General features: G+C 50.2%; 8 protein-coding genes, 1 long non-coding RNA gene and 1 pseudogene across 21 annotated transcripts; 6 read left to right on the top strand and 4 right to left on the bottom strand.

Moving 5' to 3' along the window:
* Positions 1-8,294: 8,294 nt before the first annotated feature.
* Bcl7c (BAF chromatin remodeling complex subunit BCL7C) lies at positions 8,295-12,220 on the bottom strand. Its single transcript, XM_041666979.1, has 6 exons — positions 11,892-12,220; positions 11,349-11,427; positions 10,909-11,017; positions 10,665-10,826; positions 9,049-9,134; positions 8,295-8,492 (listed from the first exon to the last, which is right to left on the bottom strand). The coding sequence occupies exons 1-6, from the start codon at positions 11,981-11,983 to the stop codon at positions 8,367-8,369; spliced, it is 654 nt and encodes a 217-aa protein (XP_041522913.1). The 5' UTR covers positions 11,984-12,220; the 3' UTR covers positions 8,295-8,366.
* Positions 12,221-12,362: 142 nt separating this feature from the next.
* LOC121457910 lies at positions 12,363-13,090 on the top strand. Its single transcript, XR_005975792.1, has 3 exons — positions 12,363-12,621; positions 12,733-12,873; positions 13,046-13,090. It is a non-coding gene; the product is annotated as an uncharacterized LOC121457910 (long non-coding RNA).
* A 2,223-nt stretch (positions 13,091-15,313) lies between these two features.
* LOC121457770 (cardiotrophin-1) lies at positions 15,314-21,403 on the top strand. Of its 3 annotated transcripts, XM_041666751.1 has the most exons (4): positions 15,314-15,372; positions 16,556-16,674; positions 18,716-19,185; positions 20,971-21,403. In XM_041666751.1, exons 1-3 carry the CDS (start codon positions 15,348-15,350, stop codon positions 19,181-19,183), a joined length of 612 nt encoding a protein of 203 aa, XP_041522685.1. In that variant the 5' UTR covers positions 15,314-15,347; the 3' UTR covers positions 19,184-19,185; positions 20,971-21,403. The 3 variants fall into 3 exon arrangements, with proteins under 3 accessions (XP_041522685.1, XP_041522684.1, XP_041522686.1); XM_041666750.1 differs by lacking the exon at positions 20,971-21,403 and having other exon boundaries at positions 18,716-20,323; XM_041666752.1 differs by lacking the exons at positions 15,314-15,372; positions 20,971-21,403 and adding an exon at positions 15,548-15,635 and having other exon boundaries at positions 18,716-20,323.
* Positions 20,615-22,588, bottom strand: LOC121457661 (cardiotrophin-2). The gene is made up of 2 exons (XM_041666577.1): positions 22,427-22,588; positions 20,615-21,073 (listed from the first exon to the last, which is right to left on the bottom strand). The coding sequence occupies exons 1-2, from the start codon at positions 22,586-22,588 to the stop codon at positions 20,615-20,617; spliced, it is 621 nt and encodes a 206-aa protein (XP_041522511.1).
* A 5,180-nt stretch (positions 22,589-27,768) lies between these two features.
* LOC121457660 lies at positions 27,769-30,974 on the bottom strand (annotated as a pseudogene).
* Positions 30,975-43,351: 12,377 nt separating this feature from the next.
* Fbxl19 (F-box and leucine rich repeat protein 19) lies at positions 43,352-66,959 on the top strand. Of its 4 annotated transcripts, none has more exons than XM_041666218.1 (13): positions 43,352-43,434; positions 43,697-43,839; positions 44,193-44,386; positions 47,335-47,535; positions 48,895-49,038; positions 49,149-49,235; positions 49,314-49,532; positions 50,041-50,202; positions 51,376-51,887; positions 60,001-60,164; positions 60,257-60,418; positions 64,910-65,128; positions 65,229-66,959. In XM_041666218.1, exons 4-13 carry the CDS (start codon positions 47,359-47,361, stop codon positions 65,405-65,407), a joined length of 2,025 nt encoding a protein of 674 aa, XP_041522152.1. In that variant the 5' UTR covers positions 43,352-43,434; positions 43,697-43,839; positions 44,193-44,386; positions 47,335-47,358; the 3' UTR covers positions 65,408-66,959. The 4 variants fall into 4 exon arrangements, with proteins under 4 accessions (XP_041522152.1, XP_041522151.1, XP_041522154.1 ...); XM_041666217.1 differs by having other exon boundaries at positions 43,388-43,550; XM_041666220.1 differs by lacking the exons at positions 43,352-43,434; positions 43,697-43,839; positions 44,193-44,386 and adding an exon at positions 45,862-46,189 and having other exon boundaries at positions 50,041-50,073.
* A 76-nt stretch (positions 66,960-67,035) lies between these two features.
* Orai3 (ORAI calcium release-activated calcium modulator 3) lies at positions 67,036-72,873 on the top strand. Its single transcript, XM_041666221.1, has 2 exons — positions 67,036-67,665; positions 71,522-72,873. Exons 1-2 carry the CDS (start codon positions 67,036-67,038, stop codon positions 72,158-72,160), a joined length of 1,269 nt encoding a protein of 422 aa, XP_041522155.1. The 3' UTR covers positions 72,161-72,873.
* A 1,702-nt stretch (positions 72,874-74,575) lies between these two features.
* Setd1a (SET domain containing 1A, histone lysine methyltransferase) lies at positions 74,576-98,878 on the top strand. 4 transcript variants are annotated; one of them, XM_041666349.1, is made up of 19 exons: positions 74,576-75,143; positions 75,945-76,109; positions 76,334-76,429; positions 78,331-78,601; positions 81,662-81,783; positions 82,016-82,245; positions 82,833-83,691; positions 83,836-84,630; positions 85,084-85,260; positions 85,410-85,497; positions 86,151-86,308; positions 86,430-86,517; positions 90,169-90,498; positions 94,447-95,511; positions 95,889-96,061; positions 96,143-96,253; positions 96,385-96,504; positions 97,830-97,967; positions 98,044-98,878. In XM_041666349.1, the coding sequence occupies exons 2-19, from the start codon at positions 75,960-75,962 to the stop codon at positions 98,215-98,217; spliced, it is 5,145 nt and encodes a 1,714-aa protein (XP_041522283.1). In that variant the 5' UTR covers positions 74,576-75,143; positions 75,945-75,959; the 3' UTR covers positions 98,218-98,878. The 4 variants fall into 4 exon arrangements, with proteins under 4 accessions (XP_041522283.1, XP_041522282.1, XP_041522284.1 ...); XM_041666348.1 differs by lacking the exon at positions 74,576-75,143 and adding an exon at positions 75,215-75,348; XM_041666350.1 differs by lacking the exon at positions 74,576-75,143 and adding an exon at positions 75,433-75,614 and having other exon boundaries at positions 82,836-83,691.
* Positions 98,879-99,316: 438 nt separating this feature from the next.
* On the top strand, positions 99,317-102,513 carry Hsd3b7 (hydroxy-delta-5-steroid dehydrogenase, 3 beta- and steroid delta-isomerase 7). Of its 5 annotated transcripts, XM_041666352.1 has the most exons (8): positions 99,415-99,447; positions 99,558-99,637; positions 99,799-99,970; positions 100,183-100,338; positions 100,577-100,685; positions 100,756-100,855; positions 100,989-101,151; positions 101,539-102,513. In XM_041666352.1, exons 3-8 carry the CDS (start codon positions 99,805-99,807, stop codon positions 101,952-101,954), a joined length of 1,110 nt encoding a protein of 369 aa, XP_041522286.1. In that variant the 5' UTR covers positions 99,415-99,447; positions 99,558-99,637; positions 99,799-99,804; the 3' UTR covers positions 101,955-102,513. The 5 variants fall into 5 exon arrangements, with proteins under 5 accessions (XP_041522285.1, XP_041522289.1, XP_041522286.1 ...); XM_041666351.1 differs by lacking the exon at positions 99,558-99,637 and having other exon boundaries at positions 99,317-99,447; XM_041666354.1 differs by lacking the exon at positions 99,558-99,637 and having other exon boundaries at positions 99,425-99,447; positions 99,851-99,970.
* Positions 102,514-102,609: 96 nt separating this feature from the next.
* Stx1b (syntaxin 1B) lies at positions 102,610-124,874 on the bottom strand. The gene is made up of 10 exons (XM_041666357.1): positions 124,572-124,874; positions 115,848-115,922; positions 115,558-115,657; positions 115,407-115,481; positions 112,216-112,289; positions 111,922-112,030; positions 111,674-111,747; positions 106,355-106,492; positions 106,148-106,258; positions 102,610-105,903 (listed from the first exon to the last, which is right to left on the bottom strand). The coding sequence occupies exons 1-10, from the start codon at positions 124,599-124,601 to the stop codon at positions 105,823-105,825; spliced, it is 867 nt and encodes a 288-aa protein (XP_041522291.1). The 5' UTR covers positions 124,602-124,874; the 3' UTR covers positions 102,610-105,822.
* Between the last annotated feature and the right edge of the window lie 12,312 nt (positions 124,875-137,186).

Genomic DNA, 137,186 nt, shown 5'->3' with positions numbered 1-137,186 from the left:
CTAAGCCAGCATTTTTCCACCTGTGGGTCACAACTTCTTTAGGGGTCGTAGAACCCTTTCAAAGGGATTGCCTAAGACCACCAGAAAATATAGATATTTATATTATGATTCATAACAGTAGGAAAATTACAGTTATGAAATAGCAACAAAAATCATTTTATGGTTGGGGTCACCACAGCACAAACTGCATTAAAGGGTGGCGGCCTTAGGAAGGTGGAGAACACTGCACTAAGCCCGAGAACCTGAGTGCTATCCCCAGAACCCCTGTGGAGGAAGGACACCCCCAAAAGCTGTCGCCTGATCTCTACCTGCATACTGTGGCATTGCACACACAGACACGCGCGCGCGCGCGCGCGCACACACACACACACACACACACACACACACACACTATTAAACGCAGGGATGGTGATGTCTCAACAAGTGATGGTGCTTGCCACCAAACCTGATGACCTGAGTTCCGCCCTGGGTACCCATGAGGTGGAAGGAGAAAACCGTCTCCTTCAGGCTGCCCCCTGACCTCCATAGTATACCGTCCTGGGTACCCCATGTCCAGACTGTCCCCTGACCTCCACGGTGTACCGTCCTGAGTACCCCATGTCCTGGCTGTCACCTGACCTCCATGGTGTACCGTCCTGGGTACCCCATGTCCAGGCTGTCCCCTGACCTATATGGTGTACCGTCCTGGGCACACACATGTCCAGGCTGCCCCCTGACCTCCACTGGCGTCCACAGCCTATGTGCACGTGACAGCGCGTGCACAATACATAAATGTAAAGAGTCCACATCAACTGTAATAACAATCTGCTAACATCCCCCAGTATGAGTGCTAGACATATGCTCACCCTGCCATGAGCCTGGCCTCGCATGAACTTGCTTCCCATGTTCTCTTCTCCTCCCTTCAGCTCCAGAGACACCGACCTCGCTGCCAGGCACATCCTCGCTCAGGGTGGTCATTCTGGCCATCCCCTCTGCCCACGACACTATTTCCACAGACCTTCACAAGCTTTAGAGCCTCATCTCTGAGGTCTTCTTCAAACATTGCCCCAGTGGTGCCCCTTCTGACCTCTCTATTTAAAACTACAACTGCTTCTTTCTCCTCTCTCTCTTTCTGCATAAGTTTTCTAAAGTACCCCTACAAGCCACACACAATACTCCAATCAGCCACAAGCAGCATATATACCTGTCCCACAAGACTGTATCACCTGAAGACATAGATTTCTTACTTTGTGTTCACAGACTCTACAATGTCACACAGCAACGAAAATGCCCAAGATGCACTTGTCCAGATGCCTCCTCTTCCTTAGGGGATGATGCATGTCTCTCTGACTTCCTACCAGGCCCTGCAATGCCCTGGGAAGGCTCCCTGAAGGCAGGGTTCTTTCCTTCTTGTTAGAGTTACACCCCCGGAGCCCAGAACAGTGCCCGGGAGACAGTAAGTACACCGTAACTCCATGTCACCGATTCGGGAGACTCATCTGCCCTCACGGAGCATCAGGCTGATGCAGAGTCTCAGGCTGACCATACCATTGCAAGGCCCTCAGACAAGGAAGGTCCCACCTGGAAGGTCAAAGGGCAAGAGGATACCACAACTGTGAAGCCAAGGTTTGAAAGACAGGGGAACCTGACAGGGGAGCGGAGAGGAAGGGATTGTAGCATAGCAGAGAGAGGAAGTGAAGCCTCAGAGGTGAGACCATGATTCACGGCATCTGGGGAAGCAGTTGATGGTGTGCAGCAGCAGGGGCCGCATCCTCCATGGAAGGAGTCAGACAAGAAGGCTTGGTGGGGTGGCATGGTGGAGAGATGTGGGCCTGTGAAGGGCTGCCCGCTGCACAGCGGAGACACTCGGGCCAAAGGAGGCAAGAGTGAGCAAGAAACCCAGGAAGCTGCTGAGCATCTTTCCCAGCACTTAAAGAAAGCAGAGCAAGGCTGCGGACGTGGCTTAGCACGCACAAACCCCAGATTCAATCCTCAGCACTGCAGGGAACCAAGCATGGTGGTCCATGCCCGTGATCCAAGACCTGAAGCTTACATCCTAGACTACTGTCATGGCTCTTTCTGTTAACTTGACTACAACTGGAATCACAGGGACATCTGTGGCTGAGTTTTCCTCATTGGATCATTTGAAGTGGGAAGATCCACCCTAAACCCAGGTCATACCTTCTGGTGGTGGCCTATGTGAAGAAGATGGAAGAAGGAAGCTTCTGCTTCCTGCCCTCACTCTCCCTGGCAAGGTCACCCCTTCACTGATGTTAGAGACTCTGGGTTCCCAGTGTCTACTGAAGACCAGCTGAGACATCCAGCCACATGGGATCCCAACTACTGGATCCCTGGACCTTTCTGTCCAGTCTCTGGAGAACTGACTAACACGGCCTGTGGAACAGGGCGGTTGGTCTGGAGCAACAGAAGGATGAATGTATCTTTCCAGTTTGCTGAGTTACAGAAACCTCCGCTAGAAGCATGGAGAACAGTAAAAACCCATTTATGGACTCTTTGACAAATTATTGGTACAAATACATTGATTATCCTGACTCACCTGATTGTGAAAAGAAGGGAATTTAGTGACTCTCTATGTAAAACTTGGACAGTTTGGGGAAAAATGGAAAATAATGGCGCTGGTTGGTTGTTCCTAGCAACTCCAGATAAACTAACAAAGGAAAAGGATGAGCTCCATGATAAAACTGATAAGCTTCTTAGAATCTCAGGATAAGCTGATAAAGAAAAACAACAAACTCCGTGATAAAATTGACAGGCTTCTCCAGAAGCCCATAAACACCCTGAAGGTTCGAACCCTGTGTGTCCTGGAAGACAGTCTGCTCCCCAGCAGCCACAGAGCTCACATTGCAGAAAACCATGACAAAGCCCCCATTGTAAGACTAGTGGATTACGGAAATGCAAGCCCAAGCCGCTGGAGGGTCAGTGGTCATAGTCAGGATATCAGCTGGTAAAGAATGGGATCCTGTAACTCTCGGGGAGGTGTGTGAGAGGTCCCACTGAGGCTGAAAGCCTTGAACCTTCAGATTCTCAAGGGTTTGCTCTCACCTGAAGAAGGCTGTCCACCCTCAGCAGATGCAACCCCGCCCCCACCCCCTCCCAGAAACACTGCCTTTTCTGCCTTTGCCCGAGCATATCCATCCTTCATTGTCAGCTAAGCCAGCAGCGACTTTCCCTAAAAGAAATGCCAGGCAAGAGAACACTGATGTCCCCCAGGAGCCACTAATAATATGACTGAAGACCTATGACTTAAGGTCAGGCAGGCTCCTCGATGAGAGCTGGGAAGTGTAGTCCATGGAGAGATGAGCTGCACTACTAAAGAGCCTGGGGAGTCTGCTAATCCAGTCAAGCAGTAGTCTGGGGAACACGTGTGGGAAAATAGTGGAAGACACATAAAACTGGATTTCTGGGGTGAGTTGGCAGAGAGATGCTTCAGTAGTTAAGAGCACTGACGGCTCTTCGAGAGGACCCAAATTTGATTCCCAGAATCCACATGGCAGCTCACAACTGTAACTCACACATGTGGTACACAGATTAGATAGCTAGATGACAGATATATATATAGAGAGATAGATAGATAGATAGATAGATAGATAGATAGATAGATAGATATGTATATGCATATGGGGGGCAAAACACCAATATACATAAAATAAATTTTAAAAAAACTGGATCAGGCTGAGTTTATTGATACGGGATGGCTGAGTGGAAATTCTAGGTTTAATATGGAAGCTCGCACAGTTATAAATGACGGTGCACACCTTTAATCTCACAACTCAGGAGGCAGAGGAAGGTGGATCTCTGAGTTTGAGGCCAGCCTTGTCTGTAGAGTGAGTTTCCAGACAATCAGGACTACCCAGAGAAACCCCATCTCAAGAAACAAAATAAAACAAACAAAACAAAAGGTATTTTGGTAGTTCAAATAAGAATGGGCTCCATGGGCTCATGCATCTGAACGCTTAGCCCCCAGCTAACTGGTAAACTGTCTGAGATTAGGAGGGGTGGCCTTGTTGGAGGAGGGGTGCCACCGGGGATGAGCTTGAAGGTTTGCCCACCACATCACACTCTATGTCCCCCACCTGCCCGAGGACCAGGATGTAGTAGCTCTCAGCTACTTCTCCAGCACCGTGCTCCCTGCTGGGGTGAGAATGGACTGGCCCTCTGAAATAGTAAGCGAGACTCCAATTAAATGCTTTCTTTTCTAAGAATTGCCTTGGTCACGGAGTCCTCTCACAGCAATGGAACGGTGTCTAAATTGCCTTCACATGTATTCATTCCATCAGCTCTGCTCCTCTAGAGAACCCTGACTAATAAAGCTACATCATAACAGGATGGAGACTTAGGACATGCTGGCTCAGGAAAGGGGACTAGGGATGGGGACATTGATGGGCACAGGAAATGAAAGGATAGGTGGATAAGAAAATGAAACAAAGGCCCACGGGACATTCGGGGGTTGTGTGGTGCCCACGTAGATAACTGCATCCATGGAAAGCCTGAGAAAGCTTGGGAAAGAATAAAGCATGTTTTCTTGGTAGCAGCAATTTCTCGGGTCTGCTCTGCTTGCTAGAGGCAAGCAAGCACTCTCATCTAAGAGACACTTCCTGACTCAGCTTTAGCTGCAAAACCTTGCAGCTCTTTAAAGAGGTCCTGCCAAGAAACACTTAAATAGTGTTGATAAAAATCTGACTGCATGCTTTTTGGTTTTCAGCTGTAGCAGGAAAAAAGCTGCGCCGTTTTAAAATGCCAGCTTTCTGGGCTGTCCTGCCAGGGCAAACTCTGACTCTTTCAAGCAGGCGGTCCTGACTACGGAGCTTTCCAGTGTTGTTTAACACTGTTGCAGCTTGCTTGCTGGCAAGGACCTTGAAATGCCATAGAGTTGTGGCAATAAAACGTGGCTACAGTCAGTACCCCAGCCATGAGGCTGAAATCTTGAAAAGCTAAGGAATGGGCTGGATCTAGCCGTAAAAGCCACAGCTTTAACCCTCTCCTTAAAGACTCACATAGAAAAAGAGAGATACACAGTAAAGAGAAATCCAAAGGGGGAAAAAAACACTTCTAAATGTTTTACAGTGTGTTAAAAATATATGCAGGCTTAAAAGAAAAAAAGGTTAAAGTTCTTAAAAAGAAAGAAAGAGAGTAGTTGGGTGTGGTGGTACACACCTTTAATCCCAGCACTGGGGAAGCAGAGACAGATGGATCTCTGAGTTCAAGGACAGCCTGGTCTACAGAGGAAATTCCAGGACAAAGATACACAGAGAAATTGTCTCAAAAAGCCAAAAGTTCAAAGTAAAAATAAAAGAAATAGACGTTAAAGTAAAGCCACATAAAGATGGAAAATACACAGAGAGTCTGGATACTATATGCTCTCTTTGAATTGTTTGAATGCTGAGGAAGGAGCAACAGCTGCTAAAAGATATTTGCTTATAAATGCTGCTGAATTAATCCAAGATAAGTATTTTAAAAATACCTTGGCTTCAAAATTGAAGTCAAAAGGTATGTTACTTTGGAGAAGAGGATTTGCTTTTGTTTCCACAGAAAATGAGAGGCTGTGGATTTATTCTGAGATAAGAAAAATCTAGTTTGATCAAGGAGGACCAACTGAGAAATCTCCAGTAGGAACAGATGGCCCAGATGTCTGAGCTCTACATCCAGAACAGATTCAAGACTGCTGCCTGAGATGATCAAAACTCACAGGATACTTCAGTCAGGACTTAATTATAACTCTAAATTTTCTTTAGATCCCCATAAGATTATCAGTGCCCCCAACCAGCAGGAAGTAGCCTGGAAAACTATACCCACATTCCCAGCACCCACATGGCAGCTAGAAACTTTAACTCCAGTTTTAGGGTATCTGCCAGCCACTTCCAGTCACCTCAGGCGCTGCACACACTCAGTGATGGACATGCTTAGGCATACATGCTGGCAACACACCCACACACATAAAATTAAGAAACTGAAAACAGACAGTGAAATTCAATCCCAAAACTTGAATTTTACAAGGCACTTTACAGTTTTGTAGAGCATTTACATGACTTCATAGTGTCACCTCAGGAAATAGAGATGACTCACAAACCCAGAAAATTGCTGAGATTACTTCATCTTGATTATTGACCGCTCAGAGATGTCCATCCTAAGCCCCAGCATCCGTGACCTTACACGACAATGGGAGAGACGTCCATCTTAAGCCCCAGCATGTGAGCATGTGACTTTACATGACAATGGGATTTTCAGATGGACTAAGTTCCAAGATGGGGGGCTGACCCTGTATACCTGGGAAGGCCAGCATGATCGTAGGGGCCACATGAGTAGCAGGAGGGCCAGAGAAAGTGATGCAATGACAGAAGCAGAAAGGCAGAATGGTTGGTTAGGTGGGGTGGAAGAGAGAACAATGCCACAGTCTGAATCCATTCCTGAATGCAAGTAGCTTCTAGGAGCTGCAAAAACCAAATTTTCCTGGAGAGCCTACTAGGCTCCCGACTCTGACCCAGCGACACTGACCTTGGACTTCTGACCTTCAGACTGATGACACTGTAAATCCCTGGTCATTTGTTTCTACAGCAATAGGAACGCACACAATCGCAACCCTGCTGCAGCCTCCTAGCCTGTCCAGGCTTCACTATCACTGAAGCAGACACTGTGACATTTTTAAAAGATTCTATCCTAAACCTCAATCTCTCCTTTTATTAAAAACTAAAACAGGGCTACCTCACCTGATCCTGCTTCTCTGACAAGTACAGACTGAGGAGTGCTTGTTTGGTTGAAGTTTCTCATGGGGCGCTGACCAGGGATGGGGTGGAGTGGGGGGGGGGGGGCTGCAGCCTAGTCATTACCCCGTTTGTCCAGTGAACAAAGTAAGAGTCGGAGAGTAGAGACCTAGAGCCACATAGACAATGACGGAGGAACTTGTAGGCAGAAACTGCTTTTTCGTTTCCTGACTTCTCAGACCCAAATAATCACACAGAAACTATATTAATTACAACACTATTCAGCCAATAGCTTAGGTGTCTTTCTAGCTAGCGCTTATATCTTAAATTAATCCATTTCTATTATTATATATTTTACCATGAGGCTCGTGATTTGTTATCTCTTGTTTCTTGGGCAGCTACATGACGTCTCCCTGACTCTACCTTCTTTCTATTTCTCTGTTTGGATTTTCTGCCTGACTTTGCTCTGCTAAGTCATTGGCCAAAATGATTTTATTCATTAACTAATAGTAATAAAACATATTCACAGCATACAAAGGGGAATATTCCCACATCATTTCCCCTTTTCTGTCTAAATAAAAAGGAAAGTTAACTTTAACATAGTAAAATAATATATATACAAAACAGTTATCAAGCAAGAATTATAATTACAATATTTAGTGTATTTACATTTGGCAAATTAAGGAAAATGCTCTATTATCTACCCTATCTTTGTGAATCTAAAGTTTTATATCTAATTTATCTTTTATCATAACTAAGAAAAACTATAACTATCATCTTCAACTCTTCAAAGACCCCAGAAGAACATAATGTTACTTAAGTAAAGAGGAAGTACATTGTAAGAACTTCCAAAACCCTAGAATTAACAGAGACCTCTCGCTGCCTGGACAGTCAGGAACTCAGAATCCTCCTGCCTCAGCCTCCTGATTACAAGTGTAAGCCACCATGCCCAGCCCTATCATCTACTCTGAAGCATTTGCTAGGCTTATTGTATTCCCAGTGCTAAACTGGGCGTGGCTGGGAACCTACTTCAGTTCTTGAGAGGCCTGCAGCCTAAAGGACAGAAACACAGACTCACAGTCCCCAACAGCCAGATATATGCTAAGACAAAGAGCAGGAAGCTTAAAGGGCTATGGGAACTCAAAGGAGACGATGTTGATGGAGCCTAGAACCAGGGAAGGCATCTAAGAGGAGGTGACAATTGCACAAGAGACGAGAGAACTCAGCACAGAAGTTTGGCCCTAGAGTTTCCCATGGAAGGGAAGGTTCCCTAGAGACAGGATGCTGTAGCTTCCTGAGGGCAGGGAAAAAGCTGGGTCCTCCCAGGCCTCTCCACCCCTCTAGGCCTGTGCTCCTATAAGTGAAATGGGAGATGCAATATCTTCTGGGCCTGGGGAGGGAAAAGTTGGTAAGGAAGGGCAAGGTGGGAGAGCAAGGGAGGTGAGGTCCTGGCTCACGCCCTCCCCGCTTACGTAATCATGGTGTGATACAGGTCATCTCAGAGCCTTGGTGAAACCACCTGAGGAACAGAGCATGAGCCAAAACTGTCTCCAAAGACCCTCCCCAGCCGGGACAGGGAAATGACATGACACGAAATTACAAAAGGGTCTTTATTTAGAAAAAGCCAAAGGGGCCCTGGGAGCAATGGGACAGGAGGCAGGCAGCTTCTCAGGGGTCAGGGGCATTTGGACAGATGCGCTTGAGTGGGGGGGCGCCCTCCGAGTCCTCTGTGTCACCCTGGGCTGCCTCAGGGACAGGTGGCACTGGCTCAAAGACAGGGTAAGCTTCGGGGGCCTGAAGAGGAAGGGCGGACAGGTGTGAGCTCCACTCTAACCCAGAAGTACAGCCTCCTAGCCTCTGCCTTTTCCACTCTATTCCCCTGGGGACCCAGAGTCTGGCCCAGGACCAAGTGAACAAAAATGATGGCAACGCTATTTGGGGGAAAGAATTTGATTTTTTCTGGGAAGGGAATCAGGTAGTCCTTGTAGGGAAAAGCAAACCTGACAGCTCAGGATATGTGTCTGTGTGATGTGGGGGCCCAGGCTCTCCGTGCACACTTAGAAGGTGAAGCAGCACCAAGCTGCACCCTGAGCCTAGATTTTTGTTTTTTAATCTGTGGAGGAACACCAAGTTCATCGCAGGCTTCCAGAGCTCTTAAATCAGCCATGATTCAGCCCTCAGGATGGTGTCTCTAAAACACTCCTCTTTTTACCCAAGAATTCAACCTCAGCTAAGACTTTCAGTGGGTTCTAGGTCCATATCTCCCTCCTGGACCCTAGAATGCAGACTCCCTGTGCCCCCAGAACCCCATTCCCCACCAGGTCAAAGTCCAGTCTCTGGCCTCGCTCACCTCAGCTTCCAGCAATTCTGGAACAGGCTCCTCCTTGGTCAGCTTCGGGGGGTCATCAGTACCGCCTGCGGGTGTGTCCCCTGGGTCTGTAATGCGAAATGAACAGACACCTCCTGAGCAGAGGCTCTGCGCCAGGATAACAAACCAGACCGGGGGCAGAAGAAACGGGCAGGTACCAATCACACAACACAACACTGTGGGAGCCAGAGGAGGGCACCAAGATGCCAAGAGGGGGGAGATTCAGGTTGGGTTTTGTTATAGTTGGGAGTGAGCCAGGAGACAAGCAGAGAGAGGGAACAGAATTTAGGCAGAGGGAAATACATGCTTGGTGACCACAGATTCTATGTTGTACTAAATCCACATCCTGACCTTAGGCAAGCTATTTCTCTGAACCTCAATGGAATCACCTGCAGAATGGGAACAGTGACAGTAACACAAGAGACTGCAGTGAGGGTCAAAGGAAGCCTTTAGCACATAGTATGTGTGCTAGCGAGAATCTTCATTCATGCATTCACTCATTCACCCACTCATTGTGGGAATAGAAACGGGGCTCGGGGCCTCAGCCATGCCAGACAAGCTTTCTGCCACGGAGCTGGATTCTCTACCCTATCATCTTATCAGCCATGCCAGACAAGCTCTCTGCCACGGAGCTGGATTCTCTACCCTATCATCTTACATGAACAGAGGTTTCCGGAACAATCTACACACGGTCCTGAGACTCAACCATGTCATGGTATTCGTGGCGGGGGAACAGTTCCTGTGGCCACAGTTTGTTAAGGCCCCAGAGTCCAACTAAAGAACCAGAGGCCCGGCGGAGCCACTGAAGGATCTGAAGCAGGAAAAGAATCTCTCGGAATCTGTGCTTCAGGAAAAGCCATCCGCAGCTGCGTGGCGGCCACTAGGGACAGGGACGGAGGCCAGAGCAGGCACAAGTGAGCAATGAGAAGACAGGACCAGAGACACAGAAATCAGCCACACCTGGGAAGCAGTACTGACCAGACAGGGGGCCGACTACATGAAGACAGAGAAGCTGAAGAGGGCTCAGGCCCAGGGTGTTGGCTCACTGGCTCTGTAAGTCTGGATGATGGGCTCCTCGTACATAAAGAGGAATCATAATAGGATCATCGCTCCCAGAAAGTAACAGTGGAGATTAAATGAGAAACCGAAAAGCAAGCGTTGACGTGCTCAGAACACCTAGCAGGGGCTTTGTTAGCCGGTACTCTATTGCTACTAATCGCTCTGTCAGAGTTATTTATACTCCGAACAAGTATTTACTGAACGTCTATTATGTATCCATTGGTGTTCTGATGTCACAGGAATGGACAACATCAGTATGGCTGGCGCGAGATGATAACAGGAATGACAATAAGCAAGCAAAGAAATAAATCTGCGTAAAAATTGCAGACGGTGATACGCTACCTACAAAGACAGACTCAGCCAGAGGACTGGACAGCAGCTGGAGCAGCTGGATGTAATTTCTGCCAGGGATAGGAGAGGTTCCCCCCACCCTCAGGGGGAGCAGGACCAGGGAGAGAGGACATTGACATAGGTACAAGGACAAGATGGTGGGTTCAACTTTCAAGAAGGGAGGGCTCCTAAGAGCCACCTGGTCCTACCTCTCTCTTGGCCCAGCTGTGGGGGCTGAGTATCTTCTGCAATCGCTTCTGGGGGTCCAGTGGGTGACCCAGGGCGGCTGGGCTGGGGAGTCCCCCCAGGGCTGGGCTCTGTGCCTTTCTGCAGTGAACCTTCTGAATGGAAACTCTGGTTGCTGTTCTCATCTGCGGAAGCAAAAGCCAAGTTGGTTGGCCAGAGGGCCTCCCAGTAGCTTCCTTCCCTCCTCATTCCAGAATCTGCACATACCGTTGAGATCCAGCAGGATGAGGGGGCCACCCGCCCTGGGACTGGTGCCCCTGCCGCGTCTCTCCCGGCCACGGGATCGCTCTGCCCCGCCTCCTGCCCGCCGCCGCTCCTGGGGGTTAGAGGGGTAAGGTCAGAGCCAGCTGTCTGGTGTGCACTTACAAATCCCCTCAATACAAATAAAGAAACCTAGCCTTAGAGAAGCAAGAGGCGCTGTCTCAGGTTATGTAGGCTGAGTTAGGTCTTGAACTTGGAGAGGGTGGGGGCGTGTGTGTGTGTGTGTGTGTGTGTGTGTGTGTGCATGCGTGCGCTAATAATCGTTACCATCTGCCTGAGCTCCACACTGGAGTCTCCAAGCCAACTGAAGGTGGAGGCCAAGGTGGGGATGGAAATTGTCTGAGGTTGCACAGATGCAAGGCTTGTTGGGGGTTGGGCTTGCTCACCTCCTCCTGGGGATCCACCACAGGCACCCACTTGAAGATTCGAAGGGAAGTGTCACCCACAGTCACCCAGCGCTTCTCCCTGTGGGAGGGCAGGAGACTGGGTTAGGAAGAACACCATAGAGCAGGGGGTCAGGGAGATGTGCTAGGGTAAGGGAAGCTTCGCTAACGTCACAGAAGCAGAAAGTGCCCTGTAAAGACCAGGGCATAGACGGATATAACTTGGAGCTGCGGTTTTGCAGAAACCTGGGGCACTCAGCAGGGCGCCACCAAGGCCTGGCAAGGGACTCTGGCAATGAAGACCCGGGGCCGAGCTTGCAAGAGTGTCAAAGCTTCAGGGGGCGGGGCATAGATGAGGGCTCCCGCTCTGGGAAAGCACCACTCCGGACCACGCTTTGTAGACCTCTGGGAATTGCCGGGGAGAAGGGGGGGTGGGGGCAGGCGATTCTGAGCACAGCTGGTGGGCGGGGGCAGCTGGCCAGGAAAGGGCGGACGCGTTTGGAGGAGGTGGCTCGGCTGTGTCCCTGGCCCAGGGGCAGCGCTCACCATCTCCGGACCTTCTCGATGGTCGCCATCACCTTCTTGATGTCATCTTTGGCCCGGCTCCGGGTCTCGGCCCGCACGGTCCGGCCGGCCATGCTGGCGGGGCTGGGGCCGGGACTGAGCCCGTGGTGGGACGGCCTGCGGTCCGGCGATCTCAGGCTGCGCGCCAGGCCCCGGCGCCGTTCTTTCGGCCTGCCGGCCCTCCGGGAGTTGGCCGCGCCCTCCCTCGCTCCCCAACGCCTCCGCGCGTCCCCGCCTGGCTTCCTGCGACCGCGCCCCGCCCCGGCCCGTCCCCGGAGCGGCCCGGGCGGCGCGGGCAGCTAGAGCCCCGGCCTGGAAGCCCGGCCAGCCCCGCCCCGGCCCGGGCCCGCCCCTCGGGGCGCACGGACGCACAGCGCCCTCTGCCAGCCGCGGAGAGGGAGAACCGGGGGGCAGCTGTGCGGCTGGACGCGCGCGGCCCGAGCGAGGCGGTGCGTTCCGGCCACGTGGGCACAGGGGTGCGCGAGAGGGACTGTCCTGGTGTGCGTCCGCGGCGGGTGGGCGTCCCTGAAATGCTGTGTGCGCGCGCGTCTGCCCTCTCCAGGCTGCTGGATTCTACGCTGCCCAACTTCACTTGTTCATCCATTCATTCAAGTCTCATGGACAGTGCCAAGTGCGTGCCAGACTTTCGAGTGGGGAGCGGGCCTCCTCAGCCAGAATGGCGGAAGTGAAAAAGACATACCGTGTAGATGAGGTAGCAGAACAACTTGGCATTCCTTGAATCGGGGAACGTACTTGGTAGAGATACTTTGGGAAACTGGCAGTTTTCCAGTAAAGCTAAACTTATGCCAACCCGGTCTCCCAGCAATTCCAGTCCCAAGCTGTCAACGCCCAACCGAAGAAAAACGTGTGCTGTCTAGTTTTTTTGTCTGTTCGACACAAACTAGAGTCATTTGGGATGAGGGAACCTTGATTGAGAAAATGCCTCTTTTATGCTGCCCTGGAGGTAAGTTTGTGGGGCATATTCTTGATTAATAATTGATGTGGGAGAGCCCAGACCACTGTGGGCAGTGGCCACCCCTGAGCAGATGGGTCCTGGGTACTCGAGGAAAGCAGGCTGAGCAAGCCTTGGGGAATGAGCCAGGGTAAGTAGCGTTACTTCCTGGCCTCTGCTTCAGTTCCTTCCTCCAGGTTCCTGCTTTGAGTTCCTGCCCTGACTTCCCTTCATGATGAACTGGCTGTAACTGTAAGCTGAAATAAAGCCTTTCCTCCCTAAATTGCTTTTGATTGTTTGATTTATCAAAGCAATAGAAATCGCAACAGGACAAAATGCTCCTGTATGAACACCAAGACCCAGATACTGTTTGTAGCTCTTTTCACAATCTGGGAGCAACTCCTCAACAGAATGGAATGAAAAACCAGTTATAACCTGCTTACACTGTGGTCACAGACACAACAACCAGAATGACAAAGCCCTGCTATGCCCAACAGTGGGGATGCCTTAAATAAAAGAAGCCAGATGTGGCAGCGTGCTTTAGCTAATTCTACCTTCTAAGTTCAGACAGGACCCTGGTTTAGCTCCCACGTTGCACTGTATAAACGTAGCTCCAGGGAATTCAATGCCCTCGTCTGGCTTCCCCCAGCCGCTGTGCTCAGATGCACGTATGCACCCAACACACCCAACATACACATAAATGAGAAGGAACGAAGATAAATGCATCTCGGTTGATTTGATTTGACGCTGACCCATCAATAGATAGGGCCACCTGCATACTTGTGTGGTCACGCCCACCATGTCCGACAGCATTTCTGGAACCAAACTGTCAATGATAAAATCTCAGCTCTGTCACACCCACCTGCATGACCTTGGGCAAATCGTTTGTCCTTATCCCTTCTATAACAGGGAAATAAGTTAACGTGTATATATACATAGCATCTAGGGCAGTGTCTGGCACAAGGTGAATACCCAATAAATACTGCTGGGTAGCGTGTGGCTGTGGCCACTGCGGACAGTCTGGCTTCCAATGTACCTGGAGTGCACTCCAGGAGCGAATGCCTTGTTCTGATGGCTTGCTGATGCTAACGTCCTCACACAGGCCTTTTCAGGCCTTTTCAGGCCTTTTGCTCCCAAACTCCATTATCTGACGCCTGAAACCTAATGTGGGTCCTCTCTGTTCCAGAGCCCGAGACAGAGTAGGTGCTTGGCACCAATTGTAGAGACAAATGTATGCAAGGCTTTCCATATCTCCCCCAGGGTGACGAGCTGCTGTTTGGGTGTGACCTGTCTGAAACCTGTGCTCACCTGTGTGAGAGGCTGCATTCCACTGCCTAGATACACACACATAAGTGTGTGTGTGTGTGTGTGTGTGTGTGTGTGAGAGAGAGAGAGAGAGTGAGAGAGAGAGAGTGTGTGTCTGGGTCCAGATGCCTAAACACACATGCATGTGTGTGTGAATGTGGGTTGGGGTGCCTAACATAGAAATGTGTGTTTGTGCAAGCGTGTGTGTGTGTGTGTGTGAGAGAGAGAGAGAGAGAGAGAGAGAGAGAGTCTGGGTCCAGATGCCTAAACACACATGCATGTGTGTGTGAATCTGGGTCGGGGTGCCTAACATAGAAATGTGTGTTTGTGCAAGCGTGTGTGTGTGTGTGTGTGTGAGAGAGAGAGAGAGAGAGAGAGAGTCTGGGTCCGGATGCCTAAACACACACACGTGTCTGTAAGAGAGAGAGAGTGTGTGTGTGTGTCTGGGTCCAGATGTGTGGGTGTGTCTGGGTCCAGATGCCTAAACACACATGCATGTATGTGTGAATCTGGGTCGGGATGCCTAAACATTGTGTGTGTGTGTGTGTGTGTGTGTGTGTGTGTGTGTGTGAGAGAGAGAGAGAGAGAGAGAGAGTGAGTGTAGGGGGTCTATAACAGTAAGGTGAGGGGAAGACCTGTCTCACTCCCGATTAGAGTGACAGAGAAGGTAGAAGGCATCTAAGACAAAAAGCTAGGCCGGGAGGGGGGGCATGCCTTAGGTGCGCCCTAATCTAGACAGGCCTACCCTGGCTTCTCTCTCTGTCTTGGCCCAGGGGGAGTACCTGCCTTGGTTCCTCTCCTGCCAGTCCTGCAGCTTCCCAGCTTCCTCTCAAAGCAGCCCTTTTTGTCAAGCTCTGCCTCAGGTCAGAGCCTGAGTCTCCTCCTCCCAGCAAGACACAAGAGCTGCCTTAAAGGCCCAAGTGCCCGTTCGCTGTGCCAACACCTGCCTTCCCACTCTGGCCCCTTCCCAGTCTAAGCCTTACAAGCGGGTTACTGAGCTCAGAGCCAAGGAATCTTGCCTGAAAGTAGTGGTAGGAAGGAAATGTTTGGGGTCTGAGCTATGATTGGCCGAGCCCGAGCCACGCCCCTAACCCTTTCCCCCCTTTTTCCCCCTCCCCTTCTCCCCTCCTCCCCTCCTGTAGGGGTGTGTTGAGGGAAACCAGGATCGGCCAGGGGCCAACATGAGCCAGAGGGAGGGAAGTTTGGGTAAGGGGCTGAGCTACTGAATCCTGGGTCCCTAACAAGAATACGAGTGAGGGGGGTCGAAAGCCTGGGTTTGGATTCCTGTCAACACCGAGTCTGGGAGGGGAAAGACCTGGGCGGGGGGAGGGGGAGGGGGAGGGAGGAGACGCCGGTGTCAGGTAACCAGCGGGTGAGTTGGGAGAAAGGGCAGGAGCAAGGGTTTAGAGGAGGCCTGGAGTTGAAGCTTCAGGGTCTTGGGTTCAGGGGTTAGAGCACCGACTATATGGGTGAGTACACCCTGAAGAAGGGCTGGGGTCGGGCTGGGGCCGGATAACAGTGCCTATCAGAGTATTAGGAGAGAATCAAAGCTGGAGGATTGGAGGGAGAAGCTAGTTAAGGAAGCTTCATAACTCCTACGGAGGATCTATGAGTGACAGGAAGAGGGCAAAGTACGGGCTTCTGAGATCTTGGCCCGCAGTGGAAACTCAGACGGAAGGGATTGTCGGGTCGGGACTACATTCCCCAGCATGCATTAGAATTCATGTGGTGTGATGTTGGGAAATGTAGTCGTCTTCATTTGGCACCGCTCTCAGGTTTGTGCCAGCGACAGGTCAGACTGTTGTTGAGTTGATACATTGAAGCTGTTGAACCTAGCACTTCACCTGGAAGCATCAGGAAGAGAATAGGTCTTCGGTTTCTCTATCTGTAGAACAGGCCGGGAAAACGTGTTTCGAGGTGAAGTTCTGTGCTTCAGTGATGCTGACTGAATTCAACCAACAGTTGGAGAAATCCAAAGATATATGAACTTTGTCCTTAAAGGGTCTCAGGATAGCATTGGTGGTATAGGATAAGCATAGCTGCCCTCTAAGGAGTTTCAGAATAAGGCAGATTCACACGGATAAAAGAAGCTACCTTGGAAATATGAACAAATTACCTAAAGTGGAAGAAGAAACTGATTTGAGGTAGTGAGAACCTGAAGGAGGCAGATTATGAATTTGTTCTTAATAGCATTTCTGCAGTGATTTGGAGACAGGAGAGACAATTCACATAGAGAAACTACTTGGGGCCTGGTTTTCCCTCCATTGGGATGGGACATAGTCACAGAGCAGAACCTCTGGGTTTGGAAAGAGCCATCTAGGAAAGATAATTAAGGAGTAGGATTGGGTTGCACTCATAACCCCTCATCCTCCCCTCTCGTTCCCACCAGAAGATTCCCAGGATGACTCCCCAATCTCCTTCCTTCCCCATTTGGAGGCCAAGATCCGCCAGACACACAACCTTGCACGCCTCCTCACCAAATACTCAGAACAACTGCTGGAGGAATACGTGAGTAGGGACTGGGGTGTGGGGTGGGGAACACACACCTCCAGCTGCTGGAGGAACACGTGAGTAGGGACTGGGCTGTGGGGTGGGGAGCACACACCTCCAGCTGCTGGAGGAACACGTGAGTAGGGACTGGGGTGTGGGGTGGGGAACACACACCTCCAGCTGCTGGAGGAACACGTGAGTAGGGACTGGGGTGTGGGGTGGGGAGCACACACCTCCAGCTGCTGGAGGAATAGGTGAGTAGGGACTGGGGTGTGGAGTGGGGGAGCATGCCCCACAGAGGTCTTCACCCATTTCTTCCACCTCATCCCTAGCAGTGGCAATCAGAGTTTCTGAGGGGAACATTAACTATCTTCGGGCCACACAGTAAAGTAGAGGACCCCACCAGTAGCCAGTAATACTGAGCCTCCTGGAGGCTCCATCCTTGGTGCTGGAAATCAGAACCAGTGTGAGGAACCAGAGGAACTCTGAGAGTCAGGAAACCTAGATCTGAGCTCAGTACGCTCTTGAGGTCTCAACTCTTTGCACTGTCAGATGAAGCAGCTGAACAGTGTGAACTGTGACCATTTCCACCTGGGACATTCAGAGAAGCCAAAAAGGGGTTTCAGTCAGGGGCAAAATTTCTACCCATGAGGGGACTTTCCAGAGCAAAAGGGGCCCACCAACATAAAAAAGACTCTTCTAGATTACCAGGTGTAGCGGGAAAGGCTGGTGTTTTGATTCAGACTGTAGGGTTGCTACCTGAAAACCTTGGGATATAACGGTAAACCTGAAAGAGGAACCTAACACTGGCAGTTGGAGGATTCAGCCAGCTTTGTAGGCAGACCAGACTCCATCTCTGCTGCTTCCCAGGGAACCTACTGCCAATCATGGCTTGTGCTCCACCCATTTTTAAATTATATTCATTTATTTTGTGTGCATGTGTGTGGGCACCCAAGGGTCATGGCGTGTATATGAAAGTCAGACAACAGCTGAGGGACTTGGTTTTCTCTTTTACTGTGTGGATCAAACTCAGGTTGTCAGACTGGCAACTATCTCAGTGGGCCGCGGTTTTCTTATTTACAAAGCCATCTTCGTCATTATCACCCATTTTTAGGAAGACACTGTATTCAAAGCAGCAACCACAAGGCCTGTATCCGAGGCAAGATATTTGCAAAGAATAAATATTATTGTTAGAGCATTTGACAAATTACAAATCCCCTTTGTCTTTCATTTGGTGGCAATCCAGTAGGGAAAAGGAAGTGAATTTGACTTGGTCCCTGCACTGTTTCTGTGGTCCTCGAGATAGAAAGACAGAACAGAGAGCATTCTTTACTCTCACAGACGAGAAGGCTGAAGCCAAAAGAAGGCAATGGTCTTGCTAGTAAGTAGCAGATAGGAGTTAAACCTACGGCTGGGACTGGAGATACGGTTTAACTGGTAAAGGGGCTTGCCAGGCAATTGGGTGACCAGAGTTTGATCCCCAGAACCAACATAAAGGTGGCAGAAAACTGACTCTATGAAGTTGTCTTTGACTGTCGCCTGTGCAGTGTGGTGCCAGCCTCCCAGCACACCATGGGCACACGCCAGCCCTTGGGAGGCAGAGGCGGGTTGATCTCTGTGAATTTGAAGCCAGCCTAGCCAGCAAAAGCTATAGTGAGACCCTGTCTCAAAATAAACAAGGAAAGCTAGGTGTGGTGGTGCACACCTTTAATCCCAGCACTCGAGAGGCTGGCATATCTCAGTGAGTTCGAGGCCAGCCTGGTCTACAGAGTGAGTTCCGGGATACTACATAGTGAGACTCTTTTCTCAAAAGTATTCCCCGAAAAAAGTAATTTTAAAAAAAATATTTATTGAGTTCTTCCTGGGTTCTAACGCTTAACTCTTATTAGCTGTTAGAGAAACAAAGACCGTGTAATTTCTTAGATTAATCTCAAACACATTAGGATCAATCATTTGCAAGAAACTAAGGCCTCAGGAGAGGGGAGGAGGGCTGTTAGGAGTGGACGAGCCGCCAACAAGGTCCCAGGAGCCCGGCTGACCGGTGGCCATATCTCCACAGGTACAGCAGCAGGGAGACCCCTTTGGGCTGCCGGGCTTCTCACCACCGCGGATTTCCCTGGCCGGCCTGAGCGGCCCGGCGCCGAGCCACGCGGGGCTACCGCTGTCCGAGCGGCTGCGTCTGGACGCGGCCGCCTTGGGTGCGCTCCCCGCGCTGTTGGATGCTGTGCGCCGCCACCAGGCGGAGCTGAACCCGCGCGCCCCGCGCCTGCTGCGGAGCCTGGAGGACGCGGCGCGCCAGGCTCGCGCCCTGGGAGCAGCGCTGGAGACGGTGTTGGCCGCTCTGGGCGCAGCAGCCCGCGGGCCCGGAGCTGAGCCCGCCGCCATCACCACCCTTTCCACCGCCAACGGCGCTCCGGGCGTCTTCTCAGCCAAGCTGCTGGGGCTCCACGTGTGCGGCCTCTATGGCGAGTGGGTGAGCCGCACCGAGGGCGACCTGAGCCAGCTGGTGCCTGGAGGCGTCGCCTGAGAGTTAGTACTCGTTCTTGCAAGCTTACTCTGTCCCACCTCTTTGGCTTCCAATTCTTTCTCTCCATCTGTGTCACTGTGTTCTTGCCCTGTCCCCGTCTTTCTGCAGTATTGTGGTCTCTTTCTCTTTGGATCTTGTATCCTCAGGGAGCTTCGTGCCTACCAGTTTCTCTTTTTTTACTCTTTTTCTCCCGTCTTGAATTTTTTTTTTCTTCAGGAGGTTTCTGTTTCTCGTTCTGTCTCTTGCTCTTTGTTTGTTTGTTTGTTTTTGAAACAGGGTCTTACTAGGTAGCCGTGGATGTCCTGAAGAAGCTCACTATGTAGACCAGTTGGCTTAGAACTCCGAGATCCACCTGCCTCTGACTCCTAGTTTCTCCATCTGTCTCCCCACGGTCCATATGACTATGTGTAACACGGAGGTGACACTTTCTATCCCTTTAGTTCCTTTGTCCTTTCCTAACCAGAAATGCAAGACCACCTACCCTCAGGACCATCTATCTCCCTGGTGCCTCTCTCCTCCCACCAGATCCTTTAGAGCCTTACCCCTCCCCCTTCAATGCCCTTCCTTTTCTTACCTCCACATCCCGTTCCCAGGGGCCCCCAGCCATAGCCTGGTCTATGGAGAGGGAAAGTCAAAAGCATCTTAAGAGAGTTTTATTTGAGAATAAATTAATATTTGTAAATAAATGTTTAACAATAAAACCACAGTTTAATGAAACAGTTGTTGCATATGAGGAGTGAGAGCTGAGGAGAATAGGATCTCTAGTGTACAGGAGGTGGGTTCCACCCGCCCACAGAGGCACAGTACAAATGCATCCACGAAGGGCCCAGGCCAGGGATACCACTTGTCAGTCCTGACCACGAAGTAGGTGTCCTCAGCAGGAAGAGCCCTGGTGACTGTGGCTGGGCATTGGGCCTCCATCCACTGGACAATTCAACAGAAGCTGCCAATGGAGAGGCAGAGTGGGAACCAGAACTCTAGCAAAAAGAGGCCTGTGTTCAGAAAGGTCTGTTCTCACCTGGGAGTTGAGGTAGACAGAGACAGGAAGCAAGCCCCAGGACTTCCTCAAATACAGGAAGAGCAAAGTCAGGGCAGGGCAAGCCCAGGGGGGAGACCAGCTGTCCTCTCCCTAGGATGGGAAGTGAAGCCTCTTCAGAAGGGCTCTTCTTTCCAACCAGGTAGTAGGACTATCAACACTCTGTTTGTTGATCCATCAGATGGGTCCATGGAGTCCTGCCCAGATCCGGAAGGGAGTTGCTAGGACCCGGCAGGAAGACCCAGGCCATAAGGAGTGGAGGCTTGGCTTCCAGAAAATAGTCCAAATATTTGGCTCAGGGGTCCTGACTGCTAAGTGAGATGTGATATGTTCTCCATCTCGGAATGAGTCCTCTGAGAGAAAAGCCTTGGGACTTCTGACAGAAGGCCGACCTTCTACGCTGGGTACTTAGCCTTGAGTAGAGCCAAGTCCCTCACAGCCCGATCCGTCCAGTGACCATATTCCCGGGTCACTATGTAGCCTCGACATTTCCTCTCAAAGGCCGAGGCCCCAAAAGGGACAAGTCCCAGAGTATCCTCTTCTGGGGGGATGGGCAGCCCCAGGGCAGTCATGATAGCAGCCATGTTGCCCAGTAGGCCTTGGGCCCTGAGTCTTGCTGCTCCTAGCTGGGCCAGCAGAATGAGACTGCCAGGATTTAAATCACTCTGGTCGTCCCCCACAAGCTGGAGGTGCTGGGTCAAGGCCAGGAAGGCTCCCTGGGCTTGCCTCAGCCGCTCTGCATCATCCATAGCGTGCCAAATCTTGAAGGAGACTGCAGCCCGTGGCAGACTACTGAGCTGGAGTTCCGGGGCTGAAAAGCCAGGGTCACTGAAGGGGCTGCCCTGGTACTGGAGCTGCACGAGAGACAGACAAATAGAAGGGACGTGACTGAAGGAGTTTCTGGGGGACATCTTCCCTCTGAGGCTGGCATTTCCCCAGAGAAGCCACCATCCACCGCCCTTTGGGAGCTGCAAGGGTAAGCAAGCGCACTGCGGGCTCCATTACGTCCTCTGTGCACCAGTGGTGCCTCACTGAACCGCAAGAACCCATAGCTCCACAAGGCAGTACTGTACAGTGGTAGGAAATAATACACATAAGTGTCTGACCTACAACAAGGGGAGAACCACATACTGATATAGGAATACCAGTGAGCACTATGACTGTATGTTCAGCCCAAGCACATTATTAAAATGTAACAGCTGATGTTTCATGTTTCTCTTTCTTTTGTCTTCTTCTTTTTTTTTTCTTTGTGGGGTTTGTTTGTTTTTTGTTTTTTGTTTTTTTTTTGAGACAGGGTTTCTCTGTAGCTTTGGAGTCTGTCCTGGAACTAGCTCTTGTAGATCAGGCTGGCCTCGAACTTACAGAGATCCGCCTGCCTCTGCCTCCCAAATGCTGCGATTAAATGCTTGCGCCACCACTGCCTGGCTCTTTATTTTTTAAATAGTATTTCATTGTCTAGCTGTGTGTAGGCTGGCCTCAAACTCACAGAGTTCTACCTGCCTCTTTTCCCCTGTTGCTGATCTGGAAGATATGAGCCAACACGCCCAACCTAGAGCCTGGATTTTGTAATCACATTGATGTAAAGGAAAACCATAGTGGGAGAGTTGTGAACTCCAGGGTCAGGACCAGACAGTTGTGTGAGTTAGGAAGGGACAGGCTCAGATAAGGCCAACGGGATCCCTGTCCCTGCTGCTGAGAATGGAAACCAGCACACATGAGTCAAGCAAACCAACATCCAAGACTCAGCAAGCTGCCAGTTCTACGTCTAGACAGTAAGTGTGCAGGTGGGAGCTTCTAATAAGGAGTTCCGCAGACCTGGTCCCAGACGCTGGCTTTGCGCTCACTAGCTCAGTACTTGAAGGCATATTACCTACCTCTCTACAGCTCCACCTCTCACCTGCAAAACGGATTCTAGCTCCACCTCTCAGAGAAGTTTGAAGAGTCCAGGAACCAATGGGATGGAGCAAACCCAGGGCAAGAGGTGGCTCCAGGACAGCACACGTGAAGTGAACACGGGTTTGATTCCCGGCACCCACATGGCAGCCTACAACTTCCCTTGGCCCCAGTTTCAGGAGATCTGATGCCCTCTTTTGGTTTCCTCAGGCTCACGGCGGGGGGGGGGGGGGGTCTCCTGGACCTGCTCTGCTTGCCCTGTCCAGGCCAGCACCTCCTCCCCCAGACCCCTGCCTGTGCCCAGTGTCACTCACATAGGTCTGCAGCAGTGTTGATGTGTTCTTCTGCATGTAGAGAGCCAGGCTATACGCTTGACTGATGGGCTCTGATGGGGAGATGGGGGCTGCAGGACTGAGGGGTGGCAACAGGCTCAGGAGGCAGAGGGGAGCTGGTACAGAACACAAGAGAGTCCACATTAAGTCCCTGGTCCCCTCATCAGGCATTCATTCCAACAGTGTCTTTGAGGAGGACAGCCTTTGTGGACTGATGTCTTGTCTATTCAAGTCCAAGCAAAGTTACCTGGTTGGCAGATTGTTTCATGCCCAGAACTCACCTTTAAGACAAGGTCTCACTGTATAACCCTGGCTGTTCTAGAGTTCACTATGTAGACCAGGCTGGCTTCAGATTCATAGAAATCCACCTGCCTCTGCTTCCCGAGTGTTGGGATTATAGGCCTGTACCACCATATGCAGTTGTGGGAGTGTTTCTTACCTGAATGCTCGTTAGAAATGTTCCCTTTACGAGCAGATGGGGGGGGGACTTGATCGGGGGAGGGGGAGGGAAATGGGAAGCGGTTGTGGGGACGAGGCAGAAATCCTTAATAAATAAATAAATTAAAAAAAATAAAATAAAAAAAAAAGAAATGTTCCCTTTATAAAAACCCATCCAGGCCAGGCGTCGGTGGTGCACGCCTTTAACCTTGGGAGGCAGAGGCAGGCAGATCTCTGTGAGTTCGAGGCCAGCCTGGTCTACAAGAGCTAGTTCCAGAACAGGCTCCAAAGCTACACAGAGAATCCCTGTCTTGAAAAAAACAAAAACAAAAAACAAACAAAAAAAAAATCCAGCTGTACTAGGCCACCTACAAGTATAATGTGTATCTTTCTGTACATTCATTATTTTTAGTAAAATTTTTTGAAACAGTCCAGAGAGATGGCTCTGCAGTTAAGAGCACTGGCTGCTCTCCCAAAAGACCCAAGTTCAAGTCCCAGCACCCACATGGTGGCCTACAGCTTTTAGCTCCAGTTCCAGGAGATCCAATGCCTTCTTTTTGGCTTCCTCAGGCACTAAAAACAATAAAATTAAAAACAACAGCAACAACAAACTTTGAAAAAAAATCAAAAGATGTCCCCAGAATCTAACTGCCTCACTCCTTATTGCCTGTAGCGTCTCGGGTTGAGCCCTGTCACCTCCCCTCTCCTCTGGTCTCTGGTCCCACCTGATGGCCTCCTGTGCAGTCTTTCCCACCCAAGCATGTCCCTCTACTATTCCAGCATCCCCATGGTCCCTCCCATCCAAGTATGTCCCTCTACTATTCTAGCATCCCCATGGTTCCCTCCTCATCCAGTGTAGACAAAAGACCCCAGGTGGACTGCAAAGACTTTGTTCCCTCAGAATTTTGTCTCTTTATGTTCGCCCACATTTCCCCCTTCATGACCTCATCCTTGCATGAAGGAGGACCACAGGAACCCCCAAAACATTTCCAAGGCTGTGTCCTTCCTTTTCTTTGGGTCTCAGCTCAGCAAAGCCTGGCCCCCATATCAAAAGAACTTCCAAGCAAGGCTGGCAAGCTGAGTTTGATCCTCAGAACACACAGTGGAAAGGAGAGAAACAAGTTCTGAAATTCCTCCTCTGGCCTCTTCATATCTGCACACACATCACACATGGCTCACACGACAGTAATACAGTATTAGAAAACAGTGTCCCTCTCCTGATTTATCATCTTTAGAGACCATGCTGCCTACAGTTATGTGTTTGTTTTGTTTTAAAACAACTTTATTTTATGTGCATTGGTGTGAGGGTGTCAGATGCCCTGGAACTGGAATTACAGACAGTTGTGAGCTGACATGTGGGTGCTGGGAATTGAACCTGGGTCCTCCGGAAGAGCAACCACTGAGCCATCTCTCCAGCCCGTTTTGTTTTCGTTTTTGTTTGTTTGTTTTTTTCAAGACAGAATTTCTCTGTGTAGCCTTGGAACTGGAACTCCGGTTCCTGTCCTGGAACTCTGTCTGTAGACCAAGCTAGCCTCGAACTCACCGAGATCCCTCTACCCCTGCCTCCCGAGGACTGGGATTAAAGGTGTGTGCCACCACTGCCTGGTTTTATTTATTTATGTATTCATTCATTCATTCATTTGGTTGTTTGTTTATTTACAATTTGTTACTATAGCTCCCTAATGTCGCCCAGGAAAGAGAACCCTTACGTGGTTCATTGCTGCCTCCCATACAATCAGCATTTGTTGAGTGAATGTAGCAACAGTCTTATTTCCAGGTTCTCGCTCTCTCCCTTTCTCTCTCTATTGAGTTCTATAGCGAGAATTTATTTATTTAATATCTTGACTACCAGCAAAGGAAGGGTTTCATTGTAACATGCATGCATTGCGCGCGTGCACACACATGCACACACACACACTTTATTCTTACCCTCTCCTATCCTTCTCCCCCTTTTTAAGGTTTCTTCCCCCAAAAAGTCCCCCCTCTGTTTTCATGTCACATGTCCATTGCCCCCTCTTGTCCCCTCTCATAGTCCCCGTTTTACATTTATGTCCTGCACATGCGTATAAACAGGTTCACATGCAATATTTGTCTGAATCTGGCTTATTTTGCCTAACACCATGATCTTGCTTCTCTTCATTTTGCTTGAAAATGTTATAATTTCACTCTTCTATAGATGAATGAAATTTCATTGTGTGTAAGTATCCCATTTCCTTTTTTCCATTCGTACGTTGATGGGCACCTTCGCGAGTTCCAGGCCCTGGCCATTGTGACTAGTCCTGCAATATGATGTGCAGCTATCTCTGCGGTAGTCCAGCCTTCTTGTTCATTTGAGACAGGGTCTCTGTGCAGAACCACACCCAATCTCTGCGGGGCTAGAGACAACCCCAAAGCTACGTGCATGCAGTATGAATATTCTCCCACTGAGCCTGACAGCCCAGGCCCCAGCATGCCTTTCATGCTTGGTTTTCACATGCAGTCTCACTAAATGCTCAGTCTGGCCCCGAGCTTTCTTTCCATCCTCCTGCTTCAGTCTCCTGAGTGCAGGCATCTGTGCTGATTGTTTCCCACTGAATACGTGCTGACAATCATCATCCTCCCAAATCCCTGATGGAGCTTGTGCTCCCCTCAACAGTGTGAGAGGCTCACCCACCCGGTAGGAGGAAGGTAAGTGCACATGGTCCCCTTAGTTCATTTAAGTCCCTAAACTCAGAACCAGTTGGGAGAGAACTGAAAGTAAAGGGACAGGTGCAGTGTAAGCTTTCAATCCCAGCACTGGGGGCGGGCAGAGGGGGACAGATCTCTGAGTGCTGGTGGTGGTGCACACCTTTAATTCCAGCACTTGAGAGGCAGAGGCAGGTAGATCTCTGTGAGTTTGAGGCCAGCCAGGTCTATAGAGCAAGTTTTAGGACAGCTAGGTCTGTTACACAGTGAACCCCTTTCTCAAAAAAACACAACAACGAATGAATGAATGAATGAATGAATGAGCAGGTAAGACAAGAAGACTGAGAGTAGAAAGCTTCCATCACCTATTCAGGAAGTTTGAGTGAGCTCATCTCTTCTCATGCACCGTTATATTTCACTTGTTTGTTTGTGGACGGGGTCTTGTTATGGAGCCTAGGATGGAACTTGCTATGTACTCCAAGCTAGCCTCAAACTCACCATCCTCCAGCCTCAAACTCAGCATCCTCCAGCCTCAAACTCAGCATCCTCCAGCCTCAACCTCCCAAATGTTGGAATCACAGGCATGTACCAGTATCCCCAGTGTGATTCATTTCTTTGCAGCACAAATCTGACCAGGTAATCACCATGCCACTGTAGATGCTGTCAGTCCCCTCCTGCCTGTCCCAAATCTCTGAACTATATAGTTAGTTCATTGTGTCTGCACCCCCATATTCATGCAACTGCAGAGGGAAAATTACTTTTGTTTCTTTCTTTGTTTTTTCTTTTATCAAGACAGGGTTTCTCTGTGTAGTTTTGGAGCCTATTCTGGAACTCAATCTGTAAACCAGGCTGGCCTCGAACTCACAGAGATCCACCTGCCTCTGCCTCCCGAGTGCTAGGATTAAAGGCGTGCACCACCACCACCTGGGTCTGGAAATTTACTTTCGTATTGGGCATACAAAGGTTTTTTTTTTCCTTGCCTTATTTCCTAAACAATATAACATACCAACTACTTAGACAGTATTGACGTTGCCTCAGCTGTTATAATCATCCAGAGGGGGTATAAAGCATACAGAAAGATGTGCATAGGCCACATGCTAATATCACATTTTATATAAGGGAATGAAGCCACATTGGAGTTTGGTCTCCGCTGAGGAAGTCCTGGAATCAATCCTCTGTGGATACCAAGAGACAACTGTACCAGCACGTAGTGGGGCTTCAATAAACACTCCTTGGATGGATGGTGAGTAGATCCTTTTATGTGTAAGGATGTGCACGGGGCCCTGAGACTGAGCAGCGGGAGGCACTGGCAGAGCCTCCTTCCGTCCTGATTTCTGGCCCTGCTGCCCTGTACCCTCACTCACCCAGCAGGCAGTACATTCTCCCTCCTCGGCTCCTTCCTCTGCAGTCTCTGGGTCTTTCCAGGGCACCTGCCCTCCTGTCCCTTGGGTAGCTTTATACCTGGGACTGAGCCCTAGGGCCGCCCAGTAGGGAGGGGAGCTACTCCCTAGGAAAGGAGGGCAGGCAGCGGACAGCGCCCTGACAGAAAATGAGACAGACCCAGCCAGGGGACAGGATAGAGAGCTTTGAGACAAACCAAGACGAGGGTATATATTCCAGGTCAACCAGAAGCCCCAGAACATGGAACAGTCAGTGAAGGGGACCCTAAGGTGACAACCTGGACCCCCACAGCCCCCAACCTTGACCTTAAACCCTGGTGGTTGAAAAGGAGGGGGCAAGGGCGGGGACAGGATTATGGGGGACAAAGGGGCAGCCCTGCTCCCTGCTGCTCTGCACGTCTTGGGATCCAATTTCCCAGGAGGAGGCCGCCCCCTGCTCCGCCCATGGGGACCCAGGCACTGGGCCCTGGCTTTCAAGGAGTTTGGAAAAGGAGCCGGAGGAGTGGACCCAGGTGTGACCCCTGAATACAGGAGCATGCCCTGTGCTGGCAATTTCACATGTCCGTTTGTTCAAGTACTCGTGGACTGAATGCCGGTCCCTATTCCAGGTGCTTGGCGTAGAATCCCTGCCCACGTGGAGCGGACTCTCTCGGGCATTTCTATATGCACGTATCATGTTAGACTTGCACATGTCACATACCCAGAGTCCTAGACAAATAAGAACTCGTCTGTACAGATGCACACAGACACACAAACACACCCCAAACACCTGAAATCCCAGCTGACGCACCTACATAGGTGCGAATGTGCGCTTAAAGCTGGTCACACACTCACGCGCAGCTGTCCGGGGTCCTCATCGGGCCGCATCTCAGCCTGTCCCTCTGCCCAGGTACAGTATACATGGACACACGTGCATTCTCCCGAGACCCTCTTCCCACCTGGAGAAGTGGGGGGGTGGATGGCAGAAAAGCTAGCTCTGGCGCCCCCTCGCTTTGGGAACTTGCTCACCAAGGGGTGATGATGCTGTTCCCTGTGTCAGACTGTCAGCCAGATGCTCGTCCTTACTCCCCACAGGGTTGGTTGACAGTCCACGCTCCTCTCCGGCAGAGGGTAATGTGGGAGAGGAACTCAAATTCATTCACAACAGATACAGTACAGCACCCACTGTGTATGGCCCTGGGGTGAACGGCAGCTCCCCCCGGTGGAGAAGGCCAACAATAAACGTAAGCTGACAAGAGCTAACGTTTCAGACAGGTTTGACAGTACATATTTGTAACCCCAGGACTAAGGGAGCCAAGGCAAGGGGAAATCTTGATTTTTTTTTGAGGGGGGGTCAGCCTGGACTATAGAATGAGACCCTGTCTCAAAATAAAATCAAGTAAAACAAAACAATCCAAGGTTTCCTCAAGTGACAAGTGGCTGAGAAGCCAAAAGGGTTCAGAGTGATTAGTTGGGGGTGGGGAGTGAGGCACAGTCAACGAAGGAGCCCCAGTCCAGAAAGGGTTAGCGGCTTACCTGGAATCACACAGCATAGCCGGGGCAAATCCTAGGCCCTGTCCCGGGCTTGGGGATGGAAGTGGGTCTCCAGAGCTGAACTGTAGACTCAGGAAAGAGGAAGAGGCCACAGACAGTTCTGGGTAGGGGGTTTCTAAACAGCATCTCCAAGGATGGGGGCCGCTAGATTGGCAAGTAGGGCCAGTGATAGGCAGGCGATGATGTCAGGGGATTAGAAAAGGCCCATTGAGTGGGTGCACTGAGGCGTGGGCCAGGGCCATGGCAGTGGAATAGAGGGAGGGGGGAGGGGAACAGATACACGATCTGCACTGCTCACAGGTGAAGGTGGACGTGGGCCTCACCCAGGAGGGAAGGCCAGCCCCCACCAGCCTCGCCGCTGCCTGCCCCCATCAAAGGGCTCATTTTTCCCTCTGAGCTGGAGGGTTTGCCTCCCATCCTAGGGCCAGCTCTTTTTGTCCAAAGTGACTGTCTTGGTGTTGGGGAGATCAACAGATCTGCCTCCCCCTTCTACCCTGCCCTGTGGGTCTCACTGTCTCGATGGTGGTCTGGTCTCACTTTGCCAATCCCTGGGGGATCCCAGCAGTTTAGAAGTCAGCAGGTTCAAAGTCCTGCCTGTGCTCATCACAGGCTTGAGAAAGATAATCTCTCTGAGATTTGGTCTTTCCTTCCTTCCTTGTCTGTGGTATTAAGAACAGAACTTGTGCCAAGCTTGGTGGCGCACGTCTTTAATCCTAGCACTAGGGAGGCAGAGGCAGACGGATCTCTGGGAGGCAGAGGCCAGCCTGGTAGTGATAGTAAGTTCTAGGTGCAGCATAGAAAGATACTGTCTCAAACACCAAAAGAGCGAGAGAGCGAGAGAGGAGAGAGTGAGAGAGCGAGAGAGAGAGAGAGAGAGAGAGAGAGAGAAACTCAACCCAGGCTCCTTCCTAAGCTAGTCAAAAGCTCTTTCACGCCGGGCGGTGGTGGCGCACGCCTTTAATCCCAGCACTTGGGAGGCAGAGGCAGGTGGATCTCTGTGAGTTCGAGGCCAGCCTGGTCTACAAGAGCTAGTTCCAGGACAGGCACCAAAGCTACAGAGAAACCCTGTCTCAAAACACCAAAAAAAAAAAAAAAAAAAAAAAAAAAAAAAGCTCTTTCACAAGTTTCGCTCCTGGCACTCCACTTGGTCGTTCGTTTTTAAATATTTAATTTTATTGTTTGTGTACATGTACGGATGTGTGTCTAGACATGGGTGGAAACGCCTGGCGAGGCCAGAAGATGGCCTTAAGTCCTCCTGCAGCTAGAGTTGCAGGTGTCTGTGAGCATCTTTTGAGCTGGCTCTCCAGCCCTACTTATGTTTTTGTTTGGTTGTTGTTGTTTTTTTAATAGGAGACCTATCATTTTTTTTAATTTTTGTTTATTCGTATTTTATGAACATCAATGTTTTGCTTGCATGTATGTCTGTGTGAGGGTGTCATGTCTCCTGGAACTGGAATTACAAACAGTTGTGAGCTGCCGTGTGGGTGCTGGGAATTGAGCCAGGGTCCTTTGGAAGAGCAATTGGTGCTCTTAACCTCAGAGCCATCTCTCCAGCCCCCTATTTAGATTTTTTTCAAAGACAGGGATTCATCCTATAGTTTAGACTAGTCTCCAAGTTAAGAGTCTCTGCCATAGCCTCTCCAGGGCTGGGATTACGGGTGTGGTTTATATAGGGCTACGGATTTAATCCAGGACTTTTTCAACACTAGACAAACACTCTACCAATTGTGCAACATCCCAGCACCTCATGAAAGTTGTGTGCTGACTTCCACTTGCGTGTGCATGTGAGCATAGACCCCCCCACACAATTAATTTTTTCCCCGGCGGTTATTTGACAATCCATTTTCCTTCAAGACATCGTTTCTCTGTGTAACCCTGGCAGTCCTGGAACTCCCCTCTGTAGACCAGATTGGCCTCGAACTCCAGACTGCCTCTGCCTCCTGAGTGCTGGGATTAAAGGCATGCGGTCTGACTGCCCTGTTATTTGACTATTTTTAATGTGAGTGTCGGCTGGGGCCCAACATGTGGCAGGTGAGGCCCAAGTTGGCGCTGTGCATCTCTTCCCGTAGAGCGACCACTCCAACTCGCCGAGGAGAGGCAGCACCCAGCGCACTGTGCAGAACACAAACTTGTCCATCTTCCCGACGGGCACATCTTTCATGATGATGAATGGCCTCCTCCTCCGGGTCCTTCCAAAAACTCTGCAGGGTCCTTCTCTGCATGGAAAAGCGACCTGGGGGTGATCCAGATCTCCAAATCCTCAGTCTGCAGGAGCCTGTGCTCACGGTTCCTCTTCATTATTCTCCAGTAGCCAGAAAGCAAAGCCAGGATGCCCAGAGCAGAGCAAACACTGTAGCCCAACAGTCCCCAGCAGGGGCGGGTGGGGGTGGGGCGGGCGGGGTGGGCGGGGTGGGCGGGGCAGGTTGCGCATGTAGCTGAGGGGGCCTGTAGCTCCCTCGCGGTAGCATGTCCTGTCTTACCTTCGACACCACCATACTTGCCACATTCAATGTTTTTAAATGATAATCTCAAGTTGCATCCATTTTCCTTCAAACAGAATAATTTCATCCTTCCTTATGGCTGAATAAAATTCCATCACACACACACACACACACACACACACACACACACACACGATATGTGTGTATAGATAGATAGATAGATAGGTAGATACATACATACATACATACATAAATACATACATACATACATACATACAATGTGTGTGTGTTCCTCTGTTGACATTTACCTAAGTTGATGTCATGGCATCAATGAGGAAGTATGTCTCATGTTGAGTCTGAGTCCTTTAGGTATGAAAGACCCTGCATTCTGTGCCAGTGTCCCTTTTATCAGGGGATTGCTGTTTTAAGCAGGTCTCACTATGTAGCTCTGGCTGTCCTGAAATCACTATGTAGGCCAGGCTAGTCTGGAACTCACAAAATCCTCCTGCCTCTGCCTCCCAAGGCCTGGGGCTAATGACACATGCCATCATAGCTGACCCTAGTCTTTTCGGTTTGTTTTCTTTTTCTTTTTTTCTTTTGGTTTTTCGAGACAGGGTTTCTCTGTAGCTTTGGACCCTGTCCTGGAACTCCCTTTGTAGACCAGGCTGGACTCGAACTCACAGAGATCGGCCTGCCTCTGCCTCCCGAGTGCTGGGATTAAAGGCATGCATCACCATTGCCCGGCTCGGTTTGTTTTAAGATGTATTTGTTTTTATTTTGTAAGTGTTTACTTGCAAGTATGTGTGTATATACATGTATGTGTGTATATACCATGTGTATGCCCGGGAATCACGGAGGCCAAAGAGGATGTCAAAGTTCCTGGAACTGGAATTCCAGACAGTTGTAAGCCAACGTGTGGGTGCTGGGAACTGACTTGGGTCCTCCACAAGAGCAACCAGTACTCTTAACCATTGAGCCATCTCTAGACCCTGAAATTAAATTGTTTTTTTCATTTTTTAAGACAGGGTTTCTCTGTGTAGCTCTGGCCTTCCTGGAACTCATTCTGTAGACCAGGCTGGCCTCGAACTCACAAAGGTCCACTTGCCTCTGCCTCCCAAGTGCTGGGATTAAAGGAATGTGCCACCACTGCCTGACTAAATTAAGTATCTTAATCTTAATAACTTGATTTTGTCTTTTTCCCCCAAGTTCTTGAATTGAACCAAGGACTTATTAGACAAGTGTTCTACCATTGGACTAAAACTGAACGAAATCCCAAACCCTACATTTACGGGGTTTTGTTGTTGTTGTTGTTGTTGTTTTTCGGTTTTTTTTGAGACAGGGTTTCTCTGTGTATCCCTGACTGTCCTGGCACTCACTCTGTAGCCCAGGCTGGCCTCACACTCACACAGATCCACCTGCTTCTGCCTCCTGGGTCCTGGCATTAAAGTCATGCACCACACTGCCAGCTCCACCTAGACTTTTATGTGGGTGCTGGGATCCCACTCAGGTTCCTGTGCTGGTGTAGAAAGCTTTTAACCCTCTGATCTGTTTCCTCAGTTCCCCCAATGATAACGACTTAAGGTCTCATCACGTTACTTCTGAGCCTAATCTCTGTCCCAATCACAAATGTGCTCAGAGATCTGATAGCCGCTCATCCCCCAAGACACCCAAGCCCCATCCTAGAATCATCCAGATGGGACTGGAGAGATGGCTCAGCGGTTAAGAGCATTGCCTGCTCTTCCTGAGTTCAATTCCCAGCAACCACATGGTGGCTCACAACCATCTGTAGTGAGGTCTGGTGCCCTCTTCTGGCCTTCAGGCATACACGCAGAAAGAATTTTGTATATATAATAAATAAATATTTATTTTAAAAAAAAAGAATCATCCAGATGCATTGTTTTCTTTTGTTTTTTTTTTTGTTTTGTTTTGTTTTGTTTTTCGAGACAGGGTTTCTCTGTGGTTTTGGAGCCTGTCCTGGAACTAGCTCTTGTAGACCAGGCTGGTCTCGAACTCACAGAGATCCGTCTGCCTCTGCCTCCCAAGTGCTGAGATTAAAGGCGTGCGCCACCACCCGGCTCCAGATGCATTGTGAGGGCCAATATTTACCCCAGTTCTATTCCTGACTATAAACCATCATTACTCTGTATGATGGGGGCAGGGTGGCAGGCTTCAGAAATGAGCAAGGCCATAGGAGAAAACACGGATATTGGTGGCTACACTTAGGGGACCACAAGGGTCTTTCTGTCTCCTATCCTGCACCTTTCTTTCTGTGATTCCCAGTGTCCCCAGGACAATGTCTCCTTCCTTCTGCCTAAGTCCCTGGGCTTTGTCTCTGCAGTCCTGCCTGACCTCACACCCCACACCTTTGCCCTCCAGCGCATCCTCCTTCTGATTCAGCCTTTCTCACACCGAAACCTCCCCTTGAGTTCTGCCTCTGCGGAGAAGCTTCTCAACCTTTAACCTTGCTGGATGCTGTAGTTCCTTTGGACTCTCAGCCCTGGAGGCCCCTCATCTATTGTTCACTCTTCCTTATCGCCCTGTCTCTGATGCCCCCTGCCATCTCTGCATCTTGCCACTGGGCCATGCACAATAGAGAGACAGAGAGGCTTCACTGCCTGTGAGTTACACTTTCATTTCAGGGAAAAAACTTTCAGAGGTGCTTCCCCCTCCCCTTTTCTTTCTTTTTTTCTCCTGTTTTTGGTTTTTCAAGACAGGGTTTATCTGTGTAGCCTTGGCTGTCCTGGAGAACTTTCTCTGTAGACCAGGCTGGCCTTGAACAGAGATCCACCTGCCTCTGTCTTCGCTGGGATTAAAGCCCTGCTGAAAGATGGATCTTTACCTATGGTTTCAGTGCCTCCGTTGCGCTTAGACTTATGGCAAGTTGGGAGCTCCAGGTGGAAGGGCATAGTGGAGGAAAACTGTTCACCTGTGGCAACTGGAAATAAAGAGGAGTAATGCGGGGGAAGAGGAGCTGGAGAGATGGCTCATTGGTTAAAAGCACTGACTGTTCTTCCAGAGGACCCGAGTTCAATTCCCAGTACCCTCATGGCAGCTCACAGCTGTCTGTAACTCCTGTTCCAGGGGATCCAATGCCCTCATATAGACATACTTGCAGGCAAAAAACTGTACATATGTACATAAAACAAAAATAAATTATTAAAAAATGCTTAGTATATAAATTTCAAAGCCAGCTCTGGCTACATATGCTAGTTGTGTTCAAGGTTACCCTGGAATCAGGCTAGTAGCCTGTTTTGAGACTCTGTCCATTTATTTATTTGTTTGATTGTTTGTTTGTTTTTTGAGACAGGGTTTCTCTGTGTAACAGTCCTGGCTGTCCCGAACTCACTTTGTAGACCAGGCTGGCCTTGAACTCATTTGAGATCTGCCTGCCTCTGCCTGCCAAGTGCTGGGATTAAAGGCCTGTGTTACAACCAGCTGGCTTTTGAGACCCTGTCTTCAACCAACAAACAAAAACCAAGCATGACTCTGGACAGAATGAACTGTTCTTGTTGGGGCTAAAGCAAGCTGCACCCAAGAGTCTGAGCTCTGGGAAGACTTCCGGGCTGCCAGTGCCTCCTCTCAGTGGAGTAGTAGGGCAAAGGGGATAATAAGGGGGCACCCAGTTCACTCTGTTGTAGAATACTACCTTAACTCTTTGTTAAACTATTTATATATTTGTTTAACAATGTAAAGTTGTGATGTTTTTCCTAACTAAATTAACACCTGATTGGTCTAATTAAGAGTTGAGTGACCAACAGCCAGGCAGGAGAAAGGGTAGGAGGGGCTGGCAGGCAGAGAGAATAAATAGAAGGAGAAAAAGAGAGAGAAAAGATCAATGAGCAGGAGAAGGAGGAGGGCTCAAGGGACCAGCCACCCAGTTACACAGCCGTTCACGGAGTAAGAAGTGAAGAAAGGTATATAGAAATAGACAATGGGTTCCACAAAACACAACACACACAAAGCAGAACACTGTTCGATAAATACCAACTAAGTCTATGGAGGAACAGACTCATGCGCATAAACACTGGAGATGTGATAAATCAACGCTTTGGAGCATGTCTTTAATCCCAGCACTGGGAGGGGCAGTGGCACCTTTGTGAGTCTGAGGGCAGCCTGACAACATAGTGAGTTCTAGCACAACCAGAGCTACATAAAAGGGAGACCCTGCCTCATAGGAAAAGACAAAGACAAAGTGGAAGTTATACACTTTTCAACGGAAGCTCATAGTGCTTGTCTTCATTAGATCTCCAGCTGTAGCTGCTTCCTTGTCTCTTGGGCGGCCTCGTGAGCATCCTGTGAAGACAGGTCTTGTATATACTGGCAAAGGTATAGGTCCTGGGCATCAACAGTGAAGGGATACCTTTGGTGTCTGGGTAAGCCATTGGGGCATTGCCAGATACCCAGGCTGAGTTTTATTTGTGAATGGGTAAACACATCTAGCTTTCCATATTTGTGGATTCCATGGTATTGACTTCAGACAACAACAAAATCAGACTAAAAACACTGTATCAGTAGTGCTTATATATGAAAGTCTCAAAACATTTCAAAATTTAAGGACTGGAGAGATGGCTCAGTGGTTAAGAGCACTGGCTGCTCTTCCAGAGGTCCTGAGTTCAATTCCCAGAAATCACCTTGAGGCTCACGACCATCTGTACTGAGATCTGGTGCCCTCTTCTGTCACACAGGCATACGTGCAGGCAGAACACTGTACATAATAAATAAACAAATCTTTAAAAAGAAATTTAAAAATTTAAATAAAGGCCGGGCGGTGGTGGCGCACGCCTTTAATCCCAGCACTAGGGAGGCAGAGACAGGCAGATCTCTGTGAGTTCGAGACCAGCCTGGTCTACAAGAGCTAGTTCCAGGACAGGCTCCAAAACCACAGAGAAACCCTGTCTTGAAAAACCAAAAATAAATAAAAAATAAAAAAATTTAAATGAAACATCATATTCAGGAGTAAAAGCATATGCATAGACATTTTCTTGTCTTTATTCTTAGATGTTGTGCAACAGCTATTTATGTAAAGTTTACATTTATCAGGCATTCCCTGTAACAGAGATGACTGGAGAAGGTGTGTACAGGCTGAAGGCACATGGACCTGCGCGTTCTCAGACCAGTGCTCTGGACCAGTCCGTGTGTACTAACAGACATATGTGCACACGGACCTGTGTGTTCTCAGACCAGTCCGTGTGTACTAACAGACGTGTGTGCACACGGACCTGCGCGTTCTCAGACCAGTGCTCTGGACCAGTCCATGTGTACTAACAGACATATGTGCACACGGACCTACGTGTTCTCAGACCAGTCTGTGTGTACTAACAGACGTGTGTGCACACGGACCTGTGCGTTCTAGACCAGTGCTCTGGACTAGTCTCTGTTTGTACTAACAGACGTGTGTGCACACGGACCTGCGTGTTCTCAGACCAGTCTGTGTGTACTAACAGACGTGTGTGCACACGGACCTGTGCGTTCTAGACCAGTGCTCTGGATTAGTCTCTGTTTGTACTAACAGACGTGTGTGCACACGGACCTGCGTGTTCTCAGACCAGTCTGTGTGTACTAACAGACGTGTGTGCACACGGACCTGTGCGTTCTAGACCAGTGCTCTGGACTAGTCTCTGTGTGTACTAACAGACATGTGTGCAGCGAAAAACCTGTTACATAACATGAATTATGCATAGATAGATTTGCATAAGAGAATTCATCGCTCTCTCTGAATCATAACAATCCAAAACACTTCTGAAAATTGAAACAAAGGTGAAAGGATATATAAATTCTAAAGTTGCTAAATGTCTTTTTTACTTTGAAACAAGGGCTTATCTGTAGCCTGAGCTGGCCCAGAAGTCATTCTGTAGCAGAGGCTGGCCCAGAAATTTCAGCAGTTCCTCTGCCTTGCTATCTGTTCTGCTCTTCATTAGAGCATCTGCTTCTACCTTTCAAGCCCTTGGGGGAAAGATCTGGAGTTTAAAGTCACCCTTCAGACAACAGTGAATTCAAGGACCGCCTGGGCTACGTGAGACCCTGTCTCAAAACAAACAACCCCAAAACAAATACAGTTTGGGCCTAGTGGCGCAGGGCTGTAATCCTAGTTACTAGAGAAGCTGAGGCAGGGGAATATTAAGTTCAAGATCTGTCTAGGCTACAGAGTGAGCCTGGGTCAGTTATTGACAGAACAGAGATTTAAATATGGGCTAATGAAGTTCTAAGGGCTAGCTGGGAGAAAGCCTAACCTAAGGCCAAGCTTTCATAATTAATAATAAGTCTCTGGGTCATTATTTGCAGGCTGGTGGTCCAAAGACAGTCTGACAAGAAAGCCTGCTGCACTGGAGGGCTGGAGAGACTTGGATGGGAAAGAGCACTGACCAGGGTGTAGTTCCCTGCTCTCACAGCAGGTGGCGACAGCATAGCCCCAGGGCCAGGCCATCTGCTGCTCTCTGCCCTCCATGGGCCTGCAAGCACATAAATTCACACCAACACGCACAGATACACACACACTTGCAATCTTCTTTTTAACAGGTCTAACTGTTCAGCCAAGGTGGCCTTCATGTTTACTTGTTTTTCCTGGATACTTCGGGGAGATTTTATGTATATTTGATTATGTATACTTTATGTATATTTGATTTTTTTGTTGTTAGGTTTGTTTTTTTTTTCTTTCTGAAGCAGTGATGGAAGACCTTTTACATTGTTCTGTAAATTATTTTACTTTTTTTTTTCTGTTTTGGATTTTCAAGACAGGGTTTCTCTGTGGGTTTTGGTGCCTGTCCTGGAACTAGCTCTTGTAGACCAGGCTGGCTTCGAACTCACAGAGATCTTCCTGCTTCTGCCTCCCAAGTGCTGGGATTAAAGGCGTGCACCACCACCACCCGGCCATTATTTTACTTTTTCACTTACCCTTTTTGCTCAAAATCATCCCAACTAGAATTATGGCCACGTATCTCACTTTACAGAAAAGCAGAAAGGAGGTGGGATGTGACATGCTGAACTCCCTGGGTTTCGTCTCCAGCACAACAGGGCTCCAGGAGATAGCTTCTTGGTCGAGAGCATGAGGGCACATGCGAAGGCGCTCACTGGCACCACACGTCTGTACTGCCAGCATTCAGGGGGCTGAGGCAGGCGGTCATGAGTTCGAAGCCAGCCTGGGCTTCATCGTAAAACTGTCTCAAGGGAAAGAGGAAGAGAAGATTAAAGTCCTCACGAGCCATGGCAGCAGGGAACACACACTTGTGACCCCACCGACTGCCCAGGAGGAACACCAACTTGTCTTAGTTCCTTTCCTGTTGTGCTAAAAGCGTGACCAGCGTGCCTTACAGAAAGGGTTATAGGCTTACAGGTTCAGAGGCCAGCGTCCATGGTGGCTGAGCCGCACATCTTGATCCATAAGCAGGACGCTAAGAAAACTCACTGGGAATGGTGGGAATCTCTTGAAACCTCAAGCCTGCTCCCAGCGACACTCCTCCCCCAATAAGTCCACACATCCTAAAAGTGGGACCATTCTCATTGAAGTCTTCAAACCGCCGGGCTGTTAGAACAGGTACCAGGCCAGTCTAGGTAAATTACTGACTTTTAATTCACATTTTGTTTTTCTTTGTTTTGTTTATTTATTTATTTTGAGATAGGATCTTTGCTGTGTTACTCGGGCTGGTTTTTAAATTCTTGGGCTCAGGACATGCTTCCTCCTTGGTTTCCTTGGCTCAATTTACTGCGTTTTTTGTTTTTGTTTTTAAGATTTATTTATTATGCATACCGTGTACTGCCCTGCATGTATACCTGCGGGCCAGAAGAGGGCACCAGATCTCATTTATAGGTGGTTGTGAGACACCAGGTGGTTGCTGGGAATTGAACTCAGGACTTCTGGAAGAGCAGCCAGTGTTCTTAACCGCTGAGTTGTCCCTCCAGCTCCTAACTCAGGCTTTAACTACAAAGGTAAGTGTTTTTTTCTTCTTTCCTTCTGAAAAGTTTCTGCACCCCATAAGCCTCTCCATCGTCGCAATAATCCGAATCAGACTAAATCAAACTGAATTAGAAAAAGCCCAGGCTTAAAGGATACCAATGCTCCGGGATGGCTTTCCAGCCCCCCAGCCCCACCCACAGTGAGGAGACCAGAAAGGAAGATGGAAAACCACGTGTTTGTTTGTCTCTGGGGGTTAGTTTAGATACCCTTTGGGAGTGGTCTTGAGTATCTCTGGGGTGGGGTCATCTTTGGCAGGCTTTCTTGGGGATGGAGTCTGGACTGAGGCAACTCCCAGGGGTGAGGGCTTGGAAGACTCTTTGGGTTTGTGGATGCCAGGGCCTGGGGTGCAGCTTACACCCAAACACTTTCCTTTTTTCCTTTTCAGTGGTGGGGGTGGAGCTCAGAGTTTGATGCACGGTAGTCCAGCGCTGTCCCACCGCTAAGGCTGAGCCCCACCTGACTTTTCCTGTGTTTTCCTATGCAGTCTCCTATCCGCCTGTAGGTTAGAGAGCAAAAACACACTCAGCACTGAGGGACTATATAGAAGTAGTAGCCGGGTGTCATGGTGCACTCAGCACTGAGGGACTGTATAGGAGTAGTAGCTGGGTGTCGTGGCACACTCAGGAGGCAGAGGCAGGAGGATCTTATGGTTTTGAGGCCAGCCTGGTCGACATGGCGAGTAGGTCTAAGGTTACCTGAAGCTACGCGCTGAGAATCTGTGTGTGTGTGTGAGAGAGAGATCTTGTTCTAGTTTTCAGAGCTAATAGAATGAGGCCTGTGATGTTTCCATGTGAAGACTGGAGAACCAGGGGGAGATACAGTGCTTTTTGTATCTGAAACCTAAATTCTGGTATTTGAGATCTTCTCTCTCTCTCTTTCTTTCCTTCTGTGTTCCCTCAGGTCAGAAGTGTCAGATCCACTGAAGTTGAATTATAGGCAGTTATGAGCTGCCTCATGCGGGTGCTAGGAATTGAATCCCCGTCTTCCCCAAAAGCAACAAGTGCTTCTAACTGCTGATTCATCTCTCCAGCCCTTGTTTTGTTCAAAAGAGGAAGCAGGTACTTGACTCTAGCAGTTCCTTTGTCAAATAACACAAACTGACTTGGAATCCCAGACTTGAGAATTTTCGAAGAAGTCTGTTTGCATGAGTTCTCCTGTACTTAGGTCACACGCACAGACCTGGGTTTTGATCAGCCAAGGATGTTTCAGTAGTTCTGAACTTGGGCTCTGGATTTGAGTTTGAATTCCACTCTATTATTTATCTGTTGTGTATAGTTGAGTGTAAGAAATATCAAATGAGTCGGGCAGTAAGGCGCATGCCTTTAGTCCCAGCACTCGGAAGGCAGAGGCAAGCGGATCTCTGTGAGTTCGAGGCCAGCCTGGTCTACAGAGAAATTCCAGGACAGGCTCCAAAGCTACAGAGAAATACAGTCTAAAAAAACAAACAAACAAAAAAAAACAACAACAAAAAAAACAAACCCAAAACAAAAAGAAATACCAAATGTGATTTTTCTCTATCAACTACTATAAAATATGTTGTTTAGGACAAGGAATTAAAATACTTTTAATTTCTCTCTCCAAGAAAGATATTTATGCAAAATGTTTTCATTCCCCCTCCCCTGTTGTAAAACCTTTGTTCACACAAAGGCCCACTACTCTAGTCTAGGAATTTGATAGCCTGAAGCAGTGATTCCTCCTGCTCCCTATTTCCTGTGCTTCAGTTCTTTTCAGACTAGCTAACTGAATATGATTGTGAGGCCAGATCCCAGCCAATGGGGAAGACACAGTCACCATATGCACTAGGATAAAAATCCAAACCTTTCCTTTTGTGTTTGCACTTTCAAGTCCTACCCCCTACCACCCCCCCCTCCCGCCTTGGAGACAGGGTTTCTCTGTTAGCCCTGGCTGCCCTGGAACTTGTTCTGTAGACCAGGCTGACCTGGAACTCAGAGATTTGCCAGCCTCTGCCCCCTGAGTGCTGGGTTTAAAGGCCCGAGCTGTTGTAGAATACTATTTTAAGGTGAGTTACATTTGTTTATGCTGTGGAACATTTGTGTAGTGATGCAAAGATGTGTTGCATTCTTTTTTTAAATTTATTTATTTATTACGTATACAGTGTTCTGCTGGTATGAATGCCTGCACACCAGAAGAGGGCACCAGATCTCATTATAGATAGTTGTACATCACCATGTGGTTGCTAGGAATTGAACTTAGGACCTCTGAAAGAGCAGCCAGTGCGTTTAACCTCTGAGCCATCTCTCCAGCCCATGTTGCATTCTTTTATGTTGCATTTGTTTAACTCTGTGAAGCTGTGCTACTGTGCCTGTCTAAAACACCTGATTGATCTAATAAAGAGCTGAACAGGTCAATAGCAAGGCAGGAAGGAGCAAGGATAGGAAAGGCTTGTGGGTAGGGAGAATAGACAGAAGGAGAAAAAGAGAGAGTAAGAGGAAGCAGGGATCAAGAAGCAAGAGAGGAAGGGGAGAAGGGCATCAGGGGCCAGTCACCCAGCCAGCCACGAAGTAAGAGTGAAAGTAAGGTATTCAGAAATAGAGAAAGAGGAGCTGGAGAGATGGCTCAGAGGATAAGGGCACTGACTGCTCTTCCAGAGGTCCTGAGTTCAATTCCCAGCAACCACGTGGCGGCACACAACCACCTATAATGAGATCTAGTGCCCTCTTCTGGCCTACAGGCAGGATACTGTATAAATAAATAAATAAATCTTAAAAAAAAAAAAAAGAAAAGAAATAGAGAAAGAAAAAAAAAAAAGCCCGGAGGAAAAAAGGTAGACGGGATAATTTAAGAAAAGCTGGCTAAAAATAAGCCAAGCCAAGCTAAGATCCTGCATTTATAAGTAATAATAAGACTCTGTATTTATTTGGGGACTGGGTGGTGGGTCCTTGAAGAGTAAAGAGTGAAAACAACAAGGTTTGCCTTTCCTTGTGACTCTGAGCTTATTTCCAACATTGAGAACCTCAGCTTCCATCTATAAAGTGGGATTCTCACTTAGTGGTTTTGTTTTAAGAGTCTCATGCTGTTTAGGATGGCCTTGAACTTTTGATTCTCCAGCTTCCACCTTGGAAATGCTGGAACTAAAGGTTTGAGCCCCATAACTCACATTGTTTATTTTTGAGACAATGCCTTCATATGTAGCAAGGGTTGGTTTTGAATGTGAGATCCTCTTATTTCAATCTCCCCAATACTGGGAGATCAGGTTTGCACTACCACACCCATAAGAGTTCTTAGAAGATTCTTTTTCTTGTTTGTTTTTTTTTTTTTTTTTTTTTTTTTTTTTTTTTTTTTCGAGACAAGGTTTCTCTGTGGTTTTGGAGCCTGTCCTGGAACTAGCTCTTGTAGACCAGGCTGGTCTCGAACTCACAGAGATCCGCCTGCCTCTGCCTCCCGAGTGCTGGGATTACAGGCGTGCGCCACCACCGCCCGGCTGCTCTTGTTTTTTTGAGACAGGGTTTCTCTGTGTAGCCCTGACTGTACTGGAACTCACTCAAACTCTGAAATCTGCCTGCCTCTACCTCAGGAGTGCTGAGATTAAAGGTACTGCCAGGTTCGACTATTACAGGATTCTTAGAGGATCAAATGAGACGCTGAAAGCATTTAGCAGTATTTGAGGCAGAACTGAGATGTAGCTTGTGGTAGAATGCTTGCCTCGCACAGGTGATCCCTGCTTTGATTCCTAGCACAGCAAAACCAATCAAAACCTGTGAGGTGGATTCAGTTTACAAGTTAGTGGAAAGGACAATAAATGAAATCTCATTTGGGAATTACTGGAAGGCTTTATTGGGGCAGTGGGATTTTAGTAGGAACTCGAAGGATAAACAGCGGGATAGAGACGTGGGATGGTGAAAAAGTGCAACTTTGCAGCCTGTGTGGACTAGAAAAATACCAGACAGCAGTCTTTTTTTTTTTTGTGGTTTTTCTTTTTTTTCTTTTTTTTTTTTTTTGTTTTTTTTTTTGTTTTTTTTTTTTTTTTGTTTTTCGAGACAGGGTTTCTCTGTGGCTTTGGAGCCTGTCCTGGAACTAGCTCTGTAGACCAGGCTGGTCTCGAACTCACAGAGATCCGCCTGCCTCTGCCTCCCGAGTGCTGGGATTAAAGGCGTGCGCCACCACCGCCCGGCCTTTTTTGTGGTTTTTCGAGACAGGGTTTCTCTGTGGTTTTGGAGCCTGTCCTGGAACTATTTCTTGTAGACCAGGCTGGTCTCGAACTCACAGAGATCCGCCTGCTTCTGCCTCCCGAGTGCTGGGATTAAAGGCGTGCGCCACCACCGCCCGGCCAGACAGCAGTCTTTGTCAGGGGAAGTAAAAGCAGAGTGGATTTAGGACGGACACTTCCAAGGGAACAGTGAGCAAAGCGTGAGCTTCAAGGAGCCTTTTTACTAGTAGTCCTGGCTAACTGCGACTTCACACAGTTTTGGCCACAGTTAACTTCCCAGCCAGAAAAACCACACCCACCAAGTCTTCAGCAGGACTGGAAAGTCGGAGGAGACAAGGAAGCGGTGGGACTGGCGTGGGTTCGTCGTAGCGAATTTTCCAGGGCGCAGGAGGAAGGTCAGGATGGCATAAAGCAGACCCATTGGCAGTTGAGATTTCAGAGGAGGCTCCCAGGCTGAAAAGACGAGGCTTTACAGCACACAAACGCTACCAGTTCGGGTTGAGGAAATTTGGTCAGTGTGCGCGTCCTCTGTTAAAAGGAGAGAGGGCGCCCCCTGGGAACAGTGCTGGGTAGAGATGGTGGGAAGACCCAGCCGAGGACAGGAGAGGGGTGGGGGTTAAGATGGGGGTAATCTACTCGTCAGTTTTCTTCCCACAGAAGCTAACTGTCCGGCATGATGGATTCCTGGGCTTCCTAAACGACGGGGATGGAAGGGGCCTCGAAAAAATAAGTGCCGTCACATGCTCCGTACCAGAGCTGGTTACTTTCTTGAACACTTTTAACGCTAACTCTGCTTGGAGGTGAGTATTATCATGCCCCCCTTTCGGGTAAAAAACTGAGGTTTGTTGACTTCCTAAGGCAGGAAGGAGATTTTGTACATTCCAAAGTCTTCTTCCTTTGGTCCGCCTGACGTGTAAGGTATTGATTTGCAAAGGTCTGGGAGAAGGAGCATCGTATGTGAGAAGCCCAGGCTTCTAAGGGACAACAGCGTGGGTGTACTTTCCGGCGAGAACCACGCCTCCCTTGGCGCAACAATATTGGTTACGGTTGCTTTCTTTTAAAACATGAAATCCTCACTATCCGAGAAGGCCGACATTCTAGACTCCCTGATCACCCCGATGTTTCTCTCTCTCACCCGCATTGATTCCCACAGGTGACATCAATTCTCCACGGGAGAATGAAAGCCTGAGACTACATTTCCCTGCAAGCCTTTGGAAAAGAAAGCCAGAAGGAAATAGACTTTCCGTTTCCGTTTGCTTGCAATTTGGCGTGTTCACGGTGATACATATTTCAACAGCTAGAGTCCTTTCTCTGTACAGCTAAAGAAGAGACTTCATACCCCAGCAGGTACTGGCACCGAGGGAAAGCGACTAGGTTGCCATCTCTACAGCAGTCCTTTCCTACTTATCCGCAGATACTAGCCTTAGCGGTTGGACTACAAGTCCCATAGCATCGTCTGCTCCTACACCCGCCATCTTTGCGGTAGCCCCCGCCCCTCTCGCTTCCATTGTCTCGACAGAAGATAAAAGAGGGGAGCAGGGACGACTACAATTCCCGGCAGGCTTTGCACTACCGAGTGCGGGATTTTGATAGTTCAGGCAGGCAAGGCGCTCCAAGTGGTAGAATGAAGCGACCAGGAAAGGTTAGGTAGCCTGCCATCTTTATGGTAGTCTCTTTATCCTCCTGGTTCTGGCACTCTTAAGGAATACAGGAAGGCTAGAAAACTACTATTCCCATCCCACTTCATAAAAACCGACTTATTAGGTGTACGCCCCTCATTCGCCATCTTGCTTGTAGTCCTTGTTCCTTTTCACCTTTCCATTGTTCCTGACGAGTAGAAATGGCAGCGGGAAGGCAGCAGATGGACTGCGACTCCCGTCAGGTACCACACACGCGGAGGGTTGTGGACCAGAGGGCGTGTGAGTGCCTGGAAAGGAGGTCTGGTCGGGAGAAAAGGCCATCTTGTTTGTAGTCATCGTTCCCGCTCCTTCTCTATGTCCTGCTACGGGGAGTCTCTGGTCAACTGGACTATAATTCCCGCCATGCTCGGCTCCCAGCATGGCATGCCTTTCGCCATTTTAGTTGTAGTGCCGGCTGGCCCCAGTATCCCATTTTTCCCACAATAGCGCCAGAATTTACAGGACTACATTTCCCGTCGTGCTTTGCACGTGCTTGTCCTGGAAAGTAGAGCTGGTGAAGGAAGGAGGGAGAAGGGGGCGGGGTTCCTTTGGGAGAAGGAGGGAGTAAAAAGGAGGAGGTGGGAAGAAGGGAGGGGAGAGGGAGGAGAGGAGGAAGGAGGAAGGAGCTGAGGAGGGATGAGAGCGGCGACCAGGGCCTGGGGCCGAAGCAGCGCGAGGCTAGGGGATTAGGGGTGCTGAGACACCCCAACTGCCCCCACCCCTTTTCTGCCTCTGCCTCATCCTCTCCTTACACCCTCCCATTTTAGGAGAGGATTTATTCAAATTTTATTTAAATCCCTATATCTTGAGGGTCGCGCGTTTGAAGGGGGGAGGGCGGGGGCGCGCGCAAGCTGGGGGGGCGGGGCCGGAGCAGCTTCCTTCACCCCCCCCTCTGCGTGCCCTGTCTCTGTAGGTCAGGGGGCCGCAGTACAGGGGCGGACCCAGGGGAGGGGGGCAGGTTGCAGCGACCCCCCCCTCCCCGGGAACCGGCGGTGGGCGGGGTTTGAACCCCGGAAACGGTGGGGGGCCCCGGGTCTGTCCCTGGACCCCTGGTCAGTTGGAGCTGGGAAGGGGCCAGTTAAGGGTCGGGGGCTTTGGGGAGAGGTGGGGGTGGGGAGCTGAGACTCGTACCCGGGACTGAGTGGGGCCCGGGCAGAAGCTGAGCACCCTGCGCCCGAGGAGCCCCCGTTGGCCTGGGGGGGCTGAGGGACTGAGCCCCCCAGAGCAGGACCTCCCCCTGGAAGGGCCGCGCCGCAGTCCGTGGGAGGGCCTCGCCCCCGGCGCTCCCCATCTCCACTCGCTGCTGTCCCGGCCTCCGCCGGAGGGAGGGGCCGAGCGCCCTCGGGGGGCCGTGGACCCCGGCGTTCTGAGCGTTCCGCGCCCCGCGCCGCCCGGCCCCCCCGCCGCCGATGGCCGCCGACCCGCCGGGAGCTGCCGAGAAGGGAGAGATGGCTCCCGGGACACGTGTGAGGTGGGTTCATGCGGCTCCTCCTCACCCCCAGACCTGGGCAGCTCCCACTCCCATTCATCCTCAGCCTGGCCTCTCCCTGCCTTCCCCGCCCCCAGCCTCACCCTCCCTTTGCTCCAAACTCTTCTCCAACCTTCTTCCTTATAACCTCCCAACCCTAGGGAACTGGCCTTCCTTCCCCGACCCTGCTGCCCCTTGCAGACCTCCCCCTCCATCCCCCGCCTCCCATCGCCGCCCTCTAGGCCCCTCCCCTGGAGTGCTGGAGGGCCCGTACCCTGTAGATGGTCTGGAAGTCCTTGGAAAGGGAGAAGCCTGGGGGAAGCAGGTCTAAGACTGGTTGGGAAGAGACCCCTCCAGGCTTGCAGAGTCCATGTGGGATTTCAGAGGATCTGGTTTCCATGGGCAGGAGAGCCCCAGGGATTCCAGACAATTAGGGATGAAAAGCAGCCTGGTAAGATGTGGGGTAGTGGGGGGGGTATCTAAAACCGAACTCACCTTGAATTTTGTTGAGATGTTAGGCTGGCTCGTAGAATCCCAGGGAACCCGGGAGATTACCCAGGCTGCTTGAGGGATCCTCTTGGATATCTTGGAGCAGAAGGCTTTCTGTGCTGGCTGAGAAGGTTCACTTAAGCATCTTGGGGTGCCAGCCCTGGGAAGTTGAGAACACAGTGGGTCATTAGAAATGGAGAGAATCTCGTTAGAGTACCGAGATTTGAAAGGTTTGAATGACTGGGACCCATGAGAAAGAGAAAGGAGAGGGAGAAAGAAAAGTGTGGTCTTTGCCCCCTGCCATCTGGAGGTAAATCTGTGACAGCATGGGATGTGTGGCTAACAGGTATGAGTTGGAAGCTCCCTGAGGTCATGCTGCAGACGGAAAGCCTTTTCCGGGAACCTGGGCTTGGGAGGTTAGAGGAGGGGCCCCAGTGTGTCTCCTTCCAGGGCTTGGGAATAGTAAGGCCGAGGGAATGTTAGAGGGAGGTCTTGAGGAGTGGGAGGGCCCTCTGCTCAGGACACGCACTAGAGGGCTGACCTTCTTGGAGGGTAGAAATAGAAGCTCTGCCCCTCCTGAAGTGCAGGGAGCTTGCGTCCAGGATTCTCTCAGGCCAGCTTGAGCGGGCCTGTCTGACCTTACCCTCATCTGCCCACAGCCCTCGGCGTTGCTGACGCCCCCAATGTCGTCGAGCAGCCGGGGGCCGGGGGCCGGAGCGCGCCGACGCCGAACCCGCTGCCGTCGCTGCCGGGCCTGTGTGCGAACTGAGTGCGGGGATTGCCACTTCTGCCGAGACATGAAGAAGTTTGGGGGGCCCGGGCGCATGAAGCAGTCGTGCCTGCTTCGGCAGTGCACTGCGGTGAGTCTTGCCCCCACCCCCACCCCACCCCGTGCCGGGTACCTCGAACCCCAGGCATATTTCCCCAGAGCACCATTAGTAGTATTGGTCCGAGTACTCTTGAGGTGTCTGGTGACTGCCCCCCGGGATGTACAGTACACGCGGTGAGTCTTGCCCCCCATTCCTGGTATCTTGGAGCCCAGATATAGACCCAGAGGGGGTCTACCGGGCTGCATCCCTGAATGTACCTTAGAGGCGCCATTTGCTCATTCAGCCACTTCCTGTCTTCCTTCACCAATTTATTTAAATGTCTGATTTTGTCTTTTTCACAAAGTGAGGTACCCGGAAGAATCTGCCTCAGGTCTATAGAAAGCTGAACCTCTGCTGTAAACCCCTGCCTGGGTATCTGTGCAAGAGGGACCCATCTCTACCGCCAGAGAATAGCTCTTGCCTTTGTCTGGCCTCTTTCACACACCACAAGTTTCTTGAACTTGAGGCCAGGACCCCCTTCTTGTGACCTTGAGCAAATCACTGAACTTCAAGTACCTTCTCGATAAAATGTTTCTTTTGCCCAGTTGTACAGATTAGACCGTAGTGTGCTGTGAATGCCCTATTGAAAGGCCCACGACACAGCAGTTATCTGGGAAACGTTGTGTCTTCCATGCCTCCCTCACCTTTGAAGCAGCCCTGGGCACCAGAATGGCCATACCTCAGGAGCCACGAGAACAGGCTTCATCCTCGGCACACATCCCTGCTCCTTCTCTTCCTGGTCCAGCCGCTTCCGGCTTGCACTCTCACCCTTTTTTTCCTTTGTCCCCCAAGCCTTTGCCCCACTTTCTCATCCTTCTTCCTTGATCTGGATCCACCGCCTTCAGCATCCCTGATAGGCCTCAATGTTCCCAGTGTCCGCCCTGAAGTTACATTGTCTGGAGACTGCCGCCTTTTCCCCTTCATTCCTGATCTGGTCTCACTGTGGGCTCCAGATCACTCTTTGGACTGCCCACTGAACAACCTTGGAATTACCCCCAGGCTACTGTTCTGTTTTCTGTAACCCATTCCCAGCATCGTCATTTGCCTGTGGCCTCTTCTGCTCCAGGCCAGTTAAGTTTCAGGATCACACTTGGTCTGGCTCCTGTGCTGAAAATTCCAATAATGGCAGTAGCTATGTCTCCAACCCCCTCATGCTTTGTCTTGTTTTTTACAATGAGCTACAAAGGAAAGATTCCCTCACTTTATATTAAAGATGCTAAAGGTCATCCTGGCAATAGGACCAAGTTAAGGATTTGGCTGTAGGATCTGAACCTACCTACAACTGACACCGAAGAAAGTTTACCCTGTGGCTTGGTTTTGGGGTCTCTGATGCCTCCTCTTTCCCAACAGCCCGTGCTCCCACACACAGCTGTATGCCTCTTGTGTGGGGAGGCAGGAAAGGAGGATACAGTGGAGGGAGAGGAAGAGAAATTTGCTTTGAGCCTCATGGAGTGTACAATTTGCAACGAGATCGTCCACCCTGGCTGCCTGAAGGTGATAACTCTGGGGTGGGCTGAACTATCGGGGAGCAAAGAGGTAGGCCAGTATATCTCTCTGGGCGTATATTGGCACCTTCTGTTCATTGTTTGATCTCTTGCCTACAGATGGGAAAGGCTGAGGGTGTTATCAATTCAGAAATTCCCAACTGCTGGGAGTGCCCCCGATGTACCCAGGAAGGACGGACAAGCAAGGTAAAGCAGGGGCTGGGATAAGGGCAGGTGGGGGATCGGGAGCTAGGTGGGGCCTCATCCCCAGCTTACACCTTCCAGGATGCAGGTGAGGGGCCAGGGCGCCGTAGGGCTGACAATGGTGAGGAAGGCGCAAACCTAGGGGGTGGATGGAAGCTGACAGAGGAGCCACCACCGCCACCACCCGTGCCCAGAAGAAAGGGACCTTTACCTGCTGGCCCTCCCGCTGACGATGTGCCTGGGCCCCCCAAACGGAAGGAGAGGGAGGCGGGGAATGAGCCCCCAACCCCAAGGAAAAAGGTGAGCGGAAGGGTGAGGTCCGTCCAGCACATGGGATTCTACGAGCTGTAGTCTTAGTCTGGTATGTGCTTTGGTTCTGGAGCCAGGCCCTGATTGACCAGGACGCGAGGCTTTGTGGGTTCCCCCAGAGATGTTTGGGAGTTGTAGTGGGAGCTGTGGGTGGAACATGTTCACTATGAAGAAGAAACGCAAGTATGGATGGGGTAACTGGTACAGGCCAGGAATCTGAGAGACCTGCAGGATTAGGGAGGAGCTACAGAGCATGCTCAAACTACTACAGAGGCGGAGGGAAGGGCCCGAAAGAGCCTGAGGGGGAAGAAAGGAGCTGAGGAGCATGCTCAGTAAGCCAACACACTGATTACAAGGTTAGTGTGCTGAGCAGTCTTCCTGGGATGGGGGCTTCTGGGATTTGTGGTCCAAGAAGAGGTCATGGACCTTAGTTTGGTAGTCAGTAATGGTTTCTAATGGAGTTTCTTTCTTCCCCGTGTCTATCTCCTTGCCCTGGTAGGTGAAAGGAGGCCGAGAGAGGCACTTGAAGAAGGTGGGTGGAGATGCCTGCCTCCTCCGAGGAGCGGACCCAGGCAGCCCCGGCCTTCTGCCCCCCAGGGTTCTGAATCCGAGCCAGGCATTCTCATCCTGCCACCCTGGGCTCCCTCCCGAGAACTGGGAGGTGTGCCGGGGACCTCCTCCTTCCCCCTCCCACCCTTCCTTGCCCCACTCTCCGTAGGAGACTAAGATCTGTCCCTTCCTGCTCACTTTCTCTTGCCCGAACCCCACATGGTCCCTATGGACCCCTGGAAAGCGGTGGTGGGAAAATAGACTGGGTCCAGGTCATAGGAACCCCTGGTTTCCAGCAGCCATTGGACTGGCATCTGACCCATTTTTCTCAGTTTTCTAAGCCTAAGTGTAAAGAACTGAATTTATATTTCTATCAGATCACTGATTCTCTATATGGTCTTGGCAATTTGTTAGCTGCTCTAGACTAACAAATAAGTTTTCTAATTTGTGAGATGAAGACAGTTACTTACCTTGCCTCTTCTCCCATCCCTCAGCACTAGATAAATCCAAATAAAAGTAATGGGGCCCGGAGAAGTTAAAAGATGGGCCTAAGGCCACACGGCAAAGCTAAAATTCTGATACTACTCTGCTCTGGTAATCTGAACACAAGGTTCTGCCTGACTGGCCAGGTCCTCTACCAAACATCAGTTTGTAACCGTGGACAAGTCACTTAGTCTTTTTTTGTGGCGGGGAGGTTCGAAACAGGGTTTCTCTGTTGCTTTGGAGCCTGTCCTGGAACTCCCTCTGTAGACCAGGCTGGTCTTGAGTTTACAGAGATCCACCTGTCTCTGCCTCCCGAGTGCTGGGATTAAAGGTGCTTGCCACCACTGCTCGGCTACTTAGTCTTTTTGAGCCTCATTCCGTTTCCTCCTGTCTAAAAGGAGTAGTATAAGTCGTCTCTGTATTAGGTCACCGTGAGGACCTGACTCAGAGAGCAAGGAGACTCTACACTAAGAAAGAATTACTGTGGACTTGTCTAGTCTAGCTGTTCTGTGCTGTAGATGATGCAGCAGGACTTTCCATGTCACAGAATGGGAAGGCAAGCCAGCACTCCACACAGGGTCTCCTCTGGGAGGTTCATGTGCCATTGACTAACCCACCAGGCTGCCTGGACTTTGAATCCCCACTGTAGATAAGGAAACTGAAGTCCAGAGAGGGACTGTTTGGGAACAATTAGGAACTCAGGGCTGTCTCCCGGGCTCCTTATCCTCTGGTGACTCCTTCTGGGTGAGTGGTTGGGAGAATCATTCTGGGCCCTTGTACAGCCTAACCTGTCTCTCTGCAGAAACCAAAGCCACCTATGGCCTCGACTGAGGGACCCGCAGCGCCATCCCCATCACCACAGAGGGAGAAACTGGAGCGTTTTAAGCGAATGTGCCAGCTGCTGGAGCGGGTGCCCGATACCTCCTCTTCCTCCTCGGACTCGGATTCTGACTCAGACTCATCTGGCACCTCGCTGAGTGAGGATGAAGCTCCGGGGGAGGCCCGGAACGGGCGGAGGCCAGCCCGGGGTAGCTCCGGAGAAAAGGAGAACCGTGGGGGTCGGCGAGCTATACGCCCTGGCAGTGGGGGACCACTACTCAGCTGGCCCCTGGGTCCTGCTCCACCACCACGGCCTCCACAATTGGAGCGGCATGTGGTACGCCCCCCTCCTCGAAGTCCCGAGCCTGACACTCTGCCTTTGGCTGCTGGATCCGACCACCCCCTGCCTCGGGCTGCCTGGCTTCGTGTCTTCCAGCACCTGGGACCCCGAGAGCTGTGTGTCTGCATGCGAGTCTGCCGGACTTGGAGCCGCTGGTGAGTGTCCAGACAGGCCTGAGTTCCTTTGCTGCCACGCGTCTTGCTTACTGGGTGTCCTATAATAGGTCTGATTCTCTCTGAATCTTGGCCTTCCTTGGTGTCTGTTGTAATGTGATCCTTTCACCGGGACTGAGCTCCCTTAACCCTCCCCCAGTGACTTAGTGGAGAAGAGATAGTGGAGTCCGGAGTGTGAATCTGGACCCTGTGACTCCAACTGTTTCCCTTTAGCTTTTACATACGTTGAGAGTTAGTATGTGCAAGTGTGGTGTTCAGCGGTGTCCACTTCTCACGATTTGAGATCCGTCTCCTGAGAACAGTTTAATTTGGTCCCAGCTTTACTAAGGTAGCCCTTGCCTTCTAAAGCAGCCACACTTGGGCCTCTTGAACCAGCCCATCCCTTCCCTCTTGAGCCCCCCAATCCTCCAAAACCTGGCCCCCCTTCTGACCCTCTCTCAACAAGCTTCCTCCTCCGTCAGGCTCCCACAGCGTGCTGTTCCCTAATAGAGCACAAAGAGACCTTTGGCAAGTGGACAACCTTTCATTATTTATTTTCATGTTCCCATCAGTTTCTGGGGGTGGGGACACATACTGAATATTGATTTTTATCTCCATATCCCCAGCACAGTACAAAAAGGCTGTATAGATTGATGTTCAAGAGATGTTTTACAAAGTGAGTAAGTTCAAACTTTTTCCCAGGACTCGGATTCCTGTCAGGGCTTCAACAATGTTGCATCTCCAGCCCTGGGAGGCTGAGGCAGGAGGAGCCTGAGTTGGAGGCCTGTCTTGGCTACATAATAATACTTTGTCTCAAAAGAAAAAAAAAGCGTGGCCTGGCAGCACCAAACCTTAAACCTGGCGGTTTGAGGCTCACTGAGGCTTGTAAGTTAAGTTAGGGGCTAAATTAAAAATCCCACCCTCTTCCTTTAGGGCAGGATCTGGAGAGCTAGGACTTTGCCTTGTGGTGTCTGTGGAGCCAGAGAGGCTGGTATGCAAGAGCCCGAGGCAAATGTCTCTGGTCGACTGTTTGCTCCACTGAGTTTATGCCCTCGGGCTAGTTCTTTAACTTCCTCATGCCTGCCTGCCTCGTTTTCTGTTTTTATCTTCCCTCCTTTCTCTGCAGCAGGAATTGAACCCAGGGACTGGTGCATAGGTCAGTCCTCCACCACCAAATTATACGCTGAGCCATCTTGCTTTTTAATTTTGAGACGAGCTCTCCAAACTGCATAGACTGGCCTTATGATCCTTTTACTCCCAAGTAGCTAGGATTACCAGTCTGCACCACCAGGCCTGGCGTCGTTTTCTTCACTTTTTTGTATAAAACCAGGATAACTGGGTGGTGGCGGCATACACCCTTAGTCCCAGCACTCCCAGCACTCGGGGAGCAGAGGTAGGTGAATTCTGTGAGTTTGAGGCCAGCCTGGTCTATAGAGTTGAGTTCCAGGACAGCCAGGGATACACTGTCTCAACATTCCCCCCCTCAAAAAAAACAAAAAACAAAAAACAGTGCTCAGGGAAGAGTCCATAGACTGCATACAGGCAGACACAGGAGTTGCTGAAGGTACCCACACCTTCTGAGATGTAGTTACTGGGGTGGTACTTGCTTGTCGTGCCTTTTTGACTGAATCTATGCTGACATGGGATCCGTAAAGAGACCTGTAGCTGGAAATGGACAAAAGCAGGGAGGCCATTGAGGTCATAGTGTTTCCTATCTTGGGCCCTGCAGCCTAGCCCATGGCTTTCGTCCATGGTGACTTATATGTCTTATGGCCTCTATTTCTCACTTGTAGTCTGGGAAGTGTATTTTAACGTAGTTGGAGCTCAGGTCCCAAGAAGTATCAGCTCCAAGATGCCCTTGTAATTCAGGATACCAAAATCCAAACAGCTCCCTCTTTGTATATAATCTACTCAATCTCTGGATGACTTACAGTATCTAATACAAAGCGAATAATATATAGATAGTTACTTTACTGTGTCGTTTAGGGAATAACAAAACATGTCTCCTTCGGTACATAAGCAATTTCTGTTTTGAATGTTTCCATCTGTGGGTGGTTGACTCCTTAGATGCAGAACCTCAGATACAGAAGCCAAGTCCTGCTTACCTTGTGGGACTTAATGAGGCGGTTCCTGCAGACCGCTCAGCAGAGTGCCTGAGGGGACTGAGCCTTAGCAAATGGTGCCTTCAGGTGAGAAAAACCTGTAAGGACAGAGCAGAGGCCTGTGGGGACCACAGTGGGGGCCTTATCAGGAAGCTCTGCCAGATCTGGGCTCTGAAGCAGGAGCAGTAGGGAGAGGGGTACAGATTGAGACTTTGGGGAAGAGGTGAGGAGACAGAGTTTTGTCGTTAATTCAGAATCCTCCTGCCTCTGTATTGCACCAACATGCCTGACCTAAGTGAGAAGGAATGGCACCTGGGCTTGGGGGTGCAGGTCTGTAATTCCACTGCTTGGATGATTGAGGCAGAAAGACTAATGTCCAGGCCAGCCTGGCAATTTATCAGACATTTCTCAAGATAAAAAGACTAGAAAAGCCGAGTGTGGTGGGGCACTCCTCGGGAGGCAGAGGCAGGTAGATCTCTGTAACTTGAGGCAAGCTTGGTTTACCCAGTGAGTTCCAGAACAGCCTACGTTTAAGAGAGGGGGGAGAGAGGGGAGGGGGGAAGGAAAGGGTGGGGGCTGGGGAGATAGTTCAGTTAGTAAAGTATTTGTTGTGAAGACCAAAGTTCCATCCCCAGAACCCATGTAAAAGGCCAGCATGAGACAAGAGAATTTCTGGGGCTTCCTGGCCAGCCAGCATAACCTGATCAACAAGCCCTGGTTCTGGGAAGAGACCCTGTGTCAGAAAAACAAGGGGGGTGGGGGAGCAGCTGGAGAGATGGCTCCTGAGTTAAGAGCATGCATGGCTCTGGCAGAGGACAGCAGTGTGGAGTTGTGACTTAGGGTAGAGCGCTCGCTTATCGCGGTTCTGGATCAAGCCTTCATACTGCAGAAGAGCGGCTTGGACGTGCTGACTCATTGGCTGTGAAGATGCCATTGTGAGTGCCAACTCAGTGTGACCCAGAAGCCTGGGCTGGAGGCAGTGGGTTTCCTGAAACTTGGTATCTCAGTGGAGAGTGAACTCAGATTTGATCTCTTTGGTTGAAAAACTTGTGAACCAGTCAGAGGCCACTGCTGAGGAAGTAAGGTCTGGTGCTGCCATGAGAGTTTAGATAGAGCAGTGTGTTCTCCACCTTCCGATGCTGCGACCCCCAACCATAAAATTATGTCTGCTGCTACTTCGTAACTGTAGGTTTGCTACTGTTATGAAACAATGTAAATATCTGTTTTCCAGTGGTCTTAAGCAACCCCTGCGAAAGGGTCTCAGCCCACAGGTTGAGATCTGCTGTGATAGGGAGCAAGAGGAGGGACATGAGTGTGAGCTAGAGAAAACAACCCAAGAATTTGGGAGATCAAGGTGGGTCCTACAGAAAGGGAGACCCAGGAAGGAAGGGATGCCGAGCAGTGGTGGGTGTTAATGGGAGGTCACGGGAGATCTGTGACCAAAGGTGACAATTGGCTTTGCTATCAGAAGAGCTAGTGGAGGGCTAGTGGACTGCTTGCCTAATATGTAAAAGATCTGGATGTCTCCAGCCATACACACACACACACACAACACAAAACCTTGCTATTCCTGACTGTGCTTAGAGGCGGAAGAGCCAAAGCCAGAGTCTAGTGATCCAGCTTAGCCCCTGGTTTCCCAGAAGGCGTCTGGCATTCCCTAGCTGCTAAGGCAGCGCGGAGTGAATGAGCATAAAGGAAGAATGGGTGTGGGAAGCGGTAGAGAGGGTGTAGCTGGAGAGGGTTGTAAGCGGGAGAGCAGGCAGTTGCAGGCTTTCCTGTCTGGTGGCTTTGATTATTTAGAACTGGGAGGCAAAGGGGCGGGCAGGGGAGTTGTGGAGGAGGTGTTGATGTACCAGGTAGACATTGCAGTTTTCAAGGACGTGGGCAGAGAAGGAAGTAGGAAGGACTAGCTCGTGGTCAAGGCTGGCTGGTGGGAGACTGGAGGACAGTGGAGTTTAGGAATCCCAGAAAGCTCTTAGAAAGGGAAAGCTAGCTGTGGCCTGTGTCCCCTGAGAGAGCACTCGGGGCTGGCCCAGCACTATCCCCAGGACCTTCTGCAAGATGAAGTTTGAAACTGCAGTGGAGGACAGGGGGGTGTGGGCTGGGCTGGAGTCAAAACAGGGATATCCATGCTTACCTATTCAAGAGTCCTCAGCTGAGCGGTGGTGGCACACACCTTTAATCTCATAATCCCAGAACTCAGGAGGCAGAGGCAGGTGGATCTCTGAGTTCCAGGACAGCCAGGGCTGCACAGAGAAACCCTATCTCAAAGAAGAAAAGGAGAAAGAAATAGAACGTGTGTGCGCCTCGTCTCCTAAGTGTCTCTCTTCTCAGTGTCACCTCTCCAGCTTGAGAGACATCCATGGCTCTCCGTCACCTTCAACCAGTCCTCAGTTCCACTGGACATATGCCGGGCCCCAGGGAACCCTTCCTGTGCTGCTCCCTTTGTTGCTGTAACAAGCCTTTGAAGTCAGAACTCTTACCCCATTTTATGGCTTGGGAAATAGAGGCCCAGAGAGGTCTCCCCAAGTGTGGAGGTGGAAGGCCCGGGGTTTAGCCCTCCCCAGCTTAAACACTTCACCTCTGGTTCTGTGCCTGTGACTTCCCTACTGCCACCCTGGCTTCCTTGGTGGCCTCCATCCTGACTTTTTCCATTCAGGATCCAGGCTCCATCCACTCAATACCTGTGAGTCCTTGAACAAGGTTTTGTTTTTGTTTTTAATTTATTTATGTGTATGTGTGTGTTTGTGTGCGTTTATATGCACTAAAGGCGTGTGTGAGCATGTTGGATCCCCTGGAACCAGAGCTTCAGGCAGTTGTAAGCTGCCATGTGGATTCTGAGAACCAAACCCAGGTCCTCTGCAAGAGCGGGAAGTGCTCTTTACTGCTAAGCCCTCTTTCTGGCTCTGGAGTACATTTATTAACCTCTCTGGGACTTACTTTTCTTAACCGAACAAAGGGGGTGATAATCATCTCCCAGGGATGGTGTGGACTTAGATGCATAGTGCAAAGAACAGAACGTGATACATAGTAATCCTTGAATAAACACCTGCTGTCAGGCCTGTAGTCAGCAGCACCATTATGTTAGGGGGAATTTTCTTCATTCTGGAGTTTTCCAGAGCTGCCATGTCGTCCTGCCTTTGTCCACCTTCCCCTTTCTGGAGTGAGAATATTTCTTCACAGCCTCAGCTCCAGCATTGTCTTTACAGGATGTTCCCTGCTCCTGGTCTCTGGGCTGAGGTGCCATATGTCCTTACCATCTTGGTCTTCCCCAGTGGATACTCCTATCAATAGGACCTCAGCAGTTGTTGGCTGCCACACTGAGGTCTAGTCTCAGTGTCCTGGGCCTTACTGCAGGGGGATGAGTTGACTCCAGCCAAGAGACTTCCTGAAGTTCAGAGTTGAGCCTTGAAGGGCCTGGGAGAGTTGGCTTTCTAGCAACAAAGAAGGTGCCAGAGTATACTGGCCCTAGCTGGCTGGCTTTTGTGGAATATAATACAGAACCAAAACTGGGGACCTCTGAGTACCCTCAAATTGGGATTTTCTTTCCAAGCATTGTCAGTCCAGGAGGCCTTCAAGGAGAGGAGCTGTTGAGCTAGGACTCAAGGCTTCGGGTGTAGCAGGAGGGCAGAGCAGCAGGGGAAGAGGCTGGCTAGAAGATGAATGTGCTGTTGGTTTCTTCTTAGAAGTGGAGGAGTGTGTTTAGTGGCTGAGGCGGGGGAGGAGAGGAAAGACTGGGAGGTGGAGGACCGACTGGAGCCTTTGCTGAAATGCAGTTGCTGTGGAGTGCTGGCAAGGTTTTGTTTTCTGTTTTTGTTGTTTTGAGTCAGGCTCTGGCTCCACTGCTCAGTGTGACCACAAACTCCTTAGCTGAGAGATCCTCCTGCCTCAGCCTCCTGAGCAGCTAGGGCTACCAGCATGTGCTTTGTACCCAGTTATCTGACCCTTTAAGGAAAGCAAAACTTAATCGGTTGGGTTTTCCAAAGGAAGTCTGGTGGGTGCCGCTGCATCCTTCAACACCTGCTGACTGGCTATAGTTTTTAAGTACTTTACAGTCACAGCAACTCCTGACTGGAATGTAATAGTTTTCATTATATTTATTTAAATTTCATTTCTTTACTGACTTTTTCATTCTATTTATTTATCTGTTGGTGTGTGTGTGTGCTTGGTGTGTGTGTCTGTCTGTCTCTTGAGGGGCTGGATGTGGGTGAAGTAGATGAGGTGGCATGCTGGGACCCAAATTCTGTCATCAGGCCTGTCACCAGCATCTTTACCTTCTGAGTCACTGGTTGGTGACAGTGTCCCACTGGCCTTTAAATGTTTTCTTATTTGGGAAGAGGCGTGGTTTCAGAGGATGACTGAAGTCAGCTCTCTGCACCTTCACGTGGGTTCTGGGGACAGAACTCAGCAGGTCACCTGGCTTGCGTGGCGAGCATTTTACTGACCAAGCAGCTGTAGCCTTTGTGTCTATTTTAAGTTACACATTTCTGTGAACCACTGTTGTCTGCTGTTTGTTTTTTGTTTGCGTTTTGTTTAAGACAGGGTCTCGTTAAGCTGAGGCCAGCCTTGAATTCCTGAGTCTTGTCTCCTACCTTAAGTGCTAGAAGTGCAGGCCATGCATCTCTACTCCCAGCATAACATTGGTTGGTTTTGTTTTTGTTTTTCGAGACAGGGTTTCTTTATATTCTGGCTGTTTTGGAACTGACTCTGTAGACCAGGCTGGCCTCGAACTCATAGATCCACCTGCTTCTGCCTCCTGAGTGCTGGGATTAAAGGTGTATGTCACCACTGCCTGGATGTTCTTTTGTTTTTGGAGGCAGGGTCTCTCTTCAAAGCCCTGTCTGTCCTGGAACTCATTATATAGACCAAACTCACAGAGGTCCACCGGCCTGTACCTCCTGAGTGCTTAAAGGCATGCACCATCATGCCTGACCCACCTCAAGTTCTAAAGTAGCCTAGACTAGTGAGTTCCAAACCAGTTTGGGCTACAAAGTGAGTTCAGACCAGCCTGGGCTACAGTGTGATATCCTTTCTCAAACAGACCTAAAAAGGTAAACCCATGTTATACACAGAAATAGACAGATAGCAAGAAAGATCAAGGACATAGTAATCCCTCTTCCAGCCTGCGGCTCTGCCTGCATATCTAGTTCAGTGGGAATTCCCTGGCTTGCCTTTGAATACTACAGAAGACAGTGGAGTCTCATGGAGGAGCTTCAGGAGAGCTGGGAAAGGTTACTTAATTGGCGAGCCTTCCACTCGCTGTGTGGTGGACTTGTCGAGTCTTTGGAATGCTGGAGTCGGACTTGTTTGCCTTCGGAGTCTGTGTGTTTGCGGTTGTTTCCCAGTGCCTGGGACCCACCAGGCCTTCCATAAACAGTGAATAAATGCAGAATGGCGGATGAGTTGTTGTGGGAGCGCACGTAGTGGCAGCCTGGCTTGATGTCAACACGTGCAGTAACTAACCTGGACTTCATACCTGCCTTTAGTGCGTTGGATGCTAGGGTCCAGAGGTGAAAAAGGCCAAATCTGTGCCTTGACATCCTAGTGAGGCAAACTCCATAATCCAACCGACGGAAAATATCGGGGCTGTAAGTCCAGACAGAGTAAGCTGCCAAGTTCCTGTGAGCTATCATAACTTAGGGAGAGAAGTCAAGGAGCCCAGAGGTAGAGTCTGGGGGCTGCTCTCAGATCCCTTTGGCATTAATTAGATCAAATAATGTGTATGGAATTTGTAGCTAGTCCATGAACTGTAATTACTTCATTTGATCTCAGCCCTGCAAGCAGCCTGAATCACTATCTTCAGTTTGTAACTGAAGTCTTCCTAACTCAGGGAGAGGAGTGGACTTGCCCAGGGTCTTGCTTCCAGTTAGCAATGAGGTGGGGTCCTAAGTCCAATCCTTTGGCTGGAGCCAGAAGATTCTTGTCATCCATGGGACTAGCTCTGGTGAGTGTTGACATTGTGGGTTCCTTGAGAATTGTGGCTGAGGACTCTGTCTCCTCCCTGTGGCTGGCAGGTGCTATGACAAGCGTCTGTGGCCTAGGATGGACCTAAGCAGGAGGAAGTCGCTGACCCCACCCATGCTTAGTGGGGTTGTCCGCCGCCAGCCCCGAGCTCTGGACCTCAGCTGGACAGGTGTCTCCAAAAAGCAGCTCATGTGGCTTCTGAACCGACTGCAAGGTAGGGAGGGCTGGTGGTGAGTCAGGACGGGGTGAGCACAAAGCGGGGTGCCCCATGGAGTTCCAGCACCTGCTTCCTGACCTTGTTTCTAGGCCTGCAAGAGTTGGTGCTTTCTGGGTGCTCCTGGCTTTCCGTCTCTGCCCTGGGTTCAGCCCCACTGCCGGCATTGCGGCTCTTGGATCTCCGTTGGATTGAAGATGTCAAAGACTCCCAGCTTCGTGAGCTGCTGCTGCCTCCACCAGACACTAAACCAGGTTTGACCAGAACGTGTTCCTTTGTAGATGGCTTAGGTAAAGTGGAGGGGTAGCTCTGAAGGCCCTTGTGACATGCCAAGCCTTAGCACAGGAATGGAAAGAAAGAGGACTTTGAATAGGAACGCCTGTCTTCCCATTTTCATTCCCTCGAGATGCTGCTGTGTGCCAGGAGCTAAGTCTCAAAAGCACAGGGAAGGAAAGGCCCAAAGAGAGTAATGGTGCTCAGATATCTTCCCGCCCCAGTACTCTTCCTACCAGAGCCAAGAAGACCACCCAGAGGGGCATCTGTTTGTGTCCCATGCTCTAACTCGTTTTCTCTCGCTCTGAATAAAGACCACTTTTTTGTTTTCCATGCCTAGGGCACACAACACCCTGTGCATGTTAAGTCATCACTCTACCACTGAGCTTACAGCTTTTGTTGTTACTGTGGTTTTACACAGTGTCTTATTATGTAGACCAGGCTGGCCTCAAACTCACAAGGGACCAGCTTGCTTCTGTCTCCCATGCTGGAATTGGTGTGAGCCACCACACTTGACCATTTCTTGGTTTTTGGTTTTGAGACAGGTTTTGTTCTGTAGCCTAGACTGGCCTGGACCTGTGATACTCTGCCCCCGAGTACTGGGTTCATACACGTGGATCACCATCCTTGCATAAAACCAGTATTTTCACTGTGGTAGCTGAGGGCTGGCTCAACTGATCTCCTGCCTCATACCATCCCTGTATGTTGGCTACTTCAGCCTGGCCAATTTCTCTCCAATCCTGGGGCCTTTTCCTTCCCCTGTCATCTTCACCTCTTATGCTGGACCGTTCTTCATCTAATTAACAGCGTCTTTTCAAAATTCTGTAGAGGAGAAGACATGACACTTTGTTTTGTTTTACATTTTACATCTCTGAAGCCATGAATTCATGGGGAAGAGGTTTCAGCACACACAGGTTCTTTCTATTGACTCTCAGCAGAGCAGGGCAGGCTGGGTCTTCAATGGAACCTAAATTCCTTTTTTTTTTTTTTTTTTTTAAGATTTACTTACTTATGTATACAGTGTTCTCTCTGCCTGTATTCCTGCAACCAGAAGAGAGTACCAAATCTCATTACAGATAGTTGTGAGCCATCATGAGGTTGCAGGGAATTGAACTCAGGACCTCTGAAAGAGCAGCCAGTGAGTGCTCTGAACCTCTGAGCCATCTTTCCAGCCTGGAACCCAGATTCTTTAATCTTCGTCTTCCTTCTTTTTCTGATCATTTCTTCCATTTTTGGAGCTGTCTTAGCTACTTAACAGGCTCACTTCTATGACATACACTAATGGGCCCTGCCCTTTTCCCCACAAGTTCTAAATGACCTTTCTTCCCTCTGGCGGACTTGGCCTATGGCCAGTCTGTAAATGTGCTCCTTCTCTAGGCTGTGAGCTATTTGGAGGGAAGAACTCAGGGCTTGCCTAGTTGAATGCCCACAGAGGAAGTAATGGAAGCCATGTTTGGGTGCCAGACCTTAGTGGCACCAACAGCCTTAATGCTGCCGTTCATTGTCAGGGTGAAGTAAGCGTGGGTTTTCACAAAAAAAAAATCTCTGATCTATACTGAAATGTCACTTTTAGGGGCTGAAGAGATGGCTCGGTGACTGCTTTTCCACAGGAACTTTGAATCCTGGTACCCACAGTCGCTCACAACCATCTGTGACTCAAGTCCCAGGGCATCTAGTACCCTTTCTGACTTCCTTCGGCACTGTACACAGATAGCATACCTGCAAGCAAAATACCCATACATTTATTAAACCATTTAGCTGAACAGTGGTGGTGCATACCTTTAATCCCAGCAATCGGAAGGCAGAGACAAGCCAGCCTGGTCTATAGAGTGAGTTCCAGGACAGCCAGGGCTACCTGGAGAAACCCTGTCTGAAAAACAACACAGCAACAACAAAAGATATCCTTTTCGTATTTAGTCATTTTCTGACAGCTTTAAGCCAGGCTGGATGTGGTGGCCCACCTTGTAGTCCTAGCTTCTGAGACAGAAGCAGGGAATAATGTACCCTTGAAGCCAGCCTAAGCTAAAATTAAGATTCTATCTAAAATTAAATTTTAAATAAAGAGTAATAATTCTAACTGAAGCCTAGTAGTCCATTCCTGTGATTTGAGCTACTCAGGAATTTGAGGCAGGAGTATCAGGAATTCAGGGCAAGCCTAGGCATCTTAGAAAGTAAATAAGAACACTGCTTATCGGAGAACGTTCACCTAGTGTGCATGAGGCCGTAGGTTCGACCCTGACATCCCCCCCACCCACACACACACACTGCTTAGCGGAGAATGTTCACCTAGCGTACATGAGGCTGTAGGTTTGATTCTGATTACCCCCCTCCATACACACACACACACATAATTTTCAGCAGTGTGCAGATGCCACAGGACAGTTTTGGAAACTTGGCTTGTTAGTCTGTGACATATGATGTTTTTTTCAGAGTCAGGCTGGTGCCTGGCAGGTGATGGCCTTGTGATCAGGGTCCTGGCCGTGTGACTTCTTAAGCATGTGCTCTTGGACGGGTGATGTTGTGATCCGAGCCCTACGGTTCTCACCTGGTGATAGAGGTGATCAAAATAGGGACTTGGCTTCCTTTTTAAAGCTTTTTCATTTTTCTTCTTTAAAATTATATGTATATATCTGTGGGTATATGCACATGAGTGCAGATGCTCATATAGGTCAGGGGTGTCAGGTGCCCCCAGAGCTTCAGATACAGGTGGCTGGGAGCCTTCTGATGTGGGTGCTAGGAATTGAACTCAGGTCCTTTGGAAGAACAGTGTGTATGCCTAACCACTGAGCCATCTCTGAAGTCCCAAGGCTTGGCTTCTTTATTTGTTTGGTTTTGGTTTTGGTTTGGTTTTTTGAGACAAGATTTCTCTGTAGTTTTGGAACCTGCTCTGGAACTCTCTCTGTAGACCAGGCTAGCCTTGAACTCACAGAGATCTGCCAGCCTCTGCCTCCCCAGTGCTGGGACTAAAGGCCTGTGCCACCACCGCCTGACCAGGGCTTGACTTCTTAGAGTATAGTTTCAGGCCCAGCAGTGTTACCACAAGAGAATTTGAAAGAAAAGTAAACCTGAAATCTTGGGCCTCATGGTAGACCTGCAGCAGTTCTGGGGTGGGGCCAGCAGCCATGTGGAGTGGGAGAACACTGACCTCTCCCCTGGAGACAGAAGAACAGGAGGCCTCTGGACTCTTTCTGCAGTGGCCTGCAGTCTTTTGAGCATAGGTCATTTCATCAGGGTTTGTAGACAGAGCCATTTTTGGAATGTAGCTTCTGAGTGCGGTAATAAGAGTTAGGTTCAAAGCGGAAGCAAAGATAGGAATCAGTGTTCTATCAGGAAGTTATCCTGTCCTACTTAGTTTCCTATCACTGTGATAAAACATCATGACCAAAGGAACTTGAAGAGGAAAGGGTTCATTTCTTTTCATTATAAAGTCAGAGTGGGAATTCACGGCAGAAACTAAAGCAGAGCCCCTGGAAGTATACTGCTTACTGGCTTGCTCTCCATGGCTTGCTCAGCTTGCGTCTGTTATACCCAGGTCTACTTGCCCAGGTGGTGTCGCCCACAGTGAGCTGGGTCCTTCCACATCAGCCATTCATAGGAACACACCACACAGACTTGCGTGCGGGCCAGTCTGATGGAGGCCATTCTTCAGTTGATAGTCTCTCTTTGAAGATGATTCTAGCTTTCTTCAGTTGACAGTCTCTCTTTGAAGATGATTCTAGCTTTCTTCAGTTGACAGTCTCTCTTTGAAGATGATTCTAGCTTGTGTCAAGCTGACAAAGATAAAAACAAAAAAACCTAACCAGCACATACCTCCAAGAAGATTTCGAGTAGAGGAGAGAGCAATATTATCCCTTTTGTGTTTGAGAGTGGTTCCATGATACCAGAAAGTAAATCAGGCATAGTAGCATCCGGGAGGTAGAGGCGGGAGAATCTCGCTAGCTTGAGGCCAGGGAGGTCCAGCCAGCCAGAGTGACACACAGCAAGGGTGTGGGAGGATGTCTGCCCTCAGACCTGGTTCCTGGTGGAGAAGAAACGAGAGGAGTTGAAGCGCGACTGTTGTTGAGCCAGAATCTGACCTCACTGGTCATGGGGCGAGTGGCGGGGTACTGTTGGTTGGATTATTATAAAGTTGCTGAGCATCCTACTGGGGACAGAGCAGTGGGCAAAAGTTCTTGCTTTTTTGGAACTGACGTTTTTATGTAGGGAGAAAAAGATCCCTGAGGAAAAAATGTATTCAGTGCATCAGATACTGGGGTGGGGGTCATGAGAGGAATGTTAAGACTTAGCTCTCACAGGAGGCTCCCTGGGGAGATAGGAGTGGGTGCTGTGGGTGTTGGGAAGAGCAGGTCACGCGGAGCAGCAGGGGGGGGGGCTCATGCTGGGGGCAGGTGTGGGGCAGACAGTGGAGAGCATGAGGGTAATGGCCAGGGCAGGAGGAACCTTGGGTACTAAATTTTACTTTGTCTGCCCAGGGCAAACGGAGAGCCGAGGTCGGCTGCAGGGAGTGGCAGAACTTCGCCTAGCTGGCCTGGAGCTCACTGATGCCTCCCTGAGGCTCCTGCTGCGCCATGCTCCCCAGCTCAGTGCCCTGGATTTGAGTCACTGCGCCCATGTCGGGGACCCAAGTGTCCACCTCCTCACGGCTCCCACTTCCCCTCTCCGAGAGACACTGGTGCACCTCAATCTCGCTGGTAAGTGGGATCCCCTGTACACCTTGCTTGCCTGGCGGTGTGGGTTCCCTGTGTATTGCCTACTACCGACCCTAGTCTCAGCGGTACCGCCTTATCCCAGGATGCCACCGCCTCACGGACCACTGCCTTCCACTGTTCCGTCGCTGCCCACGTCTTCGCCGCCTGGACCTACGCTCCTGCCGCCAGCTCTCACCTGAAGCTTGTGCCCGGTTGGCAGCTGCTGGACCCCCTGGCCCCTTTCGCTGCCCAGAAGAGAAGCTACTTCTCAAGGACAGCTAGTTGGGTGCCTATATTCCCTTCCCCCAGGACTCCACACGAGCGCCTGGATCTGGCGCCTTCATTTCACCCCCTGTTGGGAGGCCAGGTTATTTTTCTTCATGACTTGGCTCTCCGCTAAGTTTAATGACTTGGGATTCCTGCCCAGGGACTTGAGCCAGCCTTCCCCTTCTCTCCCACCTGCACTGATATCTCTGGGGGTCTTTGCTTCCCATCTCTCCTTTCCACCTGCTTCATTGTCCGTCCCCTTGGGGGAGTGGGTCAAGGGGTACTGGGGAGGTGCTGAGCCAGAGGGATGGTGGGGGGGCCGTGAAGGTGCAAGTAGGGAAGAATGAGGGAAATGGTATCTTGCACACAGGATACTGGGAGCCAGGGGGCTGGGGGAGGTGAAGAATAGGTGTGGGGAGGGCAGAAAGCAGACCAACAACGGTTCATGGAACAAAGACCAGTTGGGTGGGATGGGGGGCCAAAAAGGGGAACCAGAGGAGCAATTGAGGATCCAGGTATCGGATAGGGGGCTCTAGAAGCCAGGAAAGGCCAGGACATGGGCCTGGGAGAGGAGCAGATAGGGGCATAGTACCCTCTCTGTGGGGTTACCCCTCGCCCCTTCCTTCCACCCAGATTTTAGTTCTTTCCCTCGCCCTGACTCCTTGAACGTCACTGAAAATGGCAGCTATTGCAAGGAGTAGGGGCCATGAGCCTACCTGTTGTTCTGCTCATGGCCCAGGGGAGTGGCGAGGGGTAGCCCAGACCCCTGCCTGGCTCTCTACACAATACTTGAACATTCATCTGTACTGAAGTGTTACTTGAACCGGGGGAACCTCGGACCTGGGGGAGTGTTATGTGAGGGGACCGGCTTGACCAAGACTGAGCTAGTGGGTACCCAGTTTGGACTTCCCACCCCCAGCTCTCTTGCTTTACTGTCTTGAACAGCTCCACCCCTCCGACCTGAGTTGGGGTGGGGGATTTCAGCTTAAAGATGGGTAAGATGGGACTTCTCCAGTTTGGCTCTTCCCATTCTTTCATCGTCATGGAAACTGTCCCATTTGTCCAGGGAACTGCCACTCCTGGTTGCCGTGGAAATAGCAGCCAATGGACACCTCCGGAAATCAGTGCTAAGACTGGAACTGGTCCCTCTTAGTTGCTGTGGGAACTTAGTAACAGACCCTTGGCACCTCCCCTCTCCCCACCCCTTTTCTTCTTTCAGTGTGGGGGTGGGGTCTCAAGAGCCTGAGGGAGGAGTCGGGTCCAGGTCCCACTCAACTTAGGCCAGGGGGAACTGGACTGTACCACATGGGGGTGGGGGGAGGGGAATCTATCCACATACCTCAGGTAACAGGAAGGTGCGCGGGTTGGGGGCGGGGGCTGGGCGGACCAAAGGCAGGAGGGAGGGGGGGTCTGGGGTTGGAGAAAGGCTTGACGATGGGGCAGCTTGAGGGAGGGGAGGATGCACCCCGGCAAGGGGCAAGTGGGGTACCCAGCCGGGCTGGACCCCCCTGAACCCCCAAGTCTGTACAATATGGTTTGCTATAAAACTCAAAATCTTCTAGCCGGGGCCGCTGACTTCCTGTGTCTGTCTGCGGTGTCGAGTCTGGTGGGTTAGGAAGACGGAAGGGGCTCGCTTCCCTGAGATGCCCGTGCAAGGAAAGACTGGACATCTGGGACTGCCCAGGTGTACTTTGGGTGGTCTGAAGTCGGCGAATTCCCAGACGGAAGCTGTGGGCGTTCACCCTGGTAGCTCGAAGGCACTGGGCTATTTTTGGTGGCCTGGGTCGTGGGGTTCCCTCGGGATCTCTGCCCACGGGACAGATTGCTTGGGGTTCGGTCTCGGCTCCACCCAATCATGTGGTCGTGGGACTCCGCCCCTGCCCCAGTTCCTGCTTCGGTCCCAGGGCCTTATAGACACCGCTTCTGCTCCCGCTGGGGCTGGCAGAGATGGGGTGCCGCCCGCGCTTGGACCAGCCCTTCTTGGGGTCCCAAGGCGCCTCGGCTCCTCCGTGACGGTCGGCGCGGGTGGAGTAGCCGTTCTCAGGATGAAGGGCGGCGAGGGGGACACGGGCGAACAGGCCCCGTTGAACCCGGAGGTGGACAGCCCCGCGGGCTCGGCCACATACCGGGAGTTCGTGCACCGCGGCTACCTGGACCTTATGGGGGCCAGCCAGCACTCCCTGCGGGCGCTCAGCTGGCGCCGCCTCTACCTCAGCCGGGCTAAACTCAAAGCCTCCAGCCGCACGTCTGCTCTGCTGTCGGGCTTCGCCATGGTGAGGGGCGGGAAGGGGCACACGGGGTGGGCGAGGCACGGGGTGGGCTCCGGATCGAGGAGCCAAGAAAACGGATCCCAAGGGAGTGCGGGACGAAATAGAAGGGTTTCTTTAGCGTCATGGAAGGAGCGAAATCTCAAGAGACTGGGAAAAGCCCTTTATGTCAGGGACAGGGTTGTCGTAGGTACGGCCTTAAGAATATAAACGGCTGAGGAAGATCGATCCCAGGGGTGTCACGGAAGAAGGGAATGAAGAGGTCTGCGAGAGTAGACTGGTGGGGGAAAAGGTCTGTTCTCACAGAAGTCGCTTAGTTACCAAGTCCGCGAGAGTTGAAAGGCAAGTCGAGCTGAATGTGAACTGTTATCAGCCAGGTCAGGGGAAGAGGGCTGGGGCGTGGAAGATGCCCCCACCTCTCAGAAGGCTCGAGGAATGCTAGCGTTGCCCCGAAAAGTAAGAAGCCGGCGAGGAAGCTGCTGGGGAAGGAAGCTGGTCAGGGAGCTAACGATGAATGGAGTCTGATAAACCGCATGTGTGGGAGGATAATATCAACTAACGGTCCCAGCTGCGGCCTCAGGAAGTGGGACTGAAGAAGATTCCAGGGTGCAGAACACAGATGTGTCCTGGTTCCTCCCTACTTCGGGCCAACTGTGCTACCCTGAGCCGACCTCCACTCCAGTTGCAGTCGGTAGGAAGTTGTGAGATCATTGAGGTTGCTGCCTCTGGTTTGCCAAACTTGTCCAGGAGGAGCTGGAAGTGTTCCGGAGACCCCCTAGAGCTAGGTGTGTGGGGACGAGCTCCACTTACCAGAGGAACTTCAGAGCCACGTGCTAAGTGGCCTGCGGGGAAGCTGATGTTTTGACAGGGCACTCAGCAGGGGAAAGGTGTAGAGTGAACCTCTTCTAGGTTTTCTTCACAGGATTGGAGGGGCGGGGAGGAGAGAGCCAGCCTGGAGGGAGGGCATCCTCAATGTATCCTTGTGTAAGACATTGGAGGGAGTTCAGGTGAGGTCATGTAAGAAGTAACTTGGCTTACTACCTTCCTTTGTTCTGCAACCTCGGTAACTGAATGAAAAATCTAACCTAAAGGTTGTTCTTGGTCTGTGCTGTTTCTGAGGGGCTCAGACTCCCCAGAGAAGCCCACTGTGTCTGGTGAAGATGACATTTGACGTAAGGAATCGACTCCCCGTCATCACTGGAAAATTTGAGGGAGCCCAGCCCTTGTCTAGAGAACAGTTCAGTCTGCGGATCTTACAGATCACTGGGATGGCAGCCGAAGAGTCAGGGCCTTCCCTGAGGATCAGCAGGCTGGATGTGTGGGTTTGGGAGCAGGGACTTGCCCAAGTCCTGCAGAGAGAAGACTGGGTCAGACCCCTGGGAGAAACCAGAACTAAGGCTGGCCCAGATCCCTGTGTGTGAAAACCCCTGCCTACTGTCTGCCATGGCCCAGTTTCCCAAAATATTCCACGTTATTTTCTTAACGCCACTGCTGTCCTGCACCTTCTCTTCTAGGCCCAGTACAAATCTCCGGATCCTTACACAGAAATGAGGGGAAATCCTCTTAACCCCCAGGTGGCCTGAGATAGATTAACAGTATATAAATTGTATCCAAAGGCTACGGATGTAGCCTAGGTGGTAGTGTTTACCCTTCAGGGCACCCTAGGTTCAATCTCCAGCAGAAACTAGACATTGTGGAACACACCTATAATCCCTGCACTTGAGGTAGAGAGGAAAAGCAAGGCTTTGGGCTATACAGAGAGTTTCTAGGCTAACCTGGGCTTTTTCAACAAGCATTCAACACTAGCAGGTCCAATGTGTGTGGAGTAGGTGTGACTAGACTGTCAGCTTTTCAGCTGACACAAGGTCCAAGATGTTGGGACCCAACCAGCTAGGGACAGGATTTGGACTCAGCAGCCTGACTTTAGACCCCAAATTTGTACATCAGCTCTAATGTTTGTAAAGCCCAGGCCTGCTGGGTGGAGTCACACGGCCAGGCGACCCCTGACCTGTCAGAAATGAGCAGCTGTGATTCAGTTTGGATAGTTGAAATTTTTGAATGTGGACCTGATGTCACTGGATCTGCCAAGTTTTTAGATTGACTTGGAAACTTAAGAAGCTTTGTCAGTTTTAGGAGTTGGTAACTTTTTTCTGAATGCCTTGGAGGCTAGCATCAGCTCTAATAGAGCTCAGTCCGTGCCTGGCTCTCTCTGTGGCAGCAAATGTGTATTATCTGAACATTCTCAACGAGCCTACTAGCCACATTTTTTTTTCCAGGTAGGAAATTGAGGGAGGCACTTGCTCAAAGATTACACAGCTGGCCAAGGTAGCACATAACTGTAATCCTACTCACTGAAGCAGGAAGATAGTGAATTTGAGGCAAGTCTATGTGGGCATTACAGATTGTAGAGCTAAGAATGGATCCAAGCAGCCCAGAGAGGTTTTGTTTTGGGCTTTTGTAACTTTTTTTTTTCTTTTTGAGATTTTGAAACAGGGTTTCTCTGTGTAGCCCTGGCTATCCTAAAACTCATGCTGTAGACCAGACTGGCCTCTGACTCTCTGCCTTTGCTTCCTGAGAGCTGGGATTAAAGGCCTGTGCCACCGCTGCCCGGCTGATTTATTTATTTATTTAATATAGATAGGGTCTCTGAGTAGCCCCAGGTGCGCCTCTTTAGCTCTGAGTTTAAAGGCACTTTTGGGTTCTTTGGAAACAAAGTTTCAATATGTAGCATAGACTGCTCAAGCCTGAGATCTGCCTGTTTTAGCTTCCCACATGGTGAGCTAATAAATGTGTCACCACACCAGCCTGAGTCCGCTTTCTTTGTTCATTCATTCATTCATTCATTCATTCACTTTTTGTGGGTTGGGGACAGAACCTAGAGTCTTGTGAGTGCTAAGCAAGGCCCTACCACTGAAATGCATCCCCAGCCTCTGAGTCTATGCTTTGTTGTTGAAGATTTTTTCATGTGTATGGCTGTTTTGTCTGCCTGCACCATGTGCTTGCGTGATGTCATGGATCCTCTGGAACTGGAGTTACAGTTGTGAGCTGCTATGTGGGTGCTGGGGATTGAACCCAGGTCCCCTAGAGGAGCAACCAGTGCTCGTAACCGGAGCCATTTCTCCTACCTGAATCTGTGCTTTTTTAACCCGTATGTTATAACCAGGTAAAAACTCAGAAAAATGTTAGCTTGATGGTGAGGTGGAGAGCTCAAAGTACAGGACACAGCAGAGCCTTTTAGTTAGGGCTGTGAGTAACTGAAAGGCATGGTAGCTTATTCCAGCACTTGGGAAAGCTGAGGCAGGAGAATCAGTTTCAGCTTGACTTGGGCTGCCTAGCAAATTTCTTTTTTTTTAAATTTATTTTACATATATAGTGTTCTGGGCACCAGATCTCATTATAAAATGGGTGTGAGCCACCATGTGGTTGCTGGGAATTGAACTCAGGACCTCTGGAACAGCAGTCAGTTCTCTTAACCTCTGAGCCATCTCTCCAGCCCTGCCTAGCAAATTTCAAACAGGTGGGCGGAGGTGGCACATGCCTTTAATCCTAGCACTTGGAAGGCAGAAGCAGGTGGATCTCTGAGTTTGAGCCCAGCCTCCTGCTGTACAGAGTGAGTTCCAGAACAGCCAAGGATACACAGAGATACTCTGTCTCGAAAAAAACAAAATACGAAACGAAACAAAACCAAAAACCCGCATAGGCACACACACACAACCAGTAAGACCCTACTCAAAGAAAGGCGGTGGGGTGGGCAGGGGCAGCTGAGTATCTTCTAGGCACTGTTCTAAGTTTGCTCAACAGGCAAAAGGGAACGCCTGACAAGGCTGTCACAGGGACTCATGTCTCCCTCTTGTGCCCACAGGTGGCCATGGTGGAGGTGCAGCTGGAGAGTGACCATGAATACCCCCCAGGCCTGCTGCTGGCCTTCAGTGCCTGCACCACCGTGCTGGTAGCCGTGCATCTCTTTGCACTCATGGTCTCCACGTGCCTGCTGCCCCACATCGAAGCCGTGAGCAACATCCACAATCTCAACTCTGTCCATCAGTCACCGCACCAGCGACTCCACCGATATGTGGAGCTGGCCTGGGGCTTCTCCACTGCCCTGGGCACCTTTCTCTTCCTAGCTGAAGTTGTTCTGGTGGGCTGGGTCAAGTTTGTGCCCATTGGGGCACCCATGAACAAACCAGCTCCTGTGGTACCTATGTCCCAGGTGCCACCGGTGACCCTTACTTTACCTCCCAACCTCACTCCGTCCTCTGCTTCTGTAGCCACACCACAGCAGCCTTACAAAGCCTGTCCACCCCGACAAGTGTGTGGTGGTGCCCATGGGCCAGGTTGGCAGGCAGCTATGGCCTCCACAGCAATCATGGTACCTGTGGGACTTGTGTTTATGGCCTTTGCCCTGCATTTCTACCGATCCTTGGTGGCCCACAAGACAGACCGTCACAAGCAGGAGTTGGAGGAACTCAGTCGCCTGCAGGGGGAGCTGCAGGCTGTGTGAGCCTGGCTTAGACTCCTGGAAACATTAATGCCCCGTATTTGCAAGGGATCCCAGGGATCTACAGACCTCATTCGTTGCCCCAGACTTGAGCCACGTACTGTAAACTACACTCAGGTAGAGGCCAAATTCCTGCACAGCGTCCCACACTCCCAGGGATATCCCGTTATCACAGTCCAGTGGATTTTGTAAGCTGCACCTTGCCTGGCTGGAGAAAGGAGAGAGGAAGTAGAATGGTCTCAGTACAGGAGGCCCTAGCGGGGTCTTCAGTGGTGCTGAGCATTTGCTTGCTCCTCCGCAGGAAGGTAACATGCCTGCACACCTGTCCTCCAAGGCAGTCAACCCTTGCTTATGTGTAATCTATTGTAATCTATTTCACAGTTGACATCCTGGGAGGGGTTTTTGCCGGTCATGGTTTTGATGGGTTCCCCTTTCCCGACTGGGCTGCTGTAGGTGACCTGGGTGTCTGTCCCTAGGATGAGCCACTTCCCACTTGGTGACTTGTGGTGGTGCCTGTCCCACTGCCCTAGACTCATCTGTTCCCACCCTCTTTGGCCAGAGCTGGGGGAGGAGGAACCTTTGAAGACTGACTGCTGCCAGCTCGACTCCTTGGCAAGGGTCGGGGTTTGTAAGGCAGACAGTTCAGCCCTTAGAACGCAGAGCGCTCCAGATGCTGCATTTCCGATGCACCTTTTGTTAATAAACTGTTTCACGTGTTTCTGTGGCTGTGAATGGGTGGAGGGGAAACCTCGGGTAAGGCTGCGTGTCCTAAGGGCCAGGTGCAGGTCCATCAGGGGCGGACAGTCACCCAGAGACCAAGCCTCTAACTGGTTCCTACACTTGGGATTTCATCTGAGTTTCTCCAGTCATCACCTAATCCTGTGGGCCTAGACATAAATTATCTGGTTTAGCCCTCACAGCCATCTCAATAAACACGTCTGTCTTTCCCATTTCAGAGAGGCAGCGAAGGCCAGTCACATAGTCTGTGCCTTGATTACCATTATATAGGGATTGCTAAATGAGAGAGAAGGAAAAAAAAAAGAGAGAGAGAGAGAAAAAGGACTTGGTATCCTTCAACTGGGTCAAAAAAAAAAAAAAAGAAACATCATCTCCTGTGCCTTCATGTAAAGATTTCCTTTGCCAGGCGGTGGTGGTGCACGCCTTTATCCCAGCACTTGGGAGGCAGAGACAGGTGGATAGCTTGTGAATTCAAGGCTAGCCTGATCTACAAAAGCTAGTTCCAGGACAGCCAAGGCTATTAAAGAGAAATCCTGTCTCAAAAAACAAAAAAAAAATCCCCCCCGCCGCAGCCCAATAATTTTAGAGCACAATTCCTGTCAGACTTCCGGTGAGAGACCTTGGACAGTCTTTATTATTTGGTTAATTAAAATGTGTAAAACTAGACTCCAATAGTTTTCCTACACTGTCGTGAGGATTGCAGTCTTATGACCAATAGACATCCATTCTTGGATAACTTGACACTAAGGGAGGTCAATTTAATGAGGGACTGCTTGTAGAGAGGCCACTTAGGGCATCCTCAGCTCCAGGTAGACCCGGTGGGAATGCCAGGGTGTTCAACTTTGGGGCAATCTCAGCTCCAGGCTCCCAAGTGAAGCCCTAGTTGGGCTTCTGAAGTGCCTATGGCTAACTGGGCTATAGGACTTTACTTTTTCTTTTCTTTTGGTTTTTCGAGACAGGGTTTCTCTGTAGCTTTGGAGCCTGTCCTGGAACTAGCTCTTACAGACCAGGCTGGCCCCGAACTCACAGAGATCTGCCTGCCTCAAGACTTTTACTTTCATAGGACGCACTTAAGGGTCTTTAGGCCTCTCTTAAACTTATCAGAGTGAACCCTAACACAGTTTTAGATTTAGTTACACTTCCCTTCGGCCTGTTCGTCCCCGTTTGTCAAACGGACATTTTAAAACGGGCCCAAGGGAGGTGTAACTAGGGTGCTGGCCTAGCATGCAAGAAGCCCTAGGTGAGCTCTCCAGCATCCTATAAACCGGTTATGGTGGCGCACACCTGTAATCCCAGCCCTCAGGAGATAGAGGCAAAAAGATCAGGAGTTCGGGGCCATCCTCCGGTGCACAGCAGTTTCGGTGTTACTATGTCCGAAATATAACAGGGGCCCGAGCAGAAGAGCGGCAAGAAACCGATCACCTCATGTGCGCGGGCAGGGAAAGTGCCTGAGTCACCGCTCCTGGTTGTATTTTTCCACCTCCCATCCCGCCCAGGTTTTGGTGGATTCTACGGGAAGTAGCCCGTTACGCCGGGCTCCGCACGCCTGGCCACGCCTCTCTGCGCGGCGAGCTAGCCCCACCCACAACGGGATCCGCAGATTCGCTACCCGACACATTAGGATTATTTGGGCACCTTCCCTGGTCTGAAATTTTTCAGGAAGCTCCGAGAAGACTTCCCCCCTGTAACCATTTCGCCCTAAGTCGGAAGTGGGCTGCTACTTGAGTTGGGCTAGGAAGAAAGAGGCAGGAATAGCTGTCGACACTGCCAACGGGGCTTGGCTAACCGGGCGTCATTTTCTCGACTCCAGCGCAGGTGAGAGGAGGTGACGGCCAAAGCCCAGAACGGTGGCGAATCTGCACTGCAGCCTCGTAGGCATTCGAGCTGCGCAAGGAAGGGGCAGGGAAGAGCAGCAAAGGAGCGCGCATCCTGTTCACTCATTTGCCCCGCCCGCCTCGCGAATCTGCGTCGTTCGACGCACCACTCAAATCTGCCGAGCTCCGGCTGGCCGCCTCCCCCTCGCTCCGCCCCTCTTTCCTCAGGGGCTCGTCGCAGCTTTCGTCGCCGCCGATTCGTCACGAACCCCAAGGCCGGGGCAGCTGGATGAGGGTGGTACAGTCCACTCTCCGGGGGATGCGGCCGATCTTCAGGCTTCCTGGGCTACGACTCCCAAGCCTTACAGGGCCCCGGCCGAGGCAGAGCCGCTCCGCTCGGCCCCGTGGATCGCTCCGCAGTCCTTGTAGCGAAAGTGCGAATGCAGACGCCGCGCCCGCTGGGCCTCGTGCAGGTGGCGGTGGTGTTTGGTGCGCGCGCCGGGGAGGTGGTGGTGGGGGGGCGCCGCCGCCGCCACCGCTGCGGGGCCGGGTCTCGCGCTGCCGCCGCCGCCGCCGCCGCCTCACGCCGCTGAGGTGCTGCGCGCGGTGGGGGGAGGGTGAGCCGCTCGCCACGAGCGGGTGAGTAGGGCCTTGACGCGCGTGCGCGGAGACGGGGTGGGGGGGCACCGAACGCGCCCGGGCGGGAGGAGAGGGCAGCGGCGCGCGTTACCCGACCCCCCCCCCCCCCCCGCCTGGATTCAGGGACCGAAGCCGGGGCTCAGACTCGGTCTCGCGGTGTTTCCAACGCCCCGGAGAGGTGCCACCTCTGGTCCAGAGGACTGGGGCGCGGGGACGCGAGCGGCCGTGTGGGAGCGGGAGCGGGGCTCGGCCCGGGCCGCTGGCCGGTGAGGAGGCGGGAGGGGGCGGGGCCTGCCAGGAGACGGGGGAGGGGTCTTGCGTGGAGGCCAAGTGGGGCGCGCTAGGGAGAGCGGGAAGGTCTGGGGGCGCGAGCTGGGCCTGGGCCCTGAGGGTAGACTTGGGGGGTGGAGGGGGAACGGAGTGTTAGAGTGAACCCGGTCCTCAGGGCCCGATCTGAGGGAGCCGTGGGTCATGCCGAGGTGTGGGAACTGGACTGATGGGGGGGACCTGGAATCCGGGCTAGCCATGGAGGGGGACAGCAAGGGAGTCAGGCCGGAGGCTTGGACCCCCATTGCGTATCCGTCTTTTCCTGACAGTGTAAATGAGCGAGGATGGACCAGGAAGGTGGGGGAGATGGGCAGAAAGCCCCGAGCTTCCAGTGGCGGAACTACAAGCTCATCGTGGATCCGGCTTTGGACCCTGCCTTGCGCAGGCCTTCCCAGAAGGTGTACCGCTACGATGGAGTCCACTTCAGTGTCAGCGTGAGTGCCTCATGGCTTCCGGACTTCCCTGGACCTCGGGGCTGCCCTCCTCCTCCCTCCACCCTTCCCGGTGTTCAGCACCTAGACCTCCGGGACCTGTAGCTTGTCCTTTGAGAAGGAGCAGGTTATGGCAGCTCTTCTGTATGTGCGTCTCCACTGGCTTCCCGGAGTGGACAGCCTGCTAAGTTTTTGTCCTGGTCACATCGCTCTCTTTTCTGTGCTAGGACTCGAAGTACACACCAGTGGAAGACCTCCAAGATCCCCGCTGCCATGTCAGGTCCAAGAACAGAGACTTCTCCCTCCCAGTCCCTAAGTTTAAGGTACGTGTCTGCTGCTCTCTCAGCATGCTGGTTCTTGGAGCGCGGCAAGGGTCCTAGCACCTTGCTCTTCGCATAGCCTCCCTGAGTGGCTGGCCCAGTGCAACACTGGCAACCACATTTCCTTGCTTTTGAGTTTGTGAGACTAAGATGTCTGAGACAGGAGGTGTACTTAAATAGCTGAGGTGTCTCTAGTATGTCGCTGGTGACAAGGGTGTTGATGTCTGGAGGCATGAGGTATGGGTGGATGTTCAGAGACATCGTGACTGGGATACCCTAGTTCTTCAGCAGTTAAGGGTACCGCTAAGGCCACTGCCTGCTTGGTGTCCTCTGTCTCTCACTGTCGTTTGGGTATGTCCTCCCCCAGCTGGTCTGTAAGAGTGGCTCCCTTTCCCATGGTAGATACTCTGCAAGCTTTGCACTGAGCCTAGAAACGCTGGTGGATCTTTGTTTCCTTCCAATTTTGTTTCTTTGTTTTGTTTTATTTCCCACTGAGTTTTAAAGTAATTTATGGGGTGTTTCCCCCCTCTTTCCTTTTCCCTGAGCAATCTTATTTAAGCTCTATTGGCCTGAATGTTTACTTCCCATACCTACTTCCAGCCTCATAAACCCAGACTCCAGAGACTTGAACACATTATCTTTATTCTCTCAGTTCTTTTCATTCTTCCTCTGCTGATAAATTACAACATCAGATACCCGGGCTCACAACCTAGAAGCCTAGGAGTCACCTGGTAGTTCTTTCCTGATCATCTTAATCTTTCTCTTCATGCGGAGTCTTACATTTATTGCACTTGCTGTCTGTGGCTTCCTCCTCAGTTTTAGGCTTTTTTGCTGTTATTTGTCTCAGGTTCTGTTCTTATTTTACAAGTATGTATTTTCCCTTTTCTTTCTTTTTTTTTTTAATTTTTTTATTTTTCTTTTCAAGACAGGGTTTCTCTGTGTAGCCTTGACTGTCCTGGAACTCACATGTGTTCACACTCAAGCTTGCACACACCATTGTGCACATGTCGAAATTAGAGCACAGCTTGTAGAAACTGATTTTTCACCATGGGGTCCAAGGATCAAACTCAAGCTTGTCAGGCTTGGTGACAAGTGCCTATATCCACTGAGCCATCTTGCTGACATGCTAGGTCTGTTTTGGAGCGTTGGCATGTGTGGTTATTGATCTGGGCAGGCCTAATCACTTACTTGACTCTATACCCTTGTTATATCCAAACCAGACCAGACCCTCTTCAGTGTTTAGAAAACATCAAGATGGGTTCTGTTGTTTTGGTAAACTTTGAGTTTTCTACAAAGCCCCGTGAGAATGATAGGAAACATCTTTGTGAATCTTTTCCTGACTTTTCTCTGTGTGAATGATCCTTTTCTTGGCTCCCAGGCACCCTGTCTACACCTCTGCTACCACTGCATCATCTTCAGATTTTATATATATATATATGACTTATCTTTTTCTCTTTTTTGAGGCATGGTCTCCCTGGGTAACTCAGACTGGCCTTGAACTGAGGATCCTTGTGCATTAGCCTCCAGGTGTTAGTATTAGAGAAGTGCACACTACACTCAGAACTGTCTTGTCTCTTCTGAATGGGAAAAAATTTTTCTACCTTTGTGTTTCTACTATCTAACCTGTGATCATCAGACCTGAGCTAATAGATTATTTATTTCTTCCTACTGCTTTCTCTTGTGTGTGTTGATTCTTATATTTTATGTGTCTTTTTTTCCTTATTGTTGTCATAAGCAGAAGTCAAAGAGAGAGGTCTGTACTACAGTAGGGTTCATGATCCCCACTTCACTTGCCTATCACAAAGTCTCCCAGTCCTGTCTTGATCGCATGAGTCTGAAGTTTCCCAAATGGTAAGGGAACTACGCTCATTATGGAAACCCCAGACTAACTCCTCTTTCCACAGCTGGATGAATTCTATATCGGACAGATCCCACTGAAGGAAGTAACTTTTGCAAGGCTCAATGACAATGTGCGGGAAACCTTCCTGAAGGATATGTGCCGGAAGTATGGTGAGGTAGAAGAAGTGGAGATCCTTCTTCATCCCCGCACTCGCAAGCACCTGGGCCTGGCCCGTGTGCTCTTCACCAGCACTCGGGGTGCCAAGGAGACTGTCAAAAACCTCCACCTCACCTCTGTCATGGGCAATATCATCCATGCCCAGCTTGATATCAAAGGTGAGGCTCCCTTGTCTCTTGCTTGCTCTCTGGCAGAGATTATATCTGTAAATGCCCTATTGGGCTCAGCCAAGGTAATCAGGGTCATGATTCTTTACCCAAATTCTTGAGGCCAGGCCAGGTGTGTTTCTGAACTTAAAATTTTTAAATTTTAGAGAAAAATTAAGGTACATGCAAGGTATTTTATGTTATTGATAGCATGGTAATGGCAGTACCCCACTGTCAATCATACTTTTCTGCTTCTAAGAAATTGTACTTAGGGTAAGACTTGAACTATATGTAGTAAGTTTAATACTGGGTTCTCCAAAGTACTAAGATTTCAGGAGGGTTCTATTATTTATGTTTTTGTGTATGACTGTTTTTTCTACATGTATATCTATGTACAGCATGTATGCCTGATGCCCATGGATGAACTGGAGTTTTGTTGGTTGTGAGCCATCACGTGGGTGCTGAGAACTGAACTCAGTCCTGGAAGAGCAGCCAGTACACTTAACTGCTGAGTCATCTCTCCGGCTCAGTGAGGGTTTTTCTTTTTTTGTTTTGAAATTATAGATATTTTATGCTTGCTTTAGTAGCACATATAGTATGATTGAAATTTTAGATAACTGAGGAACTGGAGTCTTGGATCAGTAGTGGTGGACATACCTAGCATACTCGTGGCTTGCCAAAAAAAAAAAAAAAACATATCTATGAGGATAAAGATAAAGAAAGCAGAGTTTCATGGTGCCATGTGCTGATAATCCTAGTGTTTGGAGACAGAGATGGGAAGACTGAGGTTAGCCTGTCTGCAAAGATGATTCCAGGCCAAATGGGGCTACATAATGAGATCCTGTCTCAAAAAAACAGAGAGGAGGTGGGAGAGAACTTAGTGGATAAAAGTACTTACTGTGTAATGATAAAGTCTTGAATTTTAATCTCCGTCACTCATGAAGTCCAGGTATATTTGTATTTGCCTGTAGCTTCAGTATTGGTGGGTAGAGACAAGCAGATCCCAGAAACTCGCTGACCAACTGGCCTAAGAAATGGCAAGCTTCAGTTTAAGCATGACCCTGTCTTGAGGGAGCGAGGGAATGCAATAATTGGAGATATCCATTTCTTCCTTTGGCCTCCATGTGTATGCACTTGGATAGCCACAAGTTCATCACACACAAATAAGCAAAAGTAAAAAAAGATGGGGCTATTTTGAACCGCTTTCAAGGAATTGCAGGGAGAGATGAGACCCATGGCAGACTAGTTACAGGGGCCATCTAAGGGAAGCAGCTGTTAGTCGGTGTTTACAGGTGAGGGGACGACTCATGTCCTTCTGACTTTAGATTGCTGTACGTAATTGCACAGCTTTTATGTTTGTTTGTTTTTTGTGTTTTTGAGATAGAATCTCACTATGTAACTTTGTCTGGCCTTGAACTCACAGAGATCTTCCTGCCTCTGCTGCCTGAGTGCTGAGATTAAAGAGCATATGATAGTTTCTGTGACTTTTTTGTTTGTTTTATAGGTTTCACTCTATAGCTTAGGCTGTCCTTGAATTCTACACTTGACCTCATAGGTGTTATTTTTGATTTGTTTTTTTTGTTTTGTTTTGCCTCTTAAGATTTATTTTTTTATTTATTTAATTTTTTTGTTTTTTTGATACAGGGTTTATCTGTGTTACAGTTCTAGCTGTCCTGGAACTAGCTCTTGTAGATCAGCTGGCCTTGAACTCACGGAGATCCACCTGTCTCTGCCTCCCAAGTGCTGGGATTAAAGGCATGTGCCACCACTGCCTTGCCTTAAGATTTATTTTTGTACGTGCGTGCGTGCGTGCATGCGTATTCACCTACAGAGGGCAGAAAAGGATGCTGGATCCTCTGTAATTGGAGTCATAGGAACCTAACCTAGGTCCTCTGCAAGAACACAAGATGCTCTTTACCACTGAACCTCTCCAGGCCCTTGTTTTTGTTGTGAAGCCTGGGCTTGTAATTTCTTTTATAGCCAAGAATGACCTTGACTTCTACTTCTCCTTCATCCTGGATCATAGGCTTGTGCCACTATCCTTGACTTGTCTGGTGCTGGGGATGAAATTCAGGGTTTTGTGCATACTGTGAAGATGCTCTACATTCCAGTTTCCTGTATTAGTCAGCCTTGCTGTCTGTCTCTGACTGACCTGTACACTGTACAGCTCATGTTGAGCTGGATGGGTCCTTGGCCTCACTTAGTCTCCCAAGTATGAGGATTGCAGGCATGTACCACTATACTGGCACTTCTTTGTTTTTATTCATTAATGATTTATCTCTCTATTTATTTTTGGTTTTTTGAGACAGAATTTCTCTGTAGCTTTGAACCCTTTCCTGGATCTCACTCTGTAGACCAGGCTGGCCTTGAACTCAGAGAGTTCCGCCTGCTTCTGCCTCTCGAGTCCTGGGATGAAAAGGCATGCATCACCACCTCCTGGCTGGATTGACCTTTGCAGCTGCAATTCTGCGGTCTTTAGTTTATAACATAAAGGGGTAATGGGCTTAGCAGCAGATAGACCTCTACTTTGCAGAGTACTTTCCTTAAACTTTATAAAATACTCTAATTGAGATATGTGGATAAACTATGAGTTTACGAAACAGGGTGTTTGGATTGAGCCCAGGGCCTCTCTCATGCCAAGCCAAGCACTGTGGCCTACCCATATTAATTTTTTTTTTCTAATAGTTAGGAGATAAAGACGAGCCAGGCTTTGTTCTATGAATCTGTAAAAGAGTAGTATGTGGTAGCACATACCTGGTAATCCCTAACCTGGAAAGTAGAGCAGTAGTATCAGGAATTCAAGACCATTGTTTTCTGTATAGCAAGTTTGGCCAACCTGGCTATATGAGATCTTGTCTCAAAAAAATACAAAGACAAGATCTAGTCAAAGCAACCATAGGCAGGTAGAAATGAGGTAGACATTCCCAAGGATTGAGTTAAGTATGGGATTGATGTTCTAAAACATACAATTTAGGAAAATTATAGGAAATTCGAAGCCTTGAGGAAGAAAAAAGACTGCCGAATCAGGGAGGATGTTTTTCCTTCTGTTGATTTCCATTTCTCTCCATCTAGGACAACAACGAATGAAGTACTATGAATTGATTGTCAATGGCTCCTACACTCCTCAGACTGTGCCCACTGGAGGCAAGGCCCTGAGTGAAAAGTTCCAGAGCTCTGGTGCAGCCACTGAGACGGTGAGAAGCTTGTGGCTGCTGTGGTATTAGGCACATGGACACATTGCCTAGTCACCAGGAGCAGGAGCCATCTGGGAAAGCCCTAAACTTCACTGTTAAGTATAGGAAGGCAAAGGAATGATGCCTAGATGCTTTCAGAAACAAAAAACTGGGATTCTTGGATTGGGGCAGGACACATTTTTAAATTATTCCTGATCTTTTTTTATTTCTCCTTGCCTCATTTTCTCTCCAGACTGAAGCCCGCCGACGATCTTCCTCAGACACGGCAGCCTACCCAGCAGGCACTGCTGTGGGGGGCACCCCTGGCAATGGCACTCCCTGCTCCCAAGATACAAATTTCTCCAGCAGTCGACAAGATACCCCATCTTCCTTTGGCCAGTTCACCCCTCAGTCCTCCCAAGGAACACCCTACACACCTCGGGGTAGCACCCCTTACTCTCAGGACTCTGCCTACTCCAGCAGGTATGGAAGGCACACCTGTTTTCGCCTGAGCCATTTAATTCTGGGAGCTATAGCTGTGAAGAATGAGCCCTAGGTCTCTGAGAAGGAGTCAGAAACTATTTTAGTCTTTAGTTTCAACTAACAAATTGCTGTTTTCAGGGATACTAGTTTGGGACCTGATCATAGAAGCAAATGTTGGGGAGTTTTGATTTGTCTGTTTTTATGTGTGTTTGTATGTGTCTCTGCATGTGTGTATGTTTATTGCATGCAAGCAGGCTAAAAGGAGACAGATACTTTGGAGCTGAAGTTATAGATGGTTGTCCACTATCATCTGGGTGTTGAGACTTGAACTTGAAACTTCTGCAAGAGCAGTCTGTGCTCTTAACCTCTAAACTTCGTTCTATAGCTCATTTTTAGATTTATGTGTCTGAGTGTTTTGTCTGCATGTATGTGTGTGCATACAGTGTTCTTAGTACTCATGCAGTTGATCACATGGAACTGGAGTGAAAGATGGTTTGAGCCACCAAGTGGGTGCTGGGATCGAACCTCTGTCTAGAGGGGCTTTGGTCACCCAGGGAGGAGCCTAGCTAACTCCCTGACTTCTTCAGCAGCACTTCAACTTCCTTCAAACCCCGGCGGTCAGAGAACAGCTATCAAGATTCTTTTTCTCGCCGCCATTTCTCCACATCTTCAGCCCCTGTAACCACCTCTACTACCACCTCAGCAACTGCTGCAGCCACTGCAGCCTCCTCTTCCACATCTTCATCCTCTTCATCATCGTCCTCCTCCTCATCTTCCTCAGCCTCTCAGTTTCGTGGTTCTGACTCTAGCTACCCAGCATATTATGAAAGCTGGAATCGCTACCAGCGTCACAGTTCCTACCCACCTCGCCGGGCAACTAGAGATGATCCTCCTGGGGCCCCATTTACTGAAAATACACCTGAGCGCTTCCCACCTTCCTATACCTCCTACTTGGCCCCTGATCCCAACCGATCCACTGACCAAGACTACCGGCCCCCTGCCTCAGAGGCCCCACCTCCAGAGCCTCCAGAACCTGGTGGTGGTGGTGGTAGTGGTAGTGGTGGTGGGGCACCCAGCCCTGAGAGAGAAGAAGCCCGGACTTCCCCACGCCCACCTTCACCTGCCCGTTCTGGCTCCCCAGCCCCAGAGACCACCAATGAGAGTGTCCCCTTTGCTCAGCACAGCAGCTTGGACTCCCGCATTGAAATGCTGCTGAAGGAACAGCGCTCCAAATTTTCTTTCCTGGCCTCTGATACAGAGGAAGAAGAAGAGAGCAACAGTGCAGGCCCTGGGGCTAGAGATGCAGGGGGTGAGGTGCCTTCTGGGGCAGGTCATGGGCCCTGCACACCCCCTCCTGCCCCAGCCAACTTTGAAGATGTAGCACCTGCAGGGAGTGGAGAGCCAGGGGCTGCCCGGGAGTCACCAAAGGCCAATGGACAGAATCAGGTGAGCCTGCCGCCAGCCATAGGATTGGGGAAGGAAGCTTAGGTCTTAGGGGAGCGGGAAGGTGCTCAGACAAGGAAACAAATGAGAGGGATGCTCAAGAAGCTCTGGTAGGAGCTGTCTGTGACTTTCCTCCATACCCTACAGGCTTCTCCATGTTCTTCCGGAGAAGATATGGAGATCTCTGATGATGACAGGGGTGGTTCGCCTCCTCCAGCCCCAACGCCTCCCCAGCAACCGCCACCGCCGCCGCCGCCACCACCCCCTCCCCCTCCTCCTCCCTACCTTTCTTCCCTTCCTCTGGGTTATCCTCCCCATCAACCTGCCTACCTCCTGCCACCCCACCCAGATGGACCACCCCCCCCTGAGTACCCTCCGCCGCCTCCACCACCACCACCCCACATCTATGACTTTGTGAACTCCCTGGAACTTATGGATCGACTTGGAGCACAGTGGGGAGGGATGCCCATGTCCTTCCAGATGCAGACCCAGATGTTAACTCGGCTCCACCAGCTGCGGCAGGGCAAGGGATTGACTGCTGCCTCAGCTGGTCCTCCTGGTGGGGCCTTTGGCGAGGCCTTCCTCCCTTTCCCACCCCCACAAGAGGCAGCCTATGGCTTGCCTTATGCTCTGTACACACAAGGGCAAGAAGGTCGTGGGGCATACTCCCGGGAAGCCTACCACCTGCCCTTGCCCATGGCAGCAGAGCCCCTGCCTTCTTCCTCAGTCTCTGGAGAAGAAGCCCGCCTGCCTCACAGGGAAGAAGCAGAGATGGCAGAAAGCAAGGCCTTGCCTTCAGCGGGCACTGTGGGTCGTGTGCTAGCCACCCTTGTCCAAGAGATGAAGAGCATTATGCAGCGAGACCTCAACCGCAAGATGGTGGAGAATGTGGCCTTTGGAGCCTTTGACCAGTGGTGGGAGAGCAAGGAAGAAAAGGCCAAGGTGAGGAGGTCTAGTCCAGGGACGCTGGGCACTTGAGTACTTGCTGAAGGAGATACACCTTTGACTTTCCCTGATTGCCCAGATCAAAGTAGGGATAAGAGAACATGAAGTGAATGTGGGCATTATGGGCAGGGGAATCAGACAGAGAGCAAAAGGTAAGCACAGACCTAGGTCACAAGAGCTTTGTCCTGACGCCTCTGCTGCTTGCAGTGGACAGAACTCTTAAGTGTTTCTGGGCTTGTCTTCAGTTCTACCAATTGTCACAGAGTAGAAATTAGTGACTGTTTCCTAAGGGTGGATGGCCTAAAGTATCAGACTTGAGAATCTCTTTAACTGGCCAGAGATAGTGTCGGTTCATGGATGTCTGTGTTCTTGAGGCCCATTGTTGGTTCTTGGGCAGGAAGGAATAACTGTGCTCTGGAGTCTGCAGCTAAGTCTCCCTGCTATCTGCAGCCCTTCCAGAATGCAGCCAAACAGCAAGCCAAGGAGGAAGATAAAGAAAAGATGAAACTCAAAGAGCCGGGCATGCTGTCCCTTGTAGACTGGGCCAAGAGTGGCGGAATCACGGGCATTGAGGCCTTTGCCTTTGGGTCAGGGCTACGAGGGGCCCTGCGGTTGCCTTCATTTAAGGTATCCAGGAACGTGGTGGCGGGGAAAGCTGGTGGGCCTCCCTTCCTTGGGGAAATGATGGTTGGGAGTTGAGGGTTTTTTAAATTTTCCCTCCCTCTCATTCTCCCTGATTGAGTTGTAAGTGGGCCCCATTTTTCTGCATCTTCCAGGTGAAGAGGAAAGAGCCATCAGAAATTTCCGAGGCCAGTGAGGAAAAGAGGCCCAGGCCTTCTACTCCAGCTGAGGAAGATGAGGATGGTAAGTAGACAGTCGGCAGAAGAGAAAGGTGATCTGTTCAGAGTCTGATAGGAGAGGAGGAGTGAAGGGGCCAAGGTATTTCTGAGAACAAGGCACCAATTGGAGACCTTTATGCAGAATTAAAACAAATGAAAGGAATTCTAAAAGGCATCGGAAGCATCAGATAGGCCTCTCCCAGAGTTAGGGTTTAATTATGGCTATGCTGATTTCAATGAATCTGTGTTTTGGTTTTTTCCACTTACAAAGGAAGAATTCACATCTGGAGTTTACCACCTAATGCTTTTGTGGTACAGTCTTCCTAGTCTGTTGAAGTCTGGGTTGTTGGTTGGCAGCTTGTGTGATTTGAAGCTTCTTTATTGAGTCAGATTTGCTTCTCTGGAGAACCCTCAGTCCTATATTGTTTTCTTGAGCCAAATAAAATAAGTTAGCATTCTCTTTCACCCAGCTTAGAAGATGATGAAAGAAAATGTGTGGGACGTAGCTTAAGTTGTGTAATATGTTAGTGTGTTCATCTGTGTGCTGAGTTTCAACTTTCCTGCCTGTAAGTTTGGCCTGTTAGTAAAGTGGGCAATAGTGTGTGTAAAGTTCCTTGCATCTGGCGTAGGAGAGCAGTAATTACCGATAAACTGCAACTGCTCTGACTTCTCTTGCAGATCCTGAGCGAGAGAAGGAAGCTGGGGAACCAGGACGTCCAGGGACCAAGCCTCCGAAGCGAGATGAAGAACGAGGGAAGACCCAAGGCAAGCACCGGAAATCCTTTGCTCTAGACAGTGAAGGGGAAGAAGCATCCCAGGAGTCTTCCTCAGAGAAGGTAAGATGCTGGGCATCAGAGAGCCAGCTTCTCACTTAGCTGGAACCTAGGCAGCTAGCAGGGTTTCAAGAATGAAAACTTGTCTTTTTCCTGTTAGTCTCAATTTTTCATTTTCTTTAAGGATGAGGATGATGATGACGAAGATGAGGAAGATGAAGAGCGGGAAGAAGCTGTGGATGCCACCAAGAAGGAGGCAGAGGCATCGGATGGTAAGTTAAGTAGACTCAGGTCTGGCGGAGAAGGGATTGTAGTATCTAGTTTGTCTTTTTCTGACTTCATAGAGCTCTCCTGCTGGACTTCTGGCCAGTCTTTTTTTTTTGATTTTTCAAGACAGGGTTTCTCCGTAGCTTTTGGTTCCTGTCCTGGAACTAGCTCTTGTAGACCAGGCTGGCCTCGAACTCACAGAGATCCACCTGCCTCTGCCTCCCGAGTGCTGGGATTAAAGGCGTGCGCCACCACCGCCCGGCCTACTTCTGGCCAGTCTTGCCCTTAGCAAAGACAGTTGTTTTAGCAGCGTCCTTTGGAACATTAACCCCATTAGTTCAGATTATTCTGTCTTCTGAAGCTAGTCTCCCTCTGGACAGTCCAGCAAAGTCTGTGTCTTTTCTCAGGTCCTAGAGGTGAGCGGTATGTATTCTCCTCTTGCACCTTGATGCTACCAGACTAGACCTTTTCATCTTAGAGCAATGCTCTTTTTTTTTTGGGGGGGGGGTGGTGTTTCAAGACAGGGTTTCTCTATGGTTTTGGAGCCTGTCCTGGAACTAGCTCTTGTAGACCAGGCTAGTCTCGAACTCACAAGATCCGCCTGCCTCTGCCTCCCGAGTGCTGGGATTAAAGGCGTGCGCCACCACCGCCCGGCTGAGCACTGCTCTTCTTGTGAGGCCCAGCCACCAGGCTTCCTTTCTCTTCCCTTCCTGTGCGATTACCAGACACTTTTCTATCCGCTTACACATCTTCCATGGGTTGTACATACTTCAGAAGTATGTATGAAGGGACTGCAGAGGTGGCACAGTGATTAATAGCACTTATTGCTCTTACGGAGGACCCATGTTTGGTCCAGCACCTAGGGTGGTTCATAACTGCCAGTAACTTCAGTTCCAGGAGATCCAATGCCTTCCCAACTCCACAGGCATGTGGTGTATGTATATACACATAAATATACTGTTTTGTTTTGCTTTTCTTTTTTGAGACAGGATTTTTTGTGTAGCTTTAGAGCCTGTTCTGAAACTTGCTCTGTAGACCACCACTGCCTGTTGTTTTTTTGTTTTTTTTTTTAAGAAACATGCATTGAAAATCTGTGCGTACTTGTACTTGTTTTATGAAGTTTAGACAAAGCCTTGATTCAGACAGATGTAGTTACTGCTTTTAAAAGCTTGTTTGAAGTTGGGCAGTGGTGATGCATGCTTTTAATCCCAGCATTCAGGAGGCAGAAGCAAGAGGATCTCTGTGAGTTTGAGGCAAGTCTGGTCTACAGAATGAGTTAAGAACAGCCAGAGCAGTACACAGAAACTCTGTATCGAAAAACCAAAAGGGGAAGAAAAAAAAAGAAAAAAAAACCCAACTTGTTATGGGGACACACTTGTTACTTTTTAAGGAACAATGAAATAGAAATAGGGTGACAAGTCTGGTAATGTGCTGGACCCGAGGAAAGAGCCACTGTTGGATGTCAGTCAGGAATTTCTCTAAGGTACTGTTTCAGCAGTGGCTGGGGTTGGTAGCAATAATGATCTGAGGTCTCTGCTGAAGAAGCAAAGGACTGGTTGACCTGCTAAGAATGAAGACAGCTCCTGTCTATCTGCTGTATCTCTTAATGTGTGTCTTGAATTTGTCTTTGTTCCTGCTGTTTTGCCTTTCTCAACTGTTTTTGTAGTCCTCTTGTGCCTCTACCTAAGTGAAGTGCTAGGATTACAAACATGCCAGCATGCCTGGTGTGTGCGGTGCTAGGGAGCAAACAGTACTCTACCAGTTGGCCTGCATCCCCCAACTCCTCTGCTGCAATCTTGCCTGATTTCTGAGTCTCTCCCTTCCTTTTATTTCATTCCATTTTCCAAACAGCTAATAGTATTTTCTTTACTAAAATATGCATTTTGGGAAATGTACTCACTTCTCTAGAAGGTCTTTGCCTGACTCCCTATTTTCTACCAAAGTGGGCATTATAGGCCATTTGTATAGTCAGTCATTCTGGCCCCTGCTCATATGTTCTTTTCAGTTTTGTCTCTCCATGTTCCAGTTTACCACTACGACCTTCTAATTTACTCCATTATGGAATTCATAGATGCATCTGATTGCTTGCTCTCGCTCCCTCTCTCCCTGGCCTCATTGCCTTTCAAGTGCTGGGGTTATAGGAATTTTCCATCATACCTCTTCAGGATTTCTTAGTGCTCTCTCTCATCCAGTACTGATCTTCTGTAAGTGTGGTATTTATATATATATGTGTGTATCACATACATGTATGTCAGCTCTCTCCTTCCACCATGTAAGTTTCGGTGTTCAAAGTTAGGTCATCAGTTTGGCAACAGGTGCCTGCTAAAGCCATCTTGCTGGGCCCTTGTTTTGTTTTGTTGAGGAAGAGTCTCACATAGCCCAGGCAGGCCTCTAACTTATTATGTAGATGAACAAAACCTTAAACTTCTGGTCTTCCTGCCTCCACCTGTAGAACAAATGTGCCTATCACCACGACTAGCTTTTTATTTAACTTTATGTGCATTGGTGTGATGGTATCAGATCTCTTGGAACTAGAGTTACAGTTGTGAGCTCATGTGTTTGTGGGTGCTGGGAATTGAACCCTGGTCCTCTGGAAGAAAAGCCAGTGCTCGTAACACCTGATTCATCTCTCCAGCTCTATTTTTTTTAAATTTATTTGGCTTTTTATTTATTTTTAAAATTTTTGTTTTTTCAAGACAGGGTTTCTCTGTATAGCCCTGGCTGTCCTGGAACTCCCTCTGTGTAGCAGACTAGCATCAAACTCCCAGAGATCTGTTGCCTCTGTCTCCCGAGTACTAGGGTTAAAGACGTCCCACCATCGCCCAGCTGACTGACTTTTTTTTTTAATATTTATTTATTTATTATGTATAGAGTGTCTGCATGTACACCTGCAGGGCAGAAGATGGTACCAGATCTCATTATATGGATGGTTGTGAGTCACCATGTGGTTGCTGGGAATTGAACTCAGGACCTCTGGAAGAACAGCCAGTGATTTTAACCGCTGAGCCATCTCTCCAGCCCCCTGACTTTTTATTTTAATTAATTTCTTCAATTTAGTATACAATGTAGGATTTTCATTATGGCTATACATTTATATGCCATACACTAATCATACCTTTCCTACTGTTTGCTGGTACCCTCTCCTGAATTGTCCCTCCTTTTGCTTTAATCCACATACATTCATTGACCTTCCTTGTTCTCTTTTAAACCTCTCTCTATTCCCCCTCCACCCCCAGCGTCCTTTCTATGTTCAACGCATATACTGTTTATTGCAGAATTCTTTGAGTCCGTCTTCTACAAACCTACTTTGGTCCAAACTGACTACATGCCAGTCTTTAGGTCTCTCTTTTTTGTTGTTATTGATACTCCTGATTTATCTCCATTTCTTTGTGGTCAGATAGCTCCTCTTCCTCCTTTTTGATTTTAGCACCTCTTTAGGGAGGCCTTCCCAGACTTGTTCTTTTAAGCAGAACGCAGGGCTTTCTTTCCTGTGTTCTTCAGTCCCTTAGGCTAATGTTAGTCACTGTAAGCAGACACTTGCTTATTTAACCTCTTGACTTCTTGGACTTCTAGCACCGGGCCTAGAGCCACACAGCCAGAGTATTTAGTGAATGATCCCTCAGCTTGACCATTGATTGTCTCTTCTGGATTTCCAGGTGAGGATGAGGACAGCGACTCATCTTCCCAGTGCTCTCTGTATGCTGACTCAGATGGTGAAAACGGGAGCACGTCAGACTCCGAGAGCAGCAGCTCCTCTTCCTCTTCATCCTCTTCTTCCTCCTCCTCCTCCTCCTCCTCATCTTCCTCATCAGAGTCTTCCTCTGAAGAAGAGGAACAGTCAGCAGTCATTCCCCCAGTGTCACCAACCCCCAGAGAAGTCCCAGAATCCCTTCCAGCACCTGATGAGAAGCCTGAGACAGACAGGGTGATAAACTCCCCTGCTATGCCTCTCCCTGAAAAGGAGACATCACCCACACGGCCTACAGGTAGGTTTCATCAGACAGGTCATGTGACTAAGATGTATGTTTGTCAGTGTCTTGGAGAATGGTGTCTACATACACTTCGTACCTGAGGTGCTGTGTGTATGTGGAGGCAGTTAAATGGTCACGTGCTAACACTAACTCATGTCTGAGTTTTGCCTTTGCTTTCCTTTGCAGATGTGTATGGTCCTTATTGTTCTGTAGCACATGCACATGATGGTCCTGTGGTAGGTAGGGACTGTGCGTTCATACAGTAGAAGTTTATTGAGCACTACTACTACCAGTAGCAGTACAAAGACATGATGGTGTGTCTGACAGGAGCTGTTCTCATCCTCATAAAGCTTTCAGTCTACAGGGAGATACAGGCCAGTCAAGCAATAAGTGCATAAAATAACTATGATTTTAAACCATTAAATACTATGAAGGGAAGATGCAAGGAACTCAGATTCCTGAGAGTGTCTTTGGGTCTGGGCACATCATCCTGCTGAGGCACAGTGGTCTGAATAGCAGACACTGAGGAGGAACTAGCAGATATATAGACTCTGCATAAGGCACAGAATACAAGTTGGAACACCTGTAAGAAAGCTCACCCTATGGTATGTTGAAAATTTAGGGTGAAGCGTGGCCAAAACTGTAGAAGTGACTGAGGCCCTCCTATGCAAAATGCAGAATCTATGTAAAAAATTTTTTCTTTGCCATGGAAAGGAAATTACTAGATAATAGTGATTTGAAAGGATACATTACGAAGGGGAGTTGGAGAGGAGCCAGAGTGTCACAGGGACACTTTTTCTTTTTTTGTTTTTTTGAGACAGGGTTTCTCTGTAGCTTTTGGAGACTGTCCTGGAAATCACTCTGTAAACCAGGTTGGCCTCAAACTCAGAGATCTGCCTACCTGTGCCCCTGAGTGCTGGAATTAAAGGCGTGTGCCACCACCACCCGGCTGCAGGAAAACTATTCAGAGGCTGGGAAGATGGGACTTAAGGGTCCCTCTAAAATTAATTTTTTTTTTTTTTTTGGATTTTTCGAGACAGGGTTTCTCCATAGCTTTTTGGTTCCTGTCCTGGAACTAACTCTTGTAGACCAGGCTGGCCTCGAACTCACAGAGATCTGCCTGCCTCTGCCTCCCGAGTGCTGGGATTAAAGGCGTGCGCCACCACTGCCCGGCTAAAATTAAATTTTAAAAAATTTCAACATCCATAAGATGAAGACTTCTTCTGACACTGTATACTGAATCTATGGGCAAGAGAAGACCACTTAGGAGGCATTTTTCTCCTTCAATTTTTCTGGGCCCACATCTACATTTCCAAAAGGCCATTCTGGCTGGAAGAGGGATTTGGAAAAGGGGAAGGAGATATAAGGGTAGCATTAGAGGGGACACAGGTAAAATACAATTCCTGGATTGGGGATAGAGCCCAGCAGGTAAAGTGCTTCTCCTACACAAACCAGAGAACCTTTGGGTTTGATCCTAGCACCCACATAAAGGTGTGGTGGCTTGCACTTATAATACCACGTTTGGGGAAGCAGAGACAGATCCCTGGGTTGAGCTCCTTGTCCCAGTGAAAGACCATATCTCAAAACCCAGGGTAGACAGTTGAAGAATTACACTTGAGGTTGTGGGTCAGAGACAGAAAATAAGTGGAAATCAGGATGAAGAAGAGGATAAATAACTTGGTGATACTACATGCCACAAAAAGATGGTAAAGTGACCTAGGATTATAGGCACGGATGATTTGGAGTTGAGTTGTGGCCTCTGGACTTTGAGTTGAAAACATTGGCAATTGGGGTATAGAGCTGAGGTTTTGGAGTCAGGCAGGAAGATATAAAGTTTGAGGCCATTTTAGACTATTCAGGCCTAATCTAGGCAATTTAGCAAGACCCTCTATCAAATAGAATTTTACAAAGGTCCAGCAGTCTAGCTCAGTGGTAGTATTTACTAGCATGCATAAAGTCCTAGGTACAGTGTCCAGTACTAACTGACTGAATACACAAATAAATAAAAAATGAAAAGGCGGGGTTAGACTATGTTATTGTGCGCAGGAGAAGTTATAATAAGATAGAAGTGCCTTGGACGTGACAGGTCATTAGAATTACAAATTTCAGATGAATAGTTGAGGCTGAAAGCAAGTAATAAGGGACAAGGGAAGGTAACAGCGATAGCTAGTTTCCTCTAAGGGTAGGGTATACAAGGAGGGCTGTGTGGCTTACCAGGAAATTGGGGAAGACCTGAAAAGGTAGTTCACACGTTCCTCTGGAAATTGTCAGCTTAATAACTAACTAGTAGCCTAATTAAAGAAAAGACGTTGAGGGTCTAGATATAGCAGCCAATTTCAGTCAGTTTATATAGCAGCCAGTGATATGAGCTTCATCCTGGACTCCACTGAGCTCCAGGCTAGTCTGAGCTACATGAGACCTCTTTCAAAAAGCAGGAGATGGAGTGGGTGGGTGTGGGTATGCTTACATGGTATGCTTACTGGGAGAATTCAGAGACGAGTAGAACATCTTGGTCTTGCCTTTTTTATTTTCTTTTTTGGTTTTTCAAGACAGGGTTTCTCTGTGTATATTTGGAGCCTGTCCTAGAACGTGCTCTGTAGACCAGGCTGGCCTCCAACTCACAGAGATCCACCTGCCTCTGCCTCCTGAGTGCTGGGATGAAAGGTGTGTGCCACCACAGCCCAGTGGTCTTGCCTTTCTTTTGTCTTTTAGTTTGGTTTATTTTTGCTTTCCCCAGGAAATTGGTTTCCTTTGTTTCTTCATTCCAGTACAGTGTTCATACTCACCAACCACCAGGCTAGCAATAGGCCAACCAACCTACTATCTTAGACCTTCTTAGAAGTCTGTGATTGGGCCAGCTTGGATCAGGTGCAGTCTTTGTGGTATCACTTAGTGATGGCTCTGAGGGAGAAAGCTGGGGGACACTGACTTCTAGGGCCTTGTCTTTAAGAATTGAGGTCATGGACGAGCAATTCCCAGAAAAAAAGTAGTTGTACTGCCTGAGCAGGTAACCCAAAAATTGTATCCTAAATGAAAGCCTGTGGAAGTGAGGGACCGAAGAAACCTGTGTGAAGAAGCTGAGTTGGATGCTAAGATCTGTACTTTGCCATTGTCCGAGACCCACGTGATACCCACGTGACACAACACATTGAAGGGCCTTACTTAGTGTTCCCAAGTAAGGAGCACTTCAGTTTAAGGCAGTATGCTCAGCTGATTGCTGCCTGCCCAGCCAGATGTGGTACTGGCTGCCACTTAGTATTGAAAATGGTACAGTGAGATGTAAAAGCTATAAGCCCACAAGTGTCTAGTCATGAAATGTGTTCTTTTCCAACAGTCTTATAAATAATCTAGAAGCCCAATTTTTTTTTTTGTGGCAGCCCTTCCCTCCCTGGTTTTTCTAGTTTGACTAGACATTTGATTTGGTCAGTTATCCCATTTGAATGAAAGCTTCCTGCACTTGTCTGTCTCCTCTGAGTTTTCTCCATGCCTGACATGACCAGAGTAGATGTTTGTTAGCTGGAATAATGAATAGATACAGAGCCCTATCCTGTTCAGGGAGTACACAGGGCTGAGAGTGATATGGGCAGGAGAGAGGCAGGCAGGAGTGTCCACTGTGTAAGCAGGTATGTGTATTTATCATCATGATTGTATTAGATGGAAGCTGGCTGGGCAGTGGTGGCACATGCCTTTAATCCCAGCACTTGGAAGGCAGAGGCAGCTGGATCTCTGTGAGTTCGAGGCCAGCCTGGTCTACAAGAGCTAGTTCCAGGATAGACTCCAAAAGCTACAGTGAAACCCTGTCTCGAAAAAAACAAAACAAAACTTTATATGGAAACTGAGGCAGAATAGGGTAGAACTTGATGAAGTAAGGCTGCTTCACGCTAGTATAGCTGAGCCCAGGTCTCCAGCCCTGACGGTTTTGTCTAATGAAGTTGGCCTTTGCCCACGTGCTTCCATCCCCAGGTACTGCTGAGGAAACACCTCCTAATATACCACAGCCTCCTCCAGAGCCACCAGCTGGACCTCCAGACCCTGCCCCTCGCCTGGATGAGCGTCCCTCTTCTCCTATCCCTCTCCTACCCCCACCTAAGAAACGCCGGAAAACTGTCTCCTTCTCTGCCGCTGAGGAGACACCAACCCCAGAGCCTCCCCCAGCTGCCCCACTGCAGGCCAAGTCTCCTGGTCCAGTCTCTCGAAAAGTTCCCCGGGTTGTGGAGCGGACCATTCGGAACCTGCCCCTGGACCATGCATCTCTGGTTAAGAGTTGGCCTGAGGAGGTGACCCGAGGGGGTCGGAATCGGGCTGGAGGTCGTGTCCGCTCTACTGAAGAAGAAGAAGCCACTGAGTCAGGGACAGAAGTGGACCTGGCAGTGCTGGCTGATCTAGCCCTGACCCCAGCCAGACGTGGGTTAGCTATCCTACCCACTGGTGACGACTCAGAGGCCACAGAGACCTCAGACGAGGCTGAGCGCCCAAGTCCTCTACTCAGCCATATTCTCTTAGAACACAACTATGCCCTGGCCATCAAGCCTCCACCTGCCACACCAGCACCTCGGCCCTTAGAGCCAGCTCCTGCCCTGGATGCACTCTTCAGCTCCCCAGCTGATGAAGTCTTGGAGGCCCCTGAGGTGGTGGTGGCTGAGGCAGAGGAGTCAAAGCAACAGTTGCAGCAGCAGCATCCAGAGCAGGAGGGGGAGGATGAGGAGGAAGATGAGGAGGAAGGGGAGTCCGAGTCTTCAGAAAGCAGCAGCAGCAGCAGCAGCAGCAGTGACGAGGAAGGAGCTATCAGGAGGCGCAGCCTCCGCTCCCACACTCGACGAAGACGGCCACCACTCCCACCCCCACCCCCACCGCCTCCTTCCTTTGAACCAAGGAGTGAATTTGAGCAGATGACCATCCTATATGACATTTGGAACTCAGGCCTGGACTTGGAAGACATGAGCTACCTGCGACTCACATATGAGCGGCTGCTGCAGCAGACCAGTGGGGCCGACTGGCTTAATGATACCCACTGGGTCCATCACACAAATATCCTGAGCCACAGAGCCTGCTTATTCCCTAGAGCAAGACACGGGGTTGGGGTGGGGACAGCTTTCCTTGGGGTCATGTGGCTAGAAATGTCATCCTCCAGTCACTCCTAGGATTGTATACTGGTCTCCTATCTGTCTAACTCACTGTGCCTTGGTTAGCTTTGGGGTTCTCTAGCTGCCAGCTTTCTTTTCCCTCTGCCTCGTGTCTTTTCTGACAGAACAAGTAAGGTCTAGACTTGCCTTATCCAGTCTGTCTCCTGAATGTTCTCACCGTTGGACCAGCTACTGGGTAGGCTGGGTTTGGGGTGGACAGGAGGTGTGGGCCCCAAGGGACTGGCCAGTAGGGAACCTGTTCTCTTCCTTAACACCCTGCACTCACCAACCTAAGCACTCCAAAGCGCAAGCGACGGCCCCAAGATGGGCCCCGGGAGCATCAGACAGGCTCTGCACGCAGCGAAGGTTACTATCCCATCAGCAAGAAGGAGAAGGACAAGTACCTGGATGTGTGCCCTGTCTCAGCCCGACAGCTGGAAGGCGTGGACACTCAGGTAGAGCCCTGCCCCAAACCCTAGCTTGCCTCCTCCTTCCAGTCCTTCAAGCACCCACCACCACCTTAATCTTGTTCACAGGGGACTAATCGGGTGCTTTCTGAGCGACGGTCAGAGCAGCGGCGGTTACTGAGCGCCATTGGCACCTCAGCCATCATGGATAGTGATCTGCTAAAGCTAAACCAGCTCAAGGTCAGGAGGGGAAACTGGAGGAGGGAGGAGAAACACAACAAGGAGATTGCCCCTGCTGTGATCCTGTGGGACAGGGGAAGGTGCAAGTTTGTGGGAGCATCAAACCGTTAAAGCTACTTTCTGTCTCTTAGTTCCGGAAGAAGAAACTCCGATTTGGCCGGAGCCGGATCCATGAGTGGGGTCTGTTTGCCATGGAACCCATCGCAGCTGATGAGATGGTGATAGAATATGTTGGCCAGAACATCCGCCAGGTAAGGTTCCGCTCCAGCATCAGCCTAGCTGCTGACTGTACAACAGCATGAAATTTCACGCCATCATCTGAGGCTTTTACAAAGCCTCACTCATTACTGCTACTGCCACTGCTCAGCTTTGAGACTTACTTAGTAAAGTAGACGTTAGTAGGCCAGCCTCCCGGGAACACTGGGCAGCAATGATAGTCAAGAATGGTGTTGATACCAGGGGGTTGTAGATGTCGGGACCCAGAGCCTCCCAGAGCCCTGGAAGCTAAAGGGCCGGGAACTCCTGGGGCAGCAGGATATATGTGCTCCAGTTCTGGGGACAGCGTGTGCAAAGGCTTAGAAGCTGCATCCTCTTAGGAAGATGTGGCCAGTGCATGTGTTCAGGGCTAGTGACAGAGATGTGAGCCTGAAAATGCAAGAGGAGCCAACTCCTCAGAGCTGGAACCATATCAGTCAAGTGTGACCTTGTGGATGGATGGGGAATGTCCTGGAAGCTGTGCAAGCAAGGACTTGAGAAGCTAATAAGCTCCCTCTGGCTGTGTAGAAAAGAGCTTGTGTAGGCTGGTCTCGGTGGGGCTTAATGGCAGATCAAAGCCAAGGTATGGAAGAGGTAGTGGCCCAGGGATGACAGGAGTCTAGCCTGTGGGTCCAGAGTGGTTGACAGAACCAGGTAGTTGGCCGTAGAGGGTGAAGGTAAGGTGTTGAGGTCTTTCTCAAGGTATCCCCATTAGCTTCTAGGAATGTGATTGGGAGCAGCAGAAGGAACAGAAATAAGATCAGGATTGTCCCAGTGTAGACATAGGCTCAGGGTCCTAGGGTTGTAGGGATGACATCCCACAGTCCTACTGAGGTGGACTTGGCTGGAGATTGAAGCCTGGAGGAGTCCTCACCACAGAACTGCTGGTTAGAACTCTGCAAAGGGGTAAGGTCACCCAGTGAGAATGGAGAATGCATTGCTTATTTCCTGGGAATGGCTGCCCCTTGCTAAAAGCCTTTGTCCTGGCACAGACCATCTGCCATCTGCTCTTGCCAGCTGCCCATAGGTGTCTATTTGGGAAGGATAGTCTTAGGAGAGGATTCAATTGAAGGCATGGCACTGTCATCTCAGAAGCTGCCCCAAGCCCACAGCATACTGTTGGCTCCACTGTGGCCACAGGTTCTCCAAAGAGCCAATACTGGTTTCTCCAGAGTCCTTCTGTGGCTGACTTTGGGTCAGAATAGGTGGGAGCAGGTAGACCCAGGTGCTTATCCAATCAGTGTGACCCCAGGAGCTGCTGGGAGCAAGTCTAGCCCGTGCAGTGGCTGATGTCCATGACGTGTGCATCTCATCCTCCCAGATGGTAGCTGACATGCGGGAGAAACGCTACGTTCAGGAGGGCATTGGCAGCAGCTACCTTTTCCGGGTGGATCACGATACCATCATTGATGCCACCAAGTGTGGCAACCTCGCCAGGTTCATCAACCACTGCTGCACGGTGCGCTCAGGGCTGGGCCAGGGCTGGGCTGGGCAAGGGTGAGGTGGGGCTGCGGCTTACACTGCCCCTCCTGCAGCCCAACTGCTACGCTAAAGTGATCACCATCGAGTCTCAGAAGAAGATTGTGATCTACTCCAAGCAGCCCATTGGCGTGGATGAGGAGATCACCTACGACTACAAGTTCCCACTAGAGGACAACAAGATCCCGTGTCTGTGCGGCACTGAAAGCTGCCGTGGCTCCCTCAACTGAGGTGGGGCAGGACTGGTGCCCTCACCCCTATTTATTCCCCCTTGGTGCCCTAAGCTCCCAGCACCCCCAGCCTTAGTGGGCTCAGCAGGGCCCACATGTCCCCATCTCCACATGTGGGATAGGGGCCCTGAGCCCAGCAAGGGAGCCTCAGTCCTTTGAGGTAACTTCTGACTCCCCATACCCTTTGCCCAACCACCCTCTTAATTTTTTTTTCTTTGCGGAGAAGAAGCTGTAAATGTTGTGTAGCTGCCAGCAGCTGTTTCCTGTGGAAACCTGGGGTACCAGCCTGTATAGATGCTATTCTTGGGGGCTGAAGAGCCCTCTGCTTCATGTTAGTGGGGACTTCCCCTTCTGTCCTATATGCACCCCTCCCCAATTTAGGGGTCTCTGGGGCAGTGGCCATGTTCTCCCCCTGGGGGGGCCTTTGGCCCCTAGTCCTGGGAACTCTGTGCCTGGAACCCTGCCTCATCTGTTCCTGCCAGACCCTGTGGGTCACCCTCCCACCCTGGTGTCTCAGAGCTCTGGCTCAGTGGGCCAGGATGGTGGGGGGCAGGCCCTTCTTGTTGGGCTGGATTGTATATAATGTTAATAGTGAAAACCCAACGCCACATTTTTATAATTGTGATTAAACTTTATTGTACAAAAATGCTTGGTCAATATCTTTGGGAAGAGCAGGCTGGGATGCGGGTGAAGTGAGAGGACGAAAGTGGGTGGCCTGAAGTTTGGGGTGAATAGGCCTGCGGACAGCAGTATTGCTGTGGACCAACCACCTAAAGGACTACAACAACCAGCCCATATCTCCCCAGGGATGCTAGCCAGAGCTGTACCAAGATCAGGCTTCCCTCCTCTCTCTCCCCAGAACCACAGCTGGTGCTGGGACTCCAGCCTCTTGGGAAACCCAGCAGGAGGGAAGAAGCAAGGTCACGTAGCAGTGATGAGGTCACCCTGTCTCGACCCCATTATCCCTAAATACGTCTTTAGCAAGTGGGCAGGTTCTGTCCTCTGCCACAGAGAGTGGAATGGCCACCAGGGGGCACTCTGGCAAGAGAATTCCCTCCTCCAAACTCCCTTGCCCGCCCCTAGGGGTGGAGGCTAGGCTGGTCTTCCTGGAATGGGCCAGGGAGGAGGAGCAAGCGGAAGGAAGGAAGCCTGTGTGCAGCTAGCTGGCCCACCAGCCCAGGACACAGCCTCTCCCAGTGGCCAGTTTGGACTCCCTGGGACTAGCTGCAGGTAGGCAGAGACACTACTGAGCCCTCGGGGCCCTTCTCTTACTTCGCTCAGTCCTTACCACCTCCTTGCACCCTTTCTAAACGACTCTTTACCTGTTTTCCCTTCTTTAGTATCCCCAGTCATTTTTTCCATCCACCTCAATCCCTAACCCGTTCTGCATCCAATCCGGGTGATTCAGCAGGGTAAGAGGGTAGGTAGTCTGATTGCTACCAGCACACAACTGCACCCCACAGCTACTAAGCCTCTTCCACCTAGATTATCGCCCCACCTACTAGATCCCTTCTAGGAAAAACACATAGTTGAAGCAAGTGGTGTCAGGCAATTCTAGTGAGCTAAATTCTCTTCCCACAGCTGGGCATGGCAGAATCTGAACAGGTGCCAACACTGGTCTACCTGGTCACAGGTGGTTGTGGCTTCCTCGGGGAGCATATTGTTCGAATGCTGCTGGAGCGGGAGCCCAGGCTTCGGGAGCTGCGTGTCTTTGACCTGCACCTCAGTTCCTGGCTGGAGGAGCTGAAAACAGGTGACTGAGTGGGGCAGTAGGTGTGGTGCCCCAACCTCCCCAAACTGGGATTTGTGCAGTTGTGGAAAAGGTGATTCCTATGTCTGTCCTCCAGCTCACGCAGGCGGGATGGGTGAGTCACAGGGAACACATGGTCCCCTAGGGGCATGCAGGCCAAACTCTGCAGCCGGCTAAGTCCTCAGCTCTGACACTGCCTTGGGCTTCTCCACCAGGGCCTGTGCAGGTGACCGCCATCCAGGGGGATGTGACTCAGGCCCACGAGGTGGCAGCTGCTGTGGCTGGATCTCATGTGGTCATCCACACAGCTGGGCTGGTGGATGTGTTTGGGAAGGCCAGTTCAAAGACCATCCACAAAGTGAACGTGCAGGGTGAGGTGCTACCTACATGTTCTTCCATGTGACACCGTCATTCCTTAGCATGTGGCCTGACCTTAGCATGGGCATCCTGTGATTTTCTTGTGAGAGCCTGTCCTGCTGATCACGGGGCCCCGTCCCTGCTCCCCCACCCTTTCCTGACCTGTGGTGGTTCACCCTGGACACAGGGTGAAGCCAAAAAAGATGTCGAGGCAGGAAGAAGACAGCTTGCATTTGTCCCTTCCCTTCACAGGCACGCAGAATGTGATCGAGGCTTGTATACGGACTGGAACTCAGTTCCTGGTCTACACAAGCAGCATGGAAGTTGTGGGGCCTAATATCAAGGGCCACCCCTTCTACAGGTGAGCTCAGCCCCACTGAATGTCAGAGGCCCTTTACCTCCAGCATTGAGTCTGTTTTCTCCCCCTCTAGGGGCAATGAGGACACCCCATATGAAGCAATCCACAGGCACCCCTACCCTTGCAGCAAAGCCCTTGCTGAGCAACTGGTCCTGGAGGCCAATGGAAGGAAGGTAGGCTGCAAAAACAGGGCTTGGGGTGCTGAAGGTAGAGGAGAACCTGACCCCCAGGCTTCTTTGCATTCATCTCCGCCCCATGGTGGCCAGGATAGAGGCGTGTGCTCCATCATTTTCCCTTTGCCACCAGGTCAACGGAGGGCTACCCCTGGTGACATGTGCCCTTCGACCCACGGGCATCTACGGTGAAGGTCATCAGGTCATGAGAGATTTCTACAACCAAGGACTGCGCTTTGGGGGTCGGCTCTTTCGAGCCGTCCCGGCTTCTGTGGAGCACGGTCGAGTCTATGTTGGTAAGGACAGAGCAAGGCAAAGGGAACCCGAGAGCAGCGCAAAGGGGCTGGCTCTGAAGGTGGCAGAGTCACGAGTGTCCCCCTGGCCCTGTGAGGGCTCAGGTAGACGGTGATCATGTGGGCACTTTCTGCATGGATCGCAAGAGAAAGTCTCCACGCCAGCTGGGAGGGCTGACATGTCATGGGTTATGCCGAGCACTGAAGCAGGGTGAGGACAGTTCTCCAGAGAAAGACAAGGGCAGCATCCAGACAGGAACCGAGTAGCTACGGGATATCCGGGAGGGCGGTGGCTACAGGGGTGGGGGAGAGCCACCTTGAGGTTTGGGCCAAACAGGGGCCTGGACCAAGGGTCCTCAGGGGCTTATCTGCCTCCCTCCCTACTGGTAGGCAATGTGGCTTGGATGCACGTGCTGGTGGCCCGAGAGCTGGAGCAGCGGGCAGCACTCATGGGTGGCCAGGTGTATTTCTGCTATGATAAATCACCTTATAAGAGCTACGAGGACTTCAACATGGAGTTTCTGGGTCCCTGTGGACTTCGGCTGATAGGCACCCACCCACTGCTGCCCTACTGGCTGCTGCTGCTGCTGGCTACTCTCAATGCCCTGCTGCAGTGGTTGCTTCGCCCACTGGTACTGTACACACCCCTGCTGAATCCCTACACTCTGGCCGTGGCCAACACCACCTTTACTGTCAGCACCAACAAGGCACAGCGCCATTTTGGCTACAAGCCCCTCTTCTCATGGGAAGAGAGCAAGGCCCGCACCATTCACTGGGTGCAGGCCTTGGAGGGTTCGGCCTGGTGACAGCAGGGCCAGGGACTGGAGGCCACTGTGGCACACACTCAAGGTCCTGAACCTTCAGAGCCTGGATGGAGAGAAACGACTGCCTTCTGAAGCTAGGGGCTGTGGTGCCTGACTGGGTGGTAAGAACCGTGCCACGTTTTAACTACATAGATCTTGAGCCTGGGTGCTATCCCAGCCTCCAAGTTCTAACAGGGTTTAGGAACAGGCCTATCTTTGGTCCTGAGGCCTGCCAGCTGAGTGGCAAAACTGATTTCTAAATGGTCTCACTACCTTTCCCACTTCTGGTTTCTCAAGCAGGAAGGGGCTCACGCTGGTCTGCTTACTCCAGGTGGTCTTCTGCCACATCTGGCTCTCCTTAAGGGGTTATAGTTCTATCATTATTTAAATGTGTATCTCTTTTAGACATTTATCTTTTAATTTGCTTTAAAGAAAGCTGAAGAAATCAGTGAGTTTCCATGTCTTCTCCAACCACATTCAGTGCCTGTGATATTGTTAGCTTTCTGCCGAGGGGGCCAACCATGTGGTATCAGGCCAAGCCTGGATTAAAATCCTTTTCCAAGTCTGTGTCTACCTGTTGTCTCCCCTCCCCCAAGTGTCTCCCGTCACCACGGCGCCTGTCCCATGTGGGGACAGAAGGAAGTGAGCACACAGCAAGCCCGCTGTTGGATTGGTTGCTATTTCTCCCGTCCCACCAGGCCCAACCTGGCCCAAGATGGGGTTCGGGCGCTCTGGGGACAGGACATGCAGGTCTGGGGCAGGGGTCAAAATTTCCTGTATTTGATCCATTTGCAAGTTGATCACCAATAGAGAGAAATAAGACTCTGAGGGCTAACAGGAGGGTGGCCAGGCTCTGGGCCCCCAGCCAGGCCCCAGGAGTCCTGTCCCCTCAGGGGAGGGGAGGGAGAGAGTTCTAGAAACCAATGGAGAAAAAAAGGGGGCAGGGGCTCATGTCAGCAAACATGGCTACATCACGTGACACGCCAGCAACACAGAAACACACCAACGCACACAGCTGCACAGCGGGGCGTGGGGAGAGGCGAGTGGGGAGAGGGAAGCTAGGGACCAGCCATCTTGTCCTCTGTGAGGTGGGCAGGGCAGGGTGAGTTCACAGAACACATCATGTGTACACGCTCAAGGCATGACAAGAGCGTGATGACCCACGGGCACAGGAGACAGACACATGGTGGGCTTTGTAAGAGGCAAGGAAGGGACAATGGAAGCATTGAGTCCTGGCTTGGGCCTAGGACCACCACGGGGGCACATTTGGGCTTGATGGTTTTAGGTGTGTGGAGGGCAGGTGGCACACACTTATCTGAGAACATGCAAAAGACACCAGCCCCCAGACAATCATCCAGGACACACATATGGACAACAGTCAACAAGCTTGTCCATCATGTGATGTGTAGGTCTTGTAGAAAGCTGGGTTACAGCAGACTCAGGACTGCTAATCCACTTGAGGCCCAGTGGTGGGCAGCCCTGAGCCCAGTGCCATTCAAAGAGGCAAAAGCAGCATGCCAGCCACAGTCTGTCCTTGGGAACACCGTGACTGGGGTGTCAAGAGAGGCTGCTAGAAACACCTAGGTTGAAGGGGGTTCTGGCTGGGCTGAAGGAAGAAGTGGGAGGATGCTGGGGCCTCCTCTGGCATCTCCAGAGAAGTCAAGGATGGGGGCACGAAGCTGTGGGCGAACTCCCGTCCTGCTGAAGAGTATTCTGGAAATGGATAGGCAGGCTCCCTCCTCAGCACAGCTAACCTGGGGTTACATACATGTGGATGCACACATGCACACACGCATACACACCAGGTGGGCAGAGCTCAAACAGCCAGGCAGGGAAGAGATGAGCTGTCAGGGCTTGCTCAGAACATTTCCATCTAGAAAGCCATATTTTCAGGGACTCCTCCTCTCCCCTCGTCCTGCATGCACCTGTGTTCACACACACTTCACATGGCTACCCGACTGCAGGCCAGGACACATGTGCCTCTGTGTGCCTACACGTTCATAGGACTTGCAGTGCTGTCCTTTATCCCGCTGACATCCTGCCTGCTCCCAGAGAGCCCACAAAGTGCACACATAGCTGTGCACACAGTGGAAGGCTTTCTCCATTCCTCACCACTGGAGGATGCTCCCTGTCTCAACCTCCCTGTCACCCAGCTGTGGTAGTGACCATGGCTGATGCTTCAGCAGTACATGTTTCTGAGGGACAGATTCAAGGATGGCCCTAAGTAGCCACTCAAGTGTGTGTAAAATCCAGCTGCCCAAACACAAGTTCCTCGAGGAAGAGTTCAGAGTATTGGCTGAGGCAGTGAGGACAAACAAGAGCTTCGAGGTGAGTTTGAGAGGCAGGAAGGGTAAATGCCATGGTTTCCCACCTGTCTGGAGCAGCCCTTGGCATCTTACCTCCTTAGGCCTACCACACTCCTTCCAGGAGACAGTTTGTGTGCAAACTGGTGTGGCCCAGGATGGGCACCATGCTGTTTGTGTGTGAGGCCCCAGCCCCTGTGTGTGACCACCTTTCTGGAACTTCCTCAGCCTTGGCATTTATGAACACACTAGGACGTGCTAGTTGTTCAAGGCTCAGTACTACTGTCAGGCAGAAAGAGAAAGGTAAGAGTCTGGGTGTGTGCTCCCGTCAGATGGTCTGGAGAGGGAGGACACGGCAATGGCACACTCCTGATGGAGCAGTGTGAGCCGCTGTTCTGAGGAAAGGGAGGGAGCAACTAAGTCTGGAGAAACGAACCTGGGGAGCATGAACTTAAAGAGAAATGTGTGTGCGTGTGATGCACAGAAGCAGAAACATGTAGAAAGTCCATAAGGGTGCACACGTACACAGTCGTCTTCCAGTAGCTTAGTGACAGCTATCTCTACCCATTCAAAACTAGTGTCTGATTCACAGCATGGATGGCTCTGTCTAGGAGAAGATTATCAACACTACACCACAGAGAGAGAGACAGAGACAGACAGAGAGAGAGACAGAGAGAGAGAGAGAGTCCTGTGCACAAGCCCTTTACATCACCATCTATTAGGAAGTACACACTCATACAAACTAAGTCAGGATCTTTATCATTTACACACAGGCTTCCACTTGCCTCCCCTGAACTCAAGGCTCAACACACACACACACACACACACACACACACACACACACACACGGGTGGGGGGAGTCCCCAGGACATTAAGTGAACCCCTGGCAGTAACTGAGCCAGGAGAGTTTGTGAATTCTACATCACAGGAGACATGTGCAGTGGTCTCTGGGCCTCCCTGGATCCTCGGAGGCTGGGAATTACCCTCACACGTACCTCCCACTCCAGATGGAGCAGATAGGAGAGAGGTCAGCGGAGGAGCTGCTTTTGCATTGGGTTTTCACACTTAGACAATTCCATGTACACACATTGTATGGCTACAGATCTATGCACACACACACACACACACCTGCACTACACGTGTCTGTTCACAGACGACAGGTTGGGGTATGGCGGGCTGCTGTGTTCTACTCGGCCACAGTCTGCACAGCAACAGGAGAGAGGGAAGTTCAGACCACACAGGATGGAGGTGGCAGAAAGAGGTTCAGGGGATCTACATACATCTACACAAGTACATACACGCTGGGGTGTCCACACGTCTTGAGCATGTGCCCGCGGCATGCATGTTAGTGTGCATGTGTGATCACGCCTGCTGTTATCTATGTGCGGCAAGGTGGAGGGGGGATCCATGGCAAAGTCAGAGCCAGGGATTCCAGGGTGTGCGTGAGGGTGGCAGGAGCTGAAACTGCCTGGGTCTGTTTTGGGAGTGAGCTCGGAGCAGGGGAAAGTGAGGGACGGGGATTGCTCCCGATGAGTGGAGAGGGACTGAAGGAAGAGAAGGGTAGGGGCCTACAAGCCCAGGGTCCCCCCAATGGATGACGCCAAGACCACCCCCAGCACCACACAGCAAATGATGATCATGATTTTCTTCTGCAGGTGCAAAGGTGAGGGGGGAAGAGGAAGAGAGAGAGAGAGAGACAGAGACAGACAGACAGACAGACAGACAGACAGACAAATGAAGGGAGAGTCGGGATATAGGACATGAGGAAAGAGGGGAGAGAAAACAGAAACAGGAAGAGGTCAGAGCCAGAGATAAGGCCTCTCACCCATTTCGTAACTGCCACACCCCGCCCACTGATCTCCTACCCCCGTCAGGCCACCTCCACTGGCTTACCCTCCTCGCCTTGCTCTGATATTTCACAGCTTTCTTGGTGTCGGACACAGCTCGTTCCACATAGTCCACGGAATGTTCCACATTGTATTCGATGCGGTCAATCATCTCGCCCTGCAGACGGGGGAATATGAAGAAGGGAGAATGAGGGTCGGCTGGAAAAGGCACCCTTGGGGCTCGTGGGGTCCCCCAGACTGGTGCAGCCTGTACCTGGCTCTCCACAAGCATGGCCATGTCCACAAACATGTCGTGCAGCTCCCGGATGCTGGTCTCCAGTTTGATGATCTCATTGTGCCTGGTCTCGATCTCATTTAGTGCCTGCTTTGTCATCTGCGAGTCCATTTTGATCTAGGGCGGTGCGAGGAAGAATGGGCTGTGACCACCCTTTGTCCATGTAATGGTTTCAACTTAACAGTTAGAGGGGCTGGGTACAAGTCCTTGGGCAAATTATTTACCCTCTCTGGACCTTGCTAGCCACCACCTAGAAAATATGGATCATAGGCTGGGTGTGCTGGTGCATGCCTTTAATACCAGCACTCGGGAGGCAGAGGCAGGCAAACCTCTGTGAGTTTGAGGTCAGCCAGGTCCACAGAGTGAGTTCCAGGACAACCAAGGCTACACACAGAAACCCTATCTGGAGAAAAAGAGGTGGAGGGAGAGGGAGAGAAAGAAAGAAAAGAAAAGGAAGGGAGGAAGGGAGGGAAAGGAAGGAAGGAAGAAGAATCATAATAGCACCTATCTCAAAAGACTGTTGTGAAATTGAATGTGTCTGTGTATGTAACTTTGGACAATCCCTGGAACACCATAAGCATCAAAAGAAGTTTGTTGAATTACAAGAAATAAAGCTTGTAGAAGGCTGGCAATCTGGCCCCAGGGCTTCCTGTAGTGGAACACACACCAGGGAAGCCCAGGGAAGTGAGATGGTCAAAGCTGATGGGCGATGGCAAGATACAGCAGGTGGGAAAGTAGCAAAGGCAGAGGCTCAGATGTGGAGGCAGTGTGCCCGCAAGTCAACAGGAGCCTGAGATGAAGCAGGGGATAAATAAGAACAAGATGCACATCGGTCTCGAGATCAGGAGGAGAAATTCCAGCTCACAGCTACAGCGTCCCCTCAGCTCCTGACCCAGCCATTGGCTCCTACTGAGTTTAGAACACAGTGGGCAATTGCTTTCCCTCTGTACCTACAGGACTCCCTATTACCCTGGCCACACACCACCACCCTCCCCACACATGGGGAGCAACCCTCCTCCCCACCCTCTCACTCTCCCTCACACCAAGCTCACTCCCAAAATAGACCCTTTCTACCCATATTTCCTGCCCCTATTGTAAGCGCCAAGGTCACCCAGCAGCTGTCCTGCAAGTGTCCCTGTCTCCTGTCTACATTTTGACTGCTCTTCGCCAATATTCTCATTATCTAAACACTCATTTGGTTCTCCTTTATAGCTTAGATTTTTTTTTTTTTTTTTTGGTTTTTCAAGACAGGGTTTCTCTGTGGCTTTGGAGCCTGTCCTGGAACTAGCTCTTGTAGACCAGGCTGGTCTCGAACTCACAGAGATCCGCCTGTCTCTGCCTCCCGAGTGCTGGGATTAAAGGCGTGCGCCACCACTGCCCGGCTATAGCTTAGATTTTTAAATGTGGACGTGTTTACACTAGAATGTAAATCCAGCTGCTCACGTGAATTGGAATTGCAGGACGTTGTGAGCCCGACACAGTTGAACTCTGGCACCATAACCACTAAACCATCTCTCCCCAGATCCTGGTGTCTCTTTTTGTCTTTTTTTTTTTTTTCTGCTGTTTTCGAGATAGGGTCTCTCTGTGGTTTTGGAGCCTGTCCTGGAACTAGCTCTTGTAGACCAGGCTAGTCTCGAACTCACAGAGACCCACCTGCCTCTGCCTCCCAAGTGCTGGGATTAAAGGCGTACACCACTACCGCCCGGCTCTTTTTGTCTTTTTTAAAGACTTATTTATTTCCATATATGGGTGTTTTGTCTGCATGTACATCATCTGCACACCAGAAGAGGGCATTGGGTCCCATGGGACTACAGTTACAGATGGTTGAGAGTCACTATGTGGGTGCTGGGAACTGAACTCAGGACCTCTGGTAGAGCAGCCAGTGCTCTTAACCACTAAGCTACTTCTCCAGCCCCATCCTGTTGGATCTTAAAATCCATCTCAATGACAACTCTTAACATCTTCCTTGACTCCAGTATTAATAATCCTAGCTGGGCTGGAGAGATGGCTGAGAGGTTAAGAGCATTGCCTGCTCTTCCAAAGGTCCTGAGTTCAATTCCCAACAACCACATGGTGGCTCACAACCATCTGTAATGAGGTCTGGTGCCCTCTTCGGGCCTGCAGGCACACACAGACAGAATATTGTATACATAATAAATAAATAAATATTAAAAAAAATAATCCTAGCCAACACTTAGGGCTCATCTGCCATTTCCTCAGCCCATCCAGGGCTCATCTGCCTTTTCCTCAACTCAGCAGGGCTCATCTGCCTTTTCCTCTGCCCATCCAGGGCTCATCTGCCTTTTCCTCAGCCCATCCAGGGCTCATCTGCCTTTTCCTCAGCCCATCCAGGTTCCCAACCCCACTGACATCGTTGTGAAACTGAGTGAATTCCATAAAGGTGGTTTCCATGGCCACAATGGAATGCCAGGGGGCAGAAGTCAACCCTTTATTTTTTTTATTATTTATTTATTTATTTGAGGCAGGTCTCCCTATGTAGTCCTGGCTGTCCTGGAAGCTATGTGGTCCAGGCTGGTCTTGAACTCCCAGAGATCTTCCCAAGCGCTGGGATTAAAGGTGTGCACCACCATGCCTGGCCAGAGGCTAGCTCTTGCCACTAAAGTAAGACCTCTTGGAGTTGCCCACCAGGCTCCTCTCCAGTCTCACACAGAGACAAGACAGCCTGAGGAGAGCTGTATTGGAAGGAGGAGGGGTGTCCCACTGGCCCACCGGGGTCAACTCAACAAATATCACATTTCACTGCAAACTCTTAGACAACCACAGTGAACACTTTATATCTGCTTACACACATTTCCCAAAGCCATCTGGCCACAGAGGAAGAGATGGACACAGGACTGGGCAGGCCAGAGCACACGTCCACAAAGAAAAAGAGAACCTGGGTTTGGGGGAAGCCCCTGTGCTCACATATAACAGAACAGGGCCCTATGAAAAGCCCCCAAAAATGAGCGACAGAGAATGGCATGCTTCGGGAGGGGGAAGGGCTGTGGGTCCTGTGGGCCCAGGGAGGGGAGATTGCTGTTGCTTCAGTCACTACACTGAAGAGCTCTAACTCAGAAATTAAGACTGTGTTCTTACCAACAGCAATCTACAGATTCAATGCAATGCCTATCAAAATCCCAGCAAAATTCTTCACAGACCTCGAAAGAATGGTACTCAACTTCACAAGGAAAAGCAAAAAACCCAGGACAGCCACAACAATCCTGTAGAATAAAAGAACTTCTGGAGGCATCACAATCCCTGACTTCAAACTCTACTACAGAGCTACAGTACTGAAAACAGCCTGGTATTGGCATAAGAACAGACAGGAGGACCAGTGGAACCAAATAGAAGATCCAGATATCAATCCACACATCTTCGAACACCTGATCTTTGATAAAGAAGCAAAAATATATCAAATGGAAAAAAGAAAGCATATTTAACAACTGGTGCTAGCATAACTGGATATCAACATGTAGAAGAATGAAAATAGACCCATATCTATCACCATGCACAAAACTCAAGTCCAAATGGATCAAAGACCTCAACTTAAAGCCAGCCACACTGAACCTTATAGAAGAGACAGTGGGATATACACTTGAACGCATTGGCACAGGAGACCACTTCCTAAACATAACCCCAACAGCACAAACACTGAGAGAAACAATAAGGGGAACTCCTGAAACTGAAAAGCTTCTGTAAAACAAAGGACACGGTCAACAAGACAAAACGACAGCCTACAGAATGGGAAAAGATTTTTCACTAACCCCACATCAGATAGAGGTCTGATCTCCAAAATATACAAAAAACTCAAGAAATTGGACACCAAAAGAACACATAATCCAATAAAAAATTGAGTACAGACCTAAACAGAGAACTCTCAACAGAGGAATCTAAAATGGCTGAAAGACACTTAAGGAAATGTTCAACATCCTTAGTCATCAGAGAAATGCAGATCAAAACAACTCTGAGATTCCATCTTACACGGGTAAGAACGGCCAAAATCAAAAACAACTTATGACAACTTATGCTGGAGAGGTTGTGAGGAAAAGGGAACACTTCTGCATTACTGGTGGGAATGCAAGCTGGTACAACCCCTTTGGATGTCAGTGTGGCAATTTCTCAGAAAACTAGGAAACAACCTTCCTCAAGACCCAGTAAGGGGCTGGAGAGATGGCTCAGCGGGTAAGAGCATTGCCTGTTCTTCCAAAGGTCCTGAGTTCAATTCCCAGCAACCACATGATGGCTCACAACCATCTGCAATGCGATCTGATGCCCTCTTCTGGCCTGCGGCAGACACACAGACAGAATATTACATACATAATAAATAAATAAATACCCAGTACTACCACTTTGGGGTATATATCCAAAGGCTGCTCAATCGTGCAACAAGGATATGTGCTCAACTATGTTCATAGCAGCTTTGCTTGTCATTGCCAGAACCTAGAAACAACCTAAATGCCTCTCGACCAAAGAATGGATAAGGAAAACGTGATACATTTACACAATGGAGTACTACACAGCAGAAAAAAATAACAACAGCTTGAATTTTGCAGGAAAATGGATGGAGCTAGAAAACATCATTTTGAGTGAGGTAACCCAGACCCAGAAAGACAATTATCACATGTACTCACTCATAGGTGGTTTTTAAACATAAAGCAAAGAAAGCCAGCCTACAAACCACAATCCCAAAAAACTTAGACAACAACTAGGACACTAAGAGAGACTTACATAGATCTAATCTACATGGGAAGTAGAAAAAGACAAGATCTCCTGAGTAAATTGGGAGTGTGGGGACCTTGGGGGAGGGTTGAAAGGGGAGGGGAGAGCAGGGAGGGGACCAGAGAAAAATGTAGAGCTCAGTAAATATCAATTAAAAAAAAAAGAAATGCAAAAAAAAAAAAAACCCAAAAGAAATTAAGACTGGAGTCAAGTTCTTCGCAAGTTATTTCACCTTCTGGTTCAAGTTTCTTCATCTGAGAAAGGAGCTACCTTTAAGATTTTGGAGACGATTATATGAGGGTAGACACAGTGGTGCATCCCTGTACTTCCTGCTGAGGCCAAGAGGATTGTGAGTTTTGAAACAATCCTGTCTCAAAAAACAACCAAAAACCCTGCAAGTGTGAAAAAATGCCTCGCGCAGCGCTATTGACCCTTTTCCACGGAGGTGCCTTCCTGCCCCCGCCCCCATGGAATCTCCCAGTTCTTAGTCCAAGTTGTCCATTGTCTGAGATTCCAGAGTGGACATGGAGGAAAGGCCAATGTTTTCCCGACAGACCCTGACCCGACCCAGGGGCTCACATCGTCCGTAAAGATGGCCAGCTTCCCGCTTTCCAACATGTCTTCCAGTTCTTCATTGGTAGTGGTCCTGCCAGCTGTGGAGGAAAAGAACTTCCTGCTCAGGAACTAGGTCTGAGGTGGTGGGGTGAAGGGAACAGGAACCCAGGACCCACCCTTCCAGGCTCAGGCCAGGTGCTGGCTCCAGAGAGGAACCCGTGGAGGGGCCTGTCAAGTCCTGGGAGTCTGGGGATGGGGAGGGGAACACGCACTGATCTCCAGCTGCCGCTGGATGCGGTCCTTGCAGCGGTCCCGGTACTTGGACTGGGTTGCGTTATACTCGGTCATTACCTCCACGAACTTCCGCGAGAGAGTGGAGTGCTAGAGAATCGGGAAAGACACAGCAGGGTGTCATGAACAGAAGGCTGAGAAGGATGCAGCAGCAGCTTCCCACGAATTCAAAACCCCGTCTCCGTCCTTCGCTCTGCTGTCTGGCACAACCCCGCCCAGAGCCCCCCGACAGAGACCACTCCTGCCTGGGCTGGTCCCCTGCACACTGAGCTTACCTGAGTCTTGCGGATGCGCAGGTCAGCGGAGGAACGATTCAGCCCCTCTTCCTGCTCAATGCTTTGCTCGATCGCTACGGGAGAAAAGGCACAGTTACAGGCTGGAGACGGAGAAAGGGACCGGGATCTGGAGTGTAGGAAGAGGTAGGGTCCAGGCTAAGGGAAGAGACACCATGCTCCACGAAAGGAATTATGGTTGCTGGGCGATGGTTGCGCACACCTTTAATCCCAGCACTTGGGAGGCAGAGACAGGCAGATCTGTGTGAGTTTGAGGCCAACCTGGTCTACAGAGCAAGTTCCTGGACAGGCTTCAAAGCTGCAGAGAAGCCCTGTCTCAAAAACCAAAAACAAAACAAAGCAAAAACCAAAAAACCATGAAAAGGAAGAAAGAAAGAAACAGACTGTGGGGAGGTCTAGTTTTGCAGGCTGCCAAATAGACAGGCAGGAATCTGAGGGAGTTTCCTAAGGCAGGTAGGGAAAGAGACAGAGTCAAAAGGTCACCAGACAGAAGCTTTGTTTTGATGGAAGAATTTTGCCTTGGAGGGAATATAGTCTGTTCGCTAGAGGGGACACCCCCCAAAGTAGTCTCCAGTTCCTTTTACCTCTAAACAAAAAGCAAAACCCACCAGCACTTTGTGTGCGTGTGTGCTTTTAAAGGCAGGGTGTGGTTTTTACATTGTCTGAAACTTGTGGACTCATAGACACTTCTGCCTCAACTTTCTGAGTAGCTGCTCCTACAGGCAAGACCCCCACTACCTTCCGACTTTTTGGTGGCCATCCTTTCATGAGAATTCTGTAGCTTACAGGTAGATGTTCTAACAGAGAAAACATAGCTCTCCTGCCCTGCCTGTCTTGTCAGTTCCCACTTCTTTTTTGTTTTATCTTTTGTTTTTTTTTGAGACAAGGTTTCTCTAGGTAGCCCTGGCTGTCTGGAACTTGCTCTGTAGACCAGGCTGGCCTCGAACTCACAGAGATCCACCTGCCTCTGCCTCCTAAGTGCTGGGATTAAAGGTGTACGCCACCACTGCCCGGCTGAGTTTCCACTTGTAAAGGATGTTTTGTACTGCTTCTGGACCGTGGATTCCCGACTCCATTACTCAGATTTTCTGAGCAGAGCTTGCAGGAACAGCTTCTTCACATTAAGATCAGAAAGTGCAGCAGGGATGAATCACCCAGGCTGCTGAGACTCGTCACCTCTGGGCCAGTCCTGAGAATGCCATCTCTCTGTCCTCCTGGCAGTCGGGAGGAATGGAGCTAGATGGCACCTCAAGACTCTCCTGTAGGCAGAAGCAGGAACGACTGAGTGCTATTGCCGGCTGGGCCAGCTCACAGAAAGCACCAGGCATACACCACCAGGGATCCAGGGACCTACGTCCTGCTGGGCCATGTTATAAGACCTGGGGCTAGGGCCAACTCTTTGTAGAGGGGTATTTTACAATGATTCTGGGAACTGAGTGATATTGGTTGATATTTCACTCTAGAAACTGGGGTTTGAATTCCTGAGACGACTTTTCAAGGTCACCTTGTTGCCACCAACTGGAAAAAAAAATGGAAAAGATGGGAATTTCTTTTTCCTGGTCAATTTTTTTTTCATGACAGGGTTTCTCTGTAGCTTTGGAGCCTGTCCTGGAATTAGCTCTTGTAGACCAGGCTGGCCTCAAACTCAGAGATCCGCCTGCCTCTGCCTCCTGAGTGCTGGGATTAAAGGCATGCACCACCACCTCTCTGTGTCTGATCAATTTCTTAAACGATCTTCACTTTTCCTGTCTCCTATCTGGAACTATTTCTGAACCCCTGACCACAATGTTTTCCTCGTGGCCTTCTAGAACATGTTCTAGATCAGGACACAATGGGTCTGAAGAAACCATGGAGTCCTGGACCTGTGACCCTTCCACCCACCTCAGCCCACCGAGTGCTAAAATTATAGGGGCACACTATTATGCCTCTCTGCAACCTGAGTTTTATGGAGTTTGTTTTGAAAATGTCACCTTACAACTCTGGCTCTCCTGGAACTCACTATGTAGACCAGGCTGGCCTCGAACTCATAGAGATCTACCTGCCTCTGCCTCCCTGGCGCTGAGCCTAACGGTGTGCGCCACCACATCTGGCAACTTTTATGTTTTCTATTTGAGATTCTTGGTAAGACTTCATCTGGAGAAAAATATTTCGCTGTCAAAAATATAAGGAAAAACAACATTTTATAATTGCTTCAGTTTCTCCTACTATACTGACGAGCAAACTGCGGACACGGACAGGGACTGTCCGCAGTGAGTGGACCTCACAGGCTGAACTCCTCCCATGCAGATTACATGACCATGACCCCAGAGCACACCCACAAAGGGCTTATCTTTACAGGTCAGCATCAGAGGCTCCCAGAAGGCCCCCCCTTGAGTCCAAAAGGACATGAAGCTTGTTTCCTCATCACCCCAGGGAAGGCTAATGGTTTGGGGGACAGGCCCTTGATAAAGCCTGTCTAAAGTTCAGCAACGGGCCTCAGGGCTGCAGGCACTTGGTAACTGTCTTCTGCTGCTCAATGACCACGGCACGCCAGTGGCAGCTCCTTAACGCTGCTCTTCCCCTGGCATCAGCCGACGAGGAGGTTCCCAGCCCACAGTGCTTTGGGGGAAGGTGATTATTACCAGCACCCAATTCCTTAAATTAGAGTGGATGCATGAGCCTTTGGCAAGGCCCTCCTGAAAGCGTGCCAGCCCCTGATGTCAGCCACATGGTCCAATCTGTCCTGAGCCGAGGATACTAATTCAGAAGCATTTGCTGAGCCACCTACTGGGTGCTTAGTGTCGTGCTCAGAGCCTCTTCAGGACAAATGAGGACTGAACAAAATTAAAACCTTGGAGGAGGATGTTTCTTTCATCCCCCCCCCCTTCTCCCTGGATTTTTTGAAATAGGGCCCACATTCATCGGAAACTCTGACATTTCCTGCAGCAGCCTCCTGAGTGCTGGGATTATAGGTCATCACCACCGTGACTGACTGGAAATCTGCATTCCTCTGATTGATGGCTCTCAGGTGCAGTTCAGGCAGAAACCCTACCCAGCTCACTTCCCCGTCAGCTCCCTGAATAGGAATCTGGTCCCCAGAAGCCTGTGAGCACTGCTTACAGGGACCTGTTTTGTCCAGTGCGCAGCGGAGATCTTTCTCCGCAGATTCAAGCTTGCGTCACTCAGTCACTCACCTTTCAACTTGGACCGGACCTTGTTCGCGGTCTTTTTGATGTCTGCTGTGAGGTCCTCCAGCTCCTGTTTGGTTTCTGGGGGGAGGGCAAACAGGGAAGTGAGAACCTGGACGGGGCTCTGGCCCCCAAGTCCCCCTGAAGTGGCACTCACTCTCATCCGGGTTGGGGGCTGCGAGGATGGCGCTGTGCTGTTTCTTCACCTGCTCCACGTCCTCAGACAGTTTCTCGATGCAGCCTCGGATCTCTTCCACCTGGGCAGGAACTCAGTGCCACCTCACCCAAGTTGGTGGGCCAGATGAGGGAATCAGGACAACTAGCCAGTGCTCAGTGAAATGGGCCAAATCCAGAAGGCCAAGGAGTGTGCAGGAAAAGGGGTGCACAGGGCAAAGGATGTTGCTGGGGAGGGACACGGTTCTGGGCCAGGGCTACTGGGGGCTCTACCTGTTCAAAGAACTCATCCATAAAGTGGTCTCGATCCACGTGGACCACTTCCTCTTCATCATCGCTGTCTTTCGCCTGCAGAGCAGAGCAAGGCCAGACCCGTGAGCAGTCCTACCCCACTCCCCAAGGTTGATGTGCCTGCCCTCTGGTCCTCTACCTGCCTCACACACGGATGGTACCAGTTCTAGGCTCAGAGCCTAGGAAGGGTCCTAGTCAGGAGGGCTGGCAAGGACAACAGTCAGAGCCAGCACTGGGTAACTTGAAGAACAATGTCTCGGATGCCAGGGTACCTTAAAGGGAGTCAGCTAAAGGCGTTCCCTGAGATAGGAACAGCCTCAGGTGTTCGGTCTTTCTGAAAGAGAAGTTAGTTGAGGCTGTCGCTATTCACTGCTAGACACAAATGACAACATTTCAGCAACCAGCTAGTTGTCACATTTGTGGTGGTTGCCTCTGGTCTCTGATGAGGATTCTAGAATGCTTTCCTGGGCTCTGAACCCTTCCGCCATCCCTTAGCAGCGCCTGCTCGGGTCTCCCCTTTTCCTGCCCCGACCTGACCATTCATTCCCTTATGGAAGGTCACATGGCTGCCAAACTGCCAGTAGCTGGTGCCAAGTTGAGCGAGCACAGCCAGGACCAGCAAGGGCTGGCTGAGCCGGGTCGGCAGCACTCTGACCTGCTTCCTCCCACGCCTTCCTCCTCCCGCTGCACTCTGCTGCTGGAGACCCCCTCTTCCCCCACACCAGTCGCTCGCTCGCTCTCTTCCAGTCCCTTCCAGCCGCACACCCACCAGCTCTCTCTGACTTGGATTTCCCAGTTGCAACCTGCAGCTGCTCAACCCTCCACCCTCAGGGCTCAGAGACACAAAGGGATATACCCACCCACACTGCCATCTCCAGGCAGACCGGTGACACAGACAGAAGAGCTGACACACAGGCACACAGAAATAGGCTCCCAACACCCACATGGAGCCTCACTGCCGCGCTGACATCCACCGCATACAGACCCAGACAGAGCTGCTTTACTGACGTGTGGACGCACAGACCTGCAGCCACATCCCTGGGGCATGGAGGACGGTACTGCCTTTTCAGCCAACCTCTTTGAGCCCCAGGACGGCATTCTCACCCAGTTAGACAGAAGGCACAAAAGGGCTCCCTTGGGATCCCCACTCTTCCTTGCTTGGGACAGAATTCCCAAAGGCAAAGTTGAACTTAGCCATCGACAGACATTAAGTATGGAGCCCTAATCAACCCCAGGGGAAAGTTAAGGGGGTCAGCCTGACACAGGTTGAGCCAGAGTCAGAATGTAGCCAAGAGAGCCTGCCTGAGATCAAGACAGGAGCCAGGCAGCAGCTGCTTGGAAGTGGAGCCTCTGGGACCTGAAGCAGCGAACTGACCCGCCGGAGCAGATCAGACGACAGGAGAAGAAGGAACAGCATTTGGCTCAGATGCATCCGTTCAGACTGAACCTACACAGAGCCAGATGGGACCAAAATGCAACCAAGATACCAAGATCACTCGGGATCCACAGATCCTGGGCAACTCTGGGACCAGCACAACCCAGAAGACACCTTCTGTGGTAGGCCAGAAAGTCACGTGATTCTGCCCAGGTCTTGCTCTATTCAAACTTGAGGGTCTCAAAGGCCCTTCTGAGACTTGTGGCTTTTCCAGTCTCTCTCTGCCCCAGGACTGCCCCTGGCAGATGCTGGCCCTGCAGGCCTCTGAGAGAAGGACTCATCTTTAGGATGCACTAGTTTCTTATGGAACTTTCCAGCTTCCCAGCCTCCAGGGTCACAGACTGCTGCTGACCTTCCCATCCTCCACCCGCCCACCCTCCACCAGCTTCATGCAGGTCTAGGTACCTGGGAACCTTCCTCTTCTCTGACTATTTCCCTTCCTGTGCCAACTTGAAGTCCTTCTTAGAGTCTGATTTCAGTTTCTCCTGCTGTTTTCAGCACCTCTTTCCTTAGACTCTTTCTAGAGTATCTAAGTTACCTCCCTACTTGCCCTTGAGAAGGACCTGAGTATTGGTTGGGCTAATAATTACAGAGAGCTAAAATCCCTCTGGGTGTCCAAACATGTTCACAATCATAATCCCCTTTGATCCTCACCACCACAGCCCAGTGAGATCAGTTAAACAAATACTGTTCCTATTTCATCGATGAAGGAGCACGGGGCCAGGGTGGGCAAAAGGCAGTGATTTGCCCAAGGCCGAGTAGGACCAGGACACCATGATCCAGGAACACGGCCTGCTTCCCCAAGCCTCTCGTGAACTGCTCCCCCAGGCCACTGTTTGCCATTGGTTCCTTTCCCTCCCAGGCCAGCTCCTGCTGCACCCCGGCAACCCCACCACAGGGCCATCTGCCACTGCCTCTCACATTCTCCTCATCTCGTCTGACCTTCTTCAAAACTCTGTAAGAGGGGCTGGAACCACGGCTCAGCTGTTGAAAGTGTGTGTTGGTCTTGCAGAGGACCCAAGTTTGGATCTCAGCATCCATGTTGGGTAGTTCACAAAACCACCTGTATATAACTCCACTCCAGGGATCTGATGCCCTCTTCTGGTCTCTGCAGGCTCCTTCACTCAGCACTCACGAGTGCAGGCAAACACACACAGACACAATATTTTTAGAGTCTGGTGTGGTGATGCAGTAGTTCAAGGCTGGCCTGGTCTACAGCACGTGAGTTCCGGGACAGCCAAGGCTAGTAGAGAAACCTTGTCTCAAAAACAACAACAAAAATAAATAAAATCTACTTTAAAAATCTTGAAAACAAAACAAGACCAGGGTCTGGGGAGATGGCTCGGTGGTGAAGAGCTGGCTGCCCTTCCATAGGCTCCAGGCTCCAAGCCAGCACCCATGAGGCAGCTCAGAAGCCTCAGGAACAACAACCCCAGAGAGTCCAGACATTCTCTTCTGGCCTCTGGGGGCACCAGGCACGCTGTGGTGAAGGTGCAGACAAAACACTCACACATAGTAGATAAATAAACAACTCTGTGAGGTGACAGATACGGTGGTAAACACCTACAATCCAGCATGGAAAGCCGAGGCAGGAGGATTGCCATGAGTTTGAAGCAAGTGAGTTCTAGCTCAGCCTGGCTACAGAATAAGATCCTGTCTCAAGAACAGACATTTACCTGGCATGGTCACACTTTTAATTACGTAGAGGGAGGTGAATCTCTGTAAATTCAAGGCCAGGCTGGTCTGCACAGCTAGCCCCAAGCCAGACAGGACTATGTAGTGAGACCCTATCTAAAACAAACAAACATATAACACACTCTGTCTGTAATGACACACAATGACACTACTGCAGCTCTGACACACATCCAAGCAGAGCTTTACAGAGTTCCGGGTGCGTGTCTGTATATCCTGCACACGCTTGTCCATTTAATTCAGTATGGATCTGGGGGATGGGGGGAACTCACGGCCTCGCGCATGCTGAGCAACACTCTGTTGCTGAGTGACCATTCCAGCTGTTGGTTTTCTGAGACAGTCTTTTTGTTTTGTTTTGTTTTTCGAGACAGGGTTTCTCTGTAGCTTTGGGGCCTGTCCTGGAACTAGCTCTTGTAGACAGGCTGGCCTCGAACTCACAGAGATCTGCCTGTCTCTATCTCCCGAGTGCTGGGATTAAATAAAGGCGTGAGCCACCACCACCACCTGGTATTTTCTGAGACAGTCTTATGTAGCTCAGAGTAGCCTCTAACCTGGAATCCTCCTGTGTCTGCTCCCCGAGTGCTGGGTTACAAACTGCATCAACACCGTCCTTACTCATTTAATTCTTTTTCTTTTTTGGTTTTTCGAGACAAGGTTTCTCTATAGCTTTGGAGCCTGTCCTGGAACTCACTCTGTAGACTAGGCTTGCCTCAAACTCACAGAGATCTGCCTGCCTCTGACTCCCGAATGCTGGGATTAAAGGCGTGCGCCACCACCGCCTGGCTCGTTTAATTCTTACAATAGTCTCCTGAGACAGATTTATCACTGCCCTCTTTTACAAGTGGGAAAACTTTAGGCAGAGAGGCCAATGAACAGCACCGGTTCTGCAGCCACACTGGCATGCGAGCTTCCGCCTTCTGGGCCTCGTACCTTCCTTTGTCAGATGGCAGTCTCCTCCCACGGAGGGCAGGGGAAGCAACGAGACAGGCAGGGAGATGCCTGATGCTGCAAGTGGGGAGTGTTTGGTGAGGGTGGACTGAGCCTACTGTGTGGCAGATGAGGAGACAATTCAGACAGGTGGCTCTATTGCCTGAGGCTTCATAGTAAACAAGATTGGAGGTGGAGCTGGAAAGGGGACCCATCGGATCTCAAGGCTTTTTCCATCCATCCCACGGACAGGTGGCAGTCCCTCTATTTCTACCTGGCTACAAAGAGAGCTGTTGGACTCGCTCTCTTTCCCTCTATTTCTCTGTCCCTCCGCCCACTTCTTTCCAGGGTCTCACTATGTGGCCCAGAGTAGCCTCAAACTTGCAGCAATCCTCCTGCCTCAGCCTCTCAAGTGTTGGGATTACAGGAGCAAACCCGTGTCCAGCAGTTCCTCACATTTAATCTCACAATTGCGCTACAAAGTAGACATTCTTATTCCCATTTTACAGATAAAGAAACTGAGGCACAGGAAGATTACATAACTTGCCCGAAGGTGATCAGCCAATCAGGTGTTGGTGGGTGGCAGGGCATTGCTTGTCAGTGTCCACCAATTGCTGAGCACCTGGGAGGATTCAGGAGATTAGGAAGAGCTCCTGTCACCTTCCGAAGCCTCCTTGGCTGTGTGGGGCATTTGATCCAATCCCCTAGCTTCCATCTGGCTCTTTAAAGTCAAAGGTGTTCACATCAGTAATGAGAGCATTCTGGTGTGTGTATGTGTGTGTTCACACGTGTGCGCACATGTGTGTGTGCATGTGTGTGGTTTTGGAGATTGAGCTGAGGGGACTCACATGTTCACACACACCACCATGTACTCCCTACCCAGGCTCTTCAAGGTGCAAGCCCTACGTCAACAGACCCCTCCGGCACCCTCACGATTCTGCCCATCTGCTTCCTTGGCTTGGGCCTCTCCTCCCCCACCTTCCCCGGTCCAGCCTGACTCTTCGATCCTTCTTTTCCTCTTATCAGGCTACCGAGCCCACCTGCTCCCTTCCTGATCCTCCTGCGTCCCCAAGTCACTCATTCAACTAACAAATATATATGATTGGCACTAGGGGTAAAGAAGCCTGGGCCTGGGAAGGAAGGGCTTGTCTCCAAGCAGCTGCAGGTGCGTGTTGGGGGGGGGGGACACCGGCAAACAGCGACAAATGAGTAAGATAGTGCCTAAGTGTGAAATAGCAGACGGAAATATACAGTGTGTGTGTGTATATATGCGCACAAGTGTCTGCGTGTATGTGCATATGTGTGTATGTGTGCATATGTGTGTGCATGCATGTGGTACGTGTGTGCATGCATGTGTGTGCACATATGTGTTGTGTGTGCATATGTGTGCACGCACACGTGTGTGCGTGCATGTGTGTGCATATATGTGTGTATTGTGTGTGCATATATGTGTATTGTGTGTGCGTGTATGCATGTGTGTGTGTGTATGTGTGATGGAAACATGCATGTGGCACTTTATTTAGGTGGCCAGGGAGGGTCTTTCCGGGGAGGTGACATTTGAGTTGAGTCCAATCGTGCTGCCATGCAGGAGAAATTGGACTTAAGGCAATGGGAACAATATTCACGGGCAAAAGAAACAAGCACAAAGAACGCAAGGCAGAGAAAAGTCCCGGGCAAGGGGAGGGAATGAATCTGTTAGCCTCCTCCTGCTCTTACAAGCTTCCCCACCCTCTTTCCTCCCCCTGCCCTCCCACCCCAAGCTGGCACATGTCCTTCTCTTTTCTCTCACTCTGTCTCGGCTGGCTTCCTCCTTGGACCCGGGACACCTACTCAACTGAGGCCTCCCCACTGCAAGGAGCTATGTCCAGCCTAGTACCTCCCAGTGCCCAACCCAAAGTGTTGGGCAACCTGAGACAGAAAGCCCTGGTTCAACACCAGCTCCACCAGCTGTGGCACCTCTGGCAAGTCTGTCTTTTTTTCCGTAGCCCTCGGGCAATTCCAGAATCACTTAGGTGTCATCCACGTGGGTTTACGTGATGCTCCAGAGAAACTGGAAAGTCACCTGGGAATAGCAACCACACAGCGCTGCTGTGCAGCAGGCCGTCTTAGGCACCTGGATTAATTAACTTTCAATTCTCCAAATAATCCTGTGAAACCAGGTAGTACCATTATACTCAAATTACGCAGGAAGAGACTGAGGCTGGGATGGAGCTCAATGACAGAGTACCTGCCTCACGGTGTATTCAATACCTCAGTCCAATCCCAGCACCACACACACACACACACACACACACACACACACACACACACCAGAGAGAGACATACACAGAAACATACAGAGACACAGATGCACACACACAGATATACACAGACACAGATGCACACACACAGTTCAGGATACAAACAAAAACCTACCCACCACCAGCAAACCACCCTGAGTACCAGACAGGTCAATAACTTGCCCAAGGTCACACATGAAGGAACTAAGCCAGGACGTAAGCCCAGACAATCTCACTTCCAAGTCTGGGTCCTTACCCTCTGTAGGATAAACAGATTTTGAAAACTCCTCAGAAGACTACAGAGCTCTGGCAAGACAACCAGGCCCTGCATTCACCACATCCTCCCGGCCTAGGCCTGCGGAGTCTCCCCTGCCTTCTCAGAGCTTGGCTTTCAACTCTGGCAGAGGCTCCTACACTCCAGACATCTGGAGCTCCTACCTACCCCACCCCACCCGCACCCTCCCAAACCTCCACTTTGCCTAAGCTGTGACTAACAGCAAAACCATCAGTGTTCGCCCAGCCCCCTCAGCCCCTGCCACCTGGTCCCCGCTCCCAGCGCTGGCCACAGGTTTCCTCACCTCTGGGCAGGGAGCCCTGACTCAGAGGAGTGCTCCCCATTCTCGTCTCCCTCTCCCTCCAATTTTACCACAGTTGTACCCCCACTTTATTACATTTCTCTAGGTTCAGGAATCATGGCATGGTCTTGGCGGCTAGGGATCTGAGTTTGAATTCTGTTTTCTCCCTTGCTTAGCTGTGAAGCCTGGGGAAATTCTTTAAACCCTCTGGGCTTTCATTTTCCCAAATATTAGACATAGCAGACTCTCTGTCTACCTTACCAGGAAGTTGGTTGGGATTTGATGGGATTGCCATGACAACCTGCTTTGCAAACTACACCTGGACTACTACTTTAGTGGCTACTAAGGCTGTTGGTCTGGGTTTGAATCCTGCCCTTTTTCTAGCTATGTAACTTTGGCCAAGTTCCTTAACGTCTCTGAGCCTCTGCTCCCTTTTCTGTGAGATGAGATCATGCTAACAACCAGACTCACATAGTATTGCCAGTAATCAGAGGTGATTTCCTATAAAACACGTAGACTAGAGTTGCCATTGCTACTACCATCTTCCTCATCTCTCCTCCCTCTACTGTCGGCTCCTCCTGCCTCCACAAGCAGTTTCCTGCCTCTGTGTTCTTTCCCTGTACCCCCTGTAAACTGGGGTCCCCCAGTTTAGAGGCTTCCTGACAACAGAGCTTTGTCTCCACTCTCCAACTTGAATCGCAGAAGCCGAGAGGTCATGTCAGTCTGGCAGCCTGGAGGCCCCTGGGCCATTTGACCTGCACCACACACAACACTTTCTTGATGACCTTGGGGCAATCCCTTCCCATCCCTGAATCTCTGTCAGATGGAGTAACAGTCCCTTGGAATTCTGGCATAACCCACTCCATCAGGACACAGGGGCCAGTGGCCACCATCACACAGCAGACTGACACCTCAGCCTCCTCGGGCCCATGTCATTCTCCAAATGTTTCCGAACCCTCCCTGCCCCGAAATCATTTTCATGGGGCCATTGCAGTCCCTCCAAAGAACAGCCTCCCCTGCAAGCTCCTGACCTATCCTCCCCCAGCCCTCCAGGCCTCCTGGAGCTTAGGCCCTGGTCGCCAGCAGCCTGCCCCTGGCTGCTCCCATGCCCCAGTTCCCCCGAACACTATGTGGTCTATGTCACACAACCCAATTTGGTGACCTGGTGGGTGGATCTGCCTCTCCTCTCCCACCTTTGGGGTCACCTCAGCTGAGGCTCTGGCCCAGGGGAACTCAGTTCCCCCCTACACTCCCCCCCCCCGTAAGTAGTGCCCTCTCCCCACAGAGCAACACACTAGTGCGCTTGCGTGCACACACACATCACCAACACCACGACACACTTCATTCACTGCTAGGTGCTGGCATCTAGTCTCAACCTGTGTCCTCCATAGCACCCCAAATCTGGGTCCTACTGGACCCGGCCTGGCCAGTAACCACCTCCATCCGTCCAATTTGACAAACCAGCTCCGGGGAGGATGGTGTCCCCTCAGTCTGCTCTTGACATTCGCTCTCTTCCATCCCCGGGTTAGACCCAGGGCCCTTCTGGGCATATGGGCTGCCCAAGCCCCTGAGACCTCTCCTGCCCCCTTGTGTCTCAATGGCCTTCAACTCCTTCCAGCCACTGTCCTCCAATTGCAGGGTAACTGGATATCAGGTGCCAGGAGATGCTCGGGTTCCTGGCTTCTAACCTCTAGTCTTATCATTTGCCCCCCATGTCACAGGATCTCCCCCACTTCATTCCAACGCGCTCCCCAAATACAGGGTCCCGCCTCCCCACCTCTCCCACCCCCTAGCTCACACTCCGCAGCTCCTGAGTCCGATCCTTCATCCTGCGACGGGCTCCTCCTCCCCTTCTTCGTCCTCCCGCCTCCGCTGCTTCTCTCTGCCTCCTGCCTCTTTGCTGGAGGCCGGGGGTCTGGGGGCACCGGACTAGACCTCCGAGGGATGTGCGGATAAGGTGCGCGGCGTGAGGGGTGAGGGCGGGAGCTGAGGCCAGGCAGAGACAGGGGCCTGGGCCGACTGGGCTCTGCCTGGGCTGCGGTGGCGATGCGGCTGCGGCACAGGGTTGGATGGAGGGATGCGGGAGCCGAGGCGCGGGGGAGGGGGGCGGAGGGAGGTGAGGAGGAAGGGAGGGAGGGGGAGCAGGAGGGGGCGGGGAGCAGGGGGCATGCGCAGCGCCCCGGGCTGGGGGCGCCTGGGGGTTGTAGTCCAGGGAGGGGCACCCACGGGAGGGGCACAGGGGAAGCCTAGAAGTCGGGGGGGGGGGGCAGAGCCCAAGAAGCAGGGAGAGATGCAGAGGCAGGGACAAGGATGCTGGGTGAAAGGCGGTTGGGGTGGACCAGCAGAAAGAAGGGCTAAGGCAGTGAATTGAGGGAATAACCTAGGAGAGGTAGAGTGTATGCATGGGTGTCTCCGTGAGCCTACACAGGACCACTTTTATCCCGTCCCTTCGGCTCTGCAGGAGGCTCTTTGGACCAGAAATAACAAACCTGACCCTGTATGTGGCTATTGCTTGCTGAAAAGAACGCGGGGCTTCTTCTATACATCCTTCGTCATCCTACCTGGGAATGCCCTGGTGCCTGTGGGTTGCAGCTTGTCTACCCACGAGAACAGGGTGGTCACTACCTGCTGAGACCTCCTGGTCTGGCATTTTGGATGACTCTGTTTAAAATGGCATTTATCCTACCCTATCAAGAATTTCAGTGGCATATGCTTGCCTAGCATGCCTGCAAGGCCCTGGGTTCCATCCCCCAACACCAGGGTTGTGAAGGAAGACCTCTGCTGAATCTTGAAATCTTGAATCTAGTGCTGCAGAAGGTCCAGTGAGCCCTTTACCCCCACTCTGCCCCCTCCATCTCATCACTTAAAAACACACCCAGTCTTCCTTTCTTCTGTAGTGGGCTTTGGACCCCCAATGGGGTGACTTGGACCTTGTTTTTGCCAAATACCTGGTGACTACCCTGAGACACCATTTCTCTGTGTCCAGGCAGGGCTTAACATCTATGACCTTCAACAGTTCTGAAACCCAGTGGCCTTCTTGTAACCCCCGCCCCCCTGCTGGTGTCCTTGCCTCCCTGCTGTTCCACCACTGCAACCTCCTTGTGCCAGGACCCTCTTCTGCACCGTGACCCTCAGCCAAGGCTCCTGGGTGCCAGGCTAGGCTCTCACCTTCCTTTTGAATCCTTGGACTTTATGTAGACATGTGTGTGCAGGTGTGCTCACGTGCACACCTGTGCACACATGCAGGGCAGAGGTCAGTGTCGGGTGGCTTCTGATTCTCTCCACCTTATGTTTTGTTTTTGAGGCAGGCTCGTGCACTGGCTGGCAGTTTACCATTTTAGCTATTCTTTTGACCAGGAGCCCCTGGAGCCTTTATGTTTCTGTCCCCCTGGGGCTTACAGGGCTACAGATGTGTGCTGTCATGCTCAGCTTTCCTGTGATGCTGGGGCTCCGCACTCAGGGACACATCGTGCACGGAGCCCAGGTTCTCCCTGTGCTCTACCACACCTTTCTGTACCTTCATCCTGTGATTCCCACCTGTACCTGTGAACCAGCTCCTCAGAGGAAGCCTACTGGAGCCCGGGGCCAAGAGGACAGAGACAAAACATACAGTCACCTGTGGAGAGCGAGGCCTGCACTGTGGTGAGGGGACCCCAAACACAAGGTCGGCCTTGGCAGCTAGAACTGCGTCTTCCCGTTTGCCATCAAAGGCGATATCGCTGTCTACCCAGCCACTCACTGGAGGCAGACTCTGTCCTGACGCCCTCCCCACCACAGTGTTACTGTTAAGAGTGTCCACCACGACCCACTCGCTGGATGACAACTCAACGTCCTAGTCACTCGTGCTCTCCCGAGTGTGTGGGTCAGCAGGCTGGGGCTTCAGAGGACTCAGTACAGTGTCCAGTGTTCCAAAGCAGAGCTCTTTTTGCCAGTGTCTCTCTCCTAACACTGGACCCCAAAGTTGGCTTGTCACATACTGGGTAAATGCTCTACAATGAGCTACTCTCAGCCCTGGTTTGCCACGTCCTAATTTCCTCCTGTCCCCACCACCTCAGGTCAGTCTGGGCTCTCATCACCTTCCTTTCACCTGCATCACCAGGGGCGCTGCCTCAGTGGTCCTCCCTCTGGAAGGCCCTTTCCTTTATGTCCCTCTCCCTGAATTCTGGTATGATCGTCACCAAGCTGTCTGGATATGCTAATGATACCTGTCATACCACCACCTCCCACGGTTTCCAGGATTGCACTCAGAAGCTAATCTAAGACCTGGTGTGGTGGCACGTGCCTGTGATTCTAGCACTCAGGAGGCAGAGACAGGCAGATGTCAAGCTGGAAGCCAGTCTGTGTATATAGTGGGACTTTGATTGAAGACAACAAATGGGCCATAGAGAGAGTTCAGCAGTTAAGGGCACTGCTTGTTCATATGGAGGACAAGCTTCGGAGCTCAGCGTCCCCCGTGGCTTTGATGTCTGCCTGTATCTCCTGTCCCAGTGGATATGATGCCCTCTTCTGGCCCCCACAGGCACTGTACCCAGGTGGTGCATTTACACACACACACACACACACACACACACGCAAAACAATCACACAAATACAAATCATTAGGAGCTGAAAAGATGAATCTACAGTTGCTGCTCTTGACGAGGGCCCAGGTTCAGTTCCAAGTACCCATGTGGCACTCACGACCATCTTGTGACTCTGGTCCCAGAGGGGTTGATGCCCTCTTCTGGCCTCCCTCGTGCACCAGGTACAAATGTGGTACATATACATACATATATGCAGGCAAAATACTCGTTATATAAACTAAAAAGAGGCTCTGACACAAACAGCCTACTGTGTCATTAGTTGCGCAACCATCGCCTCGTTTTCCCATCACCTCCCTTCATGCCAAGAAATCATAGCCTCCACACGTCTCTGAGCAAGAGGCTGTGTGTTGGCCTCCAACTCACTGAGATTTGCCTGCCTGCCTCTGCCTCCTGAGTGCTGTGATTAAAGGTGTCATCACTGCCTGGCCAGCAATTTTATAAAGGGGAATATTTAATTGGGGCTGGCTTACAGTTCAGAGGTTTAGTCCATTATCGTCATGGTGGGAAACATGACAGCAGGCAGGCAGACATGGTGCTGGAGAGGGAGCTGAGAGTTCTACATCTTGATCAGCAGGCAGCAGGAGACTGCCCCACACTGGCCTGCCCCAACAGTGACACACTTCCTCCAACAAGGCCATACCTCCAAAGAGTGCCACTCCCTACGGACCAAGTATTCAACACGAGTCCATGAGGGCCATACCTATCCAAACCACCACAGCGTGTGAGGCCCAGTTCCCACCCCACCAGAATAGCACAGGCCTAACTGCTGTCTATGTTTCCCCAAGAACAGACGCAGGCCAAGCAGAGTGACACTCACCAGCAATCTGAATAAGGGCATGTTGACTCACACCTTTACCTACGCACAAGGAAAATAAGCCCAACAAAGTTGGTAGATTTTGTCTACTGGGCCCACTGCTAATTTCCCTGGGGTTTTGTGGGTCCTTGAACACTGTGAGCTCACAGCATCTGCTAAGGCAATGGTGACTAGAGAGGAGGGACACTGGCACACACCGGCTACGACAACTGTAATTCCTGTCACTGTCCAGCAGGTTATTTATTTATGTGGTGCTGGTGACTGAACCTGGACCTTGGGTATGATAGACAGCCCATCTAGCATTGAGCTACATTTTCAATCCTTATTTTTAAATTATTATCATCATATTATTATTTGAGACAAGCTCTTGCCTTGGCTGGCCTGGAACTCGATATGTAGACCAGGCTGGTCTCGAGCTCACAAAGATCCACTTGTCCAGAAGCATGTACCACCATACCTGGCCCAGATTTATCATTATTTTTAATATGTGTATATATGTGTGTGTTTGTGCATGGGTTCACGCATGTGCATGCATGTGTCTATGGAGGCCGTAGGTGTTGGTTCCTCTAGAGCTGCATTTAGAGGCAGTTGTGAGCTGCCCAGCATGGGTGCTGGAACCAAACTCAGAGCCTCTGCAAGTGCAGTATGCTCTCCTAACTGCTAAGCTGCCTCTCCAGCCCCTTCCTTAAATTTTTTAAAATAATATTTATTTGACATGTGTTTCTGTCACATGTATGTGTGTGCACTACGTGTGTGCCTGGTGCCCACGGAGGTCAGCAGATAACATCAGATCCTTTGGAACTGAAGTTATGGAGGGTTCTAGTCACCATACGGGAACTGGAAACTGAACCTGAGTCTTCTGCAAGAGCAGCCAATGCTCTTACCTGCTGAGCTATCTATCCTTTTAATTTTAATTATTTTTAAAGATTTATTTATTTATTATGTATACAGTGTTCTGCCTGTGTGCACACCTGCACCCCAGAAGAGGGCACCAGATCTCATTAAAGATAGTTGTGAGCCACCATGTGGTTGCTGGGAATTGAACTCAGGACTTCTGGAAGAACAGTCAGTGTTCTTAACTGCTGAGCCATCTCTCCAGCCCTCAATTTTAATTTTTTATTTTGCGATAGAGCACTGCTAATTTCTCAGGTTGACTGTTTATATTTCTGCTGCATTTCAAGGTGTGTGCCAGGGCCAGCAAAGTGGCTCAGGTGGAGGCGCTTGCTGCCCTCTCAGATCTCAGAACCCATGGCGAAGGTCAGAGTCCACTCTTGCAGGTCGCCCTCAAACCGCTACTCACCGCACCCTCATACATACAATAATTTGTTCCTTAAAGGTGTCTGCCACCACGCTCAGATTGTTCATCGGCCTTCTGCTGCTTTTTGTTCCATTTGCTTAGGTTACTCGGGATTGATGCATACCCTTGAACAGGCCAGCCAAGCACAGCCTCACCTTGCTAGATCTTTAGTGGCTTCCACTCATCACATCCAGGATCACCTGAAATCTACCGAACAAACCTGGGAGGAGAGTCTGCATCATGCACCAGTTCCTTTTGCAGTCTCTCTACCTGAGTGACCTTACTGGAGCCTCAGTACAACCAGGCAGCCCCTGCTCAGAAATGTCCCTGCTCCCTGTCACTCACATTGGCATATGCTGTCATTTCTTGAGCACCCTGACTCCTGTCTCAAGCCATTCCCCACACTTTTCTCCCATCATGCCTTCCTTCAAGCCCCTATCTCCTGGAGGTCCTTTCTCTATCATAGCCTTTACTACTTAGCTTCTCCACTTTTCTTTTCTTTTAAATTTATTTATTTTTAAATATTTATTAATTTTTATGTGCATTGGTGTTTTGCATGTGTAAGGGTGTCCGTCCCCTAGAACTGTAGTTATAGACAGCTATGAGCTGCCATGTGGGTGCTGGGAATTGAACCTGGGTCCTGTAGCAGAACAGTCAGTGTTCCAAACCGCTGAGCCATCTCTCCAGCCCCTAAAATTTATTTTATTTACATTGATGTGAGGGTGTCAGATGCCCTGGAACTGGAGTTACAGACATGTGTGAGCTGCCATGTGGGTGCTGGGATTGAACCCTGGTCCTCTGGAAGAACAGCCAGTGCTCTTAACCACTGAGCCATCTCTCCAGCCCCCTCCAGTTTTTTCTTAACTCCTATGGAGTTCAACGGAAAGCCCATTAGATTGTCTAGCTTCTTTCCTAGAAATTCTGACTCCATAGATGTGGCCTGGGACTAAGGAACCTGAGTTCTTAGCAATTACCTCTGAGGATTTATTTGCAGTCAAGTTTGAGAACTTTTGGATATTAGGTTAGCCAGGTTATGCTACAAAAACAAAACAAACAAGAAACCCTCCAACCCTGAGTGATTTAAGACTCTAGAGGTTTGTAGGATGGGTGTGGTGGAGCATGCCTTTAATTCCAACACACTGAGTTTGAGGGCAGCCTGGTGTACAGAGTTCCAAGGACAGTCAAGGCCACACAGAGAAACCCTGCTTCGGAGACAGACTATGAAGATTTGGTTACTTTCAAGATATTGTCTCCTTTTCTTTCTTTCTCTGTAGAACAGGTTGGCCTCTAATTCACAGAGATCCACATGCCTCTGCCTCCCGAGTGGTGGGATTAGGTGTGCAGAGATGCTGTTCTTAAAGAAGACTTGGCGCTGCGGGTGGAGCACACATACACAGCTGATCACCTGCTGAACTCTTTCTGGTTAAATCTCTGTCCCACCACAGCACAGTACCGCCACAGCTTGCTTGAGAACAGATAAACAACCACCAACCATCCATTCGCTAGATGCTTCGTGGTCATCATGCTTCAGTGGAGAGAGAAGCGGACATCAGGACTGCCCGGTGGAGTGAGTGCCTGCCTCTTCTGGTCTTCAGTTTCTAAGCTTGTAAGGCAGCTCTAATACCGTCTTGTTCGGACACAGAGAAAGCCCTTGTTGAGAAAATGATCATGGAAGTCAGCTGCAACAAGAGGCTCTCCGCTGGAGGAGCCGCAAGAAAGCCCGTGACTCTGGGGCGCACCCTTCCTGTTTCAGCCTGTTTCCAGGTTTATTCCAGAGGGTCTTGGAATTTGGTTTATTTCTCTCTCCTCATCACATTCACTGCCTCATCAAACCATTATGAACCTGAACGTGACTATAATATTATTCACAATGGTGATAGTCTTTCTATGCTAACCTAAATATTAATAAAGAATATTTACTGATTAAAACAGTAATGATGCTGCCGACATAGCATTCTTATAGTGCTCATCAGGCACTGAGCTCTATTTTTTGCTTTTAAATTGTGGGGTTTTTAAAGTTTATTTTTATTTTATGTGCATTGGTGTTTTGTTGGGTTCCCTGGAATTGGAATTACAGTTATGAGCTGCCATGTAGGTGCTGGGAATTGAACCTGGGTCCATCTAGAAGGGCAGTCAGTGCTCTTAACCACTGAGCCATCTCTCCAGGCCCCTGAGCTCTGTTTAAGTATGCTGTAGGCATTTACTCTTCCCAGTGACTGTCTGAGGTTACTCCTATTATCCCCATTTACAGCTTAGGAAATGGGAGTATGAGGAGCTGAAGTAGCTTGCTCAAGCAGGAGCTGACCATCAATCCCCAGATAAAGCCAAATGTTTCCCTAGTCACCGGGTCTCTCCTTCCAAAGGGGCCCATCCAGCCTTTCTTTGCAGCAAAACCAACCCGTTACACAGCAGAGACTAGATTATGGCCCTGCCTTTCTAGATGTGTTCTGATCATTCGCAACACCCATTTTCCCTATCCACTCACATGGTCTAGATACCACTAATTAGGACGTCTTCTTAAAGTTATTTTGTTCTTAATTACGTGTATATCTGTGTGCTGGCTAGTCTTATGTTAGCTTGACACACAAACTAGAGTTATCTGAAAGGAGGAACCTCAACTGAGAAAGTGCCTCCATGAAACTCAGCTGTAGGCCGGCTGTAGGCCAGGTGGTAGTGGTGCACACCTTTAATCTCAGTAACAGGAGGCAGAGACAGGCGATTTCTCTGTGAGTTTGAGGCCAACCTCATCTATGGAGCAAGTTTCAGGACAGCTAGGGCTACACAGAGAAACTCTGTATCGAAAAACAAAAACAAACAAAGAAAAAGAAAAAAAGACAAAAAACCCTCTGGCTATAGGGTATTTTCTTTTTGGATGATCAATGGGGGAGGGCGCAGCCCATTGTGGGTGGTGCCATCCCTGGGCTGGTGGTCCTGGGTTCTATAAGAGAGATGACTGAGCAAGCCATGGGGACCAAGCCAGTAAGCAGCTCCCCTGCTCTGCATCAGCTCCAGTCTCTGAGTTCCTGCCCTTTTTAGTTCCTGCCCTGACTGCCTTCAATGATGAACAGCAGTGTGGAAGTGTAAACCAAACTTGCCTTTTGGTCACGGTGTTCTGCCGCAGCAACAGACACCCTAAGACACCTGTGTTTGTGTGTGGGCACGTGGACGAGAGTGCAGGTGCCCTCAGAGCCCAGGGCTGCAGGTGGGCGTGGGCACTCAGTGACTGGCACTGAACTATAGCGAGAGCTCTGCAGAAGCAACAGACCCTGCCAACTCCTGAGCCAACCCTGCAGCTCCAACTTAGGACTTCCTTGCAGTCCTTCATGAACTGCAATATTTAGCCAGTGTGGCAGTTAATGTCTGTAATCTCAACATGGAAGACACCAAGGCAGAAGGAGTCCATAAATTAGAAAGTAGTCTGGGCTACATGGTGAGGTTAGACCTCGTCTCAAATCAAACAATTATAGTCAGTCTCAGCAGAACAGGCTTGTCATCCCAGCTACATAAGGGGCTGAATAGGAGGGTCTCTTGGGCCCAAGAGTTCAAGAGTTCGAGGCTAGCTGACTACTAGCAAGATCACCTCCCTGCCCCCTCACTGACCCCACCAGGTAGTCCAGACTGGCCTCAAACTGGGAGATCTGCCTTTGCCTCCTGAGTGCTGGGATAAAGGCATGCACTACCATATGTAATTCTCTAGAATAGCAGCAAGGACTCTTAACCGAGAGTCAGTTTTTAGGCCTTATTTTTAAAATAATTCTTTCTGGGGGGAGGAAGGGAAGAAGAGATGGCTCAGCAATTGAGAGCACTGGCTGCTCTTCCAGAGGACATGGGTTCAGTTCCCAGAACACACATAGTGGCTCATAAGTGGTTGAAAATCCAGGTACAGGGTATCCAACATTCTCTTCTGGCCTCCATGGGCCCTAGGTATACAGCTAGAATAGACATGCATGCAGGAAAAACAGACATACATATGAAATATTAAGAAGAAATGTTACATTAAAAATAATAACTTTGAGCCGGGCGGTGGTGGCGCACGCCTTTAATCCCAGCACTCGGGAGGCAGAGGCAGGCGGATCTCTGTGAGTTCGAGACCAGCCTGGTCTACAAGAGCTAGTTCCAGGACAGGCTCCAAAACCACAGAGAAACCCTGTCTCGAAAAACCACAAAAAAAAAAAAAACTTTGCCAAGCATAGTGGCACATGCCTTTAATCCAATCCCAACACTCAGGAGGCAGAGACAGGAAGATCAAGGCCAGCCTGGTCTACAATGAGAGTTCCAAGACAGCCAGGACTGTTACACAGAGAAACCCTGTCCTCAAGAACAAAACAAAAACCTAAGATTGAACCTAGGCTTTTGTACATATTAGGCAAATGTCTACTAAGCCTTTTCCTGGCCTGAAAGGTTTACTCTTAGGCACTCTGTATTTATGAATATTATATTTCTATAAATAGGATTTTCTACATTTCCATCATAGTTTATTGCTATGACTTATAAACATGATTAAAGTCTTCCTCTTATACTAGCAAACTTACTTAACATACAGGCAGGATGAGAGCCCCAGGCATGACCCAGGTTTCTCCTGCCCTTCCATCTGGAATCAAGTCTGTCAGACTCTATCCTTCTAGCGGAGGCTCATCTCCATCTCCCAGGCTCAGTGTCTCTCTGACTCCTAACTTCTCTCCTGTGACGGAGTTTCGGGAAGGTGACTGTCTAGTCGAGCAACGTTCCTGGTGAGATTGTGCATATGTAAAAAGTATATATGGGGGCTGGAGAGATAGCTCAGGAGTAAGAACACTTGCTCTTAACAACAAACAACAACAAAGAACAAAACTTATGTTTTGTTTTTTGAGACAGTGTTTCCCTGTGTAGCCCTGGCTGTCCTGGAATTCACTCTGTAGACCAGGCTGGCCTTGAACTCACAGAGATCTGCCTGCCTCTTTCTGCCTCCCTAGTGCTGGCATTAAAGGTGTGTGCCAACACTGTTGCGCAAATCACATGGATCTTTTGGTACTTTTATAGGGTTCAAAAGTCAAACTAGGGCTGGAGAGATGGCTCAACAGTTAAGTGCACCGGCTGTTCTTCCAGAGGACCTGGGTTCAATTCCCAGCACCCATATGGCAGCTCACAATTTCCTGTAGCTCCAGCTCCCTGGGAGCTCACACCTTTATACCAATGCACATAAAATAAAGTAAATTATTTTTTTAAAAAATCAAACTAATAGGAGGCATGCAAGCTGGCACACGTCTGTAATCCCCAGCACGGTGAGACTTAGTCTTAAAAAGCAGATATAGGATATGGAGAGATGACTCAGTGGGGAAGAATGCTTCTTGTTCTTCCAGAGGGCTTGAGTTCCATGCACTGATACTTGGCAGCTCGCAACTGTCAGGAACTCCAGTTCCAGAAGATCTAATGCCCTTCTAGCCTCTTAGGGCACCGCGCACACGCGCGCACACACACACACACACACACACACACAAACCAAATACACATACTTTACATGTATACATATAAAATGGAAACTCTGTAGATTAAAACTCTTACTCTAACAAATTTTCTAACTACCATGCAACACCGCAGGGGAGGTTTCTCCTATTCTCTAGTGCATGGCAGTGGTTGTAGGGTCTGTCTGTAGACTTGTTCTACGTGTGTGAGTGCTTTGCCTGTCTCTCTGTGTGTGCACCATATGTATGCTATCATGGATGACTGGAACCACAGTTGTGACTAGTCTAGGTGTTGAGGATTTGAATCTTTTTGAATGTGCTCTTAACCTTTGAGCCCTGGAACTCTTCTTAGAAGACTTCCCAAGATTTCTTTCTTTTCTTTTCTTTTTTAAATTTTCGAGACAGGGTTTCTCTGTAGCTTTGGAGCCTGTCCTGGAACTAGCTCTTGTAGACCAGGCTGGCCTCAAACTCACAGAGATCCACCTGCCTCTGCCTCCCGAGTGCTGGGATTAAAGGTGTGCGCCACCACAGCCTGGCTCAGATTGTTGATCTATAACACAGGCTGGTTTCAAACGTGAATGTTCATTCTGCCTTAGGCACCTCAGGACTCAGCTTCCAAGCTTACAAACCCATGCTTGCCCACAGTTGTTATTTTCTTTCTTTCTTTCTTTCTTTTCTTTTTATTTTGTGTTTTTTGTTTTGTTTTTGAGACAGGGCCTCTCTCTCTACATAGCAATGGCGCTGGCTGTTCTGAAACTTACCATGTAGACCAGGCTGGCCTTGAACTCACTGAGGTCTGTCAGCCTCTGCCTCCCAGGTACTGGTAGTAAAGAGTGGAGCCACTATGCCTGCCAGAGTTATTTTTCTTGTAACATTCTAACAAGTTACTTGACCCATCTGTATGGCCGCTTGTTTGTTTTTTCAGTGCCCAGGGCAACCGGGAGGTGAAATCCAGGGCTTTGTGTATATTTACTACCACTGAACAGCTCACCTGACCCCTCTATCACCTTAGACTAGAGTTCAAGGACGAAACAGTGCCTGGTGACCCAGTGTCACCCACAAGAACAGTATGCATGCGATGAAGAGGATTGGGTTTAGGAGGCTATCAGAGTGGGCAATGTTTGCTGTCTGATACATGTCCAGGAGGGGACAGCCAGGCTGAGACCTCTAGGAGACCTATTGATTCCAGACCCGGAGAACATTTGCACTATAGCCTGGGAGGCCTCGACTTGTATGTCAGATAAAGCCATGGAAGCAACGGTAGTTTGAGGAATGGGAGGTCCTGGGTGGAACTCTAGAAGGTGGCCAAGTGCTAACTCTCAAACACACTCCTGAGGCTGAAGCTTCATCTCTGTGGTCTATGGGCTTGAGAAAACCACAGGCTGAGTGCTGTCTACAGAGGGAACAGAGGCCATTAACAGAGCCAAGGTTATCCTTGGCTCCTGGGGACGAAGTAGGTAGAGAGAGGGAACTAAGGTCTGCCTCAGTGCCAACACAGCAAGCATGGCAGAGAGAACCCATAACACAGAGAAGAGGGTCAATCCAGCACAGTCTGCCCCTTCCTCCACGGAGACATCTCAAGTAGGGTATGAACAGGTGGAATCCCTTGGATGCTGGGACAGCCCTTCTTTCCTTTCTCCCCGTTCTCCTCTTCTGCCTTTCCTTGTAATTGCTGGGAATGCTGGGACTTGAACTCAGGGCCTTGGGCATGTGAGGAAAGTATTTTAACACCAAGTCCCAGTGCCTAGCTGGTGATCTTAGTTATAGCACAGACCCTGCAGCTAGGGGTGTAGTTCACAGGCAGAGGGCTTACTGCACATGCACGAAGTCCTGGGTTCAGTCCCTAGCAATGCGCAGTCCTGGGATGGTGGCACAATTCTGTAACCCCAACACACCACTCTAACCACCCTCCATTACACAGTAAGCTCCAGGCCTGCACAAGACCCTACCTCAAAAACCAAACACCTGCCGGAGGACGGGCGAAAGTCCCCTCCAGGTCTGTCTGCTGTACAGGTTCTCAGCAAGAAACTCCAACAACAAAACCAACACATGAAGGGCAGACCCTAGAGCCGTGTCTGGCTTCAAATCCTAACAAGGGCACTTACTAGCCACGTGACCTTAGGCACACCAACTCTAGTTTCCTGTTCTGGAAAAGAAAGACAGCAACAGCACCCCCATGTCACAGAAGTGTCATGTGGCTTCCAATGCTTTTTCCCCTACATTTTCTTGTAGCCCAGGCAGACCTCAGACTCATTACGTAGCTTAGGATGATCTTGAA

The sequence above is a fragment of the Microtus oregoni genome, unplaced genomic scaffold (assembly GCF_018167655.1).
Source record: "Microtus oregoni isolate MIOR12 unplaced genomic scaffold, Mior012 000016F_ref0000370, whole genome shotgun sequence".
Lineage (NCBI taxonomy): Eukaryota > Metazoa > Chordata > Mammalia > Rodentia > Cricetidae > Microtus > Microtus oregoni.
The sequence above is the reverse complement of the archived record's forward strand: the minus strand, read 5'-3'. Positions and strand labels throughout refer to the sequence as shown.

What these genes read in the sequence shown, in the direction of transcription:
- Orai3 (XM_041666221.1), top strand. Translation starts at nt 67,036, where the DNA reads ATGCCCGTGCAAGGAAAGACTGGACATCTGGGACTGCCCAGGTGTACT. An exon ending in TGCTGTCGGGCTTCGCCATG is followed by an intron (nt 67,666 to 71,521) that starts GTGAGGGGCGGG and finishes TTGTGCCCACAG; the next exon opens with GTGGCCATGGTGGAGGTGCA.
- Hsd3b7 (XM_041666351.1), top strand. Translation starts at nt 99,805, where the DNA reads ATGGCAGAATCTGAACAGGTGCCAACACTGGTCTACCTGGTCACAGGT. An exon ending in CCACAAAGTGAACGTGCAGG is followed by an intron (nt 100,339 to 100,576) that starts GTGAGGTGCTAC and finishes TTCCCTTCACAG; the next exon opens with GCACGCAGAATGTGATCGAG. An exon ending in GCACGGTCGAGTCTATGTTG is followed by an intron (nt 101,152 to 101,538) that starts GTAAGGACAGAG and finishes CCCTACTGGTAG; the next exon opens with GCAATGTGGCTTGGATGCAC.
- LOC121457770 (XM_041666751.1), top strand. Translation starts at nt 15,348, where the DNA reads ATGAGCCAGAGGGAGGGAAGTTTGG. An exon ending in CCAGAGGGAGGGAAGTTTGG is followed by an intron (nt 15,373 to 16,555) that starts GTAAGGGGCTGA and finishes CGTTCCCACCAG; the next exon opens with AAGATTCCCAGGATGACTCC. An exon ending in AACAACTGCTGGAGGAATAC is followed by an intron (nt 16,675 to 18,715) that starts GTGAGTAGGGAC and finishes ATATCTCCACAG; the next exon opens with GTACAGCAGCAGGGAGACCC.
- Stx1b (XM_041666357.1), bottom strand. Translation starts at nt 124,601, where the DNA reads ATGAAGGATCGGACTCAGGAGCTGCGGAGT. An exon ending in GGTCCGGTCCAAGTTGAAAG is followed by an intron (nt 112,290 to 115,406) that starts GTGAGTGACTGA and finishes TTTCTCCCGTAG; the next exon opens with CGATCGAGCAAAGCATTGAG. An exon ending in CCAGCGGCAGCTGGAGATCA is followed by an intron (nt 111,748 to 111,921) that starts GTGCGTGTTCCC and finishes TTTCCTCCACAG; the next exon opens with CTGGCAGGACCACTACCAAT.
- LOC121457661 (XM_041666577.1), bottom strand. Translation starts at nt 22,588, where the DNA reads ATGTGGACTCTCTTGTGTTCTGTACCAGCTCCCCTCTGCCTCCTGAGC. An exon ending in CAACACTGCTGCAGACCTAT is followed by an intron (nt 21,074 to 22,426) that starts GTGAGTGACACT and finishes TCTCTCGTGCAG; the next exon opens with CTCCAGTACCAGGGCAGCCC.
- Fbxl19 (XM_041666218.1), top strand. Translation starts at nt 47,359, where the DNA reads ATGTCGTCGAGCAGCCGGGGGCCGGGGGCCGGAGCGCGCCGACGCCGA. An exon ending in TGCTTCGGCAGTGCACTGCG is followed by an intron (nt 47,536 to 48,894) that starts GTGAGTCTTGCC and finishes CTTTCCCAACAG; the next exon opens with CCCGTGCTCCCACACACAGC. An exon ending in TCCACCAGACACTAAACCAG is followed by an intron (nt 60,419 to 64,909) that starts GTTTGACCAGAA and finishes TTGTCTGCCCAG; the next exon opens with GGCAAACGGAGAGCCGAGGT.
- Bcl7c (XM_041666979.1), bottom strand. Translation starts at nt 11,983, where the DNA reads ATGGCCGGCCGGACCGTGCGGGCCGAGACCCGGAGCCGGGCCAAAGAT. An exon ending in ACAGCTGGGCCAAGAGAGAG is followed by an intron (nt 9,135 to 10,664) that starts GTAGGACCAGGT and finishes TTCGCATTACAG; the next exon opens with ACCCAGGGGACACACCCGCA. An exon ending in CAGAATTGCTGGAAGCTGAG is followed by an intron (nt 8,493 to 9,048) that starts GTGAGCGAGGCC and finishes CTTCCTCTTCAG; the next exon opens with GCCCCCGAAGCTTACCCTGT.
- Setd1a (XM_041666349.1), top strand. Translation starts at nt 75,960, where the DNA reads ATGGACCAGGAAGGTGGGGGAGATGGGCAGAAAGCCCCGAGCTTCCAG. An exon ending in GACTCTGCCTACTCCAGCAG is followed by an intron (nt 82,246 to 82,832) that starts GTATGGAAGGCA and finishes TGACTTCTTCAG; the next exon opens with CAGCACTTCAACTTCCTTCA. An exon ending in AGGCCAATGGACAGAATCAG is followed by an intron (nt 83,692 to 83,835) that starts GTGAGCCTGCCG and finishes CATACCCTACAG; the next exon opens with GCTTCTCCATGTTCTTCCGG.